Source organism: Pristiophorus japonicus, chromosome 2 (assembly GCF_044704955.1).
Source record: "Pristiophorus japonicus isolate sPriJap1 chromosome 2, sPriJap1.hap1, whole genome shotgun sequence".
Classification (NCBI taxonomy): Eukaryota; Metazoa; Chordata; class Chondrichthyes; family Pristiophoridae; genus Pristiophorus; species Pristiophorus japonicus.
The window spans coordinates 347,053,426-347,197,604 of NC_091978.1; the positions used below are offsets into that span (position 1 = coordinate 347,053,426).

The 144,179-nt window shown below is 43.5% G+C and overlaps 1 protein-coding gene and 1 pseudogene across 3 annotated transcripts; one reads left to right on the top strand and one right to left on the bottom strand.

Annotated features, from left to right (window-relative positions):
• The first annotated feature begins 5,431 nt into the window (after window positions 1-5,431).
• On the top strand, window positions 5,432-66,479 carry LOC139234848 (high mobility group protein 20A-like). 3 transcript variants are annotated; one of them, XM_070865605.1, is made up of 13 exons: window positions 5,432-5,793; window positions 10,638-10,729; window positions 22,146-22,318; window positions 34,842-34,921; window positions 36,208-36,331; window positions 38,289-38,415; window positions 40,549-40,607; window positions 42,762-42,870; window positions 50,036-50,221; window positions 52,919-53,010; window positions 53,256-53,385; window positions 57,564-57,618; window positions 65,176-66,479. In XM_070865605.1, exons 1-12 carry the CDS (start codon window positions 5,540-5,542, stop codon window positions 57,614-57,616), a joined length of 1,479 nt encoding a protein of 492 aa, XP_070721706.1. In that variant the 5' UTR covers window positions 5,432-5,539; the 3' UTR covers window positions 57,617-57,618; window positions 65,176-66,479. The 3 variants fall into 3 exon arrangements, with proteins under 3 accessions (XP_070721706.1, XP_070721716.1, XP_070721726.1); XM_070865615.1 differs by lacking the exon at window positions 65,176-66,479 and adding an exon at window positions 62,336-62,396; XM_070865625.1 differs by lacking the exons at window positions 53,256-53,385; window positions 57,564-57,618; window positions 65,176-66,479 and having other exon boundaries at window positions 50,036-50,214; window positions 52,919-53,006.
• A 10,560-nt stretch (window positions 66,480-77,039) lies between these two features.
• Window positions 77,040-91,866, bottom strand: LOC139231598 (putative nuclease HARBI1; annotated as a pseudogene).
• Window positions 91,867-144,179: the final 52,313 nt, after the last annotated feature.

Consider the following 144,179-nt stretch of genomic DNA (forward strand, 5'->3'; position numbering starts at 1 on the left):
ATGAATTCCACCCCTCCCCCTCTAATGAATTCCCCCCCTCCCCCTCTACTGAATTCCCCCCCTTCCCCCTCTATTGAATTCCCCCCCCTCAACCTCTATTGAATTCCCCCCCCTCCCCCTCTATTGAATTCCCCCCCCTCCCCCTCTATTGAATCCCCCCCTCCCCCTCTATTGAATTCCCCCCCCCTCCCCCTCTATTGAATTCCCCCCCCTCCCCCTCTATTGAATTCCCCCCCCCTCTATTGAATTCCCCCCCTCCCCTCCCCTCCCCTCCCCTCCCCCTCTATTGAATTCCCCCCCTCTATTGAATTCCCCCCCCTCTATTGAATTCCCCCCCTCCCCTCTATTGAATTCCCCCCTCCCTCTATTGAATTCCCCCCCTCCCTCTATTGAATTCCCCCCCCTCCCCCTCTATTGAATTCCACCCCTCCCCCTCCCCCTCTATTGAATTCCCCCCCCTCCCCCTCCTCCTCTATTGAATTCCCCCCCCTCCCCCTCTATTGAATTCCCCCCCCCTCCCCCTCTATTGAATTCCCCCCCCTCCCCCTCTATTGAATTCCCCCCCCTCCCCCTCTATTGAATTCCCCCCTCCCCCTCTATTGAATTCCCCCTATTGAATTCCCCCCTCCCCCTCTATTGAATTCCCCCCCCCCCTCAACCTCTATTGAATTCCCCCCCCTCCCCCTCTATTGAATTCCCCCCCCCCCTCTATTGAATCCCCCCCTCCCCCTCTATTGAATTCCCCCCCCCTCCCCCTCTATTGAATTCCCCCCCCCTCCCCCTCTATTGAATTCCCCCCCCCTCCCCCTCTATTGAATTCCCCCCCCCTCCCCCTCTATTGAATTCCCCCCCCCTCCCCCTCTATTGAATTCCCCCCCTCTATTGAATTCCCCCCCTCCCTCTATTGAATTCCCCCCCCTCCCTCTATTGCATTCCCCCCTCCCTCTATTGAATTCCCCCCCTCCCTCTATTGAATTCCCCCCCCTCCCTCTATTGAATTCCCCCCCTCCCTCTATTGAATTCCCCCCCCCTCCCTCTATTGAATTCCCCCCCCTCCCTCTATTGAATTCCCCCCCCCTCCCTCTATTGAATTCCCCCCCCTCCCTCTATTGAATTCCCCCCCTCCCTCTATTGAATTCCCCCCCCTCCCTCTATTGAATTCCCCCCCTCCCTCTATTGAATTCCCTCCCCCCTCCCTCTATTGAATTCCCTCCCCCCTCCCTCTATTGAATTCGCCCCCTCCCTCTATTGAATTCCCTCCCCCCTCCCTCTATTGAATTCCCTCCCCCCTCCCTCTATTGAATTCCCTCCCCCTCCCTCTATTGAATTCCCTCCCCCCTCCCTCTATTGAATTCCCTCCCCCCTCCCTCTATTGAATTCCCTCCCCCCTCCCTCTATTGAATTCCCTCCCCCCTCCCTCTATTGAATTCCCTCCCCCCTCCCTCTATTGAATTCCCTCCCCCCTCCCTCTATTGAATTCCCTCCCCCCTCCCTCTATTGAATTCCCTCCCCCCTCCCTCTATTGAATTCCCCCCCTCCCTCCATTGAATTCCCCCCCCTCCCTCCCTCCATTGAATTCCCCCCCCTCCCTCCCTCCATTGAATTCCCCCCCCTCCCTCCCTCCATTGAATTCCCCCCCTCCCTCCCTCCATTGAATTCCCCCCCCTCCCTCCCTCCATTGAATTCCCCCCCCTCCCTCCCTCCATTGAATTCCCCCCCTCCCTCCCCCCCTCCCTCCCTCCATTGAATTCCCCCCCTCCCTCCCTCCATTGAATTCCCCCCCCTCCCTCCCTCCATTGAATTCCCCCCCCTCCCTCCCTCCATTGAATTCCCCCCCCTCCCTCCCTCCATTGAATTCCCCCCCCTCCCTCCCTCCATTGAATTCCCCCCCCTCCCTCCCTCCATTGAATTCCCCCCCTCCCTCCCTCCCTCCATTGAATTCCCCCCCTCCCTCCCTCCATTGAATTCCCCCCCCTCCCTCCCTCCATTGAATTCCCCCCCTCCCTCCCTCCATTGAATTCCCCCCCCTCCCTCCCTCCATTGAATTCCCCCCCCCTCCCTCCATTGAAATTCCACCCCCCCTCCCTCCATTGAATTCCACCCCCCTCCCTCCATTGAATTCCACCCCCTCCCTCTATTGAATTCCCTCCCCCCCTATTGAATTCCCTCCCCTATTGAATTCCTCCCCTCCCCCTCTCCCCTCCCCCCCTCCCCTCCTCCTCTTGAATTCCCTCCCCCCTCCTCCTATTGAATTCCCTCCCCCCTCCTCCTATTGAATTCCCTCCCCCCTCCCTCTATTGAATTCCCTCCCCCCTCCCTCTATTGAATTCCCTCCCCCCTCCCTCTATTGAATTCCCTCCCCCCTCCCTCTATTGAATTCCACCCCCCTCCCTCTATTGAATTCCCTCCCCCCCCTATTGAATTCCCTCCCCTATTGAATTCCTCCCCTCCCCCTCTCCCCCCTCCCCTTGAATTCCCTCCCCCCTCCTCCTATTGAATTCCCTCCCCCCTCCTCCTATTGAATTCCCCCCCCTCCCTCCCTCCATTGAATTCCCCCCCCTCCCTCCCTCCCTCCATTGAATTCCCCCCCCTCCCTCCCTCCATTGAATTCCCCCCCCTCCCTCCCTCCATTGAATTCCCCCCCCTCCCTCCCTCCATTGAATTCCCCCCCTCCCTCCCTCCATTGAATTCCCCCCCCTCCCTCCCTCCATTGAATTCCCCCCCCTCCCTCCCTCCATTGAATTCCCCCCCCTCCCTCCCTCCATTGAATTCCCCCCCCTCCCTCCCTCCATTGAATTCCCCCCCCTCCCTCCCTCCATTGAATTCCCCCCCCTCCCTCCCTCCATTGAATTCCCCCCCCTCCCTCCCTCCATTGAATTCCCCCCCCTCCCTCCCTCCATTGAATTCCCCTCCCTCCCTCCATTGAATTCCCCCCCCTCCCTCCCTCCATTGAATTCCCCCCCCTCCCTCCCTCCATTGAATTCCCCCCCCTCCCTCCCTCCATTGAATTCCCCCCCCTCCCTCCCTCCATTGAATTCCCCCCCTCCCTCCATTGAATTCCCCCCCTCCCTCCCTCCATTGAATTCCCCCCCCTCCCTCCCTCCATTGAATTCCCCCCCCTCCCTCCCTCCATTGAATTCCCCCCCCCTCCCTCCCTCCATTGAATTCCCCCCCTCCCTCCCTCCATTGAATTCCCCCCCCTCCCTCCCTCCATTGAATTCCCCCCCTCCCTCCCTCCTATTGAATTCCTCCCCCTCTCCCCTCCCCCCCTCCCCCCCTCCTCTCCTCCCCCCATTGAATTCCACCCCCCTCCCTCTATTGAATTCCCTCCCCCCCCTATTGAATTCCCTCCCCTATTGAATTCCTCCCCTCCCCCTCTCCCCTCCCCCCCCTCCCCTCCTCCTCTTGAATTCCCTCCCCCCTCCTCCTATTGAATTCCCTCCCCCCTCCTCCTATTGAATTCCCTCCCCCCTCCCTCTATTGAATTCCCTCCCCCCTCCCTCTATTGAATTCCCTCCCCCCTCCCTCTATTGAATTCCCTCCCCCCTCCCTCTATTGAATTCCACCCCCCTCCCTCTATTGAATTCCCTCCCCCCCCTATTGAATTCCCTCCCCTATTGAATTCCTCCCCTCCCCCTCTCCCCCTCCCCTTGAATTCCCTCCCCCCTCCTCCTATTGAATTCCCTCCCCCCTCCTCCTATTGAATTCCCCCCCCTCCCTCCCTCCATTGAATTCCCCCCCCTCCCTCCCTCCCTCCATTGAATTCCCCCCCCTCCCTCCCTCCATTGAATTCCCCCCCCTCCCTCCCTCCATTGAATTCCCCCCCCTCCCTCCCTCCATTGAATTCCCCCCCCTCCCTCCCTCCATTGAATTCCCCCCCCTCCCTCCCTCCATTGAATTCCCCCCCCTCCCTCCCTCCATTGAATTCCCCCACCTCCCTCCCTCCATTGAATTCCCCCCCCCTCCCTCCCTCCATTGAATTCCCCCCCCTCCCTCCCTCCATTGAATTCCCCCCCCTCCCTCCCTCCATTGAATTCCCCCCCCTCCCTCCCTCCATTGAATTCCCCCCCCTCCCTCCCTCCATTGAATTCCCCCCCCCCCTCCCTCCCTCCATTGAATTCCCCCCCCTCCCTCCCTCCCTCCATTGAATTCCCCCCCCTCCCTCCCTCCATTGAATTCCCCCCTCCCTCCCTCCATTGAATTCCCCCCCTCCCTCCCTCCATTGAATTCCCCCCCTCCCTCCCTCCATTGAATTCCCCCCCTCCCTCCCTCCATTGAATTCCCCCCCTCCCTCCCTCCATTGAATTCCCCCCCTCCCTCCCTCCTATTGAATTCCCCCCCTCCCTCCCTCCTATTGAATTCCCCCCCTCCCTCCCTCCTATTGAATTCCCCCCCTCCCTCCCTCCCTCCTATTGAATTCCCCCCTCCCTCCCTCCTATTGAATTCCCCCCCTCCCTCCCTCCTATTGAATTCCCCCCCTCCCTCCCTCCTATTGAATTCCCCCCCTCCCTCCCTCCTATTGAATTCCCCCCCTCCCTCCCTCCCTCCTATTGAATTCCCCCCCTCCCTCCCTCCTATTGAATTCCTCCCCCTCTCCCCTCCCCCCCTCCTCCCCCCCCCCCCCTCCTCCCCCCCTCCCCCCCCCCCCCCCCCTCCTCCCCCCCCTCCCCCCCCCCCCCCCCTCCTCCCCTCCTCCCCCCCTCCCCCCCCCCCCCCCTCCTCCCCCCCTCCCCCCCCCCCCCCCCTCCCTCCCCCCCTCCCCTCCCCCCCTCCTCTCCCCCCCCCCTCCTCCCCCCCTCCCCTCCCCCCCTCCTCCCCCCCTCCCCTCCCCCCCTCCTCCCCCCCTCCCCTCCCCCCCTCCTCCCCCCCTCCCCTCCCCCCCTCCTCCCCCCCTCCCCTCCCCCCCTCCTCCCCCCCCCTCCTCCCCCCCCCTCCTCCCCCCCCCTCCTCCCCCCCCCCTCCCCTCCTCCCCCCCTCCTCCCCTCCCCCCCCTCCTCCCCCCCTCCTCCCCCCCTCCTCCCCCCCTCCTCCCCCCCTCCTCCCCCCCTCCTCTCCTCCTCCTCTCCTCCTCCTCTCCTCCTCCTCTTGAATTCCCTCGCCCCTCCCCCCTCCCCCTATTGAATTCCTCCCCCCCCCTCCTCCTATTGAATTCCCTCCCCCCTCCTCCTATTGAATTCCCTGTCCTGAGCACATGGACTTCTCATCAATGGCGACCAAACTAGTTGCGTTCTGCAGCTGGCGAAATCACTCCACTCCTTGCCAGAGCTGTTTGCTAATTGAAAGTAAATGCGAGTTGTTGTTGTAACTGAACGGCCGAGATTCCCACTGTTTAACGGTCCGATTAGTGTCGCGCGCAGGCACAGTGTGTTGGGCAAAATGATCCCGCGCGCAGACGCAGTGTGTAGTTCCCAATGGTTATGCGCACAGGCACAGGCGCGTCCTCGGGATCCCCGTTCCGTGCGCTGGTGCGGGGCGTGCGGCCGGTGGCGGTGCCGGGCTCCAGTGGGCGCGGCGGCGCGCGGACGTGGATGCGGTGGAGATGGACGCGGCGAACGGTGTCTCTGGGGCCCGAGACCCGCGGGCTGATTTCGCGTCGTCTCCCTTCGCAGCTCAGTTGAGCCGTCAAGCGGCAGCCGCGGTGAGGACGGGCTCTGGCTCTGGCGGCGGCAGAGGAGGAGGAGGACGCGGCGTCGTGCCGGCTTACCGCGGCAGCAGTGCGGGCCGGGCCTCGGCCACTTTCACCGAGAGTGTGCCCGTCACCGTCTCCCTGGAGAACGTGGACGGTCAGCACAGGTACTGGTGGGTGGGGGGGTTGGCAGCGCTGATGGGGAGTCCTGCTAACACTGATCGGCGCACTGGACCTATTACCCAGAAACAGGCCATTCGGCTCAACTAGTCTGTGCTGGTGTTTATACTGCACAGGAGTCTCCTCCCATTCCAACTGCCCCATCTCAGCCTTTTAGCAGATCTTTCTATCCTGTCAAACCAACAGAAATGCCTGTCGCTGCTTGAAACGAGAGGTGAAGGAGAGAGCAGGCGTGTTAGATACTGACAGGTCAAGGTGCATCTGTTAATATGGAGAGACCGTTCAGAAAGAAAGAAGAAAGACTTGGATTTATATAGCGCCTTTCACGACCATCAGATGTCGCAAAGCGCTCTACAGCCAATGAAGTACTTTCGGAGTGTTGTCACTGTTGTAATGTAGGAAATGCGGCAGCCAATTTGCGCACCAACAAGCTCCCACAAGCAGCAATATGATAATGACCAGATAATCTGTTTTTGTTACGTTGATTGAGGGATATAACTCACCATCTCTTCTTCAAAATAGTGCCATGGGATCTTTTACGTCCACTTGAGAGAGCAAATGAGGCCTCGGTTTAACATCTCATTCGAAAGACGGCACCTCCGACAGGGCAGCGCTCCCTCACTTCTCTGCTGGAGTGTCAGCCTAGATTTTTTTTTGTGCTCAAGTCCCTGGAATGAGGCGAGAGTGTTACCCACTGAGCCACAGCTGACACTGTTTGTGGGAAGGGAGTCACTCAGCCATTCATCCTCGCTGAGCCGCCAGCCAGTTTACCTTTGACTACAGAGGTTGGATTCAAAACTACCACTTGCATTTATACAGCGCATTTAACATAGTAAAAAGTGCTAAGGTGCTTCATGGAAGCAGAATCAGCCATAACATTGATACAGAGTTACACAACGCGATATTAATACAGGTGAAAAAACACTGGGTCAAAGAGGTAGATTTTAAGGAGCATCTTGAAGGAAGAGAGGGAGGTGAAGGGTTTAGGAATACTGTTTATCACATTCAGGATGCAAGCATGTTCATTCTGTCAGTTTGTTTGAAATTCCAATAATACATCACAGTTCTGGGGTTTGTTTTGACTGATGTTTAATAACCCCTACAATTGGGCTACAGTTTAATATTTAGGACATATGTCAAATAAATCAGCTTATTTCAAACAAATAAAAAGTGTACAGAATACTCTGACCTCTGAGCTGGTCATAGAGCCACTTCCTTCAAAGCATGAGCAGAGGCATGGTTTACTGTGATCCAATAAAATGAGATTCATTTATTTTTTTCCAGTTGAGGAATTGCTTTTTTGCGATTCAGTCCGTTCATGGTGATTGGATGGAAACTATAGCTCAACATTTGTTTGACCCACTGGTTTTTGGAACCGAGCTAAGTTCAAATTCTGTTTTTAAAAAGTACTTTACTTTATGGAGTTTTTACTGAGTTTTTTTAGGATCACATACATCCATTTTTGCCCATGGAAGCTGCAAACCCGTGACCTTAATCATGTGCAATACCACTGCACGTGAAATTCCATGTTATATTCATTGTATTTAGGTAGCAAAATCCTGTGTTTGACCCTGCATTATGACTGACCCCTGTTGACAAAATAACAGCTCTGTTATGTAAAATAACTCACTGTTTGAAATGCCAATAATACATCATGGTTCAAATGATGGTAATACATCATTGAGCTTTCCTCCTATTTTTGATATCTGAATCATTAGATACATTCATTGTAATGTAATTAAAAATAAAAAAGGGTGTTGTTTATGTTTTTCTTTTCATAACCTAGTTCTATTTTCATCCCCACTTTTATTATATCTTTATTTTTAAAGTGTGTGGAAAATTCTTATCTTAACGTTCTCATCAAAAAACTTTGTCACTGGGTTCTCTGCAGGTTTTCTCAATTCAGCTCTTTTGACTACACATATCATTGTCAGGAATTTTGTTACAGTGTTGGTGAAATGCCTGAAGTAATTCCTGCTCACACTGCTTCCTCTAATACAGCAGCTTCTTTAGGATGCGTTAACATCAAATCAATAGAGATTGTTTTTAAGGAATAATGCATCCCTTGTTCTGTTGAAGTTTGCGTGGGGAATACTATTAACTGTAGAATCTGGTGCATGAATCAAACTGTCAGACTTGATGTTTAACTTTATGCTTTAATGTGAGCGGTAGTTGGCTGCTGGGTATAAGTCAGTTCTGCTTTTGAATGGGTATTTACGGTACATTTTGTAGTAACTATGGGAATGATAATGATGTGTTTGTTGTGATTGCTTTAATATAACTGAAAATATCAACTTTTTAGAGCTGCTCGTTTTTTCATAGGGCTCTGGTTGTTGCACAGAAACTGAAGTGAAGGGGATCATGTGAATTATTTAGCGTTTTACATTGATTTTAGCAGAATTTTGAGGAATTTCACATATCCTTCTGAATTCAATTTTAGCACAGTTACTTCATTGTTATTTACATACAATTAGGGATGTTATGCTAAACCTGTATCAAACCTTGGTTAGACCACACTTAGATTACTGTGTGCAGTTCTGGTCGTCATATTATAAAAAGGAAATAGAGACACTGGAGATGGTGCAGAGAAGATTTACAAGGATGATAGCTGAAATGCGAGATCTAATAAAGGTCTTTAAAATTATGAAAGGTTTTGATAGTGGATACAGAGAGAACGTTTCCACTTGTGGGGAAGAGCCATCAATATAAGATAGTCACCAAGAAATCCAATCAGGAATTCAGAAGAAACTTCTTTACACAAAGAGTGGTGAGAATGTGGAACTCGCTACCACAGGGAGTGGTTGAAGCGAATAGTATAGATGCATTTAAGGGGAGGCTAGACAAGCATATGTGGGAGAAGGGAATAGAGTTATTCTGATAGATTTAGATGGGAAAAGACGGGTGGAGGCGCGAGTGGAGCATATATGCCGGCATGGACTGGTTGTGCTGAATGGCCTGTTTCTGTACATAATATCCTGTATAATTAAAACCATATCTGTTTTTATTAGTTAGCAATTTCTCATTGTTAAAATAATTGTTCTTTACCTGCTGCAGTTCATATATGTTGATAGATCTGTTCTCCACACAATTATGAAAATGCTGATACTTTTCTAAGCAATACAAATCACCTTTCAGAAATTTGAATTGCACTCCCTTTTACACATTTTTGCGCATAAATAAATATTTCTACCAAATACATTGACGTACAACAGAGGTTTGAAATTAGCCTAATTTTGCATATTTTTTAGTTTAAAAAAAAAAGTGGTTGATATTTATTGATATATGTACAGCAAAATCTCTCCAGTGCAACTTTTTTGATAGAGAAAAATAAGTTTTAGAATTTATTGATGAATTCTAAAACTTTGTATTTTTTTCCCCATCAAGGGAGTCACATTGGCCAAGGATGTGAGAGACAGGAAATTATGTTGACTTCGTAGACGGTATACAATCACAAAAGGCTTCAAAACAAGAAGGTACAATCACTAACAGAAAATACATTAATAGAATACAAAAACACTCAAAGCATTTTCAAACTTTGTGCTTTGCCAGGATGTGTGCTAAATTGGTTGCCACAGTTGAGGTCAATGTTCCCTGTAAGCTGCGCTTTATTCTGCACAGCCTGTTTTTTTTTACTGTGCAGACCCTTTACATTTCAGCGCATGTGTGGTATTTACAATGGAGAAGCCAGTGAGCAGCCGACGTGAGGCATTTCCCATTACTGCGTTGCTCAGAGGGAACATTGATTGAGATGTAATTTCTTTATTAGATTAATTAAATTATAATTGTTCAACAGAATAATGGAGGGCCAACTGTCGCCTTCCTCAACTCTTTTCCACATTACTATTGGATGTTCTGATTCCTCCCTCTTTGCACCCCCCCCCCCCCCAAGCCTCAAGGAGCACTTTAGAATGTTAAAGGCACGATAAGTGTATATTGATGGTTTAGGAAACCCCTAGGCTTGAGAATAAAGACAATTTGCAGACAAATAACCTTGCAATGAATCATTTTCCTCCCCGCCCCCTTTCTCTCATCTCTGTTTCTCCTTATAAGCTGCTAATGTTTAATACCTTCCACTTCTGACAAAAGATCATGAACTTGAAATGCTAACCCCACCTTCCTCTTTGCACAGACGCTGCCTGAACTACTGTGTTCTCACCATTTTCTCTCTTTATTTCAGATTTCCAACTACTGCAGTATTTTGCTTTTTGAGATGAATCTTTCTTGAAGTGTGTAGTTGATTTGTGTCTGATATGAGAATTGTTGTCAGTTGACTGCTCAGCGAAGGAACATCATGCACAAAGCGTTATACCTGAAATATTGTGGTTCAGAAAGTAAATTGGGCAAAAGATCTTTGTAAAATAAAAGTCACAATAAAAGCTAATACTATTCCCATGCCTATGAACTGAGAACTTGCACACTGTACAGCTGTACTAAAGCCAAACTGCTGATGAAGTTTTACCTTGGATAGCGATACGGAAGAAAGGATTGTCAGGATAACCCAAGTTATTGATTTCTTTCAGCACAGACAAGTTATAGCTACGGTTATCTTAATCACTAAGCTGTTTAAGTATTCTGGAGTAAATCCATTTCTGATAATTGAATGCTAAAGCAAACATTGTTTTATTTGCTTTTATTGCTTTATTTTATGCCATGGCTATGACAAACCCGTCCTTTTTTTTGTCATTTTTGATGTAAAAAGATAGTGTTCGTGCATGAGGACAGTTGACAAAAAGATTTGCTCTGCGTTTTGAAAAGCAAAATAGGTAGCATGATTTTAAGTTTCCGTTTCCTTGCTGTCGCTTTTTTTGACCGCAATTTTTATTAATTTCAGGATAGTGTGCGTGACTACAGATGCTAACGGAGGTACATTGTCTTACGTAGGCCAGCTGAATTCGGATGTGAATTTGGAACTGCAAGCTGCAGGTAATGGTCTTGTATACGATTGCTGCAGATATACTTTACTTCAAAGTGGTTTTATTCTCTCTCCGGGTGGGGAAATATGTTTACATTAAATACTTTTGTTGGTTCACTTGCTAAATAGTGCATAATGCCCAGTCTGCAATTTGTTACACATCAAGGAGTTAAGTTAAACTTCATGATACAGGAAATCACAAAGGTTGAAAAGATTAAAAGTGAAGAAGCAGGTTTCGGCCTTCGCACAGTCGCTGAATCAGAAAGTCGTGGGTTTGAGCCCCACTTCAGAGACTTAAGCACATATTCTAGACTTGCACTTCAGTGCAGAGCGGAGGAGTGCTGCACTGTCGGAGGTCTTTCGAATAAGATGCGTGTCTTCCTTTTCAGGTAGATGTGAAAGATCCCACTGCACCATTCGGTTGTTATGGTGTCCTTATCCATCAAACAATACCTACAATAGATTATCTCATTTATTTAATTGCTGTTTGTAGGGGATCTGGCTGTGCGCAAATTGATTACCTTATTTTCCTATATTACAACAGTGACCACACTCCAAAAGTACTTAATTAGCTGTGAAGTGCTTTGAAATGTCCTGAGGTTGTGAAAGGTGCTATACAAATGCAAGTTCTTTCTAAATCACAAAGGAATAATTAGACAATGGTAAGGTTTGAGCATTAAAGCCTGTAGGTTGTAAGACAAAGGAAAATCTACCAGACAGAGGTCCACAATTTTGATGTCCAAAGAAAAGAATGATTTAGACTGACACATTTTGAGTTGAATGTAGGAAGGAGGAAGAATGTGCAGGGTGTCACTTTACAACTTCGAAGGAGCATGAGAAGAAAGTTCAGAGGAAAAATAAACATAAGTACCTATAAAATATATAACATTTGCTAGAATGGTAGAACTTTATTAGCTGTACTTGGCACGGTTGAAATTGGGAACTTAGTGTATCGAGAAACTGCTGGTACAAACTATTGTCCCAGAATATCAATGCTTCAACACGCTGCATTGATTTAGTTTTTAAAAAATGTGTGCATTTGAATTGTTGAACCTGCAACATAAGACTTCAGCTGATAATATATAAGAAAGAAGAAAAGGTAGCGAACGACATAAATCAAGAAATAATGGAAGCTCATAATAAAGGAACAGCAATAATCATGGGTGATTTTAACCATATTGATTGGACAAAGCAAATTGGCCAGGGTAGCCTTGTAGAGGAGTTCATAGAGTGTATCTGGGATAGTTTCCTTGAACAGTACACTGCGGTACCAACCAGGGAGCAGGCTATCTTAGATCTAGTACTGTGTAATGAGGCAGGATTAATAAATTATCTTGTAGTAAAAGATCCTCTAGGAATGAGTGACCATAATATGGTTGAATTTCAAATTCAGTTGGAGGGTGAGAAAGTCGGTTCTCAAACCAGGGTTCTAAGCTTAAGTAAAGGAGACTACAAAGGTATGAGGGCAGGGTTGGCTAAAGTGGACTGGGAAAATAGATTTAAGTATGGGACGGTTGATGAGCAGTGGCAAACATTTAAGGAGATATTTCATAACTCGCAACAATACCCCAATGAGAAGAAAAGACTGTAAAAGAAGGGATAACCATCCGTGGCTAACTAAGGAAATAAGGGAGGGTATCAAATTGAAAACAAAGGCAAACAATGTGGCCAAGACTAGTGGGAGGCCAGAGGATTGGGACATTTTTAAAAGACAGCAGAGAACGACTAAAAAAAATGATTGAGAGGGAATCAATAGATTATGAAAGTAAAATAGCATGAAATATAAAAACAGTAAGAGTTTCTACAGGTACATAGAAAGGAAAAGAGTGGCTAAAGTAAATGTTGGTCTCTTGGAGGATGAGACTGGGGTATTAATAATGGAGAACAGGGAAATGGCAGAGACGTTGAACAAATATTTTGTATCAGTTTTCATGGTAGAAGACACTAAAAACATCCCAATAGTGGATAATCAAGGGGCTATAGGGAAGTTCTGGATTCTGGACGCTGCACCTGTACAATCATTCACTAATAAAGTAGTACTAGGTAAAATTATGGAACTAAAGGTGGACAAGTCCCCTTGACCTGATCTTTTACATCCTAGGGTCTTAAGAGAAGTGGCTGCAGAGATAGTGGATGCATTGTTTGTAATCTACCAAAATTCCCTGGATTCTGGGGCGGTCCCAGCAGATTGGAAAACCGCAAATGTAACGTCCCTATTTAAAAAAGGAAGCAGACAAAAAGCAGGAAACTATAGACCAATTAGCCTAACATCTGTTGTTGGGAAAATGCTGGAGTCTATTATTAAGGAAGCAGTAGTGGGATGTTTGGAAAAGCATGATTCAATCAAGCAGAGTCAGCATGGTTTTATGAAAGGAAAATCATGTTTAACAAATTTGCTGCAGTTCTTTGAGGATGTAACGAGCAGGGTGGAGAAGGGGGAACCAGTGGATGTGATGTACAGGTGCAGCGTCCAGAATCCGGGACTGAGGCCGTTCCGGATTCCACGTTTTTCTGGACTTTGGAAACGAGGGCATACAAACTGACTAAAACTAGTGGGAGGACAGACGACTGGGAAGCTTTTAAAAGCCAGCAAAGAACGACTAAAAAAATGACAAAGGAAAGATAGACTATGAAAGTTAACTAGCACAAAATATAAAAACAGATAGCAAGAGTTTCTATTGGTATATAAAAAGGAAAAGAGTGGCTAAAGTAAATCTTGGTCCCTTAGAGGACGAGACCAGGGAATTAGTAATGGGGAACATGGAGATGGCAGAAACTCTGAACAAATATTTTGTATCAGTCTTTACGGTAGAAGACACTAACAATATTCCAACAGTGGATAGTTAAGGGGCTATGGGGGGGAGGAACTTAACACAATCACAATCACTAAGGAGGTGGTACTCAGTAAGATAATGGGAATAAAGGCAGATAAATCCCCTGGACCCGATGGCTTGCATCCTAGGGTCTTAAGAGAAGTAGCGGCAGGGATTGTGGATGCATTGGTTGAATTTACCAAAATTCCTTGGATTCTGGGGAGGTCCCAGCAGAATGGGAAAACTGCAAATGTAATGCCCCTATTTAAAAAAAAAAGAGGCAGACAAAAAGCAGGAAACTATAGACCAGTTAGCCTAACATATGTGGTTGGGAAAATGTTGGAGTCCATTATTAAAGAAGCAGTAGCAGGACATTTGGAAAAGCAAAATTCGGTCAGGCAGAGTCAGCATGGATTTATGAAGGGGAAGTCATGTTTGACAAATTTGCTGGAGTTCTTTGAGGGTGTAACGAACAGGGTGGATAAAGGGGAACCAGTGGATGTGGTGTATTTGGACTTCCAGAAGGCATTTGACAAGGTGCCACATAAAAGGTTACTGAACAAGATAAAAGTTCACGGGGTTGGGGGTAATATATTAGCATGGATAGAGGATTGGCTAACTAACAGAGAGTCGAGATAAATGGTTCATTCTCTGGTTGACAACCAGTAACTAGTGGGGTGCCGCAGGGATCAGTGCTGGGACCCCAACTATTTACAATCTATATTAACGACTTGGAAGAAGGGACTGAATGTAACGTAGCCAAGTTTGCTGACAATTCAAGGATGGGTGGAAAAGCAATGTGTGAGAAGGACACAAAAAATCTGCAAAAGGACACAGACAGGCTAAGTGAGTGGGCAAAAATTTGGCAGATGGAGGATAATGTTGGAAAATGTGAGGTCATGCACTTTGGCAGAAAAAATCAAAGCAAGTTGTTATTTAAATGGAGAAAGATTGTGAAGTGCTGCAGTACAGAGGGACCCGGGGGTACTTGTGCATGAAACACAAAAGGATAGTATGCAGGTACAGCAAGTGATCAGGAAGGCCAATGGTATCTTAGCCTTTATTGCAAAGGGGATGGAGTATAAAAGCAGAAGTCTTGCTACAGCTGTATTGGTGAGGCCACACCTAGAATACTGCGTGCAGTTTTGGTTTCCATATTGACGAAAGGACATACTTGCTTTGGAGGCAGTTCAGAGAAGGTTCACTAGTTTGATTCCGGGGATGAGGGGATTGACTTATGCGGAAAGGTTGAGTAGGTTGGGCCTCTACTCATTGGAATTCAGAAGAATGAGAGGCGATCTTATCAAAATGTATAAGATTATTAGGGGACTTGATAAGGTGGATGTAGAGAGGATGTTTCCACTGATGGGGGAGACTAGAACTAGAGGGCATGATCTTAGAATAAGGGGCCGCCCATTTAAAACTGAGATGAGGAGAAATTTCTTCTCTGAGGGTTGTAAGTCTGTGGAATTTGCTGCCTCAGAGAGCTGTGGAAGCTGGGACATTGAATAAATTTAAGACAGGAATAGACAGTTTTTTTTAAACGATAAGAGGTTATGGGGAGCGGGCGGGGAAGTGGAGCTGAGCCCATGATCAGATCAACCATGATCTTATTAAATGGTGGAGCAGGCTCGAGGGGCCATATGGTCTACTCCTGTTCCTATTTCTTACGTTCATATGTTCCCGGACATCGTTCCCATTTCCCGTGCAATTACTATTACTTCTCCCGACAGTCCCGCTACATCATCACTCACCCCACTGATGTTGTCCACGAGTGATCGGGTAAGGTCAATGCTCTCCACACTCAGTGCCATGATCTGAGCCACATCTGTTGCATCCTGCATCTCAGGAGAGTGTGGTCTTATTCCTCCTTACTCTCACCCTGGTCTGTCTCGTGGCACCCCAGTGAGAGGCGCAGGCTGAGATGGTGGGGCCCTGGGTGTTCCATGCTGTATTCCACCGCCACTGGGAACCTCAACCACGGACGCTGGGAAACCATAGAATGTTGCATCAGAACTTATGGAATGGGCTGCCAACGTCAACTCCATTAACTCGACCTCATCCATATTCATTACAACATTATCCTCTTCATCCATCTCCATTCCCTCCCTCTTCCCCCCTACCCCCCCCATTCCCCCATGTTGGTCTGCAGGGTTAGGCTCGTCCGCGTCTTAATCATCTTCTGGATCTTCACGATTGGCATTAGGTTCTGCAAAATATAACAGAACAGTCAAATGGTTAGCAGCACAAGAGGGGGCAGGATGGGTGGCATGAGTAAGCTCTCACATCACAGGCCAGTCAGCAGGTTGATTTGAAGGGCCACGATGAATTTTCAGGACTTGCCCTCTCCCAGTACTGATTGTTTTCTCCAGGTAGGACCCATCAAAGCAGCGACCCTCTCTTCCAAGTGTGTCAGTAGGTGCAGATTTGGCCGGCCTCCTCCTGTTCGAGTTTTTTCCCTTTTGTTGTGGGACAATTTCTTCTGCAAAGATGAAAATGCAACTTTTTAAGAGAGGGTGTCTTTCTGTTGGGTGGGACATATACAGCTGGTCACATTTACAATTGCAATTGCATTGAATAAATGAAAATATTATTTACACTAACTACTTGACCAAGGTCCTGCCATTTCTTTTTACACTGGCCTCCAGATTCACCACTGCGCAGTAATCTTCTGCAACTTGGTTCCAACGTTTCTTCATTTCTTTGGGTGGCAATTTTGTGCGACCTCTGCTTGTATCCAGCACCTGCCATCTGTTATTATCAACATTATCTAGTATCTCCACTTCGTCATGCAAGGAATTCTTTGTTCTTGGTGCACGTTGTTGTATTGCTTGCTGTATTGACACTCTCAGCACTTTTCCAATGCTCTTAGACATAGGGATTTTTCCAAACACACAGTCCTTATTTTGCATGCAGCAATGATTTTCAGAAATACAGCATTCCTTCTAGAACCTTTGCAGGCATGCAGCACTGATTTTAACACACACAGCACTGCTTCTTGATTCCAGCAGTTAATTTCGTTCCACAGCGCTCCTTCTGGCATCAAAACTCAAGCAGTTACATATCCCCTTAAAAATGGCCGATTGCCAAATTTCGGCGCTACTGCACATGCGCGGACATAACGACCTGACTCCAATGCACACGTGCAGACGTCCCGGCACTGTTTTCAGCGCAGGACGCTGGCCACGCTGTGCGAAGACCAAGGAGAGGCCGCACAGCGGCCAAAGTGGGGAGCAATTTTTTTTCGCCGCACTTTTCAACGGAGAAAAGCGCCGCATCTCCGGTAAGTGCACCGAAAAAAGGGGTGGGCCAAATTTGAGCCCTATGTTAGCTATCCACCAGTCCTCTGGCACTTGACCCTTTTCTAACACATTATTAAATATGTGTAATAGTGCCTCTGCTCTCTCTTTCCTAGATTCTTTTAAAATGTGTGGATGTAATAATTAGTTTATTTTATATTTCTCTCTTTATTTTAAATGCGGTTATATAATTTCTAACCTCATCTTCCGATGTCATGTAGACCTGATCCATCTTCCTGGTAAATACTGAAGAAGTAATTATTTAATATTTCTGCCATTTCGCTATCGCTGCCTGTGAGTTTATCCTGGCTGACCCTTAATGGCCCTATTCCCATCTCAACTTTCCTTTTTTTTTATTTACGTGCTTGGAGAATAGTTTACTATTTTGTTTTATGTTCCTTGATAATTTAATATCTTAGTTCCTCTTTGCCTTCCTAATTTTTTTTTTACTTCTAATTTTTTCATATTCTCCCTTGTCATGCCCTCCCCTGCTGTCCATGTACTTGGTGTATGTCTCTTTCCTTGCCCTTAATTTTTCCCTTATGTCTTTATTTATCCATAGTGTCTCATTAGTGTTTAGCTGGTTCTTGTTTTTAGCGGAATATATTTTTCTTGGACTCTGTTGATCACCATTTTAAATGTTCCCATTGCTTTTCGACATCATTATTTGCTAATATTGTTGTCCATTTTATTTTCCTAAGCTTTTTTTTTCCCCTCAAAATTGGCTTTTCTTCAATCTATTACCCTGGTCTTCATCATACTTATGTTCTTCTCAATTATTATCAGTGTATTATAATATTGTCACCATTGCCAAGATGTTCCCCTACTTTTACTTCTGTTATCTGATCTGGTTCTTTCCCCATTACCAGATCCAGTAGCGAATTCTCCCTTATCGGGCTTCTTACATGTTGGGTTCGAAAGGAGTCCTATACACATTGCAGGAACTCCCATTTCCTTATCCACTTTACCGACCTCTTCTGGCCAATTAATTTCAGGGAAGTTAAAATTTCCCATGATTATTATTCTATTTTTTTTTACTCATTTCCTTAATTTGCTTGCATATTTATTCTTTCATTTCCCTTCCCAATTGGCTGGTCTGTAGTCTACCTCTGTTAGTGTGATTGATCCTTTATTATATTTTATCTCTATCCACATGGATTCTATTTATGTCTAACTGATAGCTGCATCACTGTTTTCTACTGCCATTATGTTGGCCTACTGCCATTATGTTATGTGGCGTCTGTGCTGTTCATTAAATGCAAACATATTTTTCTAAAAGTGATTTGTGTAGTTTCAAATGACTTGTTTCCTGAAAGGATTCTGATACACCACATAAAATATCAAAACTCTTGAGCTAATTCGTGGGATCAGAAGCAGCAGAAAATCTGGGCCAAAAACAAAGATTATAAAGTGGTGTGGTCTGCTTCGTAAATTTAACTTAACGTTGGAAGCAGCATGACAATAAGTGGCTGTCTTTATATTGCCACTGAAGGTTGAGGGATCCTGAAGGATTGGGGAGGGGTCCAGTGTCTGTCCTTATTTGGGGGTTCCTGGCAGTTGGTAGAATTGGGGGAACAAGGTTTGCAATCTTGGGTGGGAGGGACTTGAGCATGGAGCCAACTGCACTTGGCCCTTTTGATCCATAATGCTTCCTTGGCCCATCTGTCTGCTCACTGACTCTTCCATGGACCCTTTTGGGCCATTTCTCCCCCCCCCCCAAATCCCCCCACACTACTGTTTTTACTGTCAGCCTGTTCCTGCCTTAAAACACTTAGTGCTCCATTACTGTGTGTAAGGGTTAACTTCAAACCACTACTTGGAATCCGTTAGCCTTAAAGTAAATGCAGTTTATTATACAAGTCGACAGGGGAGCCATTCCTTAAAAGAATGCTCAACGAGGACCCAGAGATGTTGTCCTTTATAATTACACAAGTTACAATTAATACATGATAATTGATTAGTATAACGCTGGCCAATCTGGCGTCTACTTGCCTTAAATGGTAATTTTGGATACAGGTTATTATAGTTCATTCTATTCTATCCTTATCTTATTATTCAGTTTTTATGTCTGCAGTACAACTTGTTATCTACCTGTTTCTTGCCTCCCAAGGATTTTGGTCGATGAAATGAAAGATTTGCTGGGCCTGTGGAATGTTCCCACACTTGCCACTTGCAAATTTCACGAGTTTCCATTTTATACTTGTATTTTAAAATAAGTTAGTTTGCTCAGTTTTAAAATGGCACAATGTTTTACTATTTTAAAGATTTGTAATTCACCTCTTCACTGTGTTTATTGACTTAAGATGTACAATGTTCTGTCAGATTTATGCCAATTATCTGCCATTGGGTGGATGAGGGTGCAAGATTGTACTAGCCATTTCTTCATCTGCATGGAAGTATCATCTTCCGATATCATGTATTTAAATAAGGCGGTAATGATGGAGTTGTGTCATAAGTCACATTACTGGCAACGCAATGTTTGAAGCTAGTCACGTCAGCATTTTACGAGTGATCAGTGTCACTAAGATTGACCTGGGGCGATCGATTCAAGCTCTGTCACTGTCAGATTTTGCGAGAAAATAGAGATACCAACACTTCTATCTACCTCCAAGAAGCAGTTTGATTCATATGGTTGATCTTCTCCTTTCTGTTATTGGTTGGTCCTCCTTACTGGCTGTTCAGGATTGGCTGTTGTTATAAGTCCTCCGTTCCTTATTGGTAATTTCTAACCATTTCCCTTACTCTTGATTAATATGTTCCCTATCTTTTCAGTTTTGATTTGCTGCTATTTTATTTTCAGCCAATCAAGAAAATGTGACTGACTGACAAAGTATAACAGGAATTGCGTGCAGACGCAAGACTTTTGATATGTAATTGGCAAATCTCCTATGGTATTTTACACTGAGTTTGAGGATATGTTATTTTATACCGTAAATCATTGGGCCCGCTGACATGCCATATAGGGCATATGATCAGGCCCACTGACTTAGGATAACTAAATGATCAAATTTTGATTTTGTTACGCAATATTCAGGAATTTGGGGCTTGAAATCCACAACTCTTTCATTCCCTATATAGTTAGTTTTTATCCCGTACCATTTTTTAAAGCTGAGGATACATAGAAAAATGATGTGCTAGATGTACCAATTGGAGGTAGTATTTAACCATACTGGGGAGGTGACAGGGTTTATCTGCATGGAGAGATCCTGGATTTTGGCAGCACTGAGGAATGATGTTGGGGTTTGGAAGCAAAAAGGGGTGGTCCTATTGTGGAGGTATTTGGCAGAACTGTAGACTGGGACATATTAAATTTGTCAGACTAGAAGGTTTGTATGTATGGAAAAATTGAAATATGGTTTTGAATAGAGACAAAATTTAACTCTTCCATGAAGAAAATAAATAATACAATGTTTATAATTAGAATATAAACAAAATTTCTAGCAGTTGTGTGTCATTATGGCCTTTCATACTTGAAGTGGATCTCTGTTTTCTCACTCGCTCACTCTCATTCTTTTCTACATACAGTTTCTGTATTAAACACTGAATATAAACTTTATCTGAATGACACTTTTGAACTTTGTCCTAGCTTATCTTCAAATAATTTTGGAAAAACAATGAAGCAGATATGGTTGTAAGCTGAAGAGAAATAAACAAGCAGTTGGTCTGACTAAATACGACTGATGCATCCACGGAGAAGGGGCACGATGCACATGCTCAGACTGCAGGATTTGCTTTGAGCTAACAGTCACAGCAAAAATGTCAAGTTCATGACCAGGCTTTTGGGTGAGGCTGAAGCCTTTCAAGTACATCCCAAATTTTGACAATTGAAATTTCAGAGACAAGTGGCAGATCATTTTATTTTTTTTTTAAAGTATGGTTCAATTGGTTCACTTTTTTTCTTAAATATTTTTTAATGGTATCCTGATTGGTCATTCAAGATTCAAGATTAGTTGTTTCGATAAAGTCCTTAATAGCTTATTTTCCCCGCTTTTACATAAGAACATAAGAAATAGGAACAGGAGTAGGCCATACGGCCCCTCGAGCCTGCTCCGCCATTTAATACGATCATGGACTCTGATCCACTTCTCTGCCCGCTCCCCATAACCCCTTATTCCCTTATCGTTTAAGAAACTGTCTTTCTGTCTTAAATTTATTCAATGTCCGAGCTTCCACAGCTCTTTGAGGCAGCGAATTCCACAGATTTACAACCCTCACAGAAGAAATTTCTCATCTCAGTTTTAAATGGGCAGCCCCTTATTCTAAGATTATGCCCTCTAGTTCCAGTCTCCCCTATCAATGGAAACATCCTCTCTGCATCCGCCCTGTCAAGCCCCCTCATAATCTTATACATTTCGATAAGATCACACCGCATTCTTGTGAATTCCAATGAGTAGAGGCCCAACCTACTTAATCTTTCCTCATAAGTCAACCCCCTCATCTCCGGAATCAATCTAGTGAACCTTGTCTGAACTGCCTCCAAAGCAAGTATATCCTTTCGTAAATATGGAAACCAAAAATACATGCAGTATTCCAGGTGTGGCCTCACCAATACCCTGTATAACTGTAGCAAGACTTCCCTGCTTTTATACTCCATCCACTTTGCAATAAAGGCCAAGATTCCATTGGCCTTCCTGATCACTTGCTGTACCTGCATACTAACTTTTTGTGTTTCATGCACAAGTACCCCCAGGTCCCGCTGTACTGCAGCACTTTGCAATCTTTCTCCATTTAAATAATAACTTGCTCTTTGATTTTTTTCTGCCAAAGTGCATGACCTCTCACTATCCAACATTATACTCCAACTGCCAAATTTTTGACCACTCACTTAGCCTATCTATGTCCTTTGGCAGATTTTTTGCATCCTCCTCACACATTGCTTTTCCTCCCATCTTTGTATCGTCAGCAAATTTGGCTACGTTACACTCAGTCCTTTCTTCGAAGTCACTAATATAGATTGTAAATAGTTGGGGTCCCAGCACTGATCCCTGCGGCACCCCACTAGTTACTGATTGCCAACTCGAGAATGAACCATTTATCCCTACTCTCTTTTCTGTTCGTTAGCCAATCCTCTATCCATGCTAATATATTACCCACAACCCCGTGAACTTTTATCTTGTGCAGTAACCTTTTATGTGGCACCTTGACTTTTGACTTTCCCTACCTATTCTGATTTGCTACTGTTTTACTTTGAGTCAACCAACAAAGTGTAATGGTGAAAATGTAAGTGACAAAATAGTGTTACAGGAAGTGTGTGCAGTTGTAAGTTTTTTAATATAGATATTTCACAATGCATATATTTTATAAATGTGTTTCAGTGTCTCCACAGCCTTTACTGCAACGAGATGCTGTGGGTGCTATTTCAGCAGGCAATCCGCTGCTTCAGATTCACTCTTTGGATGCAGGATCGCAACAGCTGCAAAATGTTATTCTGGAGGGACAAGTAGAAGGTGGCAGTGGTACAAAAGAACTGGAAAATGATGAACCAAAGGTATTCATGTCGTAGGATTAGTGAAATTAGGTTCTTATGTGGAGTAGGATAAACTCCACTAAGTGAAGTAATTGATTTCTATTATTTTGGAATCCTAGTTTTAAAAAAAAAGAAATAAAAGATGTGTATCTTGTGAACTTCTATTTTAACTTAAAATACTAACTTGAATTGCTGTGGCATTGGTGGAAGCACCAGTCCTACCCAGGGTGGTGATGTGACTTTTTATTAGTTCCATGGCTTTGCAATATAGCTTCCCATGGCTTAGTCATATCCAGAATTAGACATGAGAAGATATTAAAGTGAATTTATAGTTTAAATTTCACAGAAGAAATCAAGTTAGCAAACAGATGAACTTAATTTGTGGTTTGTAAACATTTTGGATGAATTTCTTCTCTTGAGAACAGATAGTTCTATTTTGGCGGTAAATATTGTCAAAAGAAACCTCCGAACATTGTGAAGTCAACATCACCGAGGACTATTTGAATGGATGAAGAAGCAAAGCCTCAACAATGCATGCTGCAAATTGGGTTTTCTGTGCAACACATTGGGCTCAATTTTCCCCAGTATTTGCAGCGTTGTTTTTGGAGCAGGCTGCTTTTTCTGGCCTAACTTAAAAATCTCCAGTTTCCCCAATCAATTTGCACCAGTGTAACTCAGTTACGAATGTTTTAAGTCAGTTTTTTTTTCAGCCAAAGGGGCGTAACCAGCATCCTACACCACTTCTGGCCATTTAAGGAAGTTTGGCCAGCTGAGAATTACTCCAGTTCTGATTAGGCCAGCGTATATGGCCTCTCCTGAAAAAACCTTCCCTAGAGTTAAGGAAATTGGCGCAGCTAAGGAAAGCGACGCAGCAGATGCCTGGACAGGCTGAAAGAATTGAAAAACACATAGCAGCAACTTACCTCTGTCATGTATGTATGCTTGGGGTTACTAGTCACCAGGTGGCGTCACTGTCTGGGGTCATTGGGCTGTACGCACATGTGTGAGACCCTGGTATAAAAGGCAAGCCATCACATAGATAGAAACATAGAAAATAGGTGCAGGAGTAGGCTATTCGGCCCTTGGAGCCTGCACCACCATTCAATAAGATCATGGCTGATCATTCACCTCAGTACCTCTTTCCTGCTTTCTCTCCATACCCCTTGATCCCTTTAGCCGTAAGGGCCATATCTAACTCCCCCTTGAATATATCCACTGAACTGGCATCAACAACTCACTGCGGAAGAGAATTCCACAGGTTAACAACTCTCTGAACATAAGAACATAAGAATTAGGAACAGGAGTAGGCCATCTAGCCCCTCGAGCCTGCTCCGCCATTTAACAAGATCATGGCTGATCTGGCCGTGGACTCAGCTCCACTTACCCGTCCGCTCCCCGTAACCCTTAATTCCCTTATTGGTTAAAAATCTATCTATCTGTGACTTGAATACATTCAATGAGCTAGCCTCAACTGCTTCCTTGGGCAGAGAATTCCACAGATTCACAACCCTCTGGGAGAAGAAATTCCTTCTCAACTCGGTTTTAAATTGGCTCCCCCGTATTTTGAGGCTGTGCCCCCTAGTTCTAGTCTCCCAGAACAGTGGAAACAACCTCTCTGCCTCTATCTTGTCTATCCCTTTCATTATTTTAAATGTTTCTATAAGATCACCCCTCATCCTTCTGAACTCCAACGAGTTAAGACCCAGTCTACTCAATCTATCATCGTAAGGTAACCCCCTCATCTCCGGAATCAGCCTCGTGAATCGTCTCTGGACCCCCTCCAAAGCTAGTATATCCTTCCTTAAGTAAGGTGACCAAAACTGCACGCAGTACTCCAGGTGCGGCCTCACCAATACCCTATACAGTTGCAGCAGGACCTCCCTGCTTTTGTACTCCATCCCTCTTGCAATGAAGGCCAACATTCCATTCGCCTTCCTGATTACCTGCTGCACCTGCAAACTAACTTTTTGGAATTCATGCACAAGGATCCTTGGAGATGGAGCACGCGGTGTCCACCGGTACGCTCGCGGCCTTCCGCGAGAGGTGGGCACCGGAGGGACTGGAGTGCATCATCACGCCCGGCAACCAAATTTTAATTTGATTTTACGTTTTTTAAGTTTAATTTGTTTTAATTGCCGGTGCTTTTAGTGTCCCCCTCTCCTTTTATAGGGGGCACTGGAAAAAAGGAAAAATTTGATTTTAGTGCCCAAAAAAAAAAACCACAAAAAAACCCCCCAAAAAAACAAAAAAGGGCCTTGTAAATGTCTTGTGTGTGTCATCCAGGTCGGGTGGCACGGATACATGTTTTATGTTTTCGCAGGTAAACTCAAAAGAGTTTCATGCACAAGGACCCCCAGGCCCCTCTGCACCGCAGCATGTTGTAATTTCTCCCCATTCAAATAATATTCCCTTTTACTGTTTTTTTTCCCCCCAAGGTGGATGACCTCACACTTTCTGACATTGAGTGAAGAAGTTTCTCCTCATCTCAGTCCTAAATGGCTTACCCCTTATCCTTAGACTGTGACCCCTGATTCTGGACTCCCCCAACATCGGGAACATTCTTCCTGCATCTAACCTGTCCAGTCCCGTCAGAATTTTATATGTTTCTATGAAATCCCTTCTCATTTGTCTAAACTCCAGTGAATACAGGCCCAGTCAATCCAGTCTCTCCTCATATCAGTCCTGCCATCCTGGGCATCAGTCTGGTGAATCTTCGTGTGATTTTAGTGCCCAAAACAAAAAAAAAGAAAAAGAAAAACACAAAAAAAAGGAAAAAAAGGGCCTTGTAAATGTCTGGTGTGTCACCCAGGTCGGGTGGCACGGTTTAATGTTTTATGTTTTGTAGGTAGACTCTAAAAGAGTTTCATGCACAAGGACCCCCAGGTCCCTCTGCACCGCAGCATGTTGTAATTTCTCCCCATTCAAATAATATTCCCTTTTACTGTTTTTTTTTCCCCCAAGGTGGATGACCTCACACTTTCTGACATTGAGTGAAGAAGTTTCTCCTCATCTCAGTCCTAAATGGCTTACCCCTTATCCTTAGACTGTGACCCCTGATTCTGGACTCCCCCAACATCGGGAACATTCTTCCTGCATCTAACCTGTCCAGTCCCGTCAGAATTTTATATGTTTCTATGAAATCCCCTCTCATTTGTCTAAACTCCAGTGAATACAGGCCCAGTCGATCCAGTCTCTCCTCATATCAGTCCTGCCATCCTGGGCATCAGTCTGGTGAATCTTCGCTGCACTCCCTCAATAGCAAGAATGTCCTTCCTTAGATCAGGAGACCAAAACTGAACACAATATTCCAGGTGAGGCCTCACCAAGGCCCTGTATAGCTGCAGCAAGATCATGTAATGTTATCACTTTGGGCCCTAATAAAGCAGAGCCAAGTTTGTACCTGTGTTAGTTTACAGTATTCAGTCTATCGAGCTATTACATACATAGCAACCTCCAGCCCCACCCGAAGGCTGTCCAGTCCCATACTCGGCTCCCGGTTCTCTCACACAGTCCGGTCCCATACACGGCCCCCACACACCAGCGACCAAGAAGACCGGACAGCCTTCGGGCGAGGTTGGAGGTAAGTTGGTGCTATGTGTGTTTCAATTCTTTTAATGTGTTGGGAGCTGGCTGTATGCTTCACTTTGCAGCCTCAGCTTGCATTGTGTCCCTGGTTACCATGGCAGTCTGATCTTTTTGGCGCAGATCAAGGCTCCACCCCCAAAACTAAAGGTCGGGTTAGGCCACGCCAAAATGAAGAGATCCAACGGGGAAACTTACAACACTTTTTTTTGGCGTACTTGGGCCTCAAAAAATCAGGCGTAACTCTTCAAGTACGCCAAAAAAATGCTTTGGGGAAAATTGAGCCCATTGAGAGTACTATAAAGAGTATTGTGCTTTATGAGTAACCTATTGAAAGTTAACCCCTTTTGAAATGGACTTGTTCCCCATTAGCAAGTTGCTTGTAAACTAAATGTCAACTTTTCTTGAATGCTTTAAATAAGAAAGGTTATTTAGATTTTTTTTTATATCTTGATTACTGTATAGTTGGCAAAGAAAATAATGATTTTTGTTAAACTTTAAAAACATACACGGTGGGTGCATCATAGAGCAACTTATTTGCAGGGTGAGCTTCTTTTGCCAATCCATTAGTTTACATTTTAGGGTGTGTCAATTTTTCCAGTTACGGTTGAATCCTGAAACATGCAAAACTAGTTTGCTAAGAAATCACACACTTCGGCCAGAAGGGGGGAAAATAGCAAATGTTCTAACTTTGTACCATGTTCCATTTAATCAGTGCTTCATGTGATTGAACTGAAACAAAAGCAACACTTCGTTGCAAAAAAATCCTGCAGACTCTGGAATCTGGAAACATTGAGAATTCAGCTTGGGTCTAGAATTCTGTTTAGACGGAGTGAATGCAAATCAATATGCTGGGAAGTTGTGGTTAGATCATGTTTGCATTTATCAGAAATCTGCAGGGCTTGATCATCTTGTGTCCAGTACAACAACAACTTGTATTTATACAGCACCTTTAACATAGTGAAACGTCCCAAGGCGCTTCACAGGAGTATTATGAGATTTAAAAATTTGACACCGAGCTGCATAAGTAGAAATCTGGGGCCCAAATTTGCTCAGGAGTTGCTCTGTTTTTTTTTGGAGCAACTTGATTTTTCTGGAGCATCTTAAAAATTCCCATTCTGCACATTTTAATTTGCACCAGTGTAAGTGAGTTAGTTAGGATATTTTTTTAGTTTAGTTTTTTTTAAAAAGGGGGCGTTACCAGCCACCTACCCATTTTGGCCATTTAAGCCAGTTTGGACAGCTAATAGTTGCTCCAAACTAACAGGCCAGCTTATGTGGCCGCATAGAAAACCCTTGCAGAGAGTTAAGAAATCAGCGCAGGTCAAGAATGTGAATAGAATCAAACAACTATACAGGACTGACAAACTTCGCAAAGTTAATTTACTATACAACAGAAGCATTCATGGAAGCTTAAACTACAAAAATAAAAGAAGTAAAGAGACAAAACATATTTACATATCTTTTTCAAAATATCCAAATAAAAAATAGAAGTACCTCCTGCTCGTAGGAAAGTATTTTCATCAACAGGGTTAAGGAAAGTCTTGAGTAAGATCATTAAAATTACTGGCTACACAGTTATCACACCCCCCCCCCGGCCTCCCTCCAAACTCTCCTCTCTTCCCCCACCCCAATCAAAACTCTCCTCTCTCCTCCCTCCAGATCAAAAATCCTCTCTCCTCTTTCCCCCCCTGCTCCCCCATCAAAACTCTCCTCCCCCCCCCCGCCCCCAAATCAAAACTCTCCTTTCTCCTCGTCCCCGGATCACAACTCTCCTCTCCCAACCCCCCGGCTCCCGCCGATCAAAAGTTTCCCCGCACCAATCTGTTTTCTTGCAGTCCTGTTCGGCAGGCCACTTGGCCCGGAATAGGGGCGGGATGCGTTGGGTCTCACGCTGCAGGCACGCATCATCACAATCATGGGAGGAGCTACTACGCATGCGCGAACACTACAGCTGCCGGCACTCTTCGGCGCAAGGCCCTAGCTCTGCCCCCCAATGGACTCGCCACGCCGTGCCAAGCCCTGGGAGAGTCGGCAGAGGGGCCAGAATCCCGGGACATCTTTTTGGCGCCGTTTGGATCGTAGGAAGTTGGTGCATCTCACGTGAGTGCACTGAAAAACAGGAGGGCCAAATTTGGGCCGATATGCACTGTTTACATTGGCTCAATTAATTTGAAGAGAAATGTAATTGGATTGAATTCAAATTGGAACCTCATTCCTGTTGTGGATTTTTTTCTGAGGTTATTAACAAATGCATATGGGCATAATGGGATACTTCAACGTGAAGTAGAATATGAGCAGCAAGTTTAATTTGCACAGGCTTGGTATTCTGGAACAAAGAGATCTTGTAAATATAAGTTCGAGTCGATTGATGCAATGCTTGCGTTTGTTGGCAGATGAGTGAATAAGTGTGCTGGTAATTTTGTGTAAATTATAAAATTGTAGCTGGGGATAAAAGTGAAAATTACTCTTGGATTGGAAAAGTGGAAGAGAAAAATTATCAAATCCTTTGTTAACTTCATAATGTGTATTTAAATTTGAACATCTTTGTGGTAACGGTGTTACATTTAAACCTCCGATTGTGTTGCAGCTATTTTCAAATTGTATTATCTTAAGAAAACTGCATGAATCGCTGTGATTATTGCTTTTGATACTTCTATGCTGCTAAAATTTGGTAGTTTGATTCCTGCTATGGTAAGAATTACAGAATTTACTTCAATTATAATAGATTAAAATTCCCTTCATGCTCAGTTTTTTCAAATAAACCAAATGTCAAATTTTCAACACTAGTGGGCTGCACATCAGAATTCAAGGTGAGAGTGGGGGAGAGAAACAGCCACCTCTTCCTCCTAATTAATACCTAGTCGGATTTTTTTTTTTGTAATATCAAAATCCTGCTTTTATAAAGGGAATGACTTTTTTTAAAGTCTCTGTGGGCGAGTCAACATTTTGATGTGACATGCTGGGTCATGTGTAGATTAAAATAAAAATTTGAGCAGTTTGATTAAACCTGGTACGGAGGAGGCTGGTTCGTTGTTGAAGTTAGGTGGGATGGCAATGGTTCTATTTTGTTCTCTTTATTCCTTCCCCCCCAACTCCCCACAAGTTTCTGAAGATGACCTGCAGTATAGTTAGTACAGCTTCACACACTGTACTATTAAATGCACAATAAACAAGCCATTTAACAGATTGTTCATACTTGTATTAACAGATATGATGATAGCAACCGTGTTAACATATGCTTGCACAGTTGCTGTGTATGTGCAGGTTACTATATTTTTGCTTTGATCCATTTTGGCTGATGACTAGGTTGTCAAGCACACTGTGGGAGATGGTGCTTTCTCTTTCCTTCTCTTTCATTCTCTTTTGCGCTCTCCTCCTCTAGCTCTCTCTCATTCAGACACACTCTGGTTAAATATGAGTGTACGCTAATAGCAAAGTACGTCTGCGCACAAAAATGGTTCTTCATGTAGATTTTGTTTTTCAAATACTTTCAATTTGTTTTCCTTTCCCTCCCCGTCCCCTCTCAATGCTACAGTTCTGGTTACAAGCTGTCCTCTGTCTGCCAATCCTTCATCCGTCTCCTGCTTCAATTTCCATATAAGTAACCCTACACCCAGTGGCATTTTTCATCTACAGCACACACACATCCCCTCCCCACTGGCTGTATTTCTCCTCAGTGACTGGCTGTTCGCTGCCTCATTCCCCCGACCTTCACTGATCTGTATTTCCCTTTTTCTTTGCTCTGTCCCCTTTCCTTGCTCCGGCCCCCTCCCAACTGAGCTCGCTCACTCACTCCGTCTCCCCCACCGCTATCGTTTCTTCTCCCACTGCCTTCTCACTTGCTTGGTTTCCCTTCCCCCCCCCCCCCCCTCTCATGCTTTCCCCTTCTCCTCCCATTGCTTCCATCATCCCTCGCCCTCTGGCAGCATGAGAGATCAACTCATGTGTATATAGAAAGATTAATTCACACACAGCCAGTTCAAGGGAACATTGTCCACAGATTGAATGGTTATTTGTTTTCATGCTTGGATTCAATAGAAAAGTATTTTATTTATTTTGCCAGTTATTTACTGCAGCCTCAAGGGTTGACATAACAAGAAACTAGATTTCCTCATTGCAGAAATCGCCTCTTAAGCCACCCTGTGGCAATTTTGATTTCTAGCTTGTGAAGTAGTCCTTTCTAGATAGACTGTAGTGCACTGCATCACTGCAACTGTTTGGTATAGGTAACTAAAATTACATTGGTCACTGAATTGTATCTAATATCTTGTTGAAACAGTGAAATTGTGATTTGGCTCCTAATGTGACTTTAAATATTATGCATTTGGGGTATTCCAAGTACTCTTAAGTGTAAAGTTCCCACCAATATAAAGAAAGAATGTTATATAGTGCCTTTCGTGACCTCAGGACATCCCAAAGTGGTTGACAGCAATTAGGTACTTTTGTCATCACTGTTGTAATGTGGGAAACGTGGCAGCCAATTTGCGCCACAGCAAGGTGCCACAGACTATTGTGATATTGACCACATAATCTGTTTTTAGTGATGTTGGTTAAGGTATAAATGTTGGACAGGGCACTGGAGAACTCCCCTGCTCTTCTTTGAAATAATGCGATGGGACCTTTTATATTCACCTGAGAGAGCTGATGTGGCCTTGGTTTAGTGTCTCATCTGAAAAGATGGCATCTCCGATAGTGCAGCTCTCCATCAGTACTGCACTGGAGTGTCAACCTAGATTTTGTGCTCAAGTCTGTGGAGTGGGACTTGAACCCACAACCTTCTGACTCAGGCGACAATGCTACCATTGAGTCACAGCTGACACCGATAGACACTCATTAACATTGGTCAACTAAACATTGGTGCTGTCAGGAAATCTTCCTGTTTTTACATAAAAATGAGTTATTTTCAGCTGGTCTCTTCCTCAGATAATTTCAGATGAGGAAGGCAGAAAGATCCTAAAGTCCCCCCAGTGTAGCATTCAATTGTTTTAGATTATTCCATGGGTTTAATCTCCCTTGCTCCAGCTGGAAGCTTATTCCACATGTTGAATCATGAGGAAGAATTCAAAAGGGAGCATTTATTTCAAGTTTTGCTTTCCCTTCCCTCTATTTTACTATCAAGCAGGGAGGTCTCGTTCTATTCTTTTAAAGGAAGGGCATTTATGGTGCATGCGCTATTTTGCTTCGTCCTATTGGTAAAGCTTCCCTGTAATATAAATGAGAGTTACTTTCAAATGGGAAATTGATTTTATTTTCCCCACTTCGCATCGATTGATATCACAAAAACACATGTTCACTGTATCTCTCAATAGATCAGACACAGAGCTGAACTCTCCTATATCTGAAAACAGGGCTTGACATAAATCTCCGATCATTCCCACCTCACTACAGAATCTGATTTTTTTTTTTAAACCCTCAAACTGGCAACCGCTATGGAATGAATAATTAGTAACGGGTAGATTATTGCTTTGGATAGATCACGTTTTTCTAAATCCCCAAAAAGGCAATGAGAAAACAATTCCACTTCACTTGCAATCAGCTGTTTGCTGTGGAGGTAATGAATTTGATGTCACTTACTAAGTATGCCACTATAACAACATGGAAGACCAATGGCTGTCAGTCTGTGACTCTGAGCACAAACAGGGTACCAGAGCCACAGACTCCTTTTTGTTTTTTTAGCTGACCTACTTACAGATCAATGTGAACATAATTGCTTTTGTTTTCTCAAAATCTTCAATATCAAGTTGGTAAATAGTATCCACATTAATTTCTGTAGCACAGGTATTTTAAGTGAAAGACCAAGGCAAGTGTTTTAAATTTAAAGTAATCAGTTTATTCTTCAGGACAGAATAATACATTGTAATTGTAAAAACTTGTGACCAGCACTGATACAAGTCTGCTCTCTGTTGGCTTTCACTTGAGGGTGAAATTCCTCTTGTCGATTTAAGTTTGGTGAATAGTCAGCATGAGTACCAATCCTGCTTTACAGTTATGCTGATCTTTGCACTAATTTTATCAGTGGGAGTAATTCAATTCACTTTTTGTCTGAATATGTCTCGGTGAAGTGCCTCGGGATGTTTTTCTATATTTAAGGCGCTATATAATTGCTAGTTGTTGTTGACTGCTATTATATCAGCAATGCTCGGTAATAGTGATGTAAAATTTTTACAGATTGGCACTTGTTTGCTGTGATCTTCGCAGCAAATAGCTGATGTGTTAAATTATTTTCTTGTAAGTGAAATGGAAAGTTATTTTTGTTGATTTTAAGGGTTTTTAAGTGAAATGCATTTAAAAATCAGAACATAAGAAATAGGAGCAGGATTCTGCCATTTGGTCCATCGAGCCTGCTCCGCCATTTAATAAGATCATGGCTGATCTGATCATGGACTCAGTTCCAGTTCCCTGCCCGCTCCCCATAACCCTTTACTCCCTTATCGTTCAAAAATCTGTCTTTCTCTGCCTTAAATACATGCAAAATATATTTGGACAGAATTGATCTCTCCAAAGCACCTCCTGCTTTTCAATCCAGACAGAGAATGTTGGTTTGATGATGAAAAGAAATCAAACCGTGGAAAGCAGAAATAATCTGCGGTTGATGCAGGAGAGTTTCAGCTTTGCTTCTGATCTGTTGTGAGATAGAGAGAACATCTGTTTTTGTGATAAAACTCAGTGCAAAGTAATGGAAACAAAATCAATTTCCCTTCACTGCTCTTCTATATTCTCTGATAAATTGAGCTAAGTAGCAAAAATGGAGTCGCTCAATACAGGAAGAACACTGCATGGCTAAATTAGGGCACCTTAGGGAAAGTGTGCAAGCACAGAATGATTTGTTCAACTGAACACAGGGATTCTGATGTCAAAAGCTGAACAAGAAGTTTGAGTGGTTTCTAGGAAATGTAAGGTTTTGTTACTCTCATAACACCTATGTCTTGTTCTATATAGTAAGTATATCTTGTAGGAAAGCAAACTGATGTGATACCAGTAACAGTGCCATAATCTTTCAACTTCTGTGACACAGTCATTGTTACTGATTCATCTACATCACCAGCACTTCCGCATTTAATGAATAAAGATACATAGTTTAAAATAGAACATATGGTACAGTAAGAAATTTCTGGTACAGGTTGAACCTCCCTTATCTGAAACTCCCTTATCCGGAACCACCCCTCGTCCGGAACCATTCTCTGCCACCAGGTGGCGCATGGGCAGAACTCCGACATGAACAAATTGAAGTCCTTCCTTGCTGCCGACTCCCGCAATCGCTGGCCTGACCCCGCGATCCATCCCCCCCACAATGATCTCTCTGCCGCACTCCCAGCCCCAAGCTAGCCAGCCTCGATATTCCCTTGCTCAGTACCTGTACCATCCAATTTAATGTGACCACCCCTCATCCGGAAAAATCCCTTATCCGGAACAGACCAGGTCCCGAGGGTTCCGGATAAGGGAGGTTCAACCTGTAGTGAGATTTTAAGCAGTAATTTTATCTCTAGGTCTGCTAATATTCATAAACAGCTTCAGTGTCACTCCTTCCTTAGGGTGATAGTTAGAAATGCTTGATTGAATTATTGTATTATAACTCACTAGAAGTCCTCAATTATCCAAATGTGCAATCTGAACTTTCATACTTGACTTTGTATCTTGCATTGCTGGTGACAGAAAGGAGTTTTTACAGTAAATAAGTATGGGCAAGTTTTGCTGAAAAGCCCAGAAATTGCGGTCGCCGCGTAGCTATGGAGTACGCCACCAACTTGAGAAAGGAATATGGACATACCTGATGGGGGTCCTCCTTGGTGAATGTACTCTCTGACGCTACGTACTGGAGGGCAGCGTAATGGCCCAAGGGTCCCAGGAGCGCAGCGTATGCGGAAGCATATCTGCGATCACGTGGGTCTGGTGCTCCAATCACTACACCGAAGGGAAAGTGTCTACCTCCAATACTGGTCATTTTCTTTTATTACATTTCACCCAATGTATTTTCAGAATAATTATAAGGACTAGGAGAATAAATAGTTCCAAAATGACCCACTTTCTCTCCTCACACAGACCCATCTAAAAAAAAATATTTGGGAATTCATTCTTAAATCTAATTTAGGAATGAGAGTTCTGATATATTATTGAAGCTCTGTGAAATTTCATATAAAATAACATGGACAGTAGATACAAACATAAATACAACAGAGCCCAAACAACGATCTGAAAAATCTGTACATTAATCATTGGAGGTGTTTTGGACAGTTTTACAATTCGTTACATCACATTCCGGAGCAAATAGAATTAGTCTCTATCTAATCCCCTTATGCTGATGCAAACATGCAAAAAACATAACATTTTTGTACATAATTGTTGGGCAGTTGGTGGGCAATTAGCCCAACTCTGCGCTATAAATTGGTATTTCCAAGACAGGGGCAGATTATCTGTCAATGCGTACCTTGACAGATCGCAAGTTCGAGATTTAGCGCATGTGCAAGCGCGTGTGGAAATCCCAAACTTGCAGTCAATTTCAAAAGCGGTACGACGGCGTACAAACTATGCCATCATACACACTGCAGATTCTGCCCCAATATGTCTTTTAGTCCAGGGCATATGTATGCTCATAATTTTATTTTTGAAAAAACAAGTTAGAGTTAAACCAGTAATGCCGGGTAGAGTCAAGGTTGAAAAGTTCATGAAAGAAGAAGAAGTAAATCAGGAAAAATAATCAGATGACACCAAGCTTCGGTTTTATTTGACTTTGGCTCTCCTGTACATAATCAGTCATTTATTGTATCCTCATGTATATACATATATCTCTGGTGTAATCAATGATAAGGTTTCTATGTTTCTATGTTACGGTGAAGAATGAATTTTCTTGAAAACAAGCTTAGGATTTTGTCCAATGATTATTTCATGTATTGAAATGTAATCATGTCAGCTGAGATATCCATAAAATCTCCAGCCTGATGCTGACGTCTTTTAAATTCAGAAAAGAAAAGGTGGTTGGCCCAAAGGCAAGAAGAGAAAACCTCCGAAAGATTTTACTGCACCACGGGCTCCTACCACAGGGTAAGCAAATGGTTTCCTGTTGAATGTCAGTTGCTGGTGATGCTATCCACACACATTCATGTTTGAGAGACTAACTTTTGATCGTGGCTGACTCTTCAGTCCCATAACAACTTGGAACAATGTTTGACCGTTCGGCTGCTAAGTAGTATAGCGTAACATATCACCTGCTTCACCTGATTTAAAAACCACATCCCCTGTAACTTAAGGATAATGTTTGTGTCAAAGTCATTGATGAGTTCCTGATGATGCGTGTTTCTAATTGAAAACCAACCAGATTTGCTACTATATATTCCTGAATTTCGAATTGGCACCCAGCTTTTTTAATATATTAAATAAAAGCATGAACTCGTAAGTTCTCACCAGTGCTAATTTGTGTGCACACAATGCCCAGGAATAAATATTGGTAATCCAAGTCCACACCCTCTCCACCACATGTCACCACTTTTCCCAGACAAAATAAAACGTCTACGCATACAAATCGTAACCTGTGATTTTGAAAATTAAAGAAAAGAGTTTAGAACAGCTGCACTAAATCAGCAGGTATGGATACAAACACCAATTTTAACAAATTGCTGCATGAGGTATGGGAAAAGATTGCGGTTGGAGCTTATGGTGAAGATTGAAGCTAAATTGAGTAAAAAATCTAAAAAAATGTTTAAATGGAGTGCTAACTAGTGGTATAGATCAATCTGTAACTTAGGCAACGCCTTCGTTGATCAACAGTAACATTTCACAAAATCACTAAAAATGCACATTTTATGCACCTTTTGAATAGATAACTCAACTTCTACATTTTAACTAATAAATGCATTTCGTGAATAATTTGTGCCAATAAGATCACAAAGATCTGTTGCTTCCTCAATCCTTGTACCTTTTTTCTTCAATAATATGAAGAAAAACTGTTTCCGTGTTGTGTAAATAAAGTTGATGGCAGTGTCGATAAATTTATAGTTGCTTATTATAAATAACCAGATGTTTAGCGATAGTGCTTGTAGAGTAAGTGCACTACAAGTAGGTTTGATGATGTGGGTACAGTTTCTGAAGTGCTCGGTGAAAAATAACACTTGGGTAATTTCCATTATGTATATTTCAGGCTCAATTGAATAACCTAGTCACAGATTGTCTTCTGATGCACGACCACTTCCTAAATCATCGTGTGTCGTTAAAATGTATCAAGATTTATTCTTTCTATAGTTTCACTAGAATGATTTTTTTTAATTTAATAAGCCTGGTAGCACTGTTTCTTAAGAATTTGTTCCTTTTAATCCCTTGTAACTGCCTGACAGGTATGTGTTATTCCTGAATGAACAGAGAGCCAAGCTGAAAATTGAACATCCAGAGCTCCCATTTACAGAGATTACAAAGTTGCTGGGCACTCAATGGTCACAGCTCTCTCAGGGGGGGAAACAGGTGAGAAGTACCTCTTTATTCCATATTGTGGGCACCGTGTTTTTTCCATCAAAATAGTTTTTTTTCCAGATTAAATCTTCAGTTTCCTCTCTTTTTTTTCCCCCACCCCACCCTGTCCAGACAAAAGGTGGATTGGGAGAGGGTGTGTCCAAGACTTTGCCTTCAGGGTTCACATAGGTGCTTACCATAAAGCCTTGAGGGTTGCATATAAAGTTTACATCCATGTTCACATTAATTTACATATATCTCGTCCGTGATGCTGACAAATCGCGGTGTTCTGATTTACGATTTATCCACCGATGAAACAACAGCACTAAAAGCAGCCCTATCCAAACCTCTAGACACACAAAATTCAAACAGGACTAACTAACACATAAGAAATATAAGTGCAAATAGGACTTTGTTGCCTCGGCTTTAAGGGCCGGATTACCAGTTCTTAAGGGCTGCATGTGGCCCTTGGTCTGCAGGTTGGACAACTATGCGGCAGCTCTCCCGCACCTCTAGAACACTTCAAACCAAATTCATCTAAAACAATCACCGATCCGCCACGCGATGCCACCAACAGCTTTCTCTGTCGGTGCACCTTCTCCTGACTATGTGTGGCCCGGCAGTGCAGCAGCCCTTCAAGGGGAGGGCACACTGTAGCAGCCGCCATGTTGTTATTTTTGCCGGTATGTGGCTTTATACCTACCTCCTGGATCCAGGGTCCCTAGCTGACCTACACGCCCCCCCATAAACGGTGACCCCACCACGAGGCCTCCCATCAGCCCCCCCCCCCCCCCCCCGGCCAACGACAATGATGAGGCCGGCCACAATTCTCTCTCCGACCCCCTGGCCGATCCTCTGCCGACTACCTTGGAAGCCCCCCGCCTCCCTTAAGAATATTACGACTAATAAATCTTTACAAATTTGATAACTCCAAAGTAAGTACAGAATTAGTTGCAGTGGTAGTGTTTGTTTATGGATTTTCAGCCTTTTAAATAATGGACCAGACAAAGGTGTACTTAATGATCCCCCTGTACCTTTCCCTAATGCTAGAGCCATTGGCTACTGAAATACAAACTAGTATGAGTATTAGGATAGGTGTTTTCCTGGCTGTTCTCTCAAATACAGTTGACAAAGATCTATTACTAACTAACTTATAGAGAAAGAAACATCATCCACTGGCTAAAATCCTAGGCTACAGTTCTCACTTCACTGTAAAAGCCATCATAATCTGGGCCACTAATTTGTGGTTTCCATTGTAAACTTGATGGAATTGCAGAATGCAATCCCAAAATATCTGTTTTAAAAAAAAACCTTGGAATCCAAAGCAATAAAAACTGGATTTGACTTTTCAGTTATTGTAAACTAGTGGCTTTGATTATAAAGAAGTAAAAGCTTGTTGTTTTTTTTTGCACAGCATTTCAAAGTTTAACTGGTTGTGGTTTTCTTGCATCTGGATCAACACATACCAGGGATTACTGTTTGGGGTTGTATGGGCTACTACTTGATTGAAGTAAAAATGGGATATTGGATGAACTAAGTTTGCAATGGTATCAAGGTGCCAATTTGCCTGGGTAATCTTAACTCTTGAAGTACTGACATTGAAGAAGTACTATAGTTCTGTTGTGTTGCATACAGATAGTCCGGTTCCTGGAGTGAATTTTCTGATAAGAGGCTTGCCATCACTATAACAAGAGTTTATTGAAAGAATCAATCGCATGACTGATCCAAAGCAGAAATGTTCATAGCGTACTGATACTGACAAATACAGGTCTCACAGATATACTTGTAATACTATTTACTTGCCACTTTACAAAACTTACTTAATCTTTCCTAGTCCAAATCCTCTTGCTTCCAGTTATGATTGTAACAGATTTTTTTACTTCCCCACCCCCACCGCATTGATGTTTGTAAACTTACTTGCAATAATAGATGTGGCTTCCACCAAGGATTCTTTCCTTTATTTGGGCAGAATTATATTGATGAAGCAGAAAAAGACAAGCGCCGATATATTGAAGAGCTGAAAGCATATCAAAATTCAGAGGCTTATCAAGCTTTCCTGAAAAGAAGAGCAATGAACAAAATAAAAAATCTGTGTGGTAAGGGTCAAAAGCATTTGCCTTTTATTATTTTAATCATGATGAATTTTTTTTTAAGTGCTGTAACTAGAACCCACTTAAAGGGGAAAATCAGCCCTGTTACTAGGGAGGGAAAGAGAAAAACAATCAATTGTTCTGCTCACAAACAAAATCCTCTCCCAATTGTTTGGAACCATAGTGGAGATTAAAAGCAAAATTCAAATGTCAAATATGTACTTGAAATAGGAAATGTTTCTGGATGTAGTGTCAGATATATTCATATCTGAAAAGAAAAAAGGTTAAAGTTTTGGGTGGAGACCTTGCCACAGAACTGAAGAAGGATTTCTGCTATTTTCAGCATTGTTTTTGTTCTGCTCTGGTGAAATCCAGTGTAATACTGTGCGCGATTAACTGGTGAGGATTGCACTACTGCAGCAACTTCATCCAGTGTGCCCCAGGTAACCCCTCTCGGTGTTGACATTACTATGCATCGTCTAGTAGTGCTGGACAACCTTTCACAAATCCATGCAAAGAAAAGTAGATTTAAGACACTCTGATGGGTCAGTTCTCTAGTGTTCTTGTATTTGCTGCTAAATTGGCTCAGGTGTTAGCATTCTTGGCTCTTGAGTCAGAAGGTTGTGGGTTCCACCTCCAGTGCAGTATTGAGGGTTTGCTGCATTGTCAGTGATGTTAAACTGAGGTCCTGTACCCTATTCCAATGGTTCAGTTGTCCGTTAAAGAGAAGGTGCAGGGAGTTCTGAGTGTCCTGTCACTAACTCTCACCACAACCAACGTCGCTTAAAATGGATTAAACAGTCAATTCATCTCATCACTGTTGGTGGGATCTTGCTGTTATCCCACACTTTCCAACATCGTAACATGCACTGCATGTCAAAGTAATTCATTCTATGTGAAGCACTTTGTTTCCCTTGCTAGGGTATAGTTACAACCTCCAGTACCTTGGTGTTGTAAAATTGTTCACTGGAAAATTGCATTTGTGATCTTGGACAGTGAGAGATAGCCAAGTTATTTGGCTGTGGAGGTTGCAACCAAGCACAACTTTTCGCACACATGCAATGCATATATCAGAAACCATACAGTACCTGATACAGGTACAACTTTCCGCATCCGGAACTCCAAAAATCGGAATTGTCCGAAAACCGGACATTTTGCGCATAGCTGATGGAGTTGTCCGGAATTATTGTCTGGAAACCGGATATTTTTGAGGCAAAACACAAAATCTGGCATGGATTCAGTCGAGGATTCCAGATTTCAGAGAAGAAAATCAAGTCTGAAATCCGGAATCCTCGATTAATCCGTGCCGGATTTTGGGTTTTGCTGGATTTCAGACCTCACCGCTCAAAACCCGGCACGGATTCAGTTGAGGATTCCAGATTTAAGACTATTAATTTTCTTGTCTGAAATCCAGAAAAACCCAAAAACCAGAACGGATTCAGGCCCGAGGATAACGGATTTCGGACGTTGTACCTGTATAATACTATGCCATCAGTCCCATGGCATTGCTCATGGTAAGTTGATAGATGTCATGTTTTACAATGATGGGAATATTCTAGCATGTAATGTAGAATGTATTATTCAGCTGGTAAGATGCAGCTATGTTTTGTTAAGGTTACAGAATACAATTGTTCAGTAAACAAAGCCTCAGGCCATTCAGAGATTAATCGATGTTTGTTCAGGGAAATTTGGAAATTGGAATGCGCTTGTCAGCTTCAGTTCAGAAACACATCAGATTGTTTCACATTTGTACAATTTATGATTCATGCGCAAGCAGACATACAGTTATTAATACATTAAAATTATCTAAGTTTATCACTTTAGATTTCTACCCCATCTATTGATATGTAGAACCTATTAAAATTTCTTCAGATTTTTTGGTATTGTTACATTTGTGGTTATGGGGGAAATTTCAGTTTGAAGATATCTCAACAGACTGGCAGGGAGTAACTATTTCACTGCTAGCAAAGCATATGAAGTCAAAAATAATGCTGAGCTAATATAGGATTTATCAACATCGGAGATTGTAGTGTTTAATTGCCAGGGAGAAATGTGTCCCTTGACATCCTGCTGCTGTGGTGAGGCATCCACTTGTTCAGAATTCAAGTTGCAGTTAATGTAACATTTTGTTTCAATCAGGTGTGGAGTCTCTGGATACTGAATTTGAAGGTGAAGCAGTTGCACTATCAGAAATTGGCGTAAGTAGAGTTTTTATTTCATTAAACTTAATACATAACAATCGTTAAATAGATTTTTTTTTACAAAAATCAGTGGAAATATATTTGTCAATTTGTTCATTTGGTAAAAGAAAGAACAAACTTGCATTTATGTAATACTTTTCATAACCCCAGGATGTCCTGACAATTGAGTACTTTTGAAGTGTAGTCACTGTTGTAATGTGGCAGTCAGTTTGTGCACAGTGAGGTCACACAAACAGCAATTAAATAAATGACCACATGATCTATTTTTGGTAATGTTAGTTAAGCGATCAATGTCAGCCAGGACACCAGTGAACTCCACTGCTCTTCTTCAAATAGTGCCATGGAATCTTTTATGTCCACCTGGGAGGGCATGTAGGGCCTTGGATTAACATCTCATCTGAAAGACAGCATCTCAAATAGGACAGTGCTTCCTCAATACTGCACTGAAATGTAAAGTGAAGCTCTACGCATCCCTCTTCCACATCTCTTTTTCATCTTGTACAAATCTGAACTGGTCCTGTACCTCATGTAGCCAAGAAGGGAAGGTGGTTGATCTGCTTCCTGGCCTTTATAAATCATCATCATCATCATCATCATAGGCAGTCCCTCGGAATCGAGGAATTCTTGCTTTCACTCCCAAAGTGAGTTCTTTGGTGGCTGAACAATCCAATACAAGAGCCACAGATCCTGTTACAGGTGGGACAGATATTCGTCGAGGGAAGAGGTGGGTGGGGCTGGTTTGCCGCACGCTCCTTCCGCTGTCTGCCTCTTCATGCCCTTTGTGTTGAGACTCGAAGAGCTCAACATCCTCCCACATGCACTTTCTCCACCTCGGGCGGTCTTCCATGTGTCAGTGGTAATGTCGCACTTTACCAGGGAGGCTTTGAGGGTGTCCTTGTAAAGCTTCCGCTGCCCACCTTTGGCTCGTTTACCATGAAGGAGCTCCACATATAGCATTTGCTTAGGGAGTCTCGTATCTGGCATGCGAACTATGTGGCCTGCCCAACGAAAATGATTGAGTGTGGTCAATGCTTCAATACTGGGGATGTTAGCCTGGACGAGAACACTGATGTTGGTGCGCCTGTTCTCCCAGGGGATTTGCAGGATCTTGCGGCGACATCGTTGGTGATATATCTCCAGCGACTTGAGGTGCCTTCTATACATCACCTATGTCTCAGATCCATACAGGAGGGCGGGTATTACTACAGCCCTGCAAACCATGAGCTTGTTGGTAGATTTGAGGGCCTGGTCTTCAAACACTCTTCTTCTGACGGCCGAAGGCTGCACTGGAAGCGATGTTGAATCTCCGCATCAATGTCTGCCTTTGTTGCTAAGAGGCTCCCAAGATACGGGAAATGAGAGCCGCGCCATGAATCTTGATGATTGGAGGGCAGTGCTGTGCGGTGGGGACAGGCTGTTGGAGGACCTTTTGTCTTATGGATGTTCAGCGTAAAGCCCATGCTTTCATATACCTCAGTGACTATATCCTGGACTTCAGTCTTTGGCTGTCCACTCGGGACACACAAAAGTGCCACAGCAACTCCTCTACTTGGCCACACCTCCAGAAACCTGGCTGAGATGAAGAACTTTAGGGATGGAGGGATTGTACATTTGTTGCTGTACTCTGTCTCCACACATTAGGAGCTCCAGAATGCTTATTTTCACACATTTAATTTTGACCTTGTAAACATTGAAACAATTAGTTTGACTCAAACAAACCAAATTATGACAAAAGCTGATGTTGTAGTTGTGCACAAACCAGATGTTGGTAGGAAACAGTAACTGTTGATTACATTTTCAATGAACTAACTTACGCATTTAGCTTTCTAACATAGTGTACAAGCAATGTCAAGATAATATTTTAGCCACCGACAAATTAGCTCAAAATTGAGCGCATAAATCACATCAGAATGAATGTTTTACATTCGCCAGGTGTAGGACAGCCATTTGTACCTAGTGTGACTTTGTTATTTTAAATGCTGATGATATCTATAAAAATGAGTCAGCAATTTATACATTGGTTCAATTTGTATTCTGGATTTAAAATTCTGCTTTTGTTTTGTAAATAACTCAAGTCGTCAAAAGATGATGTCCACCAACCTTGTATGTTGTTGATTGAGGAGTAAATAATTGGGTGTTTTTGTTAAGCAGGATGAGGACAACAATGACCTGTACTGTAAAACATGTCATCAGTATTTTAGTTCATTACATAACAAGAGGGAACATCTTTTTGGAAGACAGCATTTGCAGAATTTGACAGGTAAAAGATTTTCAAATGTTTTCTGATTTATACAACCAGAAAATATTTAAATAAAATCTAAATAAAACATTAGCATCAGAAAGGTTATAGGTAAATTCAACACAGCAATTAGAAGATTTTATATGAAATATATATATAGCTGCGACTTTTCGATTAGTGTGATAACTCGTGCGAGAGATTTTTTTGAATAATTATTTAATAATTATTCAAGCTATGCCATGTGCCCAGATTCCTATTGATGCTACTTAGTCAAATATCACTTATACAAGTATTAATTGACACCAAACCACAATCACGGCAACCTAGAAACATTCAAATAAAGTTACATTTTTCGACGTGTTATATAAAAGTACCTCAGAAATAATAAAAACTCCATCCTCTTAAAATGTCCATGTATAATGAATACCTGACTTGATCAATTAATCGACTGAATCACTGCATAGCTACAGTATTCTAATGTGCGCTATGCATAAATATACAGCAGGTAATTCACTTGCATTATTTTGTCACTAACAAAGTATTTCAAATTTTGAAGATTAACATCATTTAACCAAATGGAATTCTACATCAGTTTTTGTTGATGCAACATTTAAAAAACTTGTATCTGATGAGATGTAATACACTCAAAAGTTTGACTAATGTATCATGAGATCAGGTCCAGTGATGTGCGTGCTTCACACTGCAAAACGACTGTGAGCCATTTTAAGTCCTTTCAACCTGGAAATGTGCTGTGCTCTTTATAGTGTGTGCATTTGGAATTCGTAGGGTCAGTTTTATTCAATTTTTTGTTGAGATTACTATTTATTGGTAGTGGATGTCATGGTGGATAACTGACTTTCGTGATCATATCACTTGATAGACACAAAGTGTTTTATCATCTGATTTTACCTGCATCAACATTAGGTTTTAATTGGCTGCATATTAAAAGGAGAATGCATATCTACAAAATCCATCTGAATTGATTGCAAAACTAATGGTCCGGATTTTCCTATGTCAATATCGGTGAGGCTATCGGCACTCACTGTTATTAAAGGGTAAATCTGACAGCAACTTCTGTTGCAGTTTCTGGTAATATCCTTGTAATCTTTTCTGCACTTTCTCCAGTTCTTCAATTTCCTTTTTGCAGTATGCAGATCAGAACTGTACACAATACTCCAAATGTGGTCTAACCAAGCTTCTATATAAATTCAGCATTTTCGCCCTGTTTTAGTATTCTATTCCTCTATAAATGAACCTCTGTACTTTTTTAATGCTCTTTATGATCTTATCAATTTGCGTTGCTACTTTTCGCAATTTATGTGTCTGAATTCATAGATTTTTTTTTTATATTCGTGTCCAATCGTTCCAATCGTTACAATTCTTTGTCAAACGCCAGAGGTCACCCTGCACCAGTCAAGGATCACTCTGCGCCAATGCTCTTAGCCAAAAGGCCTAGAGCCACTGCACCGTTCCTGGAAGTACTGCAATACCAGGTTCGTGCCATGGAGGTGGATGGGTCAGGTCCCCCACACACCTCCGTGGAGGTGGATGGGTCAAGCCATCCCACCCACCTCCTGTTTACAAAAATGTAAGCATATACCTTCCTGACCAGGGAGAAACCACCCGGAGGTCATGGTGGCTGGTCAGGTTAGTTATGCAGATCTTAGCCAAATTCATAGATCTCTATGCTCCTCTACCCATTTAGTTTCGTGTCTTCCAAGAAATCAGTTGTCGCTTTATTCCTTCTTCCAAAATGAACCACCTCACACTTCACAAGATTGAATTTCATTTGCCTTTTATCTGCCCACTCTACAAGCTTGTTTATGTCTTCCTGTATTTTGTTGCAGTCTTCCAAATGATTAGTTAATACGCCAATTTGGTACCATTTCTAAATTTCAACACCGTACCTCCAATTCCTGAATCCAAATCATTTTTCAGTCCCTTCAGTGAGTTTATCTTGCTTATCCCATAGTGGCCCTATCCCTATCTTAATTCTCCTCCTGTTACTTTGTGCAAATAGTATACATCACTATTACTTTTTACATTCTTTGATATTTTCATGTCATATTTACTCTGCCTTCCTAATTGTCTTTTTAATCTCTTTCTTAAGCTCATCGTATTCTTGTTTAACATCGTCTCCTTTATTGTTTATGTACTTTGAATATTCCTTTTTCTTCAGATTCAGTTTTATCCTTGCCTCTTTATTCATGTGATTTATTTTTAGCTAGTTCTTGTATTTTAATGGAATATATTTCACCTGAATTGTATCTATCTCTCCTTTAAATATTTGCCCACTGTTTTTCTATCTCTTTATCTAATATTTTTCTGCAGTTTATGTCCCTTAACATTATCCTCATTCCCTCATAGTTGGCTGTTTTCCATTCTGTTACTTTGACCGTTATACTATCTATATCTCGGATGCATTTATTTGTACTGCCAAAATGGCTGCCTTGTCTCTGATTGGCTGTTCATTATCACCTGACCTATTGTTGATTGGACCCCTTGGTGGATAAGCTACACCCTGAAGTTTCTCAGGAATGTGTAACTGGAACCGCCCAGCCCAAGTTCTGACTGACTTTGCAATTTGTAATTCGATCCATTTTGACTTCAGAAGTCAGAGAGGATCCTTATTCCAGTGCAAGTGCATCCCTCCCCAGCCGAAGTCCCTTACACCAGCACAAGTACATCCCTCCTCCAGCCGAAGTCCTTTACCCCAGTGCAAGTGTTGCCTTGCCCAGCCGAAGTCCCTTACACCAGTGCAAGTGGTGTACCTTATCCCATGACTTCTGGATATCATCCACTCCAACAATGTCCCTTGTAACACATGCACGGAGCACTCCGAGAAATTGGGTGTAAAGGGGGTTGGAAGAACGTGATCCATTTTCCCTGAGTTTTCTCTCGCACGTGTCTTCCCCCCTCCCCGGTCTCTCCCTCTCTCTCGCCCCTTTCCTGTGTGTCTCTTCTCTCTTTCCCCCCGCCCCCCCCAATGTCCCTCTTCCCTCCCCAGCCCCCCGGCCCCTCTCTCTCCCCTCCCCCATGTCTTCCTTTACGTCCCCCCGTGTCTGTGTCTCTCCTTAACTCTTCCCCCCCCACCCCTGTGTGTGTCTCTCTCTTTCTCACCCCCCACCCATGTCACTTTCTCAAACCCCCCTGTGTCTCTCTCTCTCTCTCTCTCTCTCTCTCCTTAACCAACCACCCCCCCCTCCCCCCGTGTCTGTCTGTGTCTCTCTCTCCTACTGACATTATTTTTTGATGAACACAGTTACCCCATCACCTTTCGTCCTTCTCTTTTATTTTATTTAGCCCGCAATATTTAACAGCTTTCCTGTCCTGTCTGCAGCCATATTTCCATTAACCCTATTAAATCTGTTTTCCCACTTGTAATTACTGCCTCCAGTTCCCTCATTTTGTTGCTGGTGCTCTGTATGTTGCTATACTAGCAATTTAATAGGCTGTTATTTTTCATTACTCCTGCTTTATTTTTTAACAGGTATACTATTTTAACAGATATACTATTATTACTTATTTGTAATCTTTATCTCTTTATATTCTGATCGTTGCTCATTCCTTACCTTTAGGTTACTATTATCTCTGCTCAAATGCTTTCCCCCTTCCCCTTTACTAGTTTCAAGTCCTTTCTACTGTTTTATTTATGCTTTCCATTAGGACCTTGGTTCAGGTGCAGCCCATCCCAGCGATACAGCTCCTGTCCCAGTGTCCCATGAATTGAAATCAGTCCTTCCCACACCACATTTTCAGCTATGCATTTCCTTTCCTGGTCTGTTTATGTCTGTGCTAATTAACACACAGCTCGGTAGATTACTGCCCTTGAGGTTCTGCTTTTTAATTTAGCCCCTGGCTTCTGATGCTCCCATAGCAGGGCCACCTCCCTGTACTTTCTTATGTCATTGGATCAAACATGGACCATGACAACTGGTTCTCCTCCCTTAACTTCTAAGTTCCATTCCAGCTGCCTGTACTTTGAAATATCCCTTACCCTGGCAACACCCCCTACCCCTTTTGCACTCTTAATCGTGACTGCGGAGGATATCCGCAATGCCACCATTTATCGAAGCCTCTATGACTACAACCTTTCTACCCTTATTCCCATTTAAATTGCTCCTACAAAGAATTGCATTTTTATTTTTCCCCTGTTGTGCTTATTAGGTTTGTGTCGGCAATATTTGCAGTAGGAAGAAACAGTTGCAAAAAAAAAAAAATGGAGTACATTATGGATGAGCCCATAAAACTGTACCTTCTGTTGAACCTGAATTATTGCTGCATTATTTCCTGGATGAACTTTATAGATGTGTAGTGAAAAATGAATAATGAAACCATTTGCAATCTGAGGTTTTTTATGTTTTCTCCAGTGGGACAATAGTTAAATTGTTTTGTGGCAATCATATGAAGAACATAAAATTGTGGTATGACAAAAGCGGTTGCTTGTAAATTGCGATGTAATTACATCTTGAGAAATGCAGCACGTCTTCCTTCAGTAAGTGCTGTAAAGTCAAGTCATAGGAAGCACGCAGTATGTTGTGTAAGTGTTTGCTTTCCTTCCACCCCTCACTCTATCCAAAAAAGGGCTATCCATGAAGAGACAAGTGGAAGGGAACAGAAACTGCCTATTGCGTTCTTCCTCAAAATGTGCTTAAGCACTGAAAAAAGGTCCTCCCCAGAATAGTTTTCACTTTCGAGACAGCACTAACAAAACTAGTGAAATTTGGCATAAGAACTGCCAATAGTGCTCTCCGGTACTATTCAAATGGTCATTCTTCACATGTGAAACTGCATAGGATATTTACCGTGAGGGGTAAAGTGGATGGCACCATCGCTAAGCATGATCCTGTTATCACCCAATGGCCATGTAGACACTTGAGAGAGTCAGTGGTAATAACGAGTGGGAACCCCGGCTTATTTCCTCCCTCTTTTCAACTTCTCCCAGTTAAGGGTTCTTGAGGTCAATTGTGTGCCCCAACTGTCACCCCAAATAAGATCAGCTAACTGAGTCTAAATAAGGGATCATACCTGGGACCTTCATTATCTATCATGACTGAATAGCACACCATCTCGTACATTTAACCACTGAACCACCGGGGTGCTCAAACCTTCTTTTCTTGGGTGTTTCTATTCTCACGTTATGACACAAGTGAGATCTTGTATCTTGGAAATAAACCAGGCTGTTCTTATAACAAGGCTTCAGTTTTAACATTTTCTGACAGCTCCCTGCAGCAATGCAGAGCGTTTCTGATCATCAGGTGTTTTATTTCAATGGTGTTACTAATTCACACCACTGTGGGATCAATGTACAATGGAAGCCTTCAGGTTTCAAAGGAAAAAGAAGGAACTCAGAGATCATGTTGGGGGTCGGGTCAGGGCGGGGTGGTGGGGGTGGGTGGGGTGCGGCACGGACTGGATATAAGAAAGTGGGAAACATGGAAAGCAACTGGACAGTTTAAGATTTGGAGGGTTTGGGATGCTCAATTGTGGGTCGTGTCACAATGACAGTTTTTTTTTGTTTTAACACAACATTAATAATGTAGCTGTGGTTCAAGAGCATAATTGCATTACTATTGGTGGCATACAAATCTATTTGTGTACAGACGCGACAATATTATTACAAAAGCAAAATACTGCTGATGCTGGAAACCTGAAATAAAAACAAACTTCTGGAAATACTCAGCAGATCAGGCAGCATCTGTGGAGAGAGAGAGAGAGAAAAACCGTTAACGGTTCAGGTCGATGACCTTTCATCAGAACTAGTGCAGTATTATTACTTGTTTGATTGTACATGCATTGTTATCTATGCACAGAAACTTTATCAAGACAAAGTAGTAATAGCTTGTTAATCTAATTCTTCTACCTTCCCCTCCCTTGCCGACCCCTGTTAGAACAAAGTCAAATTTTTAAAAACACTTCAGTTTATGCCTTGCATCATACTCTATTTTCATTGTATTGCTGCATTTCTACTGCATTGACTGGACAGTGGTAGCTGCAGTATTGGTTCGAGCAAGGCAGTACCATATTTATACCACCCGGCTTGAATTGCAGTTCTCCTATCGAGGCGAGAACTCTTCCAATGCATTTAAATTTAAATGTTAGGAGTTTAATGCATTTAAATTTAAATGCATTCAAACTTCCATTAACTCACCATGGCGGTTTTCAGAAGTCCTCGGTCGTACAAGGATCCCCATGGCACTTTTCAAATTCTCTTCAACACCACACTTGATTTGTATACCATACGTGTCAAGCTCAAGCAAGTTGAGACCTCCTCCTCCAGAATGCCTCATACCACATCTCTCTGGACTCTGGTTAGGCTCCAACTCCAGAGTTACACTACAACTTTAGGGCTGGATTTTCGGTTCTGCTCATTTTGGGGCGGTAATGGCGACGGGGCGGTAAAGTTTGTGCCCAGGGTCAGTTTGCGCCTCAGTCAGCAAAATTCTTCAGCTGGGCCCTGAGTGTGGGGTGGAGCGCTAATGGCGACGTTGCACACCTCTTTTAGGACGTTAGGCCGGCTGAGCAAGTGAAAATCCCCAGCTAAACAGCCAGCCTCGGAACGCTCTGAGAGGCCTGGGCTGGGGGAGGGAGGTGGGAGGGGGGGGGGGGAATTACCTGAAAATAACCATTTCCAATAAATAACTCTCACCACCACAACATAAATCGCAAAAAAAACCATCACACTTACCTGAGGTCGACATTATTTACCTCACTGCAGCCGCTACAGCTCGGACCGCCAGCTTTCACAGGTGGTCCCAGCACGGCGCTTTATGGAGCGCTACGGATCGGGCGGCAGCCAAAAATCGAGCTAGTGTTGTAACCAGGGACGTTGAACACCAGCTCGCTTCTTCCGGGTGGTAACGCTCCACGCCCCATCAAAACCAGCACCGAATGTCCCGGCAGGGCGCTGGAAGCTGGCCGCCCACCCCGGAAATGCTGATCGCCGCCATTGCCGTTCCTCCGGGTTGCTAACAGTGGCCACAGAAGACCAAAAATCCAGCCTTTAGTGTAATTGCAAAGTGTTTTGAGACATTAATGCTGCATTAGCAGAATGCTCAGACTTCCAAATCATGTTGCCACCATCTTAATTTGATTAGGCAGCAAATGATATGCAACAATCCCCCACACCCCCGCCCCCCTCCCAAACGTGTACAGATGTAAAAACTATGACTTTGAATTCAAACAGGAGACTTTGAGAAAGAGGCAGCTGAGCTCTCGAAACAGCAGCAAGTGCAGCAGCAGGGTGATGAGGACGCAGTAGATGATGCAGACACGGCAGAGTTGTCCCAATTACGTGGCCTGGCCTCGAAGCATAACTATGCATCACTTAACCTAAGTCTCCTGGAGGAATATATTTTCAAGCAGGTAAAATGTAAGTAAAACTATTTTTATTTTGTGTGTGGAATTTTTTTTCCTCCAAATTTGCAGCTGAGAGAATCTGCTTTTATTCACAACTATTATTTTAAACTCTGTTAAAGCAGGACGGTGCCACCTCATGGATCTTTTATGAATCTAGCTTAGAATAATGGAGTGAATGTCCTCCCGCTGTTTGCTGAAAGGGTCCTAGTTGAAATATATTTGGGCAATCTTGACCGAGGTTCTTGTAGGTGCATCTGCTAAGATAAACTGCCCATAGTTTGGCACAGTTGGCATTAATTTGGCTGGTGTGGTAAAAGTTCACATTGGGTGACAGGAAATGTTCTCTGTTAGGTTTCAAGCACTTGAATTAGGGCAGAGTGGTAAAGACTTTATTCTGTTTTTTATGTGGTGTACATAGTGCTGATACATGGTGCCTGAATTGGAAATGTGTTGCTGTTCCAAGCACTGGCATTCCTCCTTTATCAGCATTATTTAAAAACAAATGTAAAAGCAATTTTTATTGGCTATCACAAATAGAAATAAAAACTGCAAATCTGAAGTTAAACAAAATGTTGGAAATACACAGCACGTTAGCATCTTAAAGAAAGGACGCGATAATATTTAAGTTACAGATTAAAACCGACAAAGGTCTACATCCAAAATGTTAACCAGTCTTCTCTCTCGATTGCATTTTTTGATCATGTTCAACAATGTCAGAAACCGAGCCTCCTTAATGTGGAAACTGGCATGTTTTAAATACTACCAGTGTCAGCTGTGGCTCAGTGTATGTGCCTCTGAGTCACAAGGTTGTGGGTTCAAGTCCTACTCCAGGGACCTGAGCACAAAATGTAAGCTGACACTGCAGTTCAGTATTGAAGGAGTGCTACACTGTCGGAGGTGCCGTTTTTCGGATGAGACGTTAAACCGAGGCCCCGTCTGCCCTTTTGGTTGTAAAAGATCCCATGACACTATGTCAGAAAAGCAGAGGAGTTCTCTCCGGTGTCCTGGCCAATATTTATCCCTCAGCCAACACCTACAGTTGACCATTATCACATTGTTCCTTGTGGCATCTACCTGTGTGCAAATTGGCTGCCATGTTTCCTCCATTACAACAGTGACTCCACTTCAAAAGTACTTCATTGGCTGTAAAGCGCTTTAGGATGACCTGAGGTTGTGAAATGCAAGTCTTTCCTTTTTTCCTTTTTTCTTTTACTAATAGTAAGATCCTTTTATATTAAAGGACCCGTGTGTGTACATTGAATGAACATAAGAACATAAGAATTAGGAGCAGGAGTAGGCCATACACCCCTCGAGCCTGTTCCTCCATCTTCGACCTTAACTCCACTTTCCTGCCCTATCCCCATATCCCTTAATTCCTCGAGTCCAAAAATCAATCTATCTCAGCCTTGAAAATACTCAACAACTGAGCATCCACAGCACTTTGGGGCCGAGAATTCCAAAGATTCACAATGAAGAAATTCCTTCTCATCCCGGTCTTAAAAGGCTGACATCTTATCCTGAGACTATGCCCCCCAGTTCTAGACTCTCCAGCCAGGGCAAACATCTTCGCAGCATCTACCCTGTCAATTCCCCTCAGAATCTTGTATGCTTCAATGAGATTGCTTCTCATTCTTCTAAACTCCAGTGCAATGGATGTGTGTCGTGTCTTAAATAAAGCATCTTGACAGCTATCTCTATTTCACGTATGCAAGTCAGTTTGTGACCTGAAAACATCTTGATCGCGACCAGTAATTTATTCTGATATGAATCTCTCAATTTATTGATAGGATCTCTTTGCTCACATATGGCAACTGAATTTGTCAAACAGTGAGCAATAGCATATTCTGGAAGAATAATTGGTCTGGTTGCTATGTGTAGTCATATATAAAGTCATAAATACCTCTAAAAGTAACAGGTTTGTGATGAAGTTACATATATCAACCAGAACACCTCTTTCCCTGTTATGAGTTGAGAAAGCAGCGTGTATTAAGGCCTTTTTATTCAATGGTGCATTGCTGAAGCTAGTGCTCCTAAATAAACTTCATGGGGTAATTGTTTTACTTTGCGTTGCCAGCGGACAGCAGTGCCCACCAAGAATACACGGCAGAAATCGGGGGGTGTGCTGCAACTGATTTTCAGACCATTTAAATTAATGGGCAGCAATATCATTCACAGACCATGAATTTCTTCAAAACTCAGCTTTCTGTCTCTTAGCCAATTCTGTATCCATGCTGCCATTGTTCCTTTAATCGCATGGGTTTCAATTTTGCTAACAAGTCTATTATGTGACACTTATTCAAATTTTATTTTTGAAGTCTACAACATCAGCTGCACTAACTTCATCTGCACTAACTTCATCAAAATTTGCCAGGTTATTGGGGAAGAGCAGGGAGACTAATTAGATAGCTCTATCGAAGAGCCACATAGGCATGATGGGCCGAATGGCCTCCTTCTGTGCTCGTAAGATTCAATGAACCCTCTCCGTTATTCCATCGAAGGACTTAATTAAGTTTGTGGGACACGACTTGCCTTTAACAAATCCGTGGTTATCATTCATTAATCTGTTTTTTTTCCCCCCATGGTCTTTGGAAAAGTATTTGCAATCATTCCAGGAGTCCGAATCGGCAGCAGAGTTGCGAGTGCAGGCATGAGTAAGACATGGGAATATAATACAAAAAGACAATCACAGTCAGTTTTGTTTGATTCCTAGTGAGAGAGTTTGAACTTGGTGAACTTGCAAAATCTTTGGAGCATGCACAAGATGAGCATGAAAATTTAAACAAACAGTTGGAAGGTTTGAAGGTAATTTATATTCTTTCAATGTTCAATTTGTGCTTCATTTACATTCTTGAATGATGCATTCTTTGCTCATGTATTCTTCAAAAATGCATAAATGCATTGGCTGTGCACTGTATGCTGGATGTTTAATATTTGATGTAAAATTCATGATGCTGTCTTTGAGAAGGTGCTAGTAGGTCAAATCTCGGGGCTGTTCCATGATTTATCAGAAACATCAATTTAAAAATTGCAAATGTTTTCTTTCTCAGAATCGGAAGATAAAGTTGGAAACTGACCTTGCAAACTTGAAAGCCTATGGTGCATCATTGGATGCACAACTGGAAAGTTTAAAAATGGTTCCAATGCTCTTTCAGTTCCACATTCAAATAATGGATAATGGTAAGTTAGAAATTACATTGATGAACAGTTCTCTTAGTATTCATTTTCAGGCTGTGGGTGTTTCGGGCAAAGCTGTCACATGTAGGCCAGACCAGGTTAGGAGGGCAGGTTTTCTTCCCGAAAGGACATTATTACACCAGTTGGGTTTTTACATCAATCAACAACAACTTTTATTTATATAGCACCTTTAACGTAGTAAAACATCCCAAGGTGCTTCACAGGAGTGTATAAGACAAAAAAAAACACCTTCATGTTCACTTTTAATGATACCAGCTTTAAAACATTTTTTTAACCTGAATTCCAATTCTCAAACTCCCATGGTATGATTTGAACTCATTAGTCCAAACCTCTGAATTATTGGTCCAATAATATAACCACAACACTACCATACCCCATTAGAACATGAACCAAATTTTGAAATTCCTGCATTAAAGCAGTTTATGTTCAGTGAAAATAATTTTTTTTTTTACTGCCACATATGTAAAAGTGGACAGTTTGACTGTAAATCATAGGGTTACCTTTCAACCACTAAATGACCTTCCATTCCTTTGTTCCATATGAACACCCCCTGAAGGTATTGTTAGGATAGCCAAAGCCTGTAGCCTGTGCCTTTATGTACCAAGAATGAAAGTCCAACACACCAGTGCCAAGGGGCCCGAACTTGGTGAAAGCCAAGGACCGCCGAGAGACCGAGCGGTACTTTGCCAGGGAGATTCCTCTAAAAGATATGGCAGTACCGCCTGGTGGCAAAATAACGACTTACGCCGTCAATCTAGGCAGCAGAGAGCAGGAGCTCCCAATCTCGGTGGCAAATGCAATCCTCGCCAAATTGCCGCCGAGGATTGAGGGGGAACATTAAAAATTTTCACAAAAAAACCACTGGAACACCTTCAGGGGACTCCATACTAACAAATCGCTGAAAAAAAAAAATTAAAAGAAGTTTACTAACCTTTTATTGCAGGTCTTCACACTTACCGTTAGGGTGAGACCTGTCTCCATACAGCGGTCCTTCCCACTGCTACCGCCGACTCCCGCCCGCACCAATCTGGCAGCTTGGCGGGCGAGAGGACACTTGCGTGACTTGCTCGCCAGCGGCCGTCAGCGGGCGGTTCCCAGCGATCCTCCTCTCCCGTAGGTGGGAGGCCTCCACGAAAATGGCAGCGAGGGGAGACCGCTGAAAAAAACTCGACAGCAGTGGGCAGTAAGGCCACCAATTTTGGGCCCAAGGTTTTCAAGTTTATTGAAGGGAATGACACTTGCGATAATATGATAGTTGTGGAAGATCTCGCGTTACAATCACAATAGTGATCCGCCCTTGAATTCCTGACATCGCATTACACTGTCTCGCCTTATATTCCCTAGCTGTGGACTTATTAACTCATGTTTTGCATCCTCTGACCTTTACCCTCAGTTTGTATTAGCTCGGCATTCGAGCGAATAGTCATCTCTGTTGGTTCCAATTAGTACCAGTTAGATGAGGTGCCAATGGCCTTCAGCTCGCTTATTGCTGATGGTCCCACTGATAGAGCACGGGCTTCGTGCGTGACTAAATATGAGAGCTTTAGACAACTCCCCTGCATGATCAGGTTCGGAGAAAGGTAAAAACAGCTGTGTTACCAAAACTTCACCAAGAACCGACGAATCCAGTTTGTACCAGCTACAGGAAAAAGGAACATCGGGCTGGACTTGTTTAGACATGTTCCAAATTCCTGCTACTGGGCAGATTTCTGGAGAAATTATCTATTACAAAATGGAGCATTTACTATACAATGTATTCTTTAGCACAGCCTTTCTGTACTACTCCTGACAGTATCCATCTTGAGTTTAATTTTCCCCTACTGTCAACATTGTAGCATGATGCTTTGGGCGTTGCTGGATGGATCATACATCTCCATCTCTCGTGGTCCTTGGTTTTCCCCACAGCAGAGAAGATCCCTGTACTCTGGGACCAGAGGTCACCTGTAACGGTTGAGAGCCAGGTGCTTCTAGGCCATCCAAAAGGCTGTCTCCAGGTCTTCGGAGGAAGGGCCCGAGTCTCCTGGATATATCGTGTGATTGGTCAAGGCGGGCCACATGCCCAAACAGTAACAAACTTCTTTTGGCAATGGTGACCGAGGTCAGGCGATCATCTTTGTAACTTGCTTTCGGTTGCATGGTCACACCACCAAATGCGGCGGATGGGGTGAACACACCACTGCTGTTCTGCATCATTGTTTGCCCTGCCTGCTTGCAAGTGCAAGTCTCCAATTCATTCAGGGGAATTGGAGTGATGTAGGTATTATATGGGTGAGATTTTCTTGGGAGCTAGAATATATTCTGAATGTAAGAATTAGGAGCAGGAGTAGGCCATTTGGCCCCTCGAGCCTGCTCTGCCATTCAATAAGATTATGTCTGATCTTCCACCTCAACTCCACTTCCCTGCACTATCCCCATATCCCTTGATTCCCTTAATATCTAAAAATCTATCGATCTCTGTCTTGAATATACTGAACAACTGAGCCTCCACAGCCCTCTAGGATAGAGAATTCCAAAGATCCACCACCCTCTGAGTGAAGAAGTTTCTCCTCATCTCAGTCCTAAATGGCAGACCCCTTATTCTGAGACTGTGAACCCTGGTTCTAGACTCCCCAGCCAGAGGAAACATCCTCCCTGCATTTACCCTCAAGTCCGAAAAGAATATTGTAAGAACATAAGAAATAGGAGCAGGAGTAGGCCGTTTGGCCCCTCGATCCTCCTCCGCTATTTAATAAGATCATGGCCTCAGCTCCACTTCCCTGCCCGCTCCCCATAACCTTTTATTTCCTTATCGCTCAAAAATCTGTCTATCTCCGCCTTAAATATATTCAATGACTCAGCCTCCACAGCTCTCTCGGGCAGAGAATTCCACAGATTCACAGCCCTCAGAGAAGAAATTCCTCCTCATCTCAGTTTTTAAATAGGCGACCCCTTATTCTGAGACAATTGTATGTAGCAATGTTACCTAATTAATTGGTGCATTATTCTGCATCGCCTGTCATGCGATCACCAAAGGGCGTACCTTGGATGCCCTGCTGACCCCAAGTGATAAGTTGACTGCAGCAAGGGGGAAGCATCTTCCAGTACCCTGCTGGTCAGAGGTGTCCAGGTGGCAACAGCAACATCATCTAAAATCATCACCCACAGGATTAGTAGAAAAGGTGTTAAGTGCCTCCAAGTTGGAGATGTCTGTGCACTTTCAATGTGCGCACAATGAATGATCCTGGTGTGTCGTCTTTCCTTTTGAAAGAGCAATCGCAATTTCATATTTTGTTTGTTACATGACATGCTGTTACATGCGAGGCTCTGGAGTTGCAGCTGGGTAATGTGTGTCATACCTGTGGTCTGGCACATAGTACTGGTTACATTGCAGTGTATTAATGCTTCATGAACATTACTCTCTTCCTTGAATATTAGTTGGGAAACCAGGCCGGGTCCTTAAATTATTAGTGCATTGCCAAAAGTCTTATGCAAGTTATCACTTCTTTTTAATATCCCGTTTTCTTCAATCCTTTCTTGAAGGCATTTGTTCCACTCTGGTTCCATGAACGCTGGTAATGGAATGCCCAAAACTTCTACCTGCTGAAAAATATATCTGTAAACGGCATTAATTCTGGGTCTCTAACCACCTCCAGCCCTGCAACCCTCTGAGATATCTGCGTTCCTGCAATTCTAGCCTCTTGCGCATCCCCCCTTTTCATTGCTCCACCTCCATGTATTTAGCTGCCAAGGCCCCAAGCTCTGGAATTCCCTCCCTAAACTTCTCGGCCTCTGTACCTCTCTCTCCTCCTTTAGGGCCCTCCTTAAAACCTACCTCTCATCGGTCCTAATATCTCATGTAGCTCGGTGTCAAATTTTGTTTGCTAACACTCCCATGAAGCACCTTGGGACAGAAGTTGTGCGCTAGTTTAGCAAGTAATAGTGTTCCAACAGTGTAGTCTGCAGCTTTTCCAACTGTGGTTTTGATGTCAATGTTAGCTTATTTTAAATCCATAAATCACAGGCATTTTATTTTAGTTTTCATGAGTCAGGCAGTAAAACCAAGTATCTCTGGTACATGTTTTCACAAATGACCTTTCAGCTTTTTTTTTTGCATAGCTGATAAGAAAAATGTACTGGCAGTCAGGACAAATCTAACATAAAATCTTTGTTTTATGACTTAGGAAATTGCATTCGGCCGAAACAGTGCCTATCTCGGGATACACTCATGAAGTAAAGGTGAATATTTTTCCAAAGCATTTTAATACAATTGATAACTTAGAAATCTACATTGGTTATCATTGATTTATGTTTGCAGGCATACTGCAGCCTGTGAGTAGTCAAAATGAAATGATACTACCTCCTTGTCAAAATTTAGTTTGGGCAACTTTACATTACAATGCTACAGTTTGAATAGATACCAAGCCAAAACCTCTTTCCTCAGTGCAAAATGAGTAGCATAACTAGACAATAAAAGAGACGAGTTTTCACTGGAGAATAGAACCTGATCGTAGTTGCACAGTCACCCTGAGAAATAGTTGGCTTTTACTGTAGTACAATGCCACAAGAGTCATGGTTCACTGTAGTAGATTGTATGCAGAGGAATGCATGGACTGGAGTGCATTACAAGACAATAACAAGCCAATGCCAATGGATTACAATGTTTTATCCATGTTTAATTTTGATGAAGTCTTATTTTGCATCTCTCTGTCTGCCTCACAGTTGAATGGCGTGAAGTTGCCTTATTTGAAACATAGAAATATAGAAAATAGGTGCAGGAATAGGCCCTTCGAGCCTGCACCGCCATTCAATATGATCATGGCTGATCATGCAACTTCAGTATCCCATTTCTGCTTTCTCTCCATATCCTTTGATCCCTTTAGCTGGAAGGGCCACATCTAACTCCTTTTTGAATATATCTAACGAACTGGCCTCAACAACTTTCTGTGGTAGAGAATTCCACACATTCACAATTCTTTGAGTGAAGAAGTTTCTCCTCATCTCGGTCCTAAATGGCTTACCCCTTATCCTTAGACTGTGACCCCTGGTTCTGGACTTCCCCAACAACGGGAACATTTTTCCTGCATCTAACCTGTCCAATCCCGTCAGAATTTTACATGTTTCTATGAGATCCCCTCTCACTCTTCTAAATTCCAGTGGATATAAGCCTAGTCAATCCAATCTTTCTTCATATGTCAGTCCTGCCATCCCTGGAATCGGTCTGGTGAACCTTCGCTGCACTCCCTCTATAGCAAGAATGTCCTTCCTCAGATTAGGGGACCAAAACTGTACACACTATTCAAGGTGTGGCCTCACCAAGGCCCTGTACAACTGTAGTAAGACCTCCCTGCTCCTATACTCAAATCCTCTCGCTATGATGGCCAACATGCCATTTGCCGCCTTTACCGCCTGCTGTACCTGCATGCCATCTTTCAATGACTGATGTATAATGACACTCAGGTCTTGTTGCACCTCCCTTTTTCCTAATCTATCACCATTCAGATAATATTCTGCCTCTCTGTTTTTGCCCCAAAGTGGATAACCTCACATTTATCTACATTATACTGCATCTGCCATGCATTTGCCCACTCACCTAACCTGTCCAAGTCACCCTGCGCAGTAGATACGAACTGAGCTTGCCACAGAAAGTTAAGTCTTGTAATTTCAAATCTAAGAATCTTTTTAACGATGTGGTAAGTGTTAATTACTGCCAATCAACCTCTGGCACTGAAAATTAATTATTACAGGTATTAATTGTTGGAAAATTTTAATTTTTTTTAACTTTTCCATACTGTCTCTTTTCTCTCTCAACCAATCTTTCTTTCCCTTCTCTGTTTCTCTTTCTGTACCTGATTTGATGCCTATTATAATGTATATTTCCTTCTCGGAGCTTGCGCAGTTAATTTCACAATCCTTCTACCTGATTGGCTGGGGAGATGCACACTTGCATGCCCTGTTCACTACAGTCCCAGGTGCCCTATTTCTCTCAACAGCAACAACAGCTTGTATTTATATAGCGCCTATAACGTAGTAAAATACCCCAAGGCACTTCACAGAAGTATTATGAGACAAAATATTTGACACCGAGCCACATCAGGTGAAATTAGGGCAGGTGACCAATGGCTTGGTCAAAGAGGTAGGTTTTAAGGAGTGTCTTAAAGGAGGATATGGAGGTAGAGAGGCGGAGAGCTTTAGGCGGGAATTCCAGAGCTTAGGGCCTAGGCAACAGAAGGCACAGCCACCAATGGTTGAATGATTATAATCAGGAATGCTCAAGAATGCAGAATTAGAACATAAGAATTAGGAGTAGGAATAGGCCATTTGGCCCCTCGAGCCTGCTCCGCCATTCAATAAGATCATGGCTGATCTACTACCTCAACTCCACTTTCCTGCACTATCCCCATATCCCTTGATTCCCTTAATATTCAAAAATCTATCGATCACTGTCTGGAATATACTCAACAACTGAGCATCCACAGCCCTCAATTCCAAAGATTCACCACCCTCTGAGTGAAGAAGTTTCTCCTCAATTCAGTCCTAAATGGCAGACCCCTTATTCTGTGACTGTGACCCCTGGTTCTATACTCCCCATCCAGGGAAAATATCCTCCCTGCAGCTACCCTGTCAAGCCCTTTAAAAATGTTGTATGTTTCAAATGAGATCACCTCTCATTCTTCTAAACTCTAGAGAATATAGGCCTAGTCTACTCAATCTCTCTACATAGGACAATCCCCCCAACCCTGGAATCAGTCTGTTGAACCTTCCTAGCACTCTCTCTTTGGGAAGTATATCCTTCCTTGGGTAAGGAGACCAGAACTACACATAATACTCCAGGTGTGGTCTCACCAGGTCCCTATATAATTGCAGTAAGACATCTTTACTCTTATATTAAAATCCTCTTGTAATAAAGGCCAACATGCCATTTGCTTTCTTAATTGCTTGCTGCACCTGCATGTTAACTTTCAGTGATTCATGTGATTCAGGAGCGCAGATATCTCGGTGGGGAGTGGTCAGATATGACACCAAGGTTGCGAACAGTGTGGTTCAGCCTACACAGATGTTTGGGAGATGGAGGGAGTCAGTGGCTAGGGAACAGAGTTTGTGGCGGGACGGAAAATAATGGCTTTGGTCTTCCCAATATTTAATTGGAGAATATTTCTGCTCATCCAGAACTGGATGTCGGACAAGCAGTCTGACAGTTTAGAAATCGAGGAGGAGTCAAGAGAAGTGGTATTGAGGTAGAGCTGGGTGTCATCAGCGTACATGTGGAAACTGAAGCTGTGTTTTTGGTTGATGTCGAAAAGGGGCAACATGTAGATAGGGGGCCAAGGATAGATCGTTGGGGACCCTAGAGATAACGATACAGGAGCGGGAAGAGACGCCGTTGCAGGTGATTCTTTAGCTACGATTAGATAGATAAGAATGGAACCAGGCAAGTGCAGTCTCACCCAGCTGGATGACGGTGGAAAGACGTTGGAGGAGAATGGAGTGGTCAGCCATGTCAAAGGCTGCAGCCAAGTCAAGAAGGATGAGGAGGAATAGTTTGCCTTTGTCACCGTCACAAAGGATATCATTTGTGACTTTGACGAGAGCTGTTTCGGTACTGTGGCAGAGGCAGAAACCTGAATGGAGGGATTCAAACATGGAGTTGTGGGAAAGACGGGCAAGGAGGCGACAATGCGTTCATGGACTTTGGAGAGGAAAGGGAGGTTGGAGATGGGGTGGTAGTTTGCAAGGATGAGGGGTCAAGGATTGTTTTTTTTAGGAGAGATGTGATGAAGGCAGATTTGAGGGAGAGGGGGACAGTACCTGAGGAGAGAGAACCATTAACAATGCCAGCTAACATACGAGCCAGAAAAGGAAGTTGGGTGGTCAGCAGTTTGATGGTAATAGGGTCGAGCGAGCAGGAAGTGTGTCTCATGGTCAAGATGAGCTCGTAGAGGTCATGAGGGGAGATCGGAGAGAAACTGGAGAAAGATGTGAGGTCAGGAATGGGGCAGCGGGGATCCTCAGAGGAATTTTGGCCTGGTGGGCGAGGGGAAGGAAGGGAAGTGGCAGAGGCAGCTGAACAGATGGTCTCAATCTTGGAGACAAAGAAGTCCATGAGCTCCTCACACTTAGTACTCTCGCTGCGACATTATCAGCTTGCACTTACAACAACTTGCCACGTCAAAAATGTAAAAATCTAAACGTCCAACAACAAGTCTAACTATGGCAGATACTGTAGGATGGCCTACTGCAGCAAAAAAGGAGTTTGCGTGTTTTGCTTGAAAAAATAACTTGCTGGATTAGATTAAGATATCTTGAATTAAAAGGGAATCCTGAAAATAGTAATTGACAAATGCAATATCTTAAATAAAAGCAGAATGCTGGAAATACTCAGCGGGTCAGGCAGCAACTGTGGAGAGAGAAACAGTTAACATTTCCGGTCGATGTCCTTTCATCGGGTTGGGCAATATCTTAGCCCAGTGTGGGCCCCAGTTTCCTATCTGGTGAACTCCTGATCTTGATCCGGGAGGAACCAACAAGCAGAAGCTAAACACTTTCTGCTTGCAGGGAAGGGAGAGTAGAGAGCGAGTAGGTCTGGTCTACTCATGTATGCCTACTGTGGCCTCTTACTATATTGAGTCGGTTTCTGTTTCCCCCCTCTGCCGTGGTTCAGTCAATGTTGTAGTGGAGGGAGAGGAAAAAAATACACGTAGCAAGGCACGACTGACTCTGCAAGTGTGGGAAAAGTCTGCTGGTTCCCCCAGATTAAGTGCCAGGTTTATAGGAGCTGAAACTACCTTGATGCCTGGAGAAGGCAGTTTTTGTTGTCTGTGTGATGTGTACGGAATGGTAAGGATATTTGGCTCCAGATAGCTCCATTTCTGGGTTTCCTTTCAGTCTTTTTGAAGTTTGCTAATCAATTGTATTTATGGTTATTAATCTGTTCCCTTATTCTTGTATATTGCAGATTATTAAGCACCATATCCAGTGTAGATTTGATGCATTGTAATAGCTACCACAAAATTGACCAATGGGAGTGGGGTAGGATAATCTTATTTTTAGCAGCTGCTTTCTCAAATCTTAAATCTTTAAGTCCAATGAAGAAGAGTGTTGATACTGAACACTATTTTAACTACCCAATCATTTTAGATGGCATGGTTTATATATGTTGTTCTGTTACTATGTGTTAGTGATATATTTCAACAAATTCAGAAGAATGCTTACATAAGGGAAGTCAGGCTTGACTGGGCACCTGCCTTTCTAGCAAAAAGGATAATAGCCCTCGAGACATTCAGCTACGTGCAAATCTTAAATCTTTGATTTGTATCAAAGCCTAGACTTGAAGGGCTAAGTGAGGCAGATTACAAATATTTGGCAAACCTACAATGTGGAGATGTCTTAAAATGCTGGTTATATTCTGTAGTGTCACTGTGAGCAAGTGAGACCTGCTACTGACGTGCTAGTGTTGGAATTGTCATTTTTTTAAGTTATAGAATAAATACTAAAAAATGTTAATGATCAAAAAATAATTTTATTTATTTCTGAATCAGTGGTTTCTTAGCCTTTAAACTTGACCTTATCACCTCTCTGTCTTTCGGAAGAGACGTTAAACCTGTCTGCTCTCTTAAGTGGAGGTAAAAGATCCCATGTCACTATTTTGAAGAACAGGGGAGTTATCCTCCGTGTCCTGGCCAATAATTGTCCCTCACTCAACATAACAAAAAATATCGATTATCTGGTCATTATCACATTGCTGTTTGTGGGAGTTTGCTTGTGCGCAAATTGGCTGCCACATTACCAACATTACAGCAGTGACTACACTCAAAGTATTCCATTGCTGTAAAGCACCTTGAGACATCCGGTGGTCATAAAAGGCGCCATATAAATCCAAGTCTTTCTTAATTTCTTTCTTTCTCCTGATGGCTCTACTGGTGAATAACTGATCCACACAGATCATGAAGGTCCCAGATTCAAACCATGGCCTGTGCTGGGTTAGCTGATCTTAATTGTGGTGACAGTAGCACCAACATCATCATCATGGTCAGTCCCTCGGGGTCGAGGAGGACTTGCTTCCACACTAAAAATGAGTACTCGGGTTGTAAAATGTGGATTCTTTTCCCTCAATTGGTTCAGCGAATTCACTGAGTCGAATACCGTTACTGCTTATAACAGAGCAGGCTTTATTGTAAAGATATACCGGCCGGGACTTTATCAGACAGAAGGAATGCTCTCTTGATAGAGCGCACCCACTTCCTATGGACAAAGTGACGTTACATTGTAAAGGCACAACGGTTATACATTTTCGGTATAAGATAACAAGATACAATTAGAGTGACATCCTAGTTCAGCCTATCCCCTTTGATCCCTTCTTCCCTTTGTTCACTCATGAGCCGACTTCAGTATGGTCTGTTTTTACACAAAGAGCCATTATTCTTCTTCTGTTGATGTTTCATGTTAGTGGTATGATCTAATAAGACCTTGAAGTTAGTTTGTAAGCTGTGTCAATATTATATCATTTGCAGTCTCCAGTCTGAGATTTTTATGGCTATTCCTCCATGAATCCTTTGTTAACTTTTTACTGTCTCTATATTTTCCCACATTCTCAAATTCAATGTCTGTATACATTCAATATACATTTTCAGTATGCATTCTCAGGGTGACTGATGAACTCATTTTAAATGGTGGAAGAGGCCTGTGCGTGAATTATTTTAACGTGGGGTGACCGTTGCACACCAACCACCTCACGGGCTTGACTGAGCAAGGTCTTGGTTTACTGGCAAGGGGATCCATGACGACTGGAGACCAGGTTCCGCCGCATGTGCCAATACATTCACATAAATTCAAACATACTCCTCCTGTCCTCCTTTCTTCCTTCTAATCACAGGACTCCTCTCACCCTGGAATTCACAGTATGCAATGTGAGCCTCACGACCTCACAGCCTCGCTATTAGCCCATGCTGCGCCTTCTCTTGGTCTTGTCCACGCTGCTCCACCTCCCCACTCCTCCGTGCCTCATCCGTCCTCTCCTCGCCGGTCCCGACCTCCGGACCTAGCCGGTCCCGACCTCCACAGTAGCACCAGTACAAATGGCTACAATGCCCTGGGTTAGGGAGGTGGAAAATAATCCTGGGTTCCTGCTCCTTATTGCTTACTAGAATTCCCTGCTGGAAGCACATGCATGGACATCGGGTGAGGAGAGGATCGGGTTCAGCTATGATTTGCCCTACGCTTGAGTAGTCTGCCAGGGTTCATTATCAATGCTTACACATGAAAAATAGCCGTTTGTGTGAGGTACCAAAGGGAGACTGGCATCTCTGAGCTGCACATAATAAGAAGCTGGAAGCTCCTTTACAGGAGGAAAAAGAGAAAGTTGTCAACAAACCTTTAGCATGTCTTTGCTTGAAACTGGGCTCAATTTCATCCATGAGGTGAGAATTTGTGGCTCTTGTCAGGATTGATTACACCGTACACACCACAGGCATGCGAGTCTAGATAAACCATGCTAAAATCTGACTGGATTAGGCTTTTACATGTAGCCTTGTACATGATGTTGAGCATGTTTGCAATATGCAATGATACTTGGCTCGAATTTCCTGTGTACTTCCCAAAGTGTAACAATACTTTCTTCTGTAATGTTTTACTATTTACTGAAAGTGCCAATGATCTCCTTGAATATAAGTTGTAATGTGTCCTGCTTCCTGAATCAAAGCCAGACAAATATAAGCAGCTCAAATTCATGTCACAGTTATGTACAAATTACTGGATAAAAAGAATTTAAATTGTAACAAACAATTTGTGATTTTACAGAAACACTCCCATTTGCAGAAACCTTCTGTTAACAGTACTGTATATGAAGAATAAAGAAGTTGAAGAATGAAGAATACAAAAGATTCTGAAAAAGCAGGTCAAGTCAGATGTGAACACTGAATTTCACTGGGTTTCTATCTGTTCAGTGATTTTGTCAGTTGAAGTTGACTTTTATGAATTGGATTCATTTGTGTTTTTAAAAAAAAAACGCATATTTTTGCTGTTCAATATGTTTCTGCTCTATCCTGTTATAAAAGCATGTAGCAGATGCATTTTTTTAACTATATAATAGATGCTATGTTGACCATGTAGTGCAGGTTGTACTACAAATGCACATTAGTAATGTTAAAATTGGCAAACAGACCATCTTCTTCACACTTATGTTATTGCTGGCTTATGGTGTGATGGGATCCATCTCGGTAAGTCCAGTAATGAAAGATGTTTATCACCAATGTTCCCTGCTGAGAGGCCCTGCGCAGCTGACTCAACCGCGTTCTAATGGTAAAATACACGCATGCGCAGTCATTTGAATTGGCTGTGTAGCACCCCCCCCCCCCCGCAAAAAAGCGGAAACCTTGTTTTGTAATGGTTGTGTAATACCTAAGCATAGTGTAAGTCAATGTTTTCTCCTCTTTCCCTTTGCCTCTTTCCTTTTGGACAAGAACACTACAGTTTTGTGATTAAATCATCTTTTCCAATGTTTCGCGTGTACCAAGTGTCACGGTATTTTTTACATGCAGTGATGCATGTAAGGGAAAATGTTCTCCATTTGTGTTTTTCCAAGACATTGTGAACTGTGGGTTGCCTTTCATTTAAAAAGAAATGATGTATTTTAATGGAAAACTACTTGGCCCAGATTTTTGAAATAGCAACCAATGCGATTTTCACAGTTGTACTTGTGTTATTTGTTGCCAGTTATTCAACAGATTATCAAATGTTTTGGACAAAATGTACATGTGTAACATACTAGTTTTGTTTTAAGTGTAAATTGGCTGGTGATTTTTAAAGCATATGTTGTGCTGAACTACAACATTATTTCTAATTGGTGATCTAATGTAATCTAGAAGGCAGGATTTCCAGTAATTGGCTGTTGTCATACATCCATCAGTTGGTGCTATGGTAGTGAGACTTTTTAATTGCACTTTCATATATGAATCATATTGTAGAATGTGTATTTTTAAATGATGCTTAAGAAAACTCAAGTCTTGTTTTATAAATATTAATAAATCATTATGTTTTGGCGTTTTAAATGTTTACTAAATCATTGAGAACACAAAGTGCTTTCTATAGAGTATTGCTACATTTGGACAAAAAAAGTACTGTATATTTATTTTTATTGTGAAAGTACTGTCACAATAAACTTTTTTTTAAAAACACTTATTTATATTTGCTGTTTTGCTGCTAAGGAAAACTGCAAAATTGCCGTTGTACTCCTATGTTGTGTTTGTGATGCTGCCTTCCATATTCTAGTGACGATCAGATCTCCAATAGTTTTTGCACTGTAAAAGCAGCTGGTAATAATGGGGAATAACTGGCGCCAAAGGAGGAAATAAAAATCTACAGCGCTGACAATTGGGCAGGAAAAAATATTTGTCGGTAGATAGCGCGGATGGATTAGCTTGAAGAAATTTGATTTGTAGCTGTTGTATAAAGATAAACCATCAGCAATTCTGATACTTAGACTTTATTCTATTCAGTTTGCACTGGTGATGATCTTATTGCTGGAGAAAGGAACACTGTTCTATATTGGGCACCGATTACAGCACAGCCGGGTGCACAATAAATCTCCTGCTGCTCTACCCCAACATTGTACCTCGACTCAATCACCATAAAAAAGCTGCACTAATCTCCTCTCTCTCAGGCAGTCCCTTGGAGTCGAGGATGACTTGCTTCCACGCTATTGAGTTCTCAGGTGACTGATGAGTCCAATGCAGGACCTACAGTCTCTGTCACAGGTGGGGCAGACGGTGTTGGAAGGGATGGGTGGGTGGGGTGCTTGGATTGCCGTGCGTTCCTTCCGCTGTTTGCGCTTGGCTACCGCTTGCTCCCGGCGAAGAGACTCGAGATGTTCGGCGCCTTCCTGGATGCTTCTCCATTTTGAAAAGTCTTGGGCCAGGGATTCCCAGGTGTTGGTGGGATGTTGCACTTTTTCAAAGAGGCTTTGAGGGTATCTTTGAAGCGTTTCCTCTACCCACCTGGGACTCGCTTGCTGTGTTGGAGCTCTGAGTAGAGTGCTTGTTTTGGGAGTCTAGTATCGGGCATTTATCCACTGCCTATACCAGCTAACGAGGTGGCATTTTGACTTTATTCTGCTAACCAAATCCCACTGGCCTATTTAAAACAGGTTTGTAAGTAACATTGCCAGTGTAGTGCCAATTTATGCTGAATCACAGGTAACTTAAATTTGTCAAGGCAAACAATGAACTGTTATCGTAAAGTAGTGAAAAGGTATATTGTATAATTATATGCACGTGTACACCAGCTCAGCTCCCGTGTTGCTCATCGACACGTTCTGGAGCATGGTTCACTGTTCAAAAAGGGAGAGAAAGCTCAGCTGGTTAACTATAGTTTAACATCAGTTGCGGGCAAACTCTTAGAATCCATAATTTGAGATAAAATTAGTAACATTTGGAAATGCATAAGTTAATCAAGGACAATCAGCACAGATAGATTTATTAAAGCCAAGTTTGACAAATTAGATTTTTTTTTTTTACGTACAGACCCATTGGTTAGATAAAGGATATGCAATAAATATAGTGTGTATGGATGTGCAGGAGATGTTTGATAGTGTCTCGGTAAAGAAACTTGTTAGATTATTTTGGGTTCATGATACAAGAAAAAAATGCAGCAGCGTGAATAGGAAATGGCATAGGAACATGAATACTTATGTATCATTTTGTAGATTTAGGGCTCAATTTTGCCCAAAGCTGTTTTTTGGCATATTGCCAGTTACTCCCGTTTTTCTACCCCAGAACTACTCCAAAAATAAATATGCTAAGTTTTCCTGCTCTCTTTTTCAAAATTGGCGCCGCGCAACCTGCCCTGTAGCCTCGGGGGGTGGAGCCATTGTCTGCGCCGAAAAAAAACTATGCCGCCCCTTCTGCGCTGCACAAAAAAAAAGGACGTTTTTGATGTGATTCCTATGGGCGTGCATGTGCAGTACAGCTTCCAGTCTGCGATTGGCCATTTTTAAAGAGCCAGTGGTAGTGCTAGCCCCTTCCCTGAGTAGCGGTTTGAGTGTTGGTGGTACATTCCATGGTTTCCCGCCATCAGAGGCTGCGGGTCCCAGTGGGATGCAGCAAGGCACACCCAGGGCCCCACCGTCCCAGGCTGTGGGTCCCACTCGAATGCTGCAAGCCACACCTAGGGTGAGCTCGATTGCGCTCTCCTGAGGTGCAGGATCTAACAGATGTGGTTCAGATGATGGCAATGAGTGCGGAGAGCCTTGACCTTATGTGATCACTCCTGAACACCATCAGTGGGGTGGGTGATGAGATATTAGGACTGTCGTGAGAAGTAACAACACTCTCAAGAGAAATGGGAACGCTGTCCGGGAACACGAAGGAGGGAATATGTCAGTCAGCTGAAACCATGTCGGTGCACATGAGCGAGGGAATGTTGCAGGTAGCTGATGTGCTGTTAGTGAACATGAGGAAGAGAATGTCACAGGTAGTTCAAACACTCAATGAACATGAGGGAGGGAATGTTGCAGGTAGTTGAGACATTGTTGGTGAACATGAGGGAGGGCATGTCACAGGTAGCTGAGACACTGGCGACGAACATGAGGGAGGGAATGTTGGAGTTAGCTGCTGCAGTAAGGGAACACGCCCAGACCCCGTGCCCATTGACGGAATCAACTACCACTCCCACTCCAATCCCCAGACTAGCCTCTGAAGAGGCCTAAGCCGAGCGTTCCACATTTCCTGCCTGCCCCCCCCCCAAATCAAGAAGTGCGCATTACCCAAGATGTTCGAAAGAATAAGCTTGGTACCAACCCGAAAAACGCTGCGCCACCGCCTGGAGTCACCAAGGCCAAGCACAGCGGGCGGTCTTTGAATAAGGTGGACGAGAGATGGGTGCAGCCTTTCTTTGCTGCTGCTGTTATTATTGTTGTAACTGTTCTCAAATTAAAAGGTTTTTTTTAAGTTATGTAAATTTACAAGTTTAAAATTAGTAAATAATCTTAACTGAAAACTTTAAAGTTTAATACAAGAATATGTTTAAGTTAAATTAAGTACAAACAAATATTTGCTAAACTTTTGAATAAAATATATTTTAAATTATAACTAAATAATTTCCATTATTTGCTCGATTATTAACACAACTTTTGAAGTAAACAAGAATCATTTCCATCATTTGTTCCATTAACACAACACAACATTACGGAACAGGTCCAAACAGTAAACATGGTCCATGTGGAATAGTTGCCGCTGAGCCTTCAGGCAGCAAAGCGTTCACGAATGAGCTGCTGGCACAAGGCTCGAGCAGTCGTTAAAGCGGCATAACGACCCTCCGTCGTGCTCCGGGTTCAGGTAGTTGCATAGCTTCCTTGTCCTCCTCGTCATCTGCATCTTCCTCATTATTATCATCAGCCATTCTCATCTCGGGTAGATCTTCTACTACTAGCTGCTGCTGCCTCATGATGGCTATGTTATGCAGCATACAGCATACAACAGTGAACTGACCAACAATCTCAGGGGAGTATAGCAAGTCGCTTCCGGAATGGTTCAGGCATCGGAAACGCTGTTTCAAGATGCCAATGGTCCTCTCTATTATGCTGCGTGTCCCAATGTGTGACATGTTGTATTCCCGGTCAGCTTTCTTCCGGGTTACGCGAAGGGGCGTCATGAGCCAGGTGCATGATCAGCCATGATCATATTGAATGGTGGTGCAGGCTCGAAGGGCCGAATGGCCTACTGCACCTTGTTTCTATGTGAGGCCGTACCCTTTGCCTCCCAGCTGGCTGCTGATGAAACATGGCAGATATAACACTCCAACGTGAGATGAACGCATCATGGGTGCTCCCAGGGTATCTTACTATCAGGGTAACTGACATGATGCGATGCATGTCGTCACACACGTGCTGCACATTAATGGAGTGGAAGCCTTTTCTATTCCTGCACATCTTGGAATCCTCCAAAGGTGCTCGCAAGGCGATGTGGGTACAATCAATGCAGCCCTGTACCTTTGGGAAGCCAGCAATCCTGGAGAAGCCCTCAGCCCTGTCACGCATTGCCTGGGCAGTCATGGGGAACTTTATGTAGTTGTTCCTCCGGACATATAGTGCAGCATTCACCTGCCAAATGCAGACATACGTTGCATGTTGAGAAATGGCGCAGTTGTAGCTTGGAATGATCCAGAGGCAAAAGTGCAGCTGTAACCTTCACTTCAACTGACAAAGCAGTCCTCCTGACGCTTCTAGGGTGCAGCTCTGCTTTTATCAATTCACAAATAATGTGTAGTGCAGTCTTGTGATGCCTTCCACAGCCCCCCCCACCCACCCGGGCTTGATTCGATGCGTAATGCATGCTTCTGATGCCTTCCGATCGCCTTCCACAGCCCGCCTCTTCCCCCCCCCCCCCCACCTTTTGAAGCCGATCCCCTGTGTCTGGGCGTGGGACCGATTCGCCGGCCGACGCGCCGACCCTCCAACCCTGTTTGCAGAGGTTCAGTGGCGGCGTGTGAGTTGAAAAAATATAAAAACTTATAGAATTCCATCAAACTTCCATTTACTGCGTTATGAGGTTAAAAAAAAATTAAGCTTTGTGATGCATACTTAAGTCTTCTTGACTCCCTCCAAAACTTCGCTGAAAAACAATGCTGTCTTTCTGTGCCGATTTTTCAATGCATGCTGCTTTTTCTTAACTCACCAGAAAGTTTTTCGGGAGTGGTCACATGTGCCTACCTAGGAGAAATATTTGGGGGAAAAACTTCCATAATTGACAAAAACTGGCGCAGACATCAGGTTACGCAAACTAACCTAAAAAAATCATAACTAACCGAGTTACGCTGGCGCAAGTTCCTTTGGGAAACTTACATTTTTTAACTTGCGGCAAAAAAAGTGCCGCACGCCAAAAAAAACGCGCAAATCACGGAGGGAAATTGAGCCCCAAGTCTTTGGACACAAAGTTGACCAAACCCAATACAGTGTGTGTAGCACATCAAAGTGTTAACTGAAAGATATAGAACTTTGTTGTCATTTGCTCAATTAGAGAACAGTTATACTGTTAATATTGATTGACAATAATGTAAAGTCAGTGCAAGGTGCTTTGAGCTCTTTCAAGTTTGAAATTTCTGCTGCAGAGGTGGCTGAAAGATTTCCTTTTTTGTGGTTGCGGTACTAATGCTGAACTGATGACTAATGAATACATTAACATTGACTGCGCTTTTGCTGTTTGTACAGGACTGCCAAATCTGCAGTAAAATTGGAATACAATTAGTATTCCTTTGTAGAGGCGAGAGTCATCAGCCATTGTGACACTTACATTTATCTCTACCTCATTGAATTCACACACCGGCTAATTTTGATTTTTTTTTTAAATACCTTTTGGTGAAATTTTGTACTAAACTGAAGGATGCGGGTCATGGAGAACAGAACATTTTTCCAATTAGTGTATCCAGTGGCAATATCGAGCCCTTTTGGGTCAATTAAAATCAGATTTATAGGAAAGTTTCTGTTTTTGTAGCCCCAACAATATGCATTAACCCCAGCACCGTCCTTGTGGCACCTTGAGTAGGATTGCAGTGCAGTGACAATTCATACTGACTTCTAAAAGCAGTAGGATCTCAGGTGACACTGCCTAAATTCATTTCATGTAGGATGCTTACAACCACCATTAAGAAAAATCGGAGCTGGATTTGAACCCAAGTATTAAAGCTATAAGTTTAAATTCAAACCAACTTTTTCATCCAGCCCCCTAGTTTTGTTTAGTTCTACTTTTATATTCCTGCTGTTTATTTCGCAATAGTGTGCAAAATTATGAGTATGCAGATGCTCTGTTTGCTATCTGTTGAACTGTCTGCCTGTTGCTCCAACTTGAATATTTTCACGTTTGTGAAATAGATTTTACGGACTGTGTAATCTACTTGCTGTACTTGTTCCATTCTAGTTCAGTACCCAATAGCTTGCAGCCTGGAGCAGAAATTGGAGCATGGTAGCTGAACTGGTAAATTGATGTCACCTGGTGCATGAATGTGGTGGGAAGAAGTGTCCGTGAACAGTTGAAAATTAAACACTTGGTGTACCCTGTGCTTATTACCAATAAACCAACCCTGTAACATGATTCTCTGTTCTAATGATTTAACTGCCAATTTCACCCTAGGGCCTGTTTTCAAAAGTTGATTTTCAACCATGAGCTATCCCCTTACATCATTAACCACTTGAAGTAATAGTGGTAACTATTGCAGGAGTTCAGAGGGCCACAGCTTCCATGGGTTATTCATTCATATTTATGATAATTTTAGCCCTAAAGCAATATATTTTGTAGCAAAGATATTTGGGGTGATAATAAATAAAGCTGAGAATGGAGTTAGTCTAAGTGTGATCAAACATCATTCCTGGAAGAGAATCAGCAACAGCTAATGAGAAGATATTACCAGGGAGAAGCAGCCAATAACAAAGCAGTCTGATAAAGAGTATGGTCTCGAAACATCATAATGTGCCTATTATAGATTCATGAAAGTGCTATCAATTAGTCCCGTTCCCCTGCTCTTTCCCCATAACCCTGCAAATTTTTCCTTTTCAAGTTCCCTTTTGAAAGTTATTATTGAAGCTTCCACCACCTTTTCAGGCAGTGCATTCCAGATCTTGACTCACTGTGTAAAAAAAAATTCCTAATTTCCCCTCTGGATTTGTCGATAACGATCTTAAATCTGTGTCCTCTGGATACCTCTCCTGTCACTGGAAACAATTTCTCCCTACCTACTCTATCAAAACCCTTCATAATTTTGAACACCTTTATTAAATCTCCCCTTAATCTTCTCTGCACTAAGGAGAACGATCCCAGCTTCTTTAATCTCCACATAACTGCAATCCCTCATCCCTGGTACCACTCTGGTAAAACATCTCGACACCGTCTCCTAGGCCTTGGCATGCTTTCTAAAGTGTGGTGCCTAGAAGTGGGCACAATACTCTACTTGATGCCTAACTGGTAATTTACAAAGATTTAGCATAACTTCTTTGCTTTTGTACTCTGCCTCTATTAATAAAGCTCTTTACAGATGGCTGACTGAACTGATGTGGATTTTCAGCAGTTTTCAGTGTTTTTAACTGTTCTTGACTATAAGTGATATGCTCAAATCGAACAGCAGATGGCGATGTTTTGTGCTTCATAAACACAAAAGGAAATGTTCTTTTTAAAAGCTGACCAGCAGCACTGTCTTTCCATAAAAACAGTTTCATTGTATAGGATTCCTAATTTAAATCATCAGGGGGTAGTTAAGCTCTTACAGAATTATTGTAAGCCCCTGTCATAATGTTCTTTCCGAGAACTATGATGAGAGTTATAATGGGCTATTTTCTCTCTCATTTTCTCTTGCTGCAGTTATTTGAAATGGTTGCACTATTTTTAATATTACCAATAGGAATTGTATCACTTCATTTGAACAGTAAGAATATTGAGTTATGTCTGCACATTACAGGGAAATATAGCTTGTGTTGTGTACTTCTAGTACCTGTATACATTTGAAGCAGGAAACAAAAGCAATTCAAAATACTTCTGTTACATTATTGAACATGTCACTCTGTGTGGACATTATTCTGCACCGTGTGATGTTCTTGTCTATTGCCATCATACATGAGAAAGCACAATTAGTGCTTCTATAATAAAATGTATAAATAGAATGCCATTGAAGTCTTTGTTGAGGTTATACGAGCATTGAATTTAATAGATCTTGGTCTTAATATGCATTGGTATACCTTTAAATATTGCATTATAATGACTTACTGTACATTCATGTTTATAGCAATATACCAAGAGTTAAGTGAAACTCATTTTAGTTCGATTTTCCAGTTTGTAAATGCCCTGTGTCACATCTTACTTTGTTAATTTAATAAGCAACTGGATCAACCTGTCTGAAAATATCCATAAATTTCAAAAAATTTTACCGTTGGCATCAAGCAAGAAAAACAATGATATGCCTATTCCTTAGTACTAGTCAATATTTTAATGCAATGTTTTAAATTCATATTATCAAACCCATTTGCCACCAATTTTCTACTTTCCCTTTCTCGCTTCCTAAAGCCATTGACCTGTTGATGATGTATGGATTCCAGAGGTGCCCTCTGCTACTTCAATCATTCTTGTATCATACTAGATGGTGAGTCTTTTCAGGTTATTCGACCTTCATCCAGCCCTTTACGCAATGTTTACTCCATGCAAATCTTCAGCAAGCATCACTGGATAGCAATCAGGAATTAAACCTCTGGTCAATCGACCGTATCCTGCCACAGGGGTACTTGAGCTAATTGTAGCATCCCTCTTGCTGCCATGGCTAAGATCAGCTAATTGAGCAAAGAAAGGAGTTCGAATCTGGGATCCCCTGGTCTGTATGTTTCACATTCTTAACCAGCTGAGCCATTGGGGAGCCACGTTTTACATTTTTTTAAATTTGCGATGTTGACATTACAATTATAGTGGTAGCTACTCATTCGCAATAAGAGTAAGTTTAACAGACATTAATTACACTTTGGGATCATTGCATTTTATGACACTCAATTTTACAGTTATAATTTGGCATATAATGTGTAATCGGCATCTGCAGACACATTACGACTGCCATAATAATGACCTAATATGTTACATTCAGTATAATGTGATTTCGTGAAGACGTCAAGGCTTATTAAATGGTCTATTTTACATCGGCCAACTAGAGATAATGGGCCAGAAACTGCGGTCGGAAGCTTCCCGTGGCGCAAGCCTCCGACCACAATTATAGTGGTAGCTACTCATTCGCAATAAGAGTAAGTTTGGACCGACAGAGACCTGGGCAGCGCATGACGTCACACTGCCCAGGAACATTGCGTGCGTGAAGCCAGTGGCTTCATTTGGAAAATAGTACCGCCCACAAGACCTGTCAAAAAAAGTTAATTCGAATAGGCCACGCCCCCGATTTTTTTACCTGCACACAGTCTGCAGGATTGAAAGTCGCTGGAAACCTTGAAGGCAAGATGTTTCTTTATAGTTTTTAATGACTATTGTAATCTTTTAAAGACTTTTAAATCGATTTGGCATTTTTAAAATAGTTGTAAAGACTTTCAAAGAGATTTAAAGACTTTTAAAAATCTTGAAATAATTTGCAATGATTATAATTAAACAGATAAGTGAAATGGAAGGATTAAATGTATTCATGATAATGAAAAGAGCTCAGAATGTTACTGTCTGATTTCATTTAATATTTATAGTATGTAGTCACCTAAAAAAAAAACTTTTTTACTAACAACCAATTTACAATTGAAAATGTTACAATTGAAAAGTAGAAAATAGCTAGTTTACATCTTGATTGTTTCGTCTTTGTTGCACTAAGAAACCAAAAACGTCACTTTAAACTGTTTGCATGTTTTTATCAACTATTTTATAATTGCAAATGTTTATAAACTAGAAAATAGCTACTAACAATTTGTATTTAAAGACGGAAAACTTCAATAAAGTAAATTAAGCCTTTGCTGCAATAAAAGTTTACTGTTTCACTTTAAATTGCGTGTGTTCTTTTATTTGCCTTGCTGGAGTAGGGGGAGAGAGGAGGCAACAGTATCACCAACTCATAAACCACCTCACTGGCTCCTCCCCATCACGTCTCACCACAGGGACATTGGGATCCTCAATTTCCTCCATTTCAGTAGGGAACTCATCTGCCGGGTTAAGAGTTAGTCCTTCTTGCAGGGCAAAGTTGTGCAGAGGGCATCAGGTCACCACAATCCTTGATACTTTCACAGGACTGTACTGCAAAGTCCCCCCCCCCCCCCCCCCCCCCCCGACCTGTTGAGGCACTGGAAACATGATTTCGAAAGCCCAATTGTCCTCTCGACCATTTGCTGTGTGGCCACATGTGCTTGGTTGTATCTCTCCTCTGCGGTCATCATCATAGGCAGTCCCTCGGAATTGAGGAAGACTTGCTTCCACTCTAAAAATGAGTCCTTTGGTGGCTGAGCAGTCCAATACGAGAACCACAGTCCATGTCACAGGTGGGACAGATAATCGTTGAGGGAAGGGGTGGGTGGGACTGGTTTGCCGCACGCTCTTTCCGTTGCCTGCGCTTGATTTCTGCATGCTCTCGGCGATGAGATTCGAGGTGCTCAGCGCCCTCCACTTAGGGAGATCTTTGGCCAGGGACTCCCAGGTGTCAGTGGGGATGTTGCACTTTATCAGGGAGGCTTTGAGGGTGGCCTTGTAATGTTTTCTCTGCCCACCTTTGGCTCGCTTGCCGTGAAGGAGTTCCGAATAGAGCGCTTGCTTTGGGAGCCTCGTGTCTGGCATGCGAACGATGTGGCCTTCCCGGTGGAGTTGATCAAGTGTGGTCAGTGCTTCAATGCTAGGGATGTTGGCCTGGTCGAGGTAGCTAACGTTGGTGCGTTTGTCTTCCCAGGGGATTTGTAGGATCTTGCAGAGACATTGTTGGTGGTATTTCTCCAGCGACTTGAGGTGTCTACTGTACATGGTCCATGTCTCTGAGCTGTACAGGAGGGCGGGTATCACTACAACCCTGTAGACCATGAGCTTGGTGGTGGATTTGAGGGCCTGATCTTCAAACACTCTTTTCCTCAGGCGGCCGAAGGCTGCGCTGGCCCACTGGAGGTGGTGTTGAATCTCATCATCAATGTCTGTTCTTGTTGATAAGAGGCTCCCGAGGTACCATCATCCACGGTTTTAGCACGTAGCCCTTGTCACCCAATATCCATTCGTTGAGCGCGTCATATAAGTTCGAGTGTCGAAGGACAAAGCACTTCCACGGTGATCTGCATTCATGTTTAGGATCATGAGTTGCGCATCACAGACGATCATTACATTTAATGAATGATACCCCTTCCTGTTGATGTATGTCACAAGTGTATCAATCGGTGCCATCAATGCAACATCGGTTCCATCGACGGCCCCAATCACTTTTGGGAAGCCAGCAATTCCATAAAATCCCTCCTTTTGCTGCCGAGTGGACATCAAAGTTTATGAACTCAGAGATCCTATGGAATATGGCATCTGTGACCTGGTGAATGTAGGACCTTGCAGCACACTGGCTGATGTTTGAAATGTCACCGGTGCCTGACTGAAATGACCCTGATGCAAAGAAGTTCAGCGCCGTGGTTATCTTCATGGACACTGACAAGGCAATGTGGGTCTTTGAGCGTGTTTGAAGGTCGTCCTTTAACATGTCACACAGTCGGCCGGTTGCCTCTTTGCTGAAGTGCAGCCTCTTCACACACAACTCCTCCGACATCATTTCAAGAGATAGCCTCTCCCTGTTCACTCTCTGTGGTGGGTCGTAGTTCCTTCTGATGAGGCAGCGTTCATGGTTCCTCAATCATCTTTGTTGTTCCCTGGCGTGTTGAATTCTATGTGCCAGAATCAAACAGGATCGGAACGAAATTGTGAACAGGCATGTTTCCCCCTCACAAGCCTCCTCTTTAAACAGATGCAATACATGTAGGAAGAAAGATGGAAGACTTGTAAAAGTCATTTTAATAAAGTGAGTGGGTAGAAATTCATGTTGGGCGCTGGAGCGAAACGATCTGTATCTGATCGCCACCCGTCATACCCGCCTGATAAATCTCACACCCAAAATTAATTTTTAAGACATTTTAAAAATTCAAACATGAAACATTTAAACAGCATAAAAAACCCATCATTTAAAACATTCATATATTCTGGGATATTTATTTTAAACAGCAGTAACTGAGAAACATCATTTTGAAACAGATATTTTCAGGTTTCAAACAAAATGCAATCTAATTGAATGGAAAATGCTTACCATGTACACAGCAAAAGTTACTCTTCAAATGAACTCCACTGCTAAGAAAAAGACACAAACCAATTAAATATCTATCAAATTAAAGTTGTTAAATGTTTAAATCAGCTTTGCACCAACTGTTTTCTTAAATGTAAAAGCTATTTAAAAAAAGTCCAGTTTTCAAGCCCCCTGCTGCTTCTCTCAATAGAACGAAGGCTGTACGCTTGTTTCTATCAGCTGTATAACTTCCATACGTAGATGCTGGCCAGTAGTTGGGCAAACAGCCCAAATCTGCGCTAGCAGTGCTACTTTTCCAGCGGATCCGGTGGATCTGTCAAGAGCTTGTTTGACAGATCGCAAGTGCCGCGTTAGGCGCATGCGCATGGCGCGCCTAAACCTGGAACTTGTGGGACCTCTACGGGCGTGCGCACACGTTGTACGTGCCCGTAGAGGCCGCAATTTTTGGCCCATTGTGTATGATCACCTGACTAGAGAAGTAGTTATTAGAGACGGACACAGATTTGTGTTTTAACAATCTGATTTCAATTTTTGAAGAAGTTAGTAGATTGATGGATAAAGGTCGCATGGTAGACCACGTAAACTTAGATTTTCAAAAAGGTTTTGATAAGCTGCCGTGCAATAGGTTGCTCTACAAGATAGAGTCTTGTAGGATTGGTGGGAAGATGTCAGATTGGATTAAGAATTGGTTGCAATCCCTTAGGCTATTAATGGTTTTGGATCTGCTTGGAGACCAATTTATAAGTATTGTCCCATAGAGCACAGTGTTAGGACCATTGGTTGTTACAATCTAAATTAACGACTTGGATGTAACGGTCTGCAAGTTTGCGGAGGATACGAAGATCTGTTTGGCAAATGGCTATTAATGAGCATTAGTGTAATGTTGTGCATGTGGGCTGCGCCAATACTGAATATACTCATACCCTACAAGGTACAGAACTAAAGTCTGTTGCGAAAGAAATTGATCTCTGTGTCATAATACTTAATTCTCCTAAGATTAATGGCTATTGCCATGAAATGATAACGAATAGAGTGTTAGGTTGCATTGCTAGGAAGATTCAATACAAATCAAAAAGCACCATAGTGTCCTTCAATAAGACCTTGGTTAAGCTGGATTTAGACTATTGTGTCTTGTTTTGATTCCCTCGCATGGGTAAAGTTACAGTCTTGGAAAAGGTTCAGAGGAGGACCATGGAAATAATATTCAGTTTATAACACCTCAGTTACCCCGATGAGCTTAAAAAGTAGGATCTATTTAGTTTAGAGAAGCATAGACTCTTGCGGGCGGGAGGATTTGATTGGGTTATCTTGAATAATGAAGGGACTTGACTGTTCATAGAGACAAATTATTTCAATTAGATAGGTTGGGGAGAACTAGGGGTCATGTGATTGTTACACAAAGGTAGAACAAGGTTACATTTCAGGAGGTTCTTTTCCCAGAGAACAGTAGACCTATGGAACAAGTTTGTATGTTGAGACGATTCGTTGTTCACCTTCAAACTTTCGAAAGAGAGCTGGAGCAATTCCTAGCTGGGGCAGAAACCAGGATATACTAGGTAGTTGAAATACTAAGTAATATAAATCATAGTCAATGTGATCTCTGGGGCTAATTTTGATTTAAGGGAGTAGGAGAAGAATTTTCCAGATTTTTTTTTCTCCTCCTTAAATTTGCCTTACGGTTTAAAAAAATATATACTTTTGCCCCTATCAGGAGATCAGCTAACCGATGGATGATGGTTGCTGCAAATTATGATATTAAAGGCACCTTGACTGTGTGGGGCAGGCTCTGTGGACCAGCTGGTCTTTTCCTGTCCATCATTTTCATATATTCTACCAAGTAAAGGTGATAAGGGATATAATAGTAAGAATTAGGAATCAGACCCCTCTCGGGCTGTACTTGTTGATCTGCTTGTATACATAGAGCACCATGTGCTGAAAAACACCTGTGTTGTGCCATGTATAATGAAAGTCTCTGCACTGTTTAGTAACTTGTAAAGAAATGTAAATGTATTCTCATCTGTTCTTTGTACTGCTTTCATCTGCATAGTGCTACATGTAACGTGATTTGTGATCGGTATTGAAAGGTATCCTGGAATGTAATGTAAACCTGTTCTTATCTGCTCCATGTAATACCCTTATTTGCACAGCACTACATGTAACGTGATTTATGGATTGTACTAAACTGTACCTTGAAATAAAATGTATGCTAATGCATTGTATGAACTGCTGTCAGCATCCAAATGAATTGCATGGAATTGCTGACCACAAGGTACTGAACTATTTTCCAATGTATTGTGAAAATTTTACATGAATAAAGTATATTTTTGGAAAAAAAAAGTAAGAATTACACATTCAGTTGCGAATGGTGTGGACCATTAAACAACAAACGGGAGGAGGAGGCTCCATGAATATTCTCATTCTCAATGATGGCAGATCCCAGCATGTGAGTGCAAAAGCCAAGGCTGAAACATTTGCAATCATCTTCAGCCAGAAGGGCCGAGTGGATGATCCATTTCGGCTTTGTCCTGAGGTCCCCACCATCACAGAAACCAGTCTTCAATCAATTCGATTCACTCCATATGATATGAAGAAATGGCTGAGCGCACTGGATACAGTAAAGGCAATTGGCCCCAACAACATCCCGGCTGCCGTGCTGAAGACTTGTGCTCCAGAACTAGCCGCGCCTATAGCTATTGCAATACAGCTACACCACTGGCATCTCCCCGACAATGTGGAAAACTGCCAGGGTATAGCCTGTCCACAAAAAGCAGGACAAATCCAATTCAACCAATTACTGCCCTATTCGTGTATTCTCAATCATCAGCAAAGTGATGGAAGGTGTCGTCGACAGTGCTATCAAGTGGCACTTACTCATCAATAACCTGCTCACTGATGCTCAGTTTCGGTTCCGCCAGGACCATTCTGCTCCAGATCTCAGTACAGCCTTGGTCCAAATATGGACAAAAGAGCTGAATTCCAGAGGTGAGGTGAGAGTGACTGCCCTTGACATCAAGGCAGCATTTGACCGAGTGTGGCATCAAGGAGTCCTAGTAAAACTGAAAGTCAATGGGAATCAGAGGAAAAACTCTGCACTGGCTGGAATCATATCTAGCACAAAGGAAGATGGTTGTGGTGGTTGAAGGTCAATCATCCCAGCCCCAGGACATCACTGCAGGAGTTCCTCAGGGCAGTGTCCTAGGCCCAACCATTTTCAGCTGCTTCATCAATGACATTCCCTCCATCATAAGGCCAGAAGTGGGGATATTCGCTGATGACTGAACAGTGTTCAGTGCCAGTTACAACTCCTCAGATAATGAAGCAGTCCATGCCCGCATGCAGCAAGACCTGGTGGACATTTAGGCTTGGCCTGATAAGTGGCAAGTAACAATTGCCCCACAAAAGTGCCAGGCAATGACCATCTCCAACAAGCGAGAGTCTAACCACCGCCCCTTGATATCAACGGCATTACCATCGCTGAATCGCCCACCATCAACATCCTGGGGGTCACCATTGACCAGAAACTTAACTGGACCAATCACATAAATACTGTGGTTACAAGAGCAGGTCAGAGGCTGGGTATTCTGCGGCGAGTGTCTCACCTCCTGCCTCTGCAAAGCCTTTCCACCATCTACAAGGCACAAGTCAGGAGTGTGATGGAATACGCTCTGCTTGCCTGGGTGAGTGCAGCTCCAACAACATTCACGAAGCTTGACACCATCCAGAACAAAGCAGCCTGCTTGATTGGTACCCTATCCACCACCTTAAAAATTCACTCCCTCCACCACCGGCATACCGTGGCTGCAGTGTGTACTGTCTACAAGATGCACTGCAGCAACTTGCCAAGGTTTCTTCGGCAGCACCTCCCAAACCTGCGACCTTTACCACCTAGAATGACAAGGGCGGAAGGCGCATGGGAACACCATCACCTGCAAGTTCCTCTCCAAGTCACTCAGCATCTTGACTTGGAAGTATATCGCTATTGCTTCACCGTCGCTGGGTCAAAATCCTGGAACTCCCTCCCTAACAGTACTGTGGGAGTCCCTTCATCACACGGACTGCAGCGGTTCAAGAAGGTGGCTCACCACCATCTTCTAAAGGGCAATTAGGGATGGGAAATAAATGCTGGCTTTGCCAGCGACACCCACATCCCAGCAACTAATTAAAAAAAAATGACACTGCTGTCTTTTGCTGTTTTAAATTAATGAATTATGCTTAAACACTGTGGCCCAGAAATTGCGATTGGAGGGTTCCCGCGGGCAGATGCCTCCGACCTGAAAAATTTCTATGAACCTATCTGGTGGTCCCGGAGGTTCATAGGTGGTCTTAGCCCTCTATGCAAAGGCCTTCATAGACGCACACGTATCCCGGGAGCATAAGGGTTTCATACGCATCAATGGGATCACGTGGGCCAGCCCAACCTACCAGAGTAGGGGATCCCCATTCATACTTGTGGTAATTCCGTATTTACAGAGCTGTCATGAGTATGAATGGAAATACCCCCAAAAACACAAACACTGAAAATAACAAAAAAATGACATTTCAAATTAATAAAAATTGAATTTAATTATTTAAAACAAAAATGTGATTTTTTGAAAAATAAATGTACATATATTAAAAGGTCTAACAATAAACTTAGTTTATTTAACAAGATTTTAAATGTTAAATTATTTTTTAAAATGTATTTTTCTGTACTTTTACACTGATAAAAGCAAGCCTTACGCCTGCTTTTCTCAGTCTCAAGAATTTGAAGGGCATTCGCTGGGCAGGAGTTGGGCAAATAGCTCAACTCTCCGCCCGCAGAGGCCCTTTTCTTTCAGATGGGATAGATCTGTGAAAAGAATTTCTGACCGATCGCAAGTACTGGGTTTAGGCGCAAGCGCTTCATATACCTAAACCTGGAACTTGCGGGGCGCGCCCGTGGGAGCGCGATTTCAGGCCCTCTGTGTTCTAGAATCAGGCTATTTAGATTAATTTCTAGAATATATTGGATGAAAGACAAGAGTCTCACTGTCAGGGCACCTACTAAAATACAAATGCAATGGTGGCCTTGAATATTTTTAGTATCAGTATGTGTTGGTCCTGCCATCAGGGCTATTTACTTTGTCAGGAAGCTGATTATTAGGGAAGATACATCAAATATTTTAAGGATGCTTCAGCTTTGACTGTGTGACTCTCCTACTGTCAGGCTCAGTCTTTTTTCCAATGTAGTACCTCTCTGGTATCATCAGATTTACTGTTTTGAATGATATTGATGGGACAAAACAAAAAGATGTTAAAGTTTGTGGTAATTTTATGTAATCGTTTGATTTTTAAATGAGTTTAAAATCACTTTCTGTGTGCTGCTCACCTATTCAGTGGCAGCTTGCCAAATTGGTGCCTTTCATTTTTAGGCATTGAAAAGTCTAGAATAGTGAGCAGAGCCCAGGCATTACTGGTATTGTTAAACTGTGTATGTGTGTTAAATTAGAGAATACTAATGAAAAATGTTATTGAAAGTATTTTTAAATCTTAGCGATAACATACAAAAAAAATCCAACATAGTGCATGCATGACATGCAGATACAGTCATGGCTGAATAATATTGTAGTTAAAATGCCTAAAAAGCCTGTTGTATCAGTAGTAGATGACACGATAATGCAGAAATCTCCATGTGTGCAGTTGAATGAGAAGTTTACCCGGCTACTTTTCTCCCTTTTTGGAAAGTACATATCTTGATAGCTGAGAGACAGAGCAGTATCGGAACTGAGGATTAATAGAGAAGTCAGTGACCCGGTTACCAGCATTGCCAGCTTGAGGAAGGGCACTTGGGCTTAGAAGCTGTTAAAGAGATCTTAGGGGTCATTAATAGAGAATAAATATAGCACTGTACTAATAGGAAATGTTGGCAGGAATCGTAAATAGAGTGAAATAAGATGGCCAAGTCTCTCACTGTGCAATTATGGCAGTCAGTGTGATGACTGCAGGCAATATCTTACAAATTATTCACTCTTTCCAAAATGTCTTTGTGTTTCTCATTGTTGGTGTCGGTATTGTTTTTTTTTGTGGGGGTGTTGGCAGAAAAGAATAGTTACATATTTTGGAGAGAAAAAGAAAGATTTTTGAACATAAGTTAAGGCACTGCCAATCATTACAGTCTCAGGTACAGCATTATTGCGGTTGTTCTTTGTTTCTTCATTTTGCCCTTGCACCAAATTGACAAACGCTCAACTAATGTAAGTCTCGTAACGATGTGAATCCATCGCATGAGTAAATGCACAATAACCTTTCAAAAGCCAGAGTCGCCTTGGAATAGCAATTCACCGATGCTGTGAAAGGTTTGACTTTGGAATAAATCCAGTGTCAGCACTGCGTACACACAGAGCAGAAGCATTCATAAATGGATTTGCCATGATCAGATTCTCTCGAAGTGATTTCAATAACCAGTGCTGCCAGATTCCTTCAACTCACATTTTTAATGAATTTTGTATTTTATGTTCAGCCATTAATAATCTTGTTACAGGATAGGAAGAAGATTTACTTGTGCGTGGAACATGATTAAAGGAAACTAAAAAGGTTTTAGGATGCAAAGAAGAAACTTGAGAATTAAGTACTACAGTGCATTGGTTATGTTACTGGACTAGTAATCCGGAGACTGGGGCTAGTAATCCCAAGAAGGAAGTGTAAATTAGAGTGGGCAAATTCAATGTCAAGTCAGAAATAGAAAAATGAAGAGAGAGAAAGAAAGATTGGATTAAGATAAAGAGGAAAAAAGGAGACAGAAAGGAAAAGTAAAACTATTTTTAGCATTTTAAATTTGACATTTTTAAAATCTCCAACAACAGCAGTTTGATACCTGAAGGAATGAGACTCAACACTTTTAATAGTTAATTTTCAATGTCAGCGAGGTTGACTGGCAGTAATTAACAGTTATCACATTGTGAAAATGGCACTTGCGCTTGTAATGGCAAGATTGAACTTTCTATGGCGCGTTATCTATCACACAAATACAGCAACTTCACACCATTCAATGCGTGTCAGTGGTGAGGCAGTCAGCGAAATGCCGTTTCGCAAAGTTAGCAGTGAAGCAACGCAACTCGGACAGCAGCTTTTGTATTGGTATTTAAACACACATCTGCCCCTCGCCTGAAGTCGGTGTACCATTTACTCTTAAATAACGATAAGCGGCATTAGCCTCACCGTTATTGACAGCAATGTTAATAACCCTTTAACTTGGCTGGAGTTTAATATTTTGATATTTCAAATAACAGTGTTGATATTTGATGTCTCCAAGATAAGAGGAGACTAATTGATGTCCTGTTACTGACTGCTCCATTTTTGATTGGGGCAGAGGAGCGGTGAGAGATCGGGGCCCAGGAGAGACGAGGGTTCAGGGCCCAGACGAGGTGAGGGCCCAGGTGCAGCACAGGTCAGCCCACACTGCAATCTATGGAAAGTAGGAGCATGTGTGCACACTAGGTCTGTGCAGCAGAGCTTGATCTCCAGTTGTCTTGGTTAACCCTTGCCACTGGATCAAGACCTAGCTTTGTCAAGCCCGTGTGTGGCTGGTGTGCAACGGCCACCCCACTTTAAAATAATCTACGCACAGGCACCTTCCACCCTTCAGTATATAGTTCGGGACCTGGAATGTCAGGTCCCTCATTGAAACACCTGTGAACTCATCCCTTTTTGGTGTGGAAGCAAGTCATCCTCGATACGAGGGACTGCCTAATACTATTGACAGCAAAATCTGGGCCATTATCTCTCTCTGATTCTATTAATATTTTTAAAAACTCAGGACATTTTAACTGGTATGGTTATGATATTTTATTGTTTAGGTAGTGTTTTTTTAATTGCAAGCCTGATGAGGCCATCTTTCTGTTTAGGCTTAAAATGTTTCTAGGTCGAGGGTAGAGCATACCTCGGTGCATTGAAGCTCCCATTTGATTCACCATGAAGTGCAAGGAAATGGTTTTGTGGCTGCTGTCCTTTGTGCTCGTTCCGTATTTGTACCCTGCGGCTGTGGGAAGACACCATGTTGAGAGAAGACACTTCTCCGGAAGATGCGGCTGTCCTGACGCACCTCCGAGTAGCTAGTTTTGGAGTGCAGTTTGCAGAAGTCTGAAAACAAATTGCCAATCCTCTCATCAGAATTGAGCAATGCTAGGGGAGGCCCAAGACAGCCAACAGATGAGGAAAAAGGGGCCGATTTTGATCAAGGCCTCCGCACGCCCAGGTGCTGCCCAAAGTGCCGCCGAGGTACCGGACGGTACTTTGGGCAGGATATTCATCGCCGAGGTCCCTCGAAGGTCGGAGAGCGGCAAATGAACAACGTACGCCGCCAATCTGGGCAGCAGCCGGCGGGAGGTCTCATTCTCGGCGGCAGTGGCGCTTGCCGCCCAAGTGCCTCCGAGGATGGAGTCGGGCCCATGGAGGATCGAAAGCTGAAAAAAAATCATCAGTAAAAAATAAAAACGTTATCGGAAGACCTTCAGGGAACCCAATCCAGGTAAGTCGCTGTGGAAAAGAAAATGTTCACTAACTTTTTTCAGGATCTTCATACTTACTGTCAGGGACAGACTAGTCTCCAGCCAGTGGTCCACCTCCGTTCTGGCGCCAACTCTCGCCCGCATCAATATGGGAGCTTGGCGGGCGGAAGGTCAATTGTGCCACACGGCCGTCCGCTGACGTCAGTGGGCTAGTCCTGGCGGCTCTCACCTCCAGCCCGCTCCAGGCCACCTCGAAGCTACACTGGGCGGATCTTCCAGAGGAATGTTGGCGGCAGTGGGCGGTGAGTTAATCAATTTTGGCCCCGTACTCTTTAAAATTTTGGAAAAAGTAATAACTTTGCCCATTCTATCATTAACATAGCTTGTAGGAAGTGTACTAAAGTGATGCAGGGAGTCTTGCCTTTGATGTTCTCTTCTTAATATATTTCTAGACTTCGACTGAGGAATCGCAGACGAGAGCTGATTCTGTGCTGCTCACGTCAACAAGGATACCTTCAGTTTTATATTAGTTTGATGCAGCACTTCTACAGAACATAATACAACCTAAGAAATAGGAGCAGGAATAGGCCATTGGGTCCCTCGAGCATGCTCCTCCATTCAATACGATCATGGCTGATCTTCCACCTCAACTCTACCTTCCTGCACTATCCCCATATCCCTTGATTTCCTTATCCAAAGATCTATCGATCTCTGCCTTGAATAGATTCAATGACTGAGCCTCCATAGCACCCTTGGGTAGAGAATTCCAAAGATTCACAACTCTGAGCGAAAACATTTCTCTTCACCTCAGTTCTAGCTGGATGACCCCTTATTCTGTGACTGTGACCCCTGGTACTAGACTCCCCAGCCAGGGGAATCATCCTCCCTGCAAGCCCTTTAAAAATTTGCTATGTTTCAATTAGATCACCTCTCATTCTTCTAAACTTGAGGGAATAGGCCTGGTCTACTCAATCTCGCCTCATAGAACAATCCCACCATCCCAGGAATCTGTCTAGTGAACCTTTGTTACACTCCCTCTAAGGCAAGTATATCCTGCCTTGGGTAAGGAGACAAAAATTGTACACAGTACTTCAGGTGTGGTCTCACAAAGGCCCTATATAATTGCAGTAAGACTTCTTTACTCTTATACACTTATATTCTGAACCCTTTGTAATAAAGGCTGACTTACATACCATTTCAGTGATTCGTGTACAAGGACACCCAGATCCCTCTGAATACCAACATTTACCACTCTCTCACCATTTAAACAATGTTCTGCTTTTCTGTTTTTCCTACCAAACTGGAAAGCTTCACATTTCTCCACATTACATTCAATGCGCCATATTCTTGCCCACTCACTTAACCTATCTATATCCCTTCGCAGCCTCTTTGGGTCCTCCTCACAACTTAGTTTTCCACCTAGCTCTATATTGTCAGCAAACTTGGATATATTACACTCGGTTCCCTCATCTATGTCATCGATATAGGTTGTACATAATGGAGGTCCATGCACTGATCTTTGCGCTCCCCCACCAGTTACAGCCTGCCAAACCAAAAAAGACCCGTTTAATCTTAATCTCTGTTTTCTGTCGATTTATCAATCCTCAATCCATGCTAATATATTACCCCAATCCCATGAGCCCTAATATTGTGTAATAATCACTTGTGTGGCATCTTGTCGAATGCCTTATGAAAATCCAAATACACGGCATCCACTAGGTTCCCCCTTATCTACCCTGCTAGTTGCAACCTCAAAAAACTCGGAACCGATTTGTCAAATGATTTCCCTATCATAAATCCATGTTGACCCTGCCCAATCATATTATGATTTACCATGTGCCCTGTTACGATGTCCCTAATAATTGATTCTACTATTTTCCCTACTACTGATGTCAGGCTAACTGGCCTATAGTTTCCTGTTTCATCCTCCCTTCTTTCTTGAATAGCAGGGCTACATTTGTTACCTTTTGTTATGTATGTAACTGTGTAATACTTGCCACCAGAGGGCGCGACTGTTGGAGTCCTAATGGTCACCTGCACACACATACAGAGCCAATATAAAAGGTTGGCTGCCATGTTGTTTAGGCACTCTGGAGTTGTAATAAAGAAGTCTAAGGTCACACCAAGTTTAGCTCACATTACTCAGCCTCGTGGAGTTCTTCTACACATAACACCTTTCAATTGGTAGGGACCGTTCTGAAATCTAGGAAATTCTGGAAGATTAAACCCCATGCATCCACTATCTCTGTAGCCACCTTTTTTTAAACCCTAGAATGTAGGTCAACAGGTCCAGGGAACTTGTCGCCTTTTAGTTCCATTAATTTCTCTAGTACTATTTCTTTACGAATACTGATTTTTTTTAAGTTCCTCATTCTCACTAGATTCTTAGTTCTCCTCTATTTCTGGAATGGTTTTTGTGTCTTCTACTCTGAAGACAGATACAAAGGCCAGAATTTTCTGGGATGTCAGCGGGCGAGATTGGTGGTGGTTCGGGTGCGAAAATGTTTTTTTTGACAGCGGGTCGGGAACCTGCTATCAACCCGCTGCCACGCACCTTTCCCAATGTTGGTTCTGTCAGTGCTGAGGAGACCCGACAGATTGCAGTGGGCGACCCAATTAAACTCATTATAATGTACTTAACAGACCCTTAATAGGCTTTTTTTTAACTTACTTTTTAACTTTAACTTCATGGCCACGGGTACTACAATGTTCGGGGACCATGTCTGTCAACCTGAGGCGGGAGTTCAGTGGCCATTGCTCCAGCTGATTATTTGACCGCTTCAAATGTACGGTAAAAGCTCCCGTCTGACAGATCATCACTTTCCTGAGCCACAAGCTGTTTCTCAGTCCATTTCCTGCATCAATTCTGCAGGCATTCCACTTTCCACTCTTCATCCACTCTCACCTCATTGAAAGAACTCTCTCACCATTGACAACATGCTTGTGTCATCCATATTTCACCTGCCATCTACTTCAGGAACATGGGTGCCCTTTATACTGTCTTACCTTGGTCCTCAGAATCCGACAATGATCAGCCCCAACACTTGCAGCACCAGGCACGCCAACAGAACCAACAACAACACTAACCTTCTCCGCAGTCACTTAATGCTGCACACGGCAGAGGTCATCAGCACCTGACCTCATTGAGGCAAGGGATGGCCTCACCATGGCCAGATTTACTTCACCTGGTGCTGTAAACCCTGGCTGGCACAAGATGCGCCACCCCACACCAACACCCTACAATACTCAAGCCATTCCTTTCACACTCACCACCATTGCGGGGGTACCGTTCTGTTTCACCATTCACTGCAACTCACTAAGCCATTTCCAAAGGTGCACCCAAATATGTCCAAGTAGGCAAAGTGTTGAAAATAAAGGTTTCAATGTTTGACAGCGCATTAGCAGAAACTTTACATGAACATTGGATAAAAGACCCAAGTGCCTACCCTTGTGTCTTATTAATTGGTATGATTGCATTCGGGTGAGTGTGAGGGATGGCTAGTGAGATGGGGATGTGATAATGTAGATAGAGAGAGCGGGATGGGTGGAGGTGCAGTTAAGTTGGTGTGAGTAAGGATGTGCAGGGGTAGGGCAGGGATGGTAGAGTGATGGGGATGTGATGAGAAGCACAGGAGGTTGCAGGTGAGTGTGGCTTTGTACTAATGTTTTGTGCTCTAATGAGATCATTGAAAGATTTGAGCCACTGCACCCAGGTCCTTCTGACGACATCCCTGCTTGTGCCCTCCTGTGCAATGTGCAACCAGGCTGCATTGTCCTGGGAGGTCTCTTCCGTCCATTGGAAGGGAAGACAATCACCCTTCCATAAGCATATAGAGAGAGTCATGGGAGAACCTGGGTGCAGCCCTGGACCTCTGTGCAGTGCTTGCCAGTCTTTACAGCACTTCAATTCCTATAGAACACCAACAGCACAAATGTCAAAAGTAAGGTGGCCATGGTTCCTTTAAGGAAGCCGCCTGATGACGCGTCATGAATGACGTCACCAGACCCGTTTCCTCTAATTGGGCCGGGGAAATGCTCTGGGTTGGCTTAACAAGCCCGATCAACATAAAATCATTTTGGACAGCAGGATGGAGCTAGCAGCGGGGCCGCGGCCTGCCACCGACATTGCCCGCCCCAGACCCGCCACCGACATCGCCCGCCCCAGACCCGCCACCGACATCGCCCGTCCAGTTGAGCAAAGTCCTGGCCAAAGTATTTGTTTAATGTCTCTGCAGTTTCCTTATTTCTCATTATAATTTCTCCCGTCTCTGCCAGTAAGGGACCCACATTTACTTTCGCTAATCTCTTCCTTTTTACGTACTGATAGAAGCTTTCACAAACTGTTTGTATGTCTCTGGCTAGCTTACTTTCATATTCTATTTTCTCTCTTCAACAATCTGAGCACTCCTGGGAAAAGCTTCACAGTAAGCCTGTGAGAAATCATTCTTTATTTGTTTTTGTTTTATATCTCAATTTTTGAACAATCGAACTCTAGGTCTACCGACATTAATATATTAAACATCTTGTTATGTGGCACACACTTCCTATGTTCTTATAAAGTAAGTTAATTTTTTCCCCTGCCACTCGATTTTTGTCGTGTCTGCCTGTCATATATCTCTGCCCTTCTTAGATGATCGCTATTATACTTAGCATATTATATTTATCTCCCACTGCTTTCTCCTGGCTGTGTCTCCAGGGCAGTTGGCTTTGTGCTGCACAGACACTCACTTGAGACCTACTTAAATCCAGCCTCTCTCTCAATTGTCCCTATTCCCTGCTGCCTTTACCATGACCTCCAACATCCTGCTCACCTCTCAGCTTTGTTTCCTTTATATCGCTATTGAAAAAGTGTATCCGAGAACAATTTTTTTACATTTTCATAGGATTATTAGATCTGATCATCAAGACTTATATTAAATAATTTAGCAATGATTGTTCTTTTACTTCATATTACTTATGACAACACTTATGGTCGCAGGACTGGTAGAGGTCCTGGTGGTTCTTGCCTCCGATGTTCCTGTTTATTGGAACATGTGCTCATTGTAAGTTGTTTTCTATGGCTCCTGTTGCATCTGAATACATCGTTACCTGTCTGGTTTACCATGTGATTTATTGCTGAAACAGATAATGGGGTTAAATTTGCAGTAGGAGGCTTCCCACAGGCAGATGCCTCCGACCAGCAAAAAATCTACTAACTTACCTTCTGCCTCGGGGTTCGCGGAGACTTGTGCTTCTGGGCATCTATGCATAGGCCTGTAAAGAGGCCCATGTATCCCAGGGGCGCATGTGGTTCGCAAGCGCCCCTGGGATCATGTGGGCTTGCCCAACCAATCAAAAAAGGGAATCCCCATTCATGCTTATGGGGATTCCAAATGTGTGGATAACCCATAAGTATGAATGGGGATCACATAAAATACCTCTACACATAAAATAAATGTTAAAAAAAATGACATATTTAAAATGAATTAAAATAGCATTTAATTAAATATTTTCAAAAACATTTTTAAAATATAAATTTCCATGATTTAACAGGGCTAAAAATAAACTTATCTTATTGTACAGGATTTTTTAAGGTATATATGATTGATAAAATTTTATTTTTCTGTTTTTTAAAACTCTAATGCTGATAAAAGCTGGCCTTGTGCCTGCTTTTGCCAGGCGTAAGAATTTCACGGGCATTCGCTGGGCAGTAGTTGGGCAAGTAGCCCAACTCTTCACCCGCGAGGCCCTTTTTCTGGCGATGCGTGCGATGTTGACAGATCGCAAGATCCGGGTTTGAGCGCATGCGCAGCACATGTCTAAACCCAGAACTTGCGCGGCCCTTACAGGCACATGCGCCGCTCGTGCATACCCATAGGGGGCGCAAATTATGGCCCAATGAGATCCAAGTTCAATTGTCAACTCAATTGTTATGTTTGTGTAATTTAAGTCAAAACATTTACAGTTGTGCAGAAGCAAAGCAATTCTAATGAGCATACAACAACTTGCTTTAATACAGTAAAACATCCCAAGGCATTTCACAGTAATGTTATCAGTGAAATAAATTACACTGAGTCACATAAGATACTAGGACAGGTGACTAAAAGCTTGATTGAAGTGGTTGGTTTTAAGGAGGATCTTAAAGGAGGATAGAGAGAGAGTTGGAGAGATTTAACGTGAAAATTCCAAAGCTTAGTGCCTGGACAGTTGAAGGCACAGCCACTAATGGAGCTGTGAAGGAAAGTGGGGAAGCACAAGAAAATGCTCTCAGCGAGGTGGGGGCGGGGGTTGGGGGTGGGGTGCATGACTGGAGGAGATTACAGAGATAGGGAGGGATAAGGCCATGGAGGGATTTGAACACCAGGATGAGAATTTTAAAATGGAGGTGTTGCTGGACCGGGAGCCGATGCAAGTCAGTGAGCACAGAAGTGATGGTTGAACAGATTTGGTGCAAGTCAGGATATGGGCAACAGAGGTTTGGATGAGCTCAAGTTATGGAGGGTGGAAGATGAGAGGCCGGACAGGAGTGCACTGGAATAGTTGGGTCTGGAGGTAACAAAAGCATGGATGAGGGTTTCCGCAGCAGATGAGCTGAGGCAGGGGCGGACTTGTGTAATATACACTGGAACTAATGATAAACAAAACAAATTAGACACCCTTTAAGTTATATTCACATGAAGTTTGTAATTTGATTCTAGGATACTTTCTAGTATGCCAGTTAGATCAGCAATTTCCTCGTGTTGCTTCTTTCAATTTTCAGGCAGAAGGTGAAGAACATTCTGATTTCCATTTTAAACGTGCAACTCTGATTCCCATAATCAGCAATCCTCCCATATTGAGAGAACTGAATGATCAGATTGACCTCTGACACTTCAGCAGCTGAATGGAAGGGCAGCTCCTGTTTCAAAACAACTTTTCCCTTCAAGTTGTGTTAGCAGGTTTGCTTTGTAAGGATTCCCTCATTCCTGGTGTCATATCTGCTTCCCTGAAATATTGGTCTGCAGAGCCCGTCAACAAAGTATTTCAAAGCTGACAAGTGGTTGACAACACTCCTCAAACTACATTGCAGCATGAGTCACCTTCTAGAATCATAGAATGGTTATGGCACAGGAGGAGGCCATTCAGCCCATCGAGCCCATGCCGGCGATGGGAGAGAAGGGGGAGAATAAGAAAGAGAAGTTGGAGTCGTCGTCTTTATACTGTGGAGGGATCGTACTTTGGTTTTAATATCTAAACATAAAAAGATGATTTTTATATCTGCTTGTAGAAAACGGTGAGATCAAGTTGCGTGTTTTTAGATATTTTCATTTTTGAAATGTTAAACATTGGACTTTTAATATAATTTATATTTAATCTAATTCACTTACAATTTTAAAGGGAAACATACTCTCCACCTATGTGCATGGCTTTCGTTTTTGTCCTACACACACTTTCTGAAGCGCTGAAGTAGAAAGGGCGGCAGCAGTTAGGAGCAGCGGCAGATAGGGAGCAGCGGCCTGCATCGCGAGACCTGAGCGGGCGCGGGAGTACAAAGGGCGGCGGCAGATCGGGAGCAGCCAGCTGCGGCAGGGTAAAAGAAAAAGTTTAAAAAATCAAAAATCGAAGTGTGACGTCACAGCCAAGCAGGTAAGTGATTGGCTGGTGGATTGGTGAGTATTTTTCTTTTCTTTAAGAAACGTTGGGCATTGTTGTAAGTTAGGAACTACAATTAAACATATGTGATCTTTATTATCTAAGGAAAACCAGTGAATTAAATCAGCTGTTTGTTGAGTAGCGGCTGGGTGTGTTGTGCTAAGGTTTAGAGTTTAGTTCTACTCGATAGTTGTGAGTGTAACTAGAGGGGTGGCAGTGCAGCTCAGTCCCATGGATTGCGCATCCCGTGGCATGTGGGAAATCCTGGATGCTTCGCGTAGCCGAGGCGACCACGTGTACAGGAGGTGTCTCCAACTGCACCAACTCGAGCTCCGTGTATTGGAGCTTAAGCGGCAGCTGGGGTCACTGCGGTGCATTCGTGAGATTGAGAGCAACGTGGATAGCATGTTTCTAGAAGCGGTCACCCCACAGCTTAACAGTGTGCAGGCAGAAAGAGAGTGGGTGACCACCAGACACAAGAGGAGGACTAGGCAGGTAGTGCAGGAGTCCTCTGAGTCCATCACGATCTCCAACCGGCACTCTGTCCTGAGTACCGGTGGGGGCGATGGTGGCTCCGGGGAGTGCAGCCAGAGCCAAGTCCATGGCACCATAGGTGGCTCAGCTGCACAGGGGGGGAGGAAGAAGAATGGAAGAACTATAGTGGTAGGGGATTTGATAGTTAGGGGAGCAGATAGGAGTTTCTGCGGCCGCAAACGTGACTCCAGGATGGTATGTTGCCTCCCTGGTGCCAGGATCAAGGATATCACTGAGCGGCTGCAGGGAATTCTGGGGGGAGAGGGTGAACAGCCAGAGGTCGTGGTTCACATCGGTACCAATGACATAGGTAGGAAGAGGAATGAGGTCCTGCAGGCACAGTTTAGGGAGCTACTCCCAGTGCCACGAGCTAGTGAGTACAGAAATAGGAGGATAGAGCAGATGAATACGTGGCTGGAGAGATGGTGCAGGTGGGAGGGCTTTAGTTTCCTAAGGCATTGGGACCGCTTCTGGGGGAGGTGGGACCTGTACATGCCGGACGGGCTGCACCTCAATAGAACCAGGCCCAATATCCTCACAGGGGGGTTTGCTAGTGCTGTTGGGGAGGCTTTAAACTAGCTTGGCAGGGGTTGGGAATCTGAAAATAGATTCAGTAGGGAGGGGAGTGTAAAGTCCTAACCCTGCAGTACAGACTTACACGAGGCACATGCTGAAGTCAAGGTCACTCAGGACCTGCACCTTTATTTCACAGCTCTGGAATGCCGCACTTGCCTGAGACCTGCCTTTATATACCTGTGTAGAACAGATGTGCAGTATCTCCTGCAAGTGCACCCCTGGTGGTAAGGTATGCTTGTGGTTACAGGTCATATCTGGTTACAGTCATGCATAGCATGGTAAGATACAGTTATGTACAGTAGTGTGAGATACATGACATCACCCTCCCCCAAGGTCTTATTGTCTTTATAGATTCAGTCTCTCAGGTGGTCTACGCTCTCGCGTGGAGCGTCTTAGTTGTGATTCAGTTGTTTGCCTTGGTGCCTATTTTTCTTTCGGTGTGATTGCTGGTATCTCGCCTGGGCTGTCTGTTTCATTCAGTATGATTGTTGGTATCTTGCCTGAGCTGTCTGTTGAGATTGTCCTTTCCTCAGGTTGTTCCCTGTGTCTGTCCACCAGGTGTGGTGTGAGTTCCACATTGTAGTCTGCCTCTGGTTCTGCAGTGTTGTTGGTGAATCTACTTTTTACTTGGTCTACATGCCTCCGGCAGGTTTGGCCATTGTCCATTTGTACAACCAGTAGCCTGTTTCCTTCCTTGCCTGTTACTGTCCCTGCAAGCCATTTGGGACCCCTGCCATAGTTTAGCACAAACACTTTGTCCCCTATCTCATTCCACCTCCCCCTCGAATTTCGGTCATGGTACTCAGCTAGCTTCCGGTGCTTTGCCTCAACAATTTCATGCATGTCTGGGAGGATTAACGAGAGCCTAGTCTTTAAGGTCCGTTTCATCAATAGTTGCGCGGGGGGAACCCCAGTCAACGAATGCGGACGAGATCTGTATGCCAGCAGCAGTCACTACAGGCGGCTCTGCAGCGTGGGACCTTGGATTTTAAGCATGCCTTGTTTAATGATTTGCAATGTTCGCTCCGCCTGGCCATTGGAGGCAGGCTTGAACGTTGCCGTCTTAACGTGATTTATGCCGTGGTCAACTATAAAATCTTGGAATTCTGCGCTGGTGAAGCACGGACCATTATCACTGACCAATATGTCAGGAATTCCGTGCGTTGCAAACATGCATCTAAGGCTCTCCACAGTGGTGGAGGTGGTGCTCGAGTTTAAAATGGTGCATTCGATCCACTTTGAAAATGCATCGACGACTACGAGGAACACCACGGTTTGGTGGGCCAGAGCCAGGGGCTCGGGGGCCTCCCTGGGGGCATTACTGAGTTGGGCACAAATGGTGCACCATCGGACGCAGAGCTCCAAGTCCGCGTCAATGCCAGGTCACCGGACGTGGGATCTGGCTATGGCCTTCATGAGAACGATCTCCGGGTGCAAACGCCTCTCTGCCTCGCAAAGGCATGACTACTCGGCTGCCCCACATCAGGCAGTCTGCCTGCAGAGATAGTTCATGCATGCGCCTATGGAAAGGTTTGATCTCCTCGGAGCAGGCATTGCGAGCCTCTGCCCAGTCACCAGTTAAAACACATCTTTTGACTAAGGATAATGTGGGGTTGCTGGTCGTCCAGGCTCTGATTTGGCGAGCCGTCATGGGCGAACCTGTGGACTCAAAGGCACTGATTGCCATGACTATCTCACAGTCCTGTTCATCGGACACTTCCGTGGTTGCCAGGGGTAGCCTGTTAAGCGGGTCGGCACAGTTGTCTGTGCCTGGTCTGTGCCTTATTGTGTTGTAAGACGCCAGCATAAGTGCCCATCGTTGAATTCGCGCCGAGGCGTTGGCGTTTATTGTCTTGCTCTCGGATAGCAGGGATGTGAGGGGTTTGTGGTCGGTTTCTAACGCGAACTTGGACCCGAAAAGGTATTGGTGCATCTTTTTGACACAGTACACGGACGCGAGCGCCTCCTTCTCCACCATACCGTACCCGCGCTCCGCCCGCGAAAGTGACCTGGAGGCATAAGCTATGGGTTGTAATTTACCCGCACTATTGACATGTTGCAAAACGCACCCGACCCCGTACGCTGACGCATCACATGGAAGAACTAGCTTTTTATCTGGATCAAAAAAAGTCAAAACTGTTGAAACATAGAAGGTTGCGTGCCTTATTGAAGGCGCGTTCTTGGGCGTCCTCCCAAAACCAATCTCACCCCTTCCTGAGTAGCACGTGGAGAGGCTCCAGCAGCATAAAGTTCCCAAAGTAATTGAGTAGCCTGAGAAAGGCGAGCAGATGTGAAACATTCCGGGGCCTGGGTGCCAGACGAATTGCTTCGGTTTTGGATTCTGTTGGGCGGATTCCATCAGCGGCAATCCTTCTGCCCAAAAATTCAACCTCGGGCGCGAGAAACAGACACTTGGATTTCTTAACTCTTAAGCCTACCCGATCCAATCGCTTTAGTACTTCCTCCAAATTGCGGAGATGGGAGTCGGTGTCCCTGCCCGTGATGAGTATGTCGTCTTGAAACACAACCGTCCCCGGGATGGACTTGAGCAGACTCTCCATGTTGCGCTGGAATATAGCAGCTGCCGACCTGATGCCGAATGGGCATCGATTTTACATGAAAAGGCCTCGATGTGTGTTGATGGTGGTGAGTAGCTTAGACTGTTTGGTTAGTTCTTGCATCAAAAAACGCAGATGTGAGATATAGTTTCGAGAAAAGTTTTCCTCCAGCCAATGTGGCAAATAGGTCCTCCGCTCTGAGCAGCGGGTATTGGTCCTGTAGGGAGATTCTGTTTATGGTAGATTTGTAATCCCCACAGATTCGTACGGATCCATCAGGCTTCATGACTGGGACGATGGGACTTGCCCAGCCGTTAAATTCCACGGGTGAGATAATGCCTTCCCGCAGAAGCCAGTCCAGTTCATGTTCAATCTTTTCCCTCATCAGATAAGGCACAGCTCTAGCCTTGTGATGGACCGGTCTAGCATCCTGTGTGATGCAGATTGTAACTTTAGCCCCTTTGAAGGTGCCCACACCTGGCTGAAAGAGATGTTCAAATCGACTTAGAACTGTTGAGCAGGATGTCAGTTCCTCTGATGACATGGCGTGAACATCATCCCATTTCCAATTTAGTTTTGCCAGCCAGCTTTTCCCCAACAGTGCTGGGAGATCTCCAGGGACAATCTTCAGGGGAAGTCAGTTCACCGTCCCTTTGTGTGTGACTGAGAGCATGGCGCTGCCAAGGACTGGGACGATTTCTTTGGTATAGGTCCTTAGTTTGGTGTCGACCCTTGTGAGTTTTGGTCTATTGCTTTTGTGCGGACACAGCTGCACAGCTGTTCAAATTGTTGGATGCTCATGAGAGATTGACTCGCTCCCGTGTCCAGTTCCATGTTGATGGGTATTCCGTTGAGTAGGACCCTCATCATTATTGGAGGCATCTTGTTGTAAGAACAGTGGACAATGATCGTGTTGACTCGCTGTATCTTGGTGCCCCGGACACTGTCCCCACCGTCTTCTGGTTCGCTTTCCGACCCTTCCGATTCGTATACCAGCCGAGCTGCTGTTTTTCTGCACATGCAGGCCAGATGCCCTGTATAGTTGCATTTCTGCAAACGGCATGCTGAAATCGACACCCCCTTGATGAGTGCCTTCCCCCACATCTCGAGCACAGACCGCTTCCATTGTTTCCGAAGGATGAGCTGCGTCTGGCTGGTCTCTCTTGAGCTTCTCTCAGTTTGTAGGTTGATTGCTACATTGTGGGTTGATGAGGTGTGAACGGCCGTTCATGTGGCCCTTGATGGTTTCTGGCGCCACTGCCTGCTGTTGAAGGCCTGCTCTCCTGCCTTTGTGTGTGGGGGTAGCGGCTTGTTTCACGCTGTGGACCCCTTGTTCTGATGTTTCGTTAGTTGTCGTGCCCGCAGTATAGATCAACCTCGTTTCTTCTTCTCCTGCCAAGAATGTCTGTGCGACCAGTGCTGCTGCCTCTAGGGTCAAGTTCTTGGTCTCTTTAAGCTTTTGGAATATGCCTGCGTGGCCTATTCCTTCAATAAAAAAGTCTCTCAGTACTTCTCTCCTTAGTTCATCGGAGAACTCACATAAACTAGACAGCCTCCGAAGTTCCACCACAAAGTCGGGTATGCCCTGGCCCACACAGCGTCTGTAGTTGTCGAACCTGTGTCTGGCCATGTGTAGGCTGCTCGCTGGCTTCAGGTGGTCTCTCTCCAGTGTGCTCAACTCTTCAAACGACTTGCTTGCTGGTTTCTCGGGTGCCAGCCGGTCCTTCATTAAGGCGTATGTTTTCGAGCCACAGCTGGTCAAGAGATGGACTCTTCTCTTGTCTGCCTTATCGTCGCCCAACCAGTCTTTGGTTACAAAGCTTTGCTGGAGCCTTTCTATAAAGTCCTCCCAATTATCTCCAGCATTGTATGTCTCATCTGAGCTGTTGGTAGCCATTCTGTGGATTCTGTGATCCCGGAACTCGTCGCCACTGTAAAGTCCTGACCCTGCAGTACAGATTTACACGAGGCACATGCTGAAGTCAAGGTCACTCAGGACCTACACCTTTATTTCACAGCTCTGGAATGCTGCACTTGCCTGAGACCTGCCTTTATATACCTGTGTGGAACAGGTATGTAGTGTCTCCTGCAATTGCACCCCTGGTGGTAAGGTATGCTTGTGGTTACAGGTCATATCTGGTTACAGTCATGTATAGCATGGTAAGATACAGTTATGTACAGTAGTGTGAGATACATGACAGGGAATAAAGCTAAAATTAGAAAGCAAAAATAAAGAAAGTGAGTTTGAAGGAGAGGAAAAAAGCAGGAAAAAAGGGTAAAAAAACAAACTTAAAGGCACTTTGTCTAAATGCACGTAGCATTTGTAACAAAATAGATGAGTTGACCGCACAAATTGAGACAAATGGATATGATCTGATAGCCATTACAGAGACGTGGTTGCAAGGAGACCAGGGAATTAAATATTCAGGGGTATTTGACAATCCGGAAGGACAGACAGAAAGGAAAAGGAGGTGGGGTAGCTCTATTGATAAAGGATGGAATCACTGCAATAGTGAGAAACGATATTGGCTCAAATGATCAGGATGTTGAAACAGTGGAGATAAGAAATAATAAGGGGAAAAAGTCACTGGTGGGCCTAGTTTATAGGCCCCCTAACAGTAGCAACTCTGTTGGTCGGAGCATAAACCAGGAAATAGTGGGGGCTTGTAAAAAGGGAACAGCAATAATCATGGGTGATTTTAACCTCCATATTGATTGGACAAATCAAATTGGTCAGGGTAGCCTTGAGGAGGAGTTCATAGAGTGCATAAGGGACGGGTTCCTTGAGCAGTACGTAACGGAACCAACCAGGGAGCAGCCTCTCTTAGATCTGGTCCTGTGTAATGAGACAGGATTAATAAACAATCTTCTAGTAAAGGATTCCCTTGAGTGAGTGACCATAGCATGATTGAATTTCAAATTCAGATGGAGGGTGAGAAAGTGGGATCTCTAACCCAGATTAAAGTGTAGGACGGTTGATGAACAGTGGTGTACATTTAAGGAGATATTTCACAACTCTCAAGAAAAATATATTCCAGTGAGGAGGAAAGGGTGTAAGAGAAAAGAGAGCCATCCGTGGCTAACTAAAGAAATTAAGGACGGTATCCAATTAAAAACAAGGGCATACAAAGTGGACAAATCGAGTGGGAGGACAGAAGACTGGGATGCTTTTAAAAGCCAGCAAAGAATAACGAAAAAAATGATTAAGAAAGGGAAGATAGACAATGAAAGGAAACAATAAAAACAGACAGCAAGAGTTTTTATAGGTATATAAAAAGGAAAAGGGTGGCTAAAGTAAATGTTGGTCCCTTAGAGGACAAGACTGAGGAATTAGTAATGGGGAACATGGAGATGGCAGAAACTCTGAACAAATATTTTGTATCAGTCTTTACGGTAGAGGACACTAACAATATTCCAACAGTGGATAGTCAAGGGGCTATGGGGGGGAGGAACTTTACACAATCACAATGACTAAGGAGGTGGAACTCAGTAAGACAAATTCCCTGGACCTGATGGCTTGCATCCTAGGAATTGTGTTCCTAACACAGATGAGACTGCACACAGGGAGGTTAAAGTAACAGTGACCTCAGTCTTTATTAAGACACTCCAGAGTGAGGAACAGGCCTTAGGGGCCGGCTTATATTCAGTGCTCCCAAGGGATGCTAGGATCCCTTGGGACTTCAGGGGATGCGCTCCCTGGTGGCGGAACATGGGTGTGCATGCTTTACAGATACACAACATCACTCCGCCGCACCCCCTGCCCAAAGTCAAAGTGAAAACTATTTACAAGGTGAGGCGGTCGGGAGCATTTCTTTCCCTGGTGGACCGCCTCGGTACAAATGTCTGTTCTGGTGTGTTGGCTGTGCCCTCGCTGGGCTGGCGTGTTGTTGGCCCTGCAGGGCTGCTGGGCATGATGGGTTCGATATCCTGGTCCGGGGTGGTGTCGTTGATCCTTTGGGTGTGTGTTGTGGGCTCGAAAAAGGTGGTGTCTGCTGTGGGTTGTTCAAGGCAGTCTGTGAACCGCAGCCTCGTTTGGTCCAGGTGCTTTTTGCAAATTTGTCCATTGTCTAGTTTGACAACAAACACCCTACTCCCTTCTTTAGCTATCACCGTGGCCGCGATCCACTTGGGACCATGTCCATAGTTTAGCACATACACAGAGTCATTCAGATCAATTTCTCGTGACACAGTGGCGCGACCATCGTTTACATTTTGTTGCTGCCGCCTGCTCTCTACCTGATCATGCAGGTTGGGTTGAACCAGCGAGAGTCTGGTTTTAAGTATCCTTTTCATGAGTAGCTCAGCCGGGGGCACCCCTGTGAGCGAGTGGGGTCTCATGTGGTAGCTGAGCAGTACTCGGGACAGGCGGGTTTGGAGTGAGCCTTCTGTGACTCGTTTAAGGCTCTGTTTGATGGTTTGTACTGCCCGCTCTGCCTGCCATTGGAGGCTGGTTTAAACGGGGCCAAGGTGACATGTTTGATCTCATTGCGGGTCATGAATTCTTTAAATTCGGCACTGGTGAAACATGGCCCGTTGTCACTGACCAGTATGTCAGGCAGGCCGTGGGTTGCAAACATGGCCCTCAGGCTTTCAATGGTGGCGGTGGCGGTGCTTCCCGACATTATTTCACATTCAATCATAGAAACATAGAAACATAGAAAATAGGTGCAAGAGCAGGCCATTCAGCCCTTCTAGCCTGCACCGCCATTCAATGAGTTCATGGCTGAACATGAAACTTCAGTACCCCCTTCCTGCTTTCTCGCCATACCCCTTGATCCCCCGAGTAGTAAGGACTTCATCCAACTCCCTTTTGAATATATTTAGTGAATTGGCCCCAACCACTTTCTGTGGCAGAGAATTCCACAGGTTCACCACTCTCTGGGTGAAGAGGTCTCTCCTCATCTCGGTCCTAAATGGCTTACCTCTTATCCTTAGACTGTGACCCCTGGTTCTGGACTTCCCCAACATTGGGAACATTCTTCCTGCATCTAACCTGTCTAAACCCATCAGAATTTTAAACGTTTCTATGAGATCCCCTCTCATTCTTCTGAACTCCAGTGAATACAAGCCCAGTTGATCCAGTCTTTCTTGATAGGTCAGTCCCACCATCCCGGGAATCAGTCTGGTGAATCTTCGCTGCACTCCCTCAATAGCAAGAATGTCCTTCCTCAAGTTAGGAGACCAAAACTGTACACAATACTCCAGGTGTGGCCTCACCAAGGCCCTGTACAACTGTAGCAACACCTCCCTGCCCCTGTACTCAAATCCCCTCGCTATGAAGGCCAACATGCCATTTGCTTTCTTAACCGCCTGCTGTACCTGCATGCCAACCTTCAATGACTGATGTACCATGACACCCAGGTCTCGTTGCACCTTCCCTTTTCCTAATCTGTCACCATTCAGATAATAGTCTGTCTCTCTGTTTTTACCACCAAAGTGGATAACCTCACATTTATCCACATTATACTTCATCTGCCATGCATTTGCCCACTCACCTAACCTATCCAAGTCACTCTGCAGCCTCTTAGCATCCTCCTCGCAGCTCACACTGCCACCCAACTTAGTGTCATCCGCAAATTTGGAGATACTACATTTAATCCCCTTGTCTAAATCATTAATGTACAATGTAAACAGCTGGGGCCCCAGCACAGAACCTTGCGGTACCCCACTAGTCACTGCCTGCCATTCTGAAAAGTACCCATTTACTCCTACTCTTTGCTTCCTGTCTAACAACCAGTTCTCAATCCACGTCAGCACACTACCCCCAATCCCATGTGCTTTAACTTTGCACATTAATCTCTTATGTGGGACCTTGTCGAAAGCCTTCTGAAAGTCCAAATATACCACATCAACTGGTTCTCCTTTGTCCACTTTACTGGAAACATCCTCAAAAAATTCCAGAAGATTTGTCAAGCATGATTTCCCCTTCACAAATCCATGCTGATTTGGACCTATCATGTCACCATTTTCCAAATGCGCTGCTATGACATCCTTAATAATTGATTCCATCATTTTACCCACTACTGAGGTCAGGCTGACCGGTCTATAATTCCCTGTTTTCTCTCTCCCTCCTTTTTTAAAAAGTGGGGTTACATTGGCTACCCTCCACTCGATAGGAACTGATCCAGAGTCAATGGAATGTTGGAAAATGACTGTCAATGCATCCGCTATTTCCAAGGCCACCTCCTTAAGTACTCTGGGATGCAGTCCATCAGGCCCTGGGGATTTATCGGCCTTCAATCCCATCAATTTCCCCAACACAATTTCCCGACTAATAAAGATTTCCCTCAGTTCCTCCTCCTTACTAGACCCTCTGACCCCTTTTATATCCGGAAGATTGTTTGTGTCCTCCTTAGTGAATACTGAACCAAAGTAGTTGTTCAATTGGTCTGCCATTTCTTTGTTCCCCGTTATGACTTCCCCTGATTCTGACTGCAGGGGACCTACGTTTGTCTTTACTAACCATTTTCTCTTTACATACCTATAGAAACTTTTGCAATCCGCCTTAATGTTCCCTGCAAGCTTCTTCTCGTACTCCATTTTCCCTGTCCTAATCAAACCCTTTGTCCTCCTCTGCTGAGTTCTAAATTTCTCCCAGTCCCCAGGTTCGCTGCTATTTCTGGCCAATTTGTATGCCACTTCCTTGGCTTTAATACTATTCCTGATTTCCCTAGATAGCCACGGTTGAGCCACCTTCCCTTTTTTATTTTTACGCCAGACAGGAATGTACAATTGTTGTAATTCATCCATGCGGTCTCTAAATGTCTGCCATTGCTCATCCACAGTCAACCCCTTAAGTATCATTCGCCAATCTATCCTAGCCAATTCACGCCTCATACCTTCAAAGTTACCCTTCTTTAAGTTCTGGACCATGGTCTCTGAATTAACTGTATCATTCTCCATCCTAATGCAGAATTCCACCATATTATGGTCACTCTTCCCCAAGGGGCCTCGCACAATGAGATTGCTAATTAATCCTCTCTCATTACACAACACCCAGTCTAAGAAGGCCTCCCCCCTAGTTGGTTCCTCGACATATTGGTCTAGAAAACAATCCCTTATGCACTCCAGGAAATCCTCCTCCACCGTATTGCTTCCAGTTTGGCTAGCCCAATCTATGTGCATATTAAAGTCACCCATTATAACTGCTGCACCTTTATTGCATGCACCCCTAATTTCCTGTTTGATGCCCTCCCCAACATCACTACTACTGTTTGGAGGTCTGTACACAACTCCCACTAACGTTTTTTGCCCTTTGGTGTTCTGAGAAAGCACCCATCACCACCAGAAACATTTTACTGAGAAACGGGCCCGTATAGTCGACATGGGTCCTCGACCATGGTCTGGAGGGCCAGGACCACAAACTTAGTGGTGCCTCTCTGGGCGCATTGCTCAACTGAGCACACACGTGGCATTGCCGTACACAGGACTCTAAATCAGAGTCGATACCGGGCTACCACACGTGGGTTCTGGCTGTCGCTTTCATTATTACTATACCCGGGTGTGTGCTGTGGAGATCTGAGATGAACGAATCCCTGCCCTTTTTGGGTAGCACTACGCGGTTACCCCACAACAGGCAGTTTGCGTGAATGGACAGCTCGTCCTTTCGCCGCTGGAATGGCTTGATTAGCTCTTGCATTTCAACGGTGATGCTGGCCCAGCTCTCATGCAGTACGCAGTTTTTTACTAGGGACAGCAGAGGATCTTGGCTGGTCCAAGTCCTAATCTGGCGGGCCGTGACAGGTGATTTATCATTTTCAAACGCTTCCATGACCATCAACAAGTCTGCGGGCTGCGCCACCATCAACAAGTTTGCAGGCTGTGCCATTTCCACCCCCGTGGTGGGCAATGGTAGCTGACTGAGAGCATCCGCACAGTTCTCAGCGCCTGGCCTGTGGTGGATGGTATAGTTAGTGCTGAGGCATTAGTATTTGTCCCCTTGTTTTCAGCGAATAGGGATATGAGAGGCTTGTGATCGGTTTCCAGCTCAAATTTGAGGCCAAACAGGTACTGATGCATTTTCTTTACCCCGAACACACACGCTAATGCCTCTTTCTCAATCATGCTGTCGGCCCTCTCGGCCTCAGACAAGCTCCTGGAGGCATAGACGACAGGTTGCAACTTCCCCGCAACGTTAGCTTGTTGTAATACACACCCGACTCCGTACGACGATGCATCACATGCTAGCACAAGTCTTTTACACGGGTTATACAATACAAGCAGCTTGTTGGAGCATAAAATGTTTCTGGCTTTCTCAAAAGCAATTTTGTTTTTTTCCCCATACCCAGTTCTCACCTTTACGCGATAACACATGTAGGGGCTCTAAGAGGGAGCTTAACCCCGGGAGGAAGTTACCAAAATAGTTGAGGAGTCCCAGGAACGACCGCAGCTCCATGACATTCTGTGGCCTGGCCGCATTCCTGATAGCCTCTGTTTTGGCGTATGTGGGCCGAATGCCATCCGCCGCGATCTTTCTCCCCAAAAACTCCACTTCTGTTGCCATGAAGATGCATCTCGATCTCTTCAGCCGCAGCCCTACGTGATCCAGTCACTGGAGGACCTCCTCCAGGTTTTGTAGGTGCTCCATGGTGTCCCAACCCGTGACCAATATGTTGTCCTGAAAAACCACCGTGCGTGGTACCGACTTGAGTAGGCTCTCCATGTTTCTCTGCAAGATCTCTGAGGCGACCGAATTCCAATCTTTTATAGATGAACAGTCCCTTGTGCGTGTTGATGCAGGTGAGGCCCTTCGAAGACTCCTCCAGCTCCTGCGTCCTGTAGGCCGAAGTCAGGTCGAGCTTGGTGAATGTCTTGCCTCCTGTCAGTATCGCAAATAGGTCGTCTGCATTAGGTAGTGGGTATTGGTCCAGTAGAGAGAAACGATTAATAGTTACTTTATAATCGCCGCAAATCCTGACCGTGCCATCACTTTTGAGTACTGGAACAATCGGGCTGGCCCACTCGCTGAATTCCACTGGGGAGATGATTCCCTCACGTTGCAGCCTGTCCAGCTCGATTTCCACTCTCTCCCTCATCATGTGAGGTACCACTCGCGCCTTGTGGTGAATGGGTCGTGCCTCTAGGACCAAGTGGATCTGCACCTTCGCCCCGGAAAAGTTCCCAAAGCCTGGCTCAAAAAAGGAAGATAATTTGTTGAGCACCTGGGTACATGAGGCCTCATCGACATGTGATAGCGCTCGGATATCATCCCAATTCCAGCGGATTTTGCCCAGCTAGCTCCTTCCAGGCAGTGTGGGGCCATTGCCCGGGACAATCCAGAGTGGCAATTCATGCACCATGCCCTCATAGGTGCCCTTGACCATGGCGCTGCCCAAGACAGTGATGAGCTCTTTGGTGTACATTCTCAGTTTCATGTGGATGGGGCTCAGGGCTGGTCTGAGTGTCTTGTTGCACCATAGTCTCTCAAACATCTTTTTACTCATGATGGATTGGCTAGCGCCAGTGTCTAGTTTCATGGCTACGGGTAAGCCATTCAATTTTACATTTAGCATTATAGGTGGACATTTCATCGAAAATGTGTGCATCCCATGTACTTCAGCATCTGTCTCCTCTCTCTGAGGCTCGAAATTGCTTTGATCCACCATGGACCGATCTTCCTCTGCCACGTGGTAGTTAGCAGGTTTTTCAGAGCTTGCAGCTTGTTTGCAAGTTCGTTGGAGGTGGCCCATTGTTTCACAGCTCTTGCAAACATACTCTTTGAAGTGGCATGAATAGGCTGAATGGAAGCCTCCACAATGCCAACAAGGTGTGAATTGCCTTGCATTCATCCTTTGTTGTGGACTCTGAGTCATCTGGGTCACCTGAGGCCTGCTGGCAGTTGCAGACTCGTGGTTTCTGCCCTGTACATTTCGGCTCGCAAACACAGTTCCAGTTAATTTATGAACATTGCTAGCACTTGTGTGCTGAGAGATTTGTTTGGTGCACATAAATGCCTGTGCTATCGCAATGTCTCTATTGTCAAAATTTTTCATAGGATGGTCTCGTGGCCAATTCCCAGTACAAAAAGTCTCTGAGCATCTGCTCCAGATAGCCATCAAACTCACATTGTCCTGCAAGTCGCCTTAGCTCGGCGACGTAGCTTGCCACCTCCTGACCTTCAGATCGCTGGCACGTGTAGAACTGATACCTCGCCATCAGCCACTCTCCCTCGGGTTAAGATGCTCCCGAACCAGTATACACAGCTCCTCATATGACTTATCTATGGGTTTCACCGGAGCCAGAAGATTCTTCATGAGGCTGTAGGTCGGTACCCCGCAAACTGTGAGGAGGGCCGCTCTCCTTTTTGCAGCGCTTCCTTCTCCATCCAGCTCGTTGGCTACAAAGTACTGGTCTAGCCATTCGACATAGGCTTCCCAGTCCTCATCCTCCAAGAACTTCTCCAGGATACCCACAGTTTGCTGCATCTTTGCGTTGGGTTCGTATACTCGTCGCCAGTTATTGTGTTCCTAACACAGATAAGACTGCACACAGGGAGGTTAAAGTAACAGTGACCTCAGTCTTTATTAAGACATTCCAGAGTGAGGAACAGGCCTTAGGGGCCGGCTTATATACAGTGCACAACACTAGGGTCTTAAGAGAAGTTGCGGCAGGATTTGTGGATGAATTGGTTGTAATTTACCAAAATTCCCTGGATTCTGGGGAAGTCCCAGCAGATTGGAAAACTGCAAATGTAATGCCCCTATTTAAAAAAGGAGGCAGACAAAAAGCAGGAAACTATAGACCAATTAGCCTAACACCTGTGGTTGGAAAAATGTTGGAGTCCATTATTAAAGAAGCACTAGTAGGACATTTGGAAAAGCAAAATTCGGTCAGGCAGAGTCAGCATGGATTTATGAAGGGGAAGTTATGTATGACAAATTTGCTGGAATTCTTTGAGGATGTAACGAACAGGGTGGATAAAGGGGAACCAGTGGATGTGGTGTATTTGAACTTCCAGAAGGCATTTGACAAGGTGCCACATAAAAGGTTACTGCACAGGATAAAAGTTCATGGGATTGGGGGTAATATATTAGCATGGATAGAGGATTGGCTAATTAACAGAAAACAGAGAATCAGGATAAATGGTTCATTCTTTGGTTGGCAACCAGTAACTAGTGGGGTGCCGCAGGGATCAGTGCTGGGACCCCAACTATTTACAATCTATATTAAAGACTTGGAAGAAGGGACTGAATGTAACGTAGCCAAGTTTGCTGACGATATAAAGATGGGAGGAAAAGCAATGTGTGAGGTGGACACAAAAAATCTGCAAAAGAACATAGACAGGCTAAGTGAGTGAGCAAAAATTTGGCAGATGGAGTATAATGTTGGAAAGTGTGAGGTCATGCACCTTGGCAGAAAAAGAACCAAAGAGCAAGTTAATATTTAAATGGGGAAAGATTGCAAAGTGCTGCAGTACAGCGGGACCTGGGGGTACTTGTGCATGAAGCACAAAAGGATAGTATGCAGGTACAGCAAGTGATCAGGAAGGCAAATGGAATCTTGGCCTTTAATGCAAAGGGGATGGAGTATGAAAGGAGGGAAGTCTTGTTACAGCTATAAAGGGTATTGGTGAGGCCACACCTGGAATACTGTGTGCAGTTTTGGTTTCCATATTTACGAAAGGATATACTTGCTTTGGAGGCAGTTCAGAGAAGGTTCACACGGTTGATTCCAGAAATGAGGGGGTTAACTTATGAGGAAATGTTGAGTAGGTTGGGCCTCTACTCATTAAAATTCAGAAGAATGAGAGGTGATCTTATTGAAACGTATAAGATTATGAGGGAGCTTGACAAGGTGGATGCAGAGAGGATGTTTCCACTGATGGGGGAGACTAGAACTAGGGGGCAAAATCTTAGAATAAGGGGCCACCGATTTAAAACTGAGATGAGGAATTCGCTGCCTCAGAGAGCTGTGGAAGCTGGGACATTGAATAAATTTAAGACAGAAATAGACAGTTTCTTAAATGGTAAGGGGATAAAAGGTTATGGGGAGTGGGCAGGGAAGGGGAACTGAGTCCATGATCAGATCAGCCATGATCTTATTGAATGGCGGAGCAGGCTCGAGGGGCCGTATGGCCTACTCCTGTTCCTATTTCTTATGTTCTTATATCCCTGCTGGTGATCTTTGGTTTAAAAAGAATCCCTATCCGCAAGGACATAAAGTTCTGAGTCCTTTTATACATTTCTACTTCATGAAGTTCTGAAACTGTTCCTAGTGTCCCAGATAAAGCACCATTAGATTGTCAATTTCCAGGTTATATCTCTTTCCATTTTCAGGCTGAACACGAAGAACATTTTGTCAGAAAGAAAGAGTTTGCATTTATACAGCGCTATGATGCCGTTTACCTCATAAAAATATTCAGCCAAAGCATTTTGGAGTATACTCATAATAAAAGCCATCAGTTACTTTTAGCAGTAGCTGCTGCAGCAATCTTGTGGTGATCTCCATTACATTTCCTGTTCAGAGCAAGATGTGAGCTCTTGCACTTGACAAGATTGTAACAAAAACGTAGCTATGCATGAGAATTGTGTGATAATAAGCAGGTTTTAGTAATAAAGAAAAGGTGGCGTCAGGCACAGGTATGAATGAAAAGGACTGAGAATTTCAGAAAGAAGTGGGAAGTTGCAACAGAATATTTGCAATCCATAGAATCACCTTTTCATAACTGCTAAACTGGAATAATTAGATATTATCTACCTACAGCTGTGGTTCAGTGAGTAGCACTCTCACCTCTGAGTCAGAATGTTGTGGGTTCAAGTCCCATTCCAGGGACTTGAGCACAAAAAATCTAATCTGATGCTCCAGTGCAGTGCTGAGGGAGTGCTGCACTGTCAGAGGTGCTGCCTTTTGGATAAGACTTTAAACTGCTCTCTCAGGTGGATGTAAAAGATTCCATGGCATTACTTTGAAGAAGAGTAGGGGAATTATCCCCAGTGTACTGGCCAATATTTATCCCTCAATCAACATAACAAAAAAACCCAGATTATCTGGTCATTATCACATTGCTGTTTGTGGGAGCTTGCTTGTGCACAAATTGGTAAAGCATTAAGGCAATACTGGGTAAATCAAGCGGGCTCGAGGGGCTCAATGGCCGACACCTGTTCCAAGTGAGGAAAATATACGGACACAAAATCGTGGTACGTGCTTGGCTGAATTTTTGATATGTAGGAGCGCTATTTGATAAATAGATGATTCCCTGTGATGTTGCTCATAGACATAAATGTTAAAAAATCTGTTTCAACAACTCTCCTCGTCTCTTACTAAATAATTCTTATCATCCTTTGTCTGTCTTCCATTTTTCTTGTCTCTCTCTTCCTCTCTATATACGGCTCATAATCCATATGCATCACACATTTGTTCTGTCTGTGTCTCTCTCTATCTCTCTGATTCATTGACATCGAACACCCCTGTTCACATCCTCTGCATGCCCAGTTATCAAGGTTCATTGTTTTTGCTGTATTGCTTTCAAGGATATTATTGTGTTTGTGAACTCAGCTGAATGATTAGGAATGAAATGATACATCTTCTGATGTGACAGTAAGCCTCTTGTGGTGAGCAATTGACTCCTTCCTTAGTTTTGCCTTTGCTTTTCCAATTGAGATTTTTCATGATTAACTTCACCTCATCCCTTCTCCCAAATGGCAGCTTCTACCGATAATCCCAGCAGCTTCTTCAGATGGATTCACTCTGTTCCAGGCACTGTAATGTATGCGCCCGTGAGTATGCTCATAGATTTGTAGAGCTGTTGAGTTGGAACTGGTTTAGCCAATCAGGTGATGTTCACAAGACTCAATAAAACCCCAGCCAGTTGGGTTCGGGGGATCCATGATGAGACATGTGGTTGTGAGCCTGGTGGATGAACCCGCAATGTGTAATGTGATTGTTAAACCTTTTGCTAATAAACCAACTAGTTCTTAAATACAATGTGTTGCTATGAGTTCTTAAGCAAAGAACCAATGAAGCAAATACAATACAGCTATCTTCTTGAAGTTGGAGATACCACCAGCCAGGAAACCAAATAAAAGGTGATCGAGGACTCAGAGAGTGAAGAAGTGGAACACAACCATGGAGACGAAGAGTAGCGATGATCGGATGCCTATGGCCATCACGGAGCTGTTGCTCGTGAGTTGTCTGGGTGTGTGTGGTGGGGGGCAGGGGCCTGGGAGCACTTGGGCCCTGGAGTGGTCGTGGGGGCAGGGGAGGAGGGGTTAAGATCACTCAGTAAACCGGGTGATATGTCAATCGATGAGCTTCAAAAGAAGTATTCATTGGATCTGGGAGCCCTACTTTCATAAAATGGTGAGAGATTACTGTCAACAATTATCAGAGTAAGTTTAAATATATTAGAATCATATGGTTACAGCACGGAAGAAGGTTATTCGGCCCGTCGAGCCTGTGCCGGCTCTCTGCAAGAGCACCTCAGCTAGTCCCCCTCCCCCATCTTTTCCCTGTAGCCCTGCACATTGTTTCTTTCAGGTCCTTATCCAATTCCCTTTTGGAAGCCGTGATTAAGTCTGCCTCTACCACCCTCTCAGGCAGTGCATTCTAGATGCTAACCACTCGCTGCGTAAAAAAAGTTTTTTCTTGTCGTCTTTGGTACTTTAGCCAATCACCTTAAATCTGTGTCCTCTGGTTCTCGACTCTTCTGCCAATGGGAAATTTTTCTTTAACATGAAAATTTATGTTTTTAAATTGCTATACCAATGATCTGATGTTTATCTTTAAGTTGAGAATTAGCTTTGTACTAATATGAAATATAAATTTCAGTGCAAATGTTTCATAAAATGGTGGGAAATATTTTTCAACCACTATACAATCAAATATTTTATAAAATGACGGGAGATTTCTTCATAGAAACACTCATGTCGGTCAATGCTTTTAAATAACAGATAGTTACAACAATAGCCTGGAAACTCAATTGAATTATTTTAAATTCTGCTTGCTTGAGCTAAACATATATACATTAAAAATGCTCAAAAATATTTGAATCAATTTTTGGCATGAGATGGCTTGTACTTTGTGACATCTGCTGGGTTTACAGCCTTTATTTGTTTCCTGCTGATGTCACTTCAAAGAATGCTGTTGCCTGCTGAAGTCAATTAGTGGCCAATGGTTACAGATTTTTTTCTCGTATCTGACAGCTCTTCAACCAATTAAGCTTAATGTTTTATTTAGAGAGAGTCATTTTTTAATGAACGTGAATTCGTTTTGATCAGAAATGTAATTGTTATTCCGTATCTGCAAAACTAAATGTTGTCAGTATTTGCTTCAATAGACAGGCACTCAATATCTTGCACCTATTGAGTAAAATGCTCCTATTTCTAAAAATTCCAATCATTCGTAATATTAAAGCATTTAAAAAATATATATATATCGGAGGATTAAATTCTTTCGTTCAATTTCATGCAGCAAAAATGTAAATAAGTGGCACACAACAGAGGTAGAATGTCCATAATGCGAACAGGTCTTTCAGTACACTCATCGGTATAATTTTAATTTATGTTCACTAACATTTTTACAGGCCATTCCTAAATTATAGTAAACATTTTAACGGCAAACCAGGGTTAGAACTCCTGGCAGAGAATGTTTTATTTTGAATTGGAGATCAATTTTTTTCTTGGATGATTACATATTTAGATTCCTCGGGCAATAGAACATGCTTTATGAGTGGCAATTTTGTTCTTGAGAAATAAGATTGGATATGCCAGAGTGTGCATGAATGTCTTTTTATATTTGTTGCTTGAAGGTATCCTCAATCGTTTTTTGATCGGTATTTTGACATGTATCCTTAAAATGGAGAATTATGGGAATGACTGCCAGAGAGTTAGCCATAGATTGATAGCTTAAATATTAATAAATACCCAAGACTGATTACATGAAGAATTATTCACAGTGGGGTTGTGTGGAGAATGAACAGATACTTGAGAGTGACTTCAAGGACAATTATGAATAGAGTGATTGCATATTGGTAGAAATTGTGTGGAAATTATGCACATACTTGGGAGTTAATAGCGAACCATAAACCAAATGAAGGATTCCAGTGATGTCATAAGTCATGGAAATAGAGCTGAATGGTTTATGACCATCCTTTGGAGTCTTGAGATTTTGATTATACCCTTGTGTCTATTATTTATAATATCCACAGTACTTAATTTTTGCGCATTTTTTTTTCCTATAGTCAGTTTGTCTGCTGCAGCAACTGTTCACTGGGATGCCAATTGCCAGTCCGCCTGTGCTGACATTTACACAGGAGAATTGATAATTATGATGTAATTGCCGCAGGTTTACCTCGGAAAATAAGCTGCAGCTGTTTACTGGGGGAACTGTCTGTGTACAATATCAAAAGGAGATGTCAGCAAGGATCAGCAAATATAATGGTATTGTAGCTGGGTGAAAGATGTACAGAATTCATTCAAGCTTGCAGCCCTTGTCAGCTATGGGTCTTTTCACACTGATAAGATAACTCCTGTATCCGCAGATCTTGACTAAGTTTGCTTCTGTAGAAAGGAGAAGTAAATACTATAGAAAATCTGTTCTACAGACCTGACTGACCTTGTGCTTTGGCCTTGTAGGTGTAATACTGTAAACTGTTGGAAATGGAAGGCCCCATTGCAGTTATCAATCAGAAAACAGACCCTTCTCCATCTAAATAAACAGGCCTTGTAACTCGAGTAACAGCCAGATTTGCTGAACCTCGAGAGACAATTTCTCATGGGACCAGACAAACCCAGTAGGAGTTATTCTAAAACTTGTTTGCACGGTGCTGAAATACACGTATGTATCCTCTCCTGAAGGCATTGAGTATTTGCTGGTGGAAGGTTCTTTAGGGGCTGGTAACATGCCCAATTGACCATTTTTCATGTGTGAGCCTCGACAGTATATGGCAGTAAATTATTCGCTCACATAGGGCATTCATTATAGGTGAGCCCTTTTCCGGCCTCACCTTACCTGACCTCCGCATGCAGGCACTTTCCAACAGCTATTACTGGACGGCAGACAGGAGCAGGGGCCCTAAAGCAGCGGTACTGAGGTAAATTCGAACACCTCTACCACCACCTGACACATCACAGATTGGAGATTGACTTGAAAACAATTAATATGACACAACTATATTAACCAGCTGATCCACTGGAACTGGAGGAATTTCTTTTTCATTTTTAATGGTTATCCTTGCTCAGTAAATTGTAATGGTGTATGAATGAAATTTTCATACTGCCTCCAGTTGAACTTTGGAAGTATATAGATTTTGCCCTTTCAAACTTGGAGAAAGCATTTTGCGTTATATAACCCTAATGTAGTTGCGGATCAGTTACTGATGGTGGGAGCAATTTGAGGCGATGAACTAGGAGTATCACATAAATATATTTGTACAGCATTAAAGCATACAGGCTGGAACAGTGGCGGTGTGTGTGTGTGTGTGTGTGTGCGGGGCGGGGGGGGGGGAGCTGTGGGGGGAATGTTTAAACACCTCCTGAAATTTCTGCCGCTTCTTTAAAATATTGATCCAATACTTCTTTCAAAAGAATGTGCCTTCGATGACTTGATGGAACACAGAAACAATAGGTGTTTTTCCAGAGCTCATCACTTCTGCAATTCGAGCAGTGAAAACCGATTAGTTTTGGCTTGCCCTTCTAAATGTTCACCGGGATATTGCAATGAATAATAGCAAAGTTACCAATCGATAAGCGACACATGGACTTGATGCTTTTGACCTATTTTTCTTTTTCATTTGATTTAGTTAGATCCCGGGAGATAATGATGTTTCTATTCGGATCTAATTCTGAAAGTCCTATTTGAAAATTGGACCTTTGGTAGTAGTTTTGTTTGGTCTGGCAAATTTGTGTCCAAACACCCCTTGGAAAAAAAAAGCCTGCTGACACCACTGCAAGTTTTACCATAGTATATTGGTACTAATAGGCTAAATAAGCCTGCAAACAACACTATTGTTCTATGGCTGGAAATACCACCTGCTGCACTCCCAATAATCTCCTGGCAATGTATGAAGTAAACTTGGCAGATGGTATTTAATTATTTTTTACACTTGGGTAGGAACACAAACATTATTATGCACACAATATGTATTTCTATGTGATTTGAGAGTGAGTTATAAGGCGATGGTTCCATGAAATGGAAAGTTTTCAGAAGGCATAAATTCTGCGAGCAAATCTGTTAAATGTTTCAACGTCATCAATGGAATTATTGCCTGTGCACCAGAGTTACAACCTGACAGTGAATGGTGATGCAAGATGCAGTTTCTTCTGCTGTGGTATGAAACAGATTTCACACTTTCACACGACAATTTAAAGCGCGTGACCATATTGTAAGTGTGTTTCCAAGTCTTTTTGCAGTGGCACGCTGAAATTTCAATAGTTATTGGGGCAAAAGATTTGTTAACACTCAGAAGCCATTATTTTTATTGGTTTCAGGACCCTTTTATGCAAAATTGAAGTTCTTGAGTAGCAAACTATGCTAATTGTAAAAATTCATGGCATTTGCCAGAGAATACAGAGCCACAATAAATCATTTGCCCCAATAATAGAACAGCAAAGGAAATTGTATGGATTATGCCCCTCCTGTAAGGTTACTAATCTTCAGAAAAGCACAGAAGGAGGCTATAAACTATAAATTAATTAATCTAAGCTTTTGGAATTTAATACAAGCTTTTGGAATTAAGCTGGACAAGTAAGGACATTCTGTGGTCAGGAATCAAAAATGACTTCATGCATAACAACAATGGAGTTATTGCACGAGGCCCTGAACTTGATTGACCAGAGTGGGGAAAACAAACCCAGTGGAGACACTAATCTGTAAAAACAACAAAGGAACCCGAACCCTAACCCTAACCCTAACCCTAACCCTAACCCTAACACCAGCTGCACATTTTCTGGGAACGAGGTGTTAAGATGAGAAATCAACTTGAGCCTTGCAGACTCAGTGTGCAAATGGGAAAACAGACATGTCCATTATTGCAGTCAACCAACCAAGGGGACCACAAAACAATGCATTGATGCAAAGACTTTATCAGAAACCGCAGTGGCGGGAGATCAGTCAAAACCTGGCTATAAATATGTGAGCTAGAAGCAGCTCAGCAGAAGGAGGACAGGAACAGAGGGAAGAAGAAGCACACAGAAGAAGTAGAAGGACACGTGTACCGATGGACACAGGTCAAAAGAACGAACAGACGAACAGACGGACGGGCATGTAGTACAGAATGTACATGGAAGGAACAGCACTGCAGAGAATGTCCAGAAGAATCACCAACCGGTCATAGAACCAATGATCACAAAGCTACAATAGCTACAGCCAGGAAGGGTGATTATATGTTTTCAGTCGATTTCTCTCAGCAGTCTACTCCTGTAGTTTTAGTCGTTTTTTGTGCGTAATAAAACTGACACTGGGTTAAGCCTAAATTTTGTGCCACGTGTTGTCCTTTTCCACTATAAGTTCCAAGGTCTAAGAATCAGATTACAGTGAAAAACAAACACCCTACCCCCTCAACCACCCCCCCAACCTTCAAATCCTGGAATTGCTCCTGATGTCGTCCCATTCCTCCTCCCCCACTCGCCCCCAACTCAGTATACATGGTTCCACCTCTAGGTTAGAATACATGGTACTACAGCATAGATACGGTATACCATGATGCCAATCTGATTAAACTTTAGAATACAACTAGTGGATCTTCTGTGTCACTGCTATTTGAGAAGGAAAATGGGGCTGAAAGTCTGGTTATGGTGGGGAAGAAGCAAGAAGTTGGGGTTGGAGCATGAGGTGGGGCAAGTGGGAGGGGCTCTAGCCTGAGCGTGTTTCACGGGAACATAACAAGAAATAGGAGATGGAGTAGGTCATACGGCCCCTCGAGCCTGCTCCGCCATTTAATGAGATCATGACTGATCTGATCATGGACTCAGCTCCACTTCCTTGCCTGCTCCCCATAAGCCTTTATTCCTTTATCACTCAAAAATCTGTCTATCTCCGCCTTAATTATATTCAATGACCCAGCCTCCACAGCCCTCTGGGGCAGAGAAGTCCACAGATTTACAACCCTCATAGAGAAGAAATTCCTCCTCATTTCACTTATTCTGAGACTATGCCCCGAGTTTTAGTTTTCACTATGAGTGGAAATATCCTCTCTGCATCCACCTTGTCGAGCCCCCTCATTATCTTATATGTTTAGATAAGATCACCTCTCATTCTTCTGAACTTCAATGAGTATAGGCCCAACCTACTCAACCTATCTTCATAAGTCAACCCTCTCATCTCCGGAATCAACCTAGTGAACCTTCTCTGAATAGCCTCCAATGCAAATATATCCTTCCTTAAATAGGGAGTACTTGTGTGTGTGTGTGTGTGTGTTTCCGGGGGGAAGGGGGCGATGCTGTAGGCGTGCTGGAATCTGGGAACAATCGGTGGACTTGCGGTCCTGGATCTGGGAGGACTTAGAAGTGGCTAGCCTCTGGCAGTACTCATAGCAGGGAGGAAGTGAGGCAAAGATTTATTTGGAAGGGGGAGCACTTGAGGAGAAATATGAAGAGCGGGAGAAATTCAGGAGGTTTTGGATCATGGAGGCCCAGCAAGCAGTCAGGGAGGGGGATGGGGGTTATTATACTTGAGGGACTGGCAGTGCAAACTACTGAGTGGCTGGGAACACTGAATAGTACGGCAAGCAGGGAATGACTGTGCGTGGACCACTGCAGGGAGCACAGGGGAGAGGTTAGCCTCTTGGATTTCAGCATCGACATGGGTAGAACCAGACTGCTGGGGTTGTGCTTGCCTTGATGGAGATGACTGCAATTGGGAGGAACAAAATCAGTTGCAGAAAAGAAGGTGCCAACCCAATAATTGATGCTGTCGCCAAATGAAGCACCGAGGTGCCTTTTCAAGAAAACATTTTCAAGAGATTTACAACATTTTACAGGCAACTCTACCTAAGAATAATCATTTTATTCAGAACCAATTATTTCTTTATGTGAATAATGTTACTTTTGCCAATAAATTTTCAACTGGGGTGGGGGAGGAGGGGGAAATTGAAGGAATTTGATTGGCTACTACCTGTTACATGCCAGTTCAGGATTGCTATTTTCAGCTACTTGCTAATTTCGAGTTGATAGCACTGTCTTTTAAAAAAAAAGAGCAATTTGATTGGTCAGATTTCTGCTGCTTTACTCATTCCTCATTGGTACCCACTGACTGCTTTTGATTTGCTCACATTTCACCAATTGAATAATTGACTGGATAAGTTCTCATTTCAGCCACTCACAAATTTCTGCCCTTTCAGATGCATCACCATTGACGTGATAAGCATGCACCAGATACAAGAGTTTTAATTATTTAGTTGTTGTATGTGGTGTTTCTACTGAAATGTTTAATATATTTCTATACAAGCACCATTGTCATCGCTTACTGTGTGTCTGATTTTCGTGAAGCTCTGCCTATAGTGAGCAGTTTGAAATGTTTTGATTTGAATCCATTTCAACTTTATGGTATTAACAGTTCTCATTAAATAAATAGATTTACCTGTTTATGATGTTATTATATATACCATGCAAATCTGGATATTTTCACTGATCCTGTTCCCTGTCAGAGGGCTTCTGTCTTATTGTCTGCACTTTCTGGTTAGATCTCTGCCATCTGGCTTTTCATATTGACATGTCAATTTACATCAAGCCAGTCGGGTACAAGAAATGGTTTGTAAGTATGATTTCTGACAATTTAGAAATGCGGTTTCTGAGACCATTCAAGTATAAGCTGCAGCTTTGAACCTTAAAGGAAATACCCTTAAATTGAATGAGTAAATCGAGTCCTATATTTTACTATGGTTTTTTGAGTCACTCTATCATGACCACAAAGAAGACTGTAATTGTTAATATATATTAGTCCCTCTGATACCTGAAGGGGCTTGTGTCTTCGGGTTACTGTTGTAATGTATTGCTTCATGGGTTCTTTGGTTAAGAATTCATCGCAATACATTGCTATTAAGAACTAGTTGGTTTATTAGCAAAAGGTTTCACAATCACAATACACATTACCAGTTCATCCACCAGGCTCACAACCACCTGCCTCATCGTGGATCCCCCGAACTCAACTGACTTGGGTTTTATTGAGTCTTGTGAACATCACGTGACTGGCTAAGCTACTCCCAACTCAACAGTTCTACAACTCTTTTAAACATACAATTAACCAAGTGCCCCCCTTGTTAAAGGGGCATAACAACTAGCAAACCAAATAAATCAAATTATAATTTGGTTGCCGGGGGTGATGATGCACTCCAGTCCCTCCTGTGCCCATCTCTCGTGGAAGACCGTTAGCGTACCGGTGGACACCACGTGCTCCATCTCCAGGGACACCCTGGTGCGAACGTAACTGTGGAAGAAAGGCAGGCAGTCGGGCTGAACGACCCCCTCGACTGCCCGTTGCCTGGACCGGTTAATGGCCACCTTGGCCAGGCCCAGGATCAGTCCCACAAGAAGGCCCTCTGACCTACCCGCTCCCTCAACAGCTCTACAAACCTGTGAGCATATTCTCAGGTGCATACATTAAAACTATCAGATGTATAAAATCATACACGTGCAGGCAACCCCACATTGAACTGGCACCTGCAGATAAAAATATAATAGTATTTACTGTGGCAAGCGAATGTTATATGAGGGATTGTGACTCTATGTACGCATTTTTTGGGCCTCATCAAAGTGAGGGATGTCAATGCTGAGGAAAGGAATTCTGTTAATTTTTTGGCAGATATTGTGACCTTCAAGATTGCCAAGTTCAGTACAGATTGGGAAGATAGAGAATACATCTTCTCATATGCTGTCCTAATAATGTGCTTTAATCCCAATATCAGCTGAGTACTGCACCAGTGATATTTTTCTCTTTCACACATCAGCAATTTTGTGGCCTCGTAAGTGAAGACTACATTTGTGCAGAAATCCAGGTAGCTTTAAGCTATGAGTCCACATGCATCAAGAACTGGAGTAAGGCTGCTCAAATCGATTTCACATGGGGCCATCCCAGGCAAGGCAGAGAAGGAATCTTCTTCACTTCATTCCTGAATAAATTCAAAGTTGCCCGGACCTGGAAGGAAAGTGCGCTATCCAACAACAGGATCCATCTCTTTCCCCTTCATGACGAGTGACGTGTTTAATATTTTCCTGAAAATACAGTAGATTCCCATACAGATGTATAAAAATAAAGCTGAGAAAAGGCCATCAAGCCCATCCAATCCACGCAACCACCTACACTATTCAATCACTCCTATCACTTGGGGCAGGCAACACAAAAAACCAAACCTGCAACTAATTCAGGAAAAACATCAGGAAATTCTTCTGTGATTCCCTAAGGCAATCCAGGAAACTCCAGCCGACTGCGGTAGCCCATGCACCTCCTAAATACAACTAACTAACAACTTATCGCCTTTCCTGGAAATATCCTCTTCTCTCAGGAACTTGACAAGTTCTAAATTAAATAATTGTCTGTACTCATCAGAATTCTCAGTGGTGTATTCCAGAGGGCAAAGACTCTGTGAAAATAAATATTTCTTAGCATTTAACCTAACTCTTTGTTTGTGTATATGTTTAGACATGACGTCCAGCCCTACCAGCAGTATAGTCTTCAAATAAACCATTTAATCTCAGTCACTTAAGGGACTGATCAAAAGTGCGCAACTTAGTAAGGTGGTGAAACATAGAAACATAGAAAAATTGGTACAGGAGTAGGCCATTTGGCCCTTCAAGCCTGCACCGCCATTCAATAAGATCATGGCTGATCATTCCTTCAGTACCCCTTTCCTGCTTTCTCTCCATACCCCTTGATCCCCTTCACCGTAAGAGCCATATCTAACTCCCTCTTGAATATATCCAGTGAACTGGCATCAACAACTCTCTGTGGCAAGGAATTCCACAGGTTAACAACTCTCTGAGTGAAGAAGTTTCTCCTCATCTCAGCCCTAAATGGCCTACCCCTTATCCTAAGACTATGTCCCCTGGTTCTGGACTTCCTCAACATCAGGAACATTCTTCCCGCATCTAACCTGTCCAGTCCCGTCAGAATCTTATATGTTTCTATGAGATCCCCTCTCATCCTTCTAAACTTCAGTGAATAAAGGCCCAGTTGATCCAGTCTCTCCTCCTATGACAGCCCATCCATCCCTGGAATCAGTCTGGTGAACCTTCGCTGCACTCCCTCAATAGCAAGAACGTCCTTCCTCAGACTAGGAGACCAAAACTGAACACAATATTCCAGGTAGGCCTCACCAAGGCCCTGTACAACTGCAGTAAGACCTCCCTGCTTCTATATTCAAATCCCCTAGCTATGAAGGCCAACATACCATTTGCCTTCTTCACCGCCTGCTGTACCTGCGTGCCCACTTTCAGTGACTGATGAACCATGACACCCAGGTCTCGTTGCACCTCCCCTTTTCCTAATCTGCCGCCATTCAGATAATATTCTGCCTTCGTGTTTTTGACCCAAAATGGATAACCTCACATTTATCCACATTATACTGTATCTGCGATGCATTTGCCCACTCACCTAACCTGTCGAAGTCATCCTGCAGCCTCTTAGCGTCCTCCTCACAGCTCACACCGCCACCCAGTTTAGTGTCATCTGCAAACTTGGAGATATTACACTCTATTCCTTCATCCAAATCGTTAATGTATATTGTAAAGAGCTGGGGTCCCAGCACTGAGCCCTGCGGCACTCCACTAGTCACTGCCTGCCATTCTGAAAAGGACCCGTTTATCCCGACTCTCTGCTTCCTGTCTGCCAACCAGTTCTCTATCCACGTCAGTATATTACCCCCAATACCATGTGCTTTGACTTTGCACAACAATCTCTTGTGTGGCATCTTGTCAAAAGCCTTTTGAAAGTCCAAATACACCACATCCACTGGTTCTCCCTTGTCCACTCTGCTAGTTACTGTCATGTATCTCACACTACTGTATGTAACTGTATCTTACTATGCTATACATGACCGTAGCTAGATATGGCCTGTAACCACAAGCATACTTTACCACCAGGGGTGCACTTGCAGGAGACACTGCATACCTGTTCCACACAGGTATATAAAGGCAGGTCTCAGGCAAGTGCGGGACTCGAGAGCTGTGAAATAAAGGTGCAGGTCCAGAGTGACCTTGACTTCAGCATGTGCCTCGTGTAAGTCTGTACTGCAGGGTCAGGACTTAACAGTTACATCCTCAAAAAATTCCAGAAGATTTGTCAAGCATGATTTTCCTTTCATAAATCCATGCTGACTTGATCCGATCCTGTCACCGCGTTCCAAATGCGCTGCTATTTCATGATCGATTCCAACACCTTCCCCACCACCGATGTCAAGCTAACCAGTCTATAATTACCTGTTTTCTCTCTCCCTCCTTTTTAAAAAAGTGGTGTTACATTAGCTACCCTCCAGTCCATGGGATTGATCCAGAGTTGATCGACTGTTGGAAAATGATCACCAATGCATCCACTATTTCTAGGGCCTCTTCCTTGAGCACTCTGGAATTAGCAAGTAGATTCTATTGGACTGATTCTCTGACACAGACACACAAGTGAAAGATAATAATTGTATTTTTTCCAAAACGGGGAGCTTTATACCGAGGGATGAAATTTACATAACAATATTGATTTGAGAATGTGACTTAAAAAAATGCCATTGTCTTAGCGGGCTGGTTGAGCCAGAGGATTAACTAACTTGCAGGTTTTCACTGTAAAATAACACAGTGTACATTTCACTGTTTGTTGTTGCTTCATTTAATGTGACATTGAGAGAATAAAATTATTTTGGAGGTGATTTACATTAACTATATAATTTGACAAATCACAATCATTTGACTAATGATACTGAACTAACAATGTTGTGGTTTTCAGTAGATTATTAGAAAATAATTTATACACTGCACATGTATTTGTATTTTGGATATATTTCTACCTTTTTGTGTGTTTTTTATGCTGCTTTTCATCCACATGACCTGACAGCTCTACCGGTGGGGCGCGGGGAGGGGCAGCAAGGCCCACCAGTAGGTACCGAGTCAAAATCTCAGAAAAACAACATGTATTTATATAGCGCCTTTAATATGGTGAAATGTCGTGAAACGTCCAAAGGTGCTTCACAGGAGTATTATGAGACAAAGAATTTGACATCGAGCCACATAAGGAAAAATTAGGGCAAGTGACCAAAAGCTTGATCAAAGAGGTAGGTTTTAAGGAACGTCTTGAAGGCGGAAAGAGAGGTGGAGAGGTTTAGGCAGGGAATTCCAGAGCTTAGGACCCAGGCAACAGAAGGCACAGCCACCAATGGTTGAGCGATTATAATCAGGGATGCTCAGGTGGTCAGAATTAGAATTAGAACTCCCTACCTGACAGTATTGTGGTAACACAGACTGCAGCAGTTCAAGAAAAAGGACCTCAGGGAAACTAGGGATTGTTTTAATGTACACAACTAAGACCGCCTATTTCCACTGCCGTAATATCGCCTGTCCCCGTCCTTGTCTCAGTTCATCTGCTGCCGAAACCCTCATCCATGCCTTTGTTACCTCTAGACTCGACTATTCCAATGCTCTCGTGGCTGGCTACCCACATTATACCCTACGTAAACTAGAGTGATCCAAAACTCGGCAAACCGTGTCCTGACTTGCACCAAGTCCCACTCACCCATCATTATCATCATCATAGGCAGTCCCTTGGAATCGAGGAAGACTTGCTTCCACTCCTGAAGTGAGTTCTTTGGTGGCTGAACAGTCCAATACGAGAGCCACAGACTCTGTCACAGGTGGGACAGATAGTTGTTGAGGGAAGGGGTGGGTGGGATTGGTTTGCCACATGCTCTTTCCGCTGCCTGCGCTTAATTTCTGCATGCTCTCGGTGTTGAAACTCAAGGTGCTCAGTGCCCTCCTGGATGCACTTCCTCCACTTAGGGCGGTCTTGGGCCAGGGACTCCCAGGTGTCAGTGGGGATGTCCCATCATCCCTGTGCTCGCTGACCTACATTGGCTCATCCTTATTTTCAAATCCCTCCATGGCCTCGCCCCTCCCTATCTCTGTAATCTCCTCCAGCATCACAAACCTCCCGAGATGTCTGCGCTCCTCTAATTCTGTCCTCCTGAGCATCGCTGATTATAATCGCTCAACCATTGGTGGCCATGCCTTCTGTTGCCAAGGCCCAAAGCTCTGGAAATCCTTGCCTAAATATCTCTGCCTCTCTTTCCTCCTTCAAGACGTTCCTTAAAACATATCTCTTTGACCAATTTCTACTTATGGGATTTGGTGTCAAATTTTTAATTGTACAATACTCCTGTGAAGCACCTTGGAATGTTTCGCTACGTTAAAGGCATTGTATAAATTAATTATTAAGGAAGCAGTAACAGGACATTTGGAAAAGCATGATTCAATCAAGCAGAGTCAACATGGTTTTATGAAAGGGAAATCATGTTTGACAAATTTGCTGCAGTTCTTTGAGGATGTAATGAGTAGGGTGGATGAGGGGGAACCAGTGGATGTGGTGTATCTGAATTTCCAGAAGGCATTCGATAAGGTGCCACATAAAAGGTTTACTGCACAAGATAAAAGTTCATGGGATTGGGGGTAATATATTAGCATGGGCAGAGGATTGGCTAACTAACAGAAAACAAAGAGTTGGGATAAATGGGTAATTTTCCGGTTGGAAAATAGTAACTAGTGGGGTGCCGCAGGGATCAGTGCTGGGGCCTCAACTATTTACAATCTATATTAATGTCTTGGATGAAGGGATCGGGTGTAATGTAGCCAAGTTTGCTGATGATACAAAGATGGGTGGGAGAGCAAATTGTGAAGAAGACACAAAAACTCCGCAAAGAGATATAGACAGGCTAAGTGAGTGGGCAAAAATTTGGCAGATGGAGTATAATGTGGGAAAATGTGAAGTTATCCACTTTGGCAGAAAAAATAGAAAAGCAAATTATAATTTAAATGGAGTAAAATTGCAAAGTGCTGCAGTATAGAGAGATCTGGGGGTCCTTGTGCATGAAACACAAAAAGTTAGTATGCAGGTATGGCAAGTAATCAGGAAGGCAAATGAAATGCTAGACTTTATTGCAAGAGGGATAGAGTATAAAAGCTGAGAAATCCTGCTAAACTGCATAGGGTATTGGTGAGGCCGCATCTAGAGTGCAGTTTTGTTCTCCATATTTAAAGAAGGACATACTTGCATTGGAGGCTGTTCAGAGAAAGTTCACTCGGTTGATTCCGGAGGTGAGGGGTTTGACTTATGAAGATAGTTGAATAGTTTGGGCCTATACACATTGGAGTTCAGAAGAATGAGAGGTGATTTTATTGAAACATATAAGACAATGAGGGGGCTCGATAAGGTGGATGCAGAGAGGATATTTCCACTCAGGGGAAACTAACACTAGGGGGCATAGAATAAGAGACCACCCATTTAAAACTGAGACGAGGAGGAATTTCTTCTCTCAGAGGGTTGTAAATCTGTGGAATTCTCTGCCCCAGAGAGCTGTGGAGGCGGGGTCATTGAATATATTTAAGGCGGAGATGGACAGATCTTTGAGCGATAAGGGAATAAAGGGTTATGGGGAGCGGGCAGGGAAGTGGAGCTGAGCCCAAGATCTGATCAGCCATGATCTTATAGAATGGCAGAGCAGGCTCGAGGAGCCAAATGGCCTACTCCTGCCCTTATTTTTATGATCTTATGTTCTTATAAATATAAGTTGGTGTTGTTGTACATAGTCTGAGACAATTAAATATACTGGCCTTGCCAGTGAATATCCTGAGAATTAATATTCAAAAAACAGCAGTGACCTCAGGAAAATAGCAACAACAGAAAAATCTTACTGTGATGCAGCAAGGTTTCACATGTGGCCTGATTAACGGCAGCTTTTTATTTTTCAATCCCATTTGTTTAAGCCCTGATTACAAGAAAGAATGATTTGCATCTATATGATTAAGGTATATGATTTGGTGGGACCCATATACTTGTAGTAAAATGTACGTTGATGTATAATAAGACTATTGTGCGGTGACTTTTTATTTGTTGAAACATTCACACAGTCTGTTGGACCCCACCTTTTAAAGCATCATTATTTTAAAACTTATTCTCTGGTGGATTTCGCGTTTGTTTATTTTTGCTGATTCTTTAAAAAATATATATTAAATTGTGAGATGCAATTTATTCCCTCCCCACCGCTCCATACACCGTTGACTAGATATTTGTAGCAAGGGAAGGTGTGTGCTGGTACTGTGGGTAGTCTGTTGCCTGTTTAAGGAGTGCACTCTGACGCTGTGCGGATAGAGCGAGTCAGATGGCTGTGGGCTGCGCCGCTGTCATAGAGCTGCGCTAGGAGCTGTCCACACGGAGGGACTCGCTCCCACATAAAACAGTGAGACACACACACACACACACAGGCAGAGTGGCAAAGAATGACAGGCAAGAAAATTACCTTAATGCAATAGAACATTGCAACAAGGAAAAAGAAGACAGCTGCGTGTATATATACATGTGTATAAAAATACACAGTAGTTGCACAGACAACCTGCAGTTGGATTTTCTCCCAGTCCGGAAGCCGGTCGAGACATGAGGTTATCTTTTCTTAGTGCAAGAAAATATTGAAGTATCTGCTGGTGTGCAGTTTAAACCCACAAGACGTGAAGGCAGCATGGCAAGTGAGTACAGAAATACCTGAACACTGTCAGTCCTTTCAATGCAGAGAGGGGGGGAAAAATGAAGCAGAAATTCTTCAGCTTGTGCACCGTGCTTACAGATCAGCAACACGTATTCCATGAAATCGCGTGGGTGTGTTTCACCGCTTTATTATTTCTTAAATCTTTATATATTTCAACAGGGGGAACCCCCCCCCCCCCCCACTTATCTGGGTATAACGCGCAGGTTGGATTAAAAATACTGTAGAGATTTGTCTGCACGGTGTTAATGTTAACTGCGATTAAGTAACATGTGAAACATTGCAATGGGGAAAGGTTGGTTAAATTTCGGTTTCCTGTGTCGTGCATGTTTGGTTTTATCTATTCTAAAGAGGTCATTCTTTAAAAAAAATCTACTGCTGAATTTGATCTTTAAACCCCATGCAGTTCCCCGGGCCCCGTGATGCTGTAGTTCGTGCTGCAGAGGATCTGCCTTTTGCGGATTGGGATGAAGGCAGGGTGGGGCAGCCTTCCATTCACATTTTCTCTCTCTCTCATATAAGCTGAAAATGCGTTGACATCCTGTAACTCATGTAGCATCTGACCTCTTCGGAGCTGCGGTGTCTATTTTTGTGGTCACCCAACACAGTCTGTGTTATTCAGCCCTCAGTGGGAAGTATGCCATCTCCTTGACCCAGTGCTTGAAGACTAGTTTGGCAGCCTCATTTCTCTCAAAGTTTTTTTTTAATATGAATTAATGGTTATGATGATCCGAGGTTCGAATAATTAGTTTAGATTTATGACTGGACCAAAAAATGGCCCTCAGTTACTACAGTAATCATCAATGTTGTTCATTGAAATTAAAATGTTGCTCATGCAACTTAAAGGCTGTTCATTCCTACTGCGATGCCATCACATTTTCAGATGTTGGTTATCAACAAATTTATATTTATTCTCTTCTTGCCTTGTTTATGTCTGCATGCTTGTATCTGATTGAAGAGGCTTGGCTTTGTGTCTGGAGAGAGAAGACAACAGGAATGATTGTGCATTATGATCGGATCACATTTTTGTGACACAATGATTGGTTTTGACACAGATTGCATTGCACTGTGTTTGGCAGATACAAAAATCAGCTAGCACACATCTTGGGCCATACATTGACCCAAATAATATTTTAACGACAAACATTATTTTTTTAAAAAGAGTTTGCTTTTTTTGTTAAAGGTGGCAAATACATCAGAAATATTCTGGCCAGTTGAAGGATCCCATTTCATTATTTTCTACTGTCGTGTTACTCATCCTCAAATCCCATGCTTTTTGTACTGGCTTTATTTTAAAAAGCCACAATGTCTTTTGGTTGGTGGGCCTCCCAATGCTAACTACTGATAACATATCAGAGGAAGAGGTAATTGGAAATCCAACCTACTTATGGAAGAATTACAGAACATAAAAGTTTTTTGGGTGGCAATTAAAACCAGGCATGGTCAGGTTCGCAATGTTGGCTTCAAAACTAGCTTTTGCACTTCAATCACATTCATAATATTTTATCCCAAAGTGTTTTGCAGTGGTCGAAACACTCTTTTTGCAGCATGAACTGATGTGCTAAGAGTCTGATGGAATACCTGTTCACACTATTGGTAGTAACACTTGTGCCACTGTTTGTTAGAGGTAGAATGGAGACGGACACGACCTTATTGTTTTGTATTGATCCAAAATGAAGAGGAATTTGGGTCCAAGTGATGGCCGTCTACTGATTTGGGGCCAATTTAATCATCTTCGCTAAGCTTTTAGAGATAACCCATATGTTATTTGGAGTTAAAATGTTTCCATGATCCAAGTATAATACAGATAATAGTACAAGTAGTGAGGTCACAAACAGCATTTACTATGAAGAAAAGTGTCAGTTATAGTGTTACCCCTTACATTTTGGGAGTAGAAGCTTAGTGCAATGAAAGGAAAGGAGGATCAGTCTTGTATAACACATCCTCTGTCTAAATATTTGTGATTCTGCATTGAATTGCATACCTATAAAATGTAGGTACACAGTACAAAATCCTTTAAGTATTTTAGTTCAGTTGATTTTTATTGCAGCATTTTAGCCAAGAGAATGGTGTTCCCTTCCCTTTCATGCCAGTGGCTAATTGTGATTGCTGCTGGTTAGCTCAAGAGTTCAAACTGCTAACACATGCAAATTTAAAATAGGAATGAATTTGATGGCTGAAATATATCCAAATAACACATGCACAGGAAACAATTAAGAACATTGTGTTACCTTGGATATAAAAAGGAAAAAAATCACGCTTATGAAATGAAGTAGATTACATGATTGATTTGTGTGATTTAGTGAGAAGTACTGCAATTTCAAATAAAACAGTATTACAGTTCCTTGTAGCACAGATAAGGTGTGGGGACTGAATATATTTTATATCTATATAATAAAAACATAAAAAACATAAGAAATAGGAGCAGGAGTAGGCCATTTGGCTCCTCGAGCCTGCTCTGCCATTCAATGAGATCATGGCTGATCTTCTTCCTCAATTCCACCTTCCTACACTATCCCCATATCCCTTGATTCCATTAATATCCAAAAATCTATCGATCTCTGTCTTGAATATGCTCAATGACTGAGCATCCACAGGCCTCTGGGGTAGAGAATTCCAAAGATTCACAACTCTAAGTGAAAAAAATTCCCCTCATGTCAGTCCTAAATGGCCGATCCCTTATTCTGTGACTGTGATCCTTGGTTCCAGACGCCACAGACAGAGAAAACATCTTCCTGCATCAACCCTGTCAAGCTCAAAGAATTGTAAGAATTTTGAATGTTTCAAAACATTTAATGTTATGACACAAGCAGAATGGTCTTGCTCGCAGTGAGTAGGTATATTCACTGGTGAAGTTGACTGCAGCTTGCTCATTTTAATTCATGAGTTCGACAATCAGCTTTGCTTGTGGAAATGTTCGCAAATCTTCACAAATCTCATTGGCAGCCATTACATGCCCTCTATGTATATTGAGGATGAACAGTAATTGCAACAAAGTTTATTGCTCATGCTTATACCTGATACTATTAGTTTAAATTACATTTTCAACCTGACAGCACACACACAAAATAAAAAAAGTCAAGCATGAATGTCTTACTGAATGAAACTCAGAGCCTACACCATAAATTTTATTTCATGTTGAATATTCCTTCAAAGGATTTCATGGGCCAAACAGATCATACAAAATCCTGGCTAAGGTTCCATCCACAATGTAATCAGTTGCATGATTATTTAGGGGGAGGTACATACATTTTGACAGAAGAAGTTAAGATACATTTTTAGAATTCTGAATTTTTTGAAGCGTCTCTGTGGAATTGCCATTTTATAGTTGTATTTGCGCGGGATAGGTTCTGCCTCAGTTGCTTATATAATGCAATGTACATTGGAAGCTTGCACAGGAATATTAATAATACATGTAGAAAGGTCTATTTGCTTATGTAAGATGAATATTGGCTGTGGGCAAGTGGTATGCACAGTCATTGAATAATCACAATCCTGCTGTGATTTTCGCATAATAAAAAAAAATCATACAAGTAAAATGAAATGGTAACGCTTCTGAGGTATACTCTGCAATTTGTGGGCAGTTACCAACATTAGTCAAAAAAAACATGCCATTTCTGTATGCTAGCCATTTACATAAAATTTAACTGCCTGTGCTGTGGACAATACCAAAAGACGCCATCTATATGCACACATACTGCTACATATGCAGTTATTTTGTACCTGCTCACACTGCAAAAAGGTAAATAAATTGGGGCATTATCATTGTAATAAGATATAGATACAAGTCAGATATTTTTAAACAAAGATCTCTGTTGGCACTATATTTTCTTACTTTTTTTCAGAGTGAGCATTAAAGCCACATTGTCCAAGAATCTTTTTCCCACAGAAGTGTACAACATAAGCTGAAGATTTGTATTTCCCCCCCCAGACTGAGCATCAGATCTGTTATGTGCAAGAATCTATTTTTCTCCCTCAAGTTTATAGCACAGAAGGAGGTCATTTGGCCAATCATGCCTGTGCTAGCTCTTTGCTGGAACAATCCAAGACAAAACCCTCTGCCCTGCTCTCTCTCCATAGCCTTGTATCTTCCTCTCGTTCAAATTGTCATGTATCTCACACTACTGTACATAACTGTATCTTACCATGCTATACATGACTGTAACTAGAGATGACTTGTAACAACAAGCCTACCTTACCGCCAGGGGTGCACTTGTAGGAGACACTGGATACCTGTCCTACACAGGTATATAATGACAGGTCTCAGGCAAGTGCGGCATTCGAGAGCTGTGTAATAAAGGTGCAGGTCCTGAATAACCTTGACTTCCGTATGTGCCTCATGTGAATCTGTACTGCAGGGACAGGACTTTACAGTGGTGACGAGTTACGGGATTACAGAATCCACAGAATGGCGACCAATGGCTCAGATGAAAAATACAATGCTGGAGATAATTGGGAGGACTTTATAGAAAGGCTCCAGCAAAGCTTTGTAACCAAAGACTGGTTAGGCGACGATAAGGCAGACAAGAGAAGAGCCCATCTCTTGACCAGCTGTGGATCGAAAACATACGCCTTAATGAAGGACCTGCTGGCACCCGAGAAACCAGCAAGCAAGTCGTTTGAAGAGTTGAGCACACTGGTGAGAGACCACCTGAAGACAGTGAGCAGCCTACACATGGCCAGACACAGGTTCTACAACTACAGACGCTGTGTGGGCCAGAGCATACCCGACTTCGTGACAGAACTTCGGAGGTTGGCTAGCTTATGTGAGTTCTCCGATGAACTAAGGAGAGAAGTACTGAGAGACTTTTTTATTGAAGGAATAGGCCACGCAGGCATATTCTGAAAGCTCATAGAGACCAAGAACTTGAACCTAGAGGCAGCAGCACTGGTTGCACAGACATTCTTAGTAGGAGAAGAAGAAATTAGGTTGATCTACGCTGCGGGTATGACAACTAACGATACATCGGAACAAGGGGTTCACAGCGTGAAACAAGCCGCTACCCCCACACACAGACAAAGGCACGAGAGCAGGCCCTCAACAGCAGGCAGTGGCGCCAGAAGCCATCAAGGGCCACATGAACGGCCATTCACACCTCATCAACCCACAATGCGAGCAATCAACTACAAACTGAGAGAAGCTCAAGAGAGATCAGCCAGACGCAGCTCATTCCTTGGAAACAATGGAAGCGGTCTGTGCTGGAGATGTGGGGGAAGGCACTCATCAAGGGGGTGTCGATTTCAGCATGCCGTTTGCAGAAACTGCAACTATACAGGGCATCTGGCTCACATGTGCAGAAAAACGGCAGCTTAGCTGGTATATCAATCGGAAGGGTCGGAAAGCAGACCAGAAGAGGGTGGGGACAGTACCCGGGACACCAATGTACAGCGGGTCAACACGATCAATGGCCACTGCTCTTACAACAAGACGTCTCCAATAAGATGAGGGTCCTACTCAACGGGATACCCGTCAATATGGAGCTGGATACAGGAGTGAGTCAATCTCTAATGAGCGCTCAACAATTTGAACAGCTGTGGCCGCACAAAAGAGTCAGACCACAACTCACAAGGGTTGATACCAAACTAAGGACCTATACCAAAGAAATCGTCCCAGTCTTTGGCAGCGCCATGCTCTCAGTTACACACAAAGGGACAGTGAACCGACTTCCCCTGTGGATTGTCCCCGGAGATCTCCCAGCACTGCTGGGGAGAAGCTGGCTGGCAAAGCTAAATTGGAAATGGGATGATGTTCACGCCATGTCGTCAGAGGAACGGACCTCTTGCTCAACAGTTCTAAGTCGATTTGAACATCTCTTTCAGCCAGGTGTGGGCACCTTCAAAGGGGCTAAAGTCAAAATCTACATCACACAGGATGCTAGACCGGTCCATCACAAGGCTAGAGCTGTGCCTTATGTGATGAGGGAAAAGACTGAACATGAACAGGACAGGCTTCTGCAGGAAGGCTTTATCTCACCTGTGGAATTTAACGACTGGGCAAGTCCCATCGTCCCAGTAATGAAGCCTGATGGATCCGTACAAATCTGTGGGGATTACAAATCTACCATAACCAGAGTCTCCCTGCAGGACCAGTACCCGCTGCCCAGAGCGGAGGACCTATTTGCCACATTGGCTGGAGGAAAACTTTTCTCAAAACTCGATCTCACATCTGCGTACATGATGCAAGAACTGACTGACAGAGTCTAAGCTACTCACCACCATCAACACACATCGAGGCCTTTTCATGTACAATCGATGCCCATTCGGCATCAGGTCGGCAGCTGCCATATTCCAGCGCAACATGGAGAGTCTTTTCCAGTCCATTCTGGGGACGGTTGTATTTCAAGACGACATACTTATTATGGGCAGGGACACCGACTCCCATCTCCGCAATTTGGAGGAAGTACTAAAGCGGTTGGATCGGGTAGGCCTAAGAGTTAAGAAATCTAAATGCCTGTTTCTCGCACCCGAGGTTGAATTTTTGGGCAGAAGGTTTGCCACTGATAGAATCTGCCCAACAGAGTCCAAAACAGAAGCAATTCGCCTGGCATCCAGGCCCAGGAATGTCTCGGAACTGCGCGCCTTTCTCGGGCTACTCAATTACTTGGGAACTTTATGCAAAACGTAAGCACGCTGCTGGAGCCTCTCCACGTGCTACCAAAGTGGTGCAATTGGTTTTGGGGGGATGCCCAGGAACGCGCCTTCAATAAGGCATGCAACCTTCAGTGTTCCAACAGTGTTTTGGCTTTCTTTGATCCAGGTAAAAAGCTAGTTCTCACATGTGATGCGTCAGCGTACGGAGTCGGGTGTCTTTTACAGCATGTCAATGGTGCGGGTAAATTACAACCCATAGCTTATGCCTCCAGGTCACTTTTGCGGACTGAGTGCGGGTACGGTATGGTAGAGAAGAAGGCGCTCGCGTGCGTGTACTGTGTCAAAAAGATGCACCAATACCTTTTCGGGGCCAAGTTCGCATTAGAAACCGACCACAAGCCCCTCACGTCCCTACTATCCCGAGAGCAAGGCAATAAACGGCAACGCCTCGGCGAGCATTCAACGGTGGGCACTCATGCTGGCATCTTATGACTACACCATAAGGCACAGACCAGGCACAGACAATTGTGCCGATGCGCTTAGCACGCTACCCCTGGTGACCACGGAAGGGTGTGACAATCAGGACTGTGAGTTAGTCATGGCAATCAATGCCTTTGAGTCCACAGGTTCACCCATGACGGCTCGCCAAATCAGAGCCTGGACGACCAGCGACCCCACGTTATCCTTCGTAAAAAGATGTGCCTTAACTGGTGACTGGGCAGAGGTTCGTGATGCCTGCCCCGAGGAGATCAAACTTTTCCATTGGCGCATGCATGAGCTATCACTACAAGCAGACTGCCTGATGTGGGGCAGCCGAGTAGTTATGCCTCTGCGAGGCAGAGAGGCATTTGTCCGGGAGCTTCACCGCGAGCACCCGGGGATTGTTCCCATGAAGGCCATAGCCAGATCCCACGTCTGGTGGCCTGGCATTGACGCGGACTTGGAGCTCTGCGTCCGACGGTGTACCATTTGTGCCCAACTCAGTAATGCCCCAGGGAAGCCCCCCCTGAGACCCTGGCCCACCAAACCGTGGTGCGGGTGCACGTAGACTATGCGAGCCCATTCATGGGCAAAATGTTCCTCGTAGTTGTAGATGCATTTTCAATGTGGATCGAATGGACCATTTTAAACTCGAGCACCACCTCCACCACTGTGGAGAGCCTTGGAACTATATTTGAAACGCATGGAATTCCTGACATATTGGTCAGTGATAATGGTCCGTGCTTCACCAGCGCAGAATTCCAAGATTTCATAAATGACCACGGCATAAATCACGTTAAGACGGCACCATTCAAGCTGGCCTCCAACGGCCAGGCAGAGCGAGTAGTGCAAATCATTAAACAAGGCTTGATTAAAATCCAAGGTCCCATGCTGCAGGGCCGCCTGTCGCGACTGCTGGTGGCATACAGATCTCATCCGCATTCATTGACTGGAGTCCCCCCCGCGCAACTATTGATGAAACGGACCATAAAGACAAGGCTCTCATTAATCCTCCCAGATATGCATGAAATCGTTGAGGCAAAACGCCGTAAGCTAACTGAGTACCATGACCAAAATTCGACGGGGAGGTGGAATGAGATAGGGGACAAAGTGTTCATGCTAAACTATGGCAGGGGTCCCAAATCGCTTGCAGGGACAGAAACAGGAAAGGAAGGAAACAGGTTACTGGTTGTACAAATGGACAATGGCCAAACCTGCCGGAGGCATGTAGACCAAGTCAAAAGTAGATTCACCAACAACACTGCTGAACCAGAGGCAGACTACAATGTGGAACTCGCACCACACCTGGTGGACAGACAGAGGGAACAACCTGAGGAAAGGGCAATCCCAACAGACAGCCCAGGCAAGATACCAACAATCACACAGAAAGAAAAACAGGCACCAAGGCAAACAACTGAACCACAACTAAGACGCTCCACGCGAGAGCGTAGACCACCTGAGAGACTGAACCTATAAAGACGATAAGACCTTGGGGGAGGTTGATGTCATGTATCTCACGCTACTGTACATAACTGTATCTTACCATGCTATACATAACTGTAACTAGAGATGACCTGTAACCACAAGCCTACCTTTCCACCAGGGGTGCACTTGTAGGAGACACTGGATACCTGTCCTACACAGGTATATAAAGACAGGTCTCAGGCAAGTGCGGCATTCGAGAGCTGTGTAATACAGGTGCAGGTCCTGAGTGACTTTGAATTCAGTATGTGCCTCATGTGAATCTGTACTGCAGGGACAGGACTTTACACAAATATTTATCAATTTTCTTCTTAAAAGATGCAGTGGTCTCTGTTTCCAGTAGTAACACATTCCATATTCCAACAGTCCTCAGCATAAAGCAATTTCTCCTAAATTCTCTCCTTCGTGATCATTTTAAATTGATGACCTCTCATCACTGATTCTTCAACCAGCAGAAATAATCTTTTCCCTATTCACCTGATCAAAAACTTTCAGAATTTAAAAAACTTCTATTAAACTTCATCTAAGACTTTTATGCTTCAGTGGAAATGGTCCTTTTACCGCAAGTCTCTCTTCATAAGTATAGTTTTCTATTTCCCCATGGCGGCTGAAAAGAACATTTTTAATAATGTGAACAAAGTGGGCTTGTTGCATCGCAGTAGGGATTCTCATAAGAGTACCCTTTTGATACATGAAGCATTTTGCTTTTTAAATTAATCTTTTGATTACATTATTCACCGTATACAAAACTATAAATATAGGTAGATGGGGATATTGTAGATACATGGATATAATCAATACACACGAGGCTTAGAAATTGAACACCAATCGCACAGCAAGCTCCATACATTCAGTTTGTGAGATTGTTGTTAAAGGACAAGAGGGAAAACAGCAACTTGAAAGAAGACATTCCCTTGAGGTGAATCTCACATCCGCTATTCTTCTTTTCACTACAGCTATTATATGAGGACCCAGTTCTTTTCCAAGTTCCCTTGGGGGCCCTTTGCTGTAATCTAAACATTCGCACATTGAAAGGTCTCCTTAATGAGGGCTTTTCATTTTTTAGTGTGAGGAAGGTCTGCCAATCCCTAGTGTCTTAAGGTGGTACACTTTACAATGGTTATTAATGTATAGCAGAGTCTATGGATTTCTGATATTGCTGGATTTGGAGAGTTGTATATTCTTAGCGGTAATCGGTGTTGGGAAGAGTGGTTACCTTGTGTCAATCTCCTGGACTTTCAACCAGAAAGGCTTTTGTGTTGCAATCCCATAGGGTATACAGAAGTTTAGACCTGCAGTGCTAATGCCTCATTTGGATGTAAAGGGGTCCAATACGTTCTTTGGAGTACTTCCAACTGAATTTGTTTGTTTCCAGTTTCTCTCTCTGCCAATGTGATTAACCTCCAGACTTTATCCCCTAGCTCCTCGTCAGTAATCATGTCTGCAACACTTTCTGACAAGATTGCCTGAGAATTTGTAATAAATCTCTCTTTTTGAATGTTATCACAGTTTTTTTTTACATTTTGAGGCTATATTTGGACCCCTTGCCATTTTACTTGGGGATTAAAGAAGCTTGTGCCTAAATCCCCACTGGTGAAGTGTGTATGCTTAATTGGTAGATGTTTGTATAAATCTTTACTAGGAATAGTATATTTCAATTTTGGTTTATTAAAGCTGCAATAACCTGAATCTGTGACACCGTCTCTGAGTATTCTCAGACCTATACTCCTGCCAACAAATCTCTCTGTGGTTAATCTCAGTAATAGGACTGCACCATTCAGGGACATGAGAGCTAAACATAGATCCCTCATTATGTTTCTCTAACTTTCAGTGGAAAAGCTATACACGTTTTAAGGTAAGGTGAATGTGATTTGTCAAGAGAAGAGAGGGAAAAGGCAGAGTTGATAAGCATGCAGGCTCTACTCTCTATATGCCACTACTCTGGGGGAATCTAGCCTGAGCACATAAGCCTGGCTGTGTTTCATAATTGCATCACTGCACACACTCCCATTGACTAACAGTGGGAGCACAAGAGTGCAATAAAATATATGCCTTGCCTTGGATAAGATGACTTATGCATGCACACTTAGTTTTAAGAGAACAGAACTGATGGAAACTAATTGCCTTTCAAATTAGAGCTCTAATCCAAACATACAAAGGATACATAATATAAACAGTAATGTGGATGTGGCACCTTTTGGGGAGGGGGAGCACTTCCTGGCTTCCTGCATTACTGATTCATTTTTAGTCCAGAAATAGCGATGCGCCTTGCTTTTCTTGGCTAACTCACTAAATCAGTCAAAGAAAAACGAGGCAAATAAATTATTACCATTCTTCAGGGCCGGCATTAGGACCGTATCTCCGAGCGGGTCCAGTGTAAGGATACCTATGCAATGGTAATAGCTGATCCCTGGTCATTTGGTCAATTATTTTTATATTTATCACAAGCATGCCGTTTCACGACCGTGCATGTGAGGATTTGACCCCAGATTAAGTAGCTGGTATTTAGTATCCTTGCCTAGTAAAATGTAAGATCCCCAAACTGAGCCTTTGCATGAGGCCACCTCAAGGAAAACGCTGCTGCCACCTGCCTTTCGATCCTCATTTTGTACCTCCGCCAGGTGAAACCAGAATATCATTGCCAATGGGGAAAGTTGTGGCCAGATGGAAGTCAACCAGCAAGAGGAAAAAATGGAATATCTGATGAAAAACTTTTTATCGAAAATAAACTTTGGGGAAAAAGCACAGCAAGCGTAGCCTTTGTTGTCAGTAATGTCTGTTCCCATAACTTCCGAGATCATTCGTGATTTCTTGTAGCATACTTAAAATTGAAGTTGACAATTCTAGTGTTGTTAAGTACTGTTGTCATCTGTAGAAGCATCGATTTAGCCGTAATGTCAAAACTGCAGGAAGCATTGTCATGATGCAGTGATCTATTCAGCAAGAGCTGTATGAAAGTTTATTGATGCTGCAAAGTCAAATATAATTGAACTCTGCCTAAATAGGAGCTCGGGATTGTAATGTGTGCACCTGGTGAGTATGCTCACAGGTTGGTAGAGCTGTTGAGTTGGGAATGGCTTAGCTAGTCACGTGATGTTCACAAGACTCAATAAAACCCCAGCCAGTTGGGTTCAGGGGATCTATGATGAGGCATGTGGTTGTGAGCCTGGTGGATGAACTGGTAATGTGCAGTGTGATAAACCTTTGCTAATAAACCAACTAGTTCTTAATAACAATGTGTTGCTATGAATTCTTAAGCAAAGAACCCATGAAGTAAATACATTAGAGGTGTTCTACAGGCTAGCCCCCTTCTATCTGCAGGTTCTAGAAGAAGGGCAGTAGCAGAGGAGGCATGCAGTTTAGATATCCAAGGTGATTATAACCTGATTTGCCCCACCCTACAAAAAGCCATTGTCATGGGGCAGGTGGAGACAAAGAGAACCCAAGCCATAATATATACAACTTACAGAGTACTATTGCTGGCTCTGATACACTGCCATCCGATGTACAATCTGCACGTGTGCCCAGCAATGTTCCTGTTGTGCTGCACAGCCGCCTGCAGATCCCACGCAGGCCATTTGCCGGCTTTACAGTGGGTAAAACTGCGCATGCGCGGAAATTTGAAAGGGCTGCACAGCCCATTAAAGGAGCCGTACACCCTTAAAAAATTAGAGGGAACACTGGTGCCCAGTACCCTGGGGAGAAAATGGGACTGCTGCCATTGGCCCTCCAGCTTTACATCATGACTAGCGCAACATTTCTCCAAGCACATTAACCTGCTTCAGTCCCAAATTAACTCATATGATACATTCGAGTACCAATTAATCCCCGTGCTATAACTTGAAGTAGGGTGTTTTCCCTGGTGCTTCATGTTTGTCATAGCATATAATGTGTGTCTTCTGCTTCCAGTGTCTGTCCTTCTCAATGTTTCCTCAGTGGGAGGAGGGAATAAGGTGGCTGGCCTCTGGGAATGAATATGCATTAAAATAAATGAGGGGAGTGGGGAAGTCCTCGTGCTTGGATCAGTAGACAGCCCTGTAGCTATGTGCACCATGGAATTGGATGCAGTGGCCTACCTGGGCCTTTGCACTATCTGGCATAATCGCAGTCTTTTGAGCAAGGTGGCTAGTTGTTATGGCTGTGGTGTCAAGTTGAGTGACCCTCTATCATCTGTGCCAGTGCCTGCGATTCCCCTGTTGCTAGCCACTCCTATGACATAGCCAAAGATCTGTCTGGAAACAGACAGTTTGCAGATATCAGTGAGGCTATGGAGGGCTGCATTCTGGCTGTCTCAATGTAATTGTCTTGTCCAACATGATGAATCCAGACAAGACGGAATGTTGTGGATTGTAGCCCAAGCCAAGGGGGGATCTCCATCTCTGCAGATGCCAGCTTGTGATAGGGAAATTGTGAGCTGGTGAGTGCTGGGTTTATACAGGATATTGTCATATATCCCTATTGCCCTTATGTGGAGGTATTATAAGATATAGTCATGCATCCTTTACCTCTAATACAAGTTCGAGGACTAGAAAACACAAACATTTATTTAATACTTCTTTTTAAATCAAGTCAATTATATAATAAATCGCAACCTCTTACATGCAGTGCATATGAGATATAGGCACCAATATCCACATTACAAGGACTCCTTCAGGATTGAAGTTCCCCAAGGAGCTCCAGTGTGTTGTATCGTTTATAGGTTTAATTACATAGGACAAATGTGTGTACCATATCTAATCACGTTGTGTGTATGTTGTTGACACATAAGCACGTTTAGTGGTAAGGTTAGCTGCTACCATTTTGTGATGTTTTGGGTTGTTTATTACACTTTTATATTTCACACATGAGTGCTCTTTAGTTCTTTGCAGCATTTGCGTCTGACTTTGTGTAGCCATTAAACCACTGCAGAATCAATCGTTAATATGTAGATATACGTTTAATATTAAAACATCTTGCTATGGCTATTCTACCTGGCACACTTATACTTACAGTGAGCACACATGGCCCAGGTCTCCAGAGCCGCAGTAAGAACATTTGTGATCGAAGTTATGCCTAAGCTTCGGATTTCAGTCAAGGGGCGTTCCAGTACAGAGGGTTATTGTAGTGTATTAATCAAGAATCTGACCAGATACTGTGAGCTCAAAGTAAAGTGTGACCGTAGTCTTTTATTGCAGGTCTCCTGAGTGCCTCTCCAGCCTGAGAGGCCTCCTTAAGTACAGGTGCTCCTAAGGGATGGTGGGATCCCTTGGGACTCCAGGGGGTGAACCCTCCGGTGGCTAAACAAGGTATTTATAGGTTTACAGATATAACAGCTATAGTGGCCATGTTTTCCATGGCGATTTTCAGCTTGGCCATGTGGTCATGCAGCACTGCACAGGTACGAGTTGGGGATTCCTTTATAGATGACACTAAATTGTGCAGGCAGGCATGCTACAAAATACCAGAATGAACCAGTGATGCTGACCGATGGAGCTGTATTTCTGGGCTGACCCTGTGTCCGAGCCAAAACCCTGGGTTTAGCAGCTGAAGGGTGCTCAAACTGGCCTTCCAACCAAGACATTATAGTTCCTCCAATTCTACCTGCTGTCACTTGTGCTCGTGTATCTCCAGCTCTCTCTCGAAGCTCATGAACTGAACCTCCTGGTGTGAATGTATCTGTCCATGTACTTGCTGCTGTCGCCATGCATGGTGCAGGATGCTGTGAAGTTCTGGGGCCAGGGTAAATATTTCCCTCTGGAGTCGCTTATTACGGGAATATGATCAGAAGAACATGTGTTACATCTGCTAGGAAGCAAGCATTTTGATCGCTGTTTGCCTGTTAACACATTGTGTGTTGTGTTGCTGTGGGCCATTCCGTGAGTGAGTAGAGGGGAATGAATAAAAATAAAACCTAGCTCGGTCCTAACCCTGAAGTAGAGAAGGGCACTGACCTCCCACTTCCCCACTCCTTCAATTATCTCCAGGCCCTATATCGGCAGAGCTCTCTGCTTCTAAGAGGCTGGGGGCTTTCTGTTCTAGGGATCCCCTTCCATCCAGCTGCCTGTTATGGGTGACTTTCATCTGTAAGTAGATGAAAAGAAATACTGTATGCGAGCCTCTAAATGTGCAGGTAGCTGGTGTTGGCACCATTCTTGCTGTGTGCACTTTCCATGGATGACCGGGCAAACGGATTGGCATGGCAATGATAATAATGTGCAACAAAAACATAGACTTCCAACGCATTTGGGAAGTATTCATTGGCTTGAGGGATTCAGCAGTCCGTGCCAGTACCACCTCCCTCCAGGTGGCACGTGTGATCATTCTGGTTGCCTTGGTGGCACACATACCCACTGTTCCCCTCTTCCCTCCAGAAGGGTTCGGAAGACTTAATGATTGAAGTTGCGCGTCGTTCTTCTCTGGCTCGGTGACGTGGCCTGCTGCTGCCCTTTGGGCACAGACGGTGCTTGGGTGGTCATAATATAATACACGTGTATTAAAAGCAATGGTAAAACATGCAGGGAAGTTAATAGAGAGTGAAGTGAAGGAACAAAGCACTGTTCCCCTCTTCTCTCTTTGTCCCCTAGTCCATTGGTGAAGTATCAGCTGAATTGTCTTTTTAAATGCTGCACAGAAATTTCCTGGGGGTTGAGTTTGTTTGAAGCTTCTCCTTCTCCACCACTGTAACTTTGTCAGAGATCCTGTTTTCATGCAGGGTTCCGTTGAAATGATGATGACGGAGCTGTAGAAGCACTGAGGAAATTAGCGCCCAGATGGTTCAGCTGCCGTAGTGTCCAGATTATAACTATCAGTCAAAAGTTTTACCTCATTTTAGTAGATTATTTAACCTATCCAGTCAACAGCTTTTTATCACAAACAGTGTTGCTGTTTTCATGTCTACAGTGTGTGTGCACTTTTCCCTATGTGTTGCTTACACTGCAGGATAAGTACCTTTATTAACTTTAACAGGTTTGCAGAAGCACGGTGTCTTGAGATGATTGACAGCATGCTGACAGATTTACTGTAATTTTGTGTACTGCATTAAGAAGGAAGATGCTGCTTTTGGGTGAACAGACTTTGTGGCTATTGGCTGAGCTGGGTTGAATTAAGTCACCAACTAAAACATTTTACTTCTTCTACTGATGGGGGATAATTTTTTTTCCCGTAAAGTTTAATGTAATTTTCCCTGGTGGCATAGCCGTTTGTCAAGCATGACTGCTAAGGGAAATCACTCTACACTGCTAATTATTTTAGCATTTCTTACCTGCCCTATTTTTCTCTAGCTTCCAAAGGGGTTCCCATCTCTGACCAGCATCCGTCCATTGGGATTGCCACTAGCCCTCCTGCTCTGGACCCTTGATTACCTACTTCCAATGCTGCTCTGCCAGCAACAACAACAACTTGTATTTATATAGCGCCTTTTAATGTAGTAAAATGTCCCAAGGCACTTCATAGGAGTGTTTCAATACAAAACAAATAAATTTGACACCGAGCCACAAAAGAAGAAATTACGGCAGATGACCAAAAGCTTGATCAAAGAGAGAGGTTTTAAGGAGCGTCTTAAAGGAGGAAAGAGAGGTAGAGAGGCGCAGAAGTTTAGGGAGGGAGTTCCAGAGCTTGGGGCCTCGGCAGCTGAAGGCATGGCCACCGATGGTTGAGCAGTTATAATCAGGTATGCTCAAGAGAGTAGAATTGGAGGAGGGCAGAGTTGGCGGGGGGGGGGGGGGGGTGGGGCGGGGTTGAGAGGCTGAAGAAGATTAGAGATAGGGAGGGGTGAAGCCATGGAGGGATTTGTAAACTAGGATGAGAATTTTGAATTTGAGGCATTGCTTAACCAGCAACAGCAAATGTAAAGAAACAAGTGGGTCAGATCATGGCATCCGATAACGGAACTCCTTTCCATCAGTGACCAGTGCATTCCCCTGCCGGGAAGCCATGACACTTTCTGCCATTACAGTACCATGGGGAGAAGAATTGCTCTGGTTGCAACACATAGCAACATCATAAATGCATTATAGTTCTTCTGGTTGGTAATCCTAATTAAATCAAAACATTTTCACACAGCACGGGTTTATGATTTCACTGGAAGCAATGACCAGAAAGAACCTTAAGTGT

Bases quoted from the DNA above. Each gene is read 5' to 3' on its own strand.
- LOC139234848 (XM_070865605.1), top strand. From the start codon at position 5,540: ATGGACGCGGCGAACGGTGTCTCTGGGGCCCGAGACCCGCGGGCTGAT. The intron at 40,608-42,761 runs GTAAGTAGAGTT...TTTGTTAAGCAG, and splicing joins TTGCACTATCAGAAATTGGC to GATGAGGACAACAATGACCT. The intron at 53,011-53,255 runs GTAATTTATATT...TTTCTTTCTCAG, and splicing joins AACAGTTGGAAGGTTTGAAG to AATCGGAAGATAAAGTTGGA.